A 144,179-nucleotide genomic window follows, 5' to 3' on the forward strand; every position below is an offset into this window, starting at 1 on the left:
GACTTATATTGATTTCTTACTGGGACTGATGAAGAAAGTGTTGAGTTTCGTAAAAATATTCGAACCTATAACAACAATTTAGCTTTTACTTCATTTGGAGCAAAATATGACCATGAGCTTGCAAAGAATATGGATGGTGTCTATGCATTTCGTGTTCACGGCTAAGTGTACCATTTTCTAGATAGCTTAGTCTCCTCAACTGACAAATCCTCTGGGATTCAACTTTACTTCTTTGATACAGAAGACGAGCTGTCAAAGAGGCTTAATAGCTCATAAAGGTTTCGTGAGAGCACTCTTAAACTATTGATGAGGATCCTTTCCAACAATCTTTAGAGTAGATTTTTTAAGGACTTACGAGATGTTCCTGATCTTAACAATCATAATATTGTTCTTAATTCTAACACGGGTTTAGACCAACGTATTTATAATCTTCCTATATCTTCTGAAGTAGCAGCTATTTGGATTGAAAATAATGATCTAGTGCTTGACCCTAGTGCTCATATTCACGTTTATAGCCATTCCAACATTAGCCATCGTATCAAGCACTATTACGGCTGCTACGATCCCTTACAATATCCTCTTTTATTTCCTCAGGATGAAACTGGTTGGCATCGTGGTATTAAAAGAAATTGCCTAACTAAACAAAGTTGTGATGTTTCTTCTCATGATGATAATTCCCTTGATCCTGCCTCGGCAAAAAGCATTCCTCATTTGCTAAATTCTGAGAAAAAAAGGCAAGCTTCTGCATAAATTCTGACTTGCTTTTTCCAAATTAACCTATTGTCACTATTTTAATTCATAGTTTTTCCATCTTCTTGACACTATTTATACAGTTGCTGCTGATGGGGAAAAAGTATAAAAAATGTGACTGCACGAGAATACTACTATTATAAATTTCAGATGCGAGATAATGATAGATCCATGCTGCTTCATATTGGTAGGCTGTTGCAGCAATTTGTGGGAGACATTTACATTAAAATAGAAACATGTAGGCTAGATTATTGTAGGAAGCAACAAAATGAAGTTAGAATAGAAATATTAAAAGGAGTGATTGATAGTCTTTCAATAGGTGAAACAAGTGGAAATAGAGTTGGCTGAAAAATAATTCTTCCTCCTTTTATAGGTGGCTCTAGAGATATGCGTCGTAGATATATTGATGCAATGGCTTTAGTGCAAAAATATGGCAAACCTGACTATTTCCTTACTATGACCTATAATATAATGTGGTCTGAAATACAACAGAATTTAAAACATGAAGATAAACCACAAAATAGACCAGATCTTTTGTCTAGAGTTTTTAGGTCAAAATTAGAAATGCTTAAAAATGAATTAGTTAATAAACAAATTTTTGGTGAAGTAGCTGCTTGTGTATATATTATTGAATTCCAAAAAAGAGGCCTTCCATATGCTCATATACTACTCATCATGAAACCAAATTACAAACCACTAAACCTAGAGGCATATGACAAAGTCATGTGTGCTGAAATACCAGATCCATCAGAAAATTTTCATTTATATTCTTTAGTTATTAAACATATGTTTCATGGTCTTTGTGGGAATTGAAAAAAAATAATATTTGCATGAAAAATGGAACATGTAAAAACCACTATCCTAAGCCTTTTGCTGACTTTATTACTGTGAGAACCCTGAAAATAGACATATAAATATCAGTGCATATTTTATTTGCATTTTAATTCTTTAATAAATTTTAGCACTAAGTCCAATTGTTTTTAAGTAAGTACGTAGAAATAAACGTTATGTGCAAAATAAAAGAATTGTGCTAAACTACTAAACTTCTTAGTTTTGTTACATTAACTTCATATTTCAATGGTAAACTATTTCATTGATCTAATAATTAATTTTTTTGAATTCTAGTATTGTAATTAATTGTTTTGAAATAAAAGGGTAAAGATAATTTCTATGTAATAAATAATATAATTGTGCCAATATTGAATTATTCGGTTTTGCTATACCGATATTTATTCGATAAAAATGGTTAAGTATATTGGGAGGGGTTATTAGGCGTTCAAATCACCCTTGAGGATAAATTTGAGAAATTAAGTTGAGATTAGGAAACCAAGTGAAAAGACCAAAAGACCTTACAATTCCATGCGAAACCAAACGACCCTTATGACAAATTCCCATCACCGCAACTTCGACCAATTGCATTTTAACCAATTCGATACGCAACCTTTCGTAAACCGCGGCACCACAAAACCACTTGATCAAATTCACACTACATCTCACAACCATTTCAGCCGACTCTTTCTCTGCACAAACCAAAGTCGAAATCAACTTCACTCCAAATACCACTCTACTCTTTCATTCTTGATTCACAACAAAACCTCATTTCTTCCCTGCCTTGACCGAGAGCACCGAGAGAGGGAGAGAGCTGCCGGAAACTTCTTGGATTCAGCCGTGAGTTGGAGCAAAGCCAGGGAAGGGAATCTGCCGGAAGCTTCACCAATTCTACCTTCATCCACAACCCTTTTCAGCCGCAACTCCAAACCAGAATCACCATCTGCACTTGGCCGAGAGCTAGGAAGGAAATTTCTGGAATTTCGTGTGAAAGATTGGTTGCTAGCTGAGGTAATTTCTGGTCTAAAATAGGTTGATTATTAGTTGATCAAGCTATATCAGAGATTACATGTTTAGATTATACAATCGGATGCTGAAATCAAAACCTTACGAAAATTTCTGTTTTGAGAAATTGTTGCTACCGAGACTTGAGGTGTTATTGCAGCTCCAATTTTGTTTTGTGTGATAATCTGAACACCCAAATGTCTTTAGCTGAGTAAGAATTGGAAGATTAAGACCATGTATGATGAATTGGGCATTCGAATGAAGTGTTAAAGCAGAGATAAATTTCTGGGTTAGTTTGGGGTAAGAAAATTCTGCCGAGAGCCTAGCTTAATTATTACAGCTTAACTTGGTTCAATTTGGTTGCTATCAAACTGATTTCTGGTCTGGATATGATAGCTAGTTAAATTCAGCAGTTGTGCATGTGAAATTAAGTGCAAAATACAGGAATTAACCATAGAAAAAAAATGGTTTGTGACTAAACAAATGCTGGAAGAATTTCTGGTTTGGCCGAGAGCTTAGCTTAAAGCTTTGCAACCTGATTTGGTTTAGTGTTGTTGTTTAAACTTATAACCATGATTAGATGACTAATAACAAGTTAATTAGGCCCTGCATGTAGTTGATTAGTAAGTTTTAAATCAGAGAAATAAAGGTTAAGAGTACATTCTGCTTCAAGGCATGATCACCCGAGCCCAAGCAGGAAAATTTCTGGAAATTTTGATGTTAATAATGATAGTTTGAACTCAATTTTGAAAGTGGAAAATTTTAGTAACTAACTAGGTGTTTAAAATGTTGAATTGAGTAACTAACACCATGTTTAAACCAAGGAAATTTGAACTAAAGTTGAATTGTTTGCTGGAAATCTTTGAAGCCGCAAGCAAGGTTGAACCAGAAATTTCAGTTTGCCTTTAGAAAGTTTAAATGGTTTCTGAACATTTATTTTATTGTTTCCTTGGACTATGATGGTCTTGAGCTACATAAGAGATGCAAAATTTAAGTGGTTTGGCGAGGAAATATTTAATATATTGAAGGATTGAATTAAAGAGGTTAGTATACAAATGCTGGAATTTCCTTTGTGATGGCCGAAGGTTGAGTTGGAAGCTCAACTTAGTTTCGAAAATTTCCTTCAAATCATGAGGGATGGAAATGCCTGGAATATGTTGTTTTGGAATTATATAAGAAATGTATGGATGGTTTGAATAAAAACATTTTGGTGCAAAAAGAGAAAAAGGAGTTTTTCACATGTGAAAAATGACATTTCAGATTTTTGGATGTCCCTGACCAATTTCAGTAAAATGCTTATATCTTGGTGTAGAAAAATCCGTTTAAGGTGCCGTCAGTGGCATTTGAAACTAGAAACATGGGCCTTGGTTCTGTAGAAATTTTATATTTTTCCTCCATGTGTACGGCTGTACGTGACTCCTCAAAGTAGGCTGTCTTGACTTAATGTCCTGTTTCTTCAGGAAAATGAATTTTGACTTGAATCGAATGTTGGGCCTATCTGTGATTTGAATTTCTGAATTTCAAGTGAAGCTTACATGCTAAAATTTTCTGGTATGTGAATGGCATTGAGCCTAGTAAAATGCTATGGTGGTAATCTGAATTTCTCGAGTTATTTAAGCGTTAAATTAGCCGTGACTTTACTCCTTGTTTCTAGTTGAAATTTTGGTTTGAAAGTGATTGGTTGCTATCAAGAGCTAATGATTGATGAAGCTCTTGGCCATTTGAATGATTTTCTAAGTACTACAGGGTGACGAAAGTTAATTGCTGGAATGTCTTGGAGGCTTTACTTTTATTTTATTTTTAGTTGCTTATGATGGGCTTGCTGAAACCAAGTGCTAATGATTGATGAAGCCTTGGTTGATCATTTTATTTTATTCAGAAATGCACTTGTTGAAATCTAGGGCTAATGATTGACGAAGCCCTAGTAATTTGCTATGTGATTTTTGTCATATTTTGATCCATATTATAATTTCGAAACGGAATCGGAGCTGTGGAAGTTGTATCGACCTTGCGAACTCGAGTAGCTGTGATCAAATTAATCAGAAATATTTTTCCAGCTAGTATTATATTATAAAACTTTCCAACTCGATAATTTCCTTTAGCTCAAACTAGCCTCGATTAGTAAATAAGTTATATAGCTTTTGAAAATTCTAAGTCTTATTTTAATTCATTTTCTTTCCTTAAGCTATAGTTAACTATAGGAAAAGTTCCAAAATACGAGTTGTAATAATTCTGGGGAAAAGCATGGGAAACTTGCTCGGCAAGAAACCTTATTTTAGGGTAAAATAGTTTTAGTAATAATTTTTGCAGGAACCATAGCTTTAAAGAAATGTTCAAAGTAACTTTCTAACATTGATATTAAGAGGTTTGTCGACTTATTTCCAGAAAATTTATACTAGTTACCCTTTTTATAAGGAAAAGTACCTCAAGGAAAATTATAAGAAACATTTCTACTATTTGTGTCAAGTTTCAATCTAAGTAGATTTTTGAAATTACTATGGGAAAGTAAACTAGCAATATATTAGATAAACCTCAATGTGTTCGAGTCTAAAGACTGAATAAAAGCTTATAATTTCAATATTTGATATTCTAGGATATTGCGAGGAAGCGGAATTCGATTCCCAACTTGACATCTGAACTTCACTCTTGGTGAGTGTCCCTGCTTGTTTTATGTTATGTGGTTAAGCGCTTTATTAACTTGCTATATTATAACTATGAAGTGGTTTTGACCCATCGAAGTGAGCAATGTGTACTTTATCACACTAGCCTTTCGAGTGGTGACTTGCGTAAAACATTTTTTTTGTGAATCAAGTGCTAGACGTAAAGTCGTTGGGTGAATCCCTCGACGAGTCAATAATAATCAATCAAGTGCTAGACGTAAAGTCGTTGGGTGAATCCCTCGACGAGTCAATAATAATAAATCAAGTGCTAGACGTAAAGTCGTTGGGTGAATCCCTCGACGAGTCAATAATAATCAATCAAGTGCTAGACGTAAAGTCGTTGGGTGAATCCCTCGACGAGTCTATAATAATAATGTAAGTTCAGGACGTAACGTCGTTGGGTGAATCCCTCGACCAGTCTAAGGTACACTTGGGTATTATCGCCTTCCTATTTGTTTACTTCAATCGAATCAATACGTGTTAATTGTTTTAATTGATTGCATGTTTTTGGGGCACCACTGAGCTTTAGCTCACCCCACGTTTATTGTTTTCCTTAACAGGTTCTGGAAACTGAAAGCTGGATGCTTACTTAAGTTTTCCTTTTGGATTGTATTTGAATGCTATAACTTATTCTGTGGGCTGTAATGTGTTATTGAGATAATGCACTTTTCTTTTGGGTTGCCACTTGAAACGGGAAAATGGGTAAACCCTAATTCGATTACTTGGCCTGTAAATTTGTAATAGAGATTTATGTATTTATCTACCCGGATTGGTACGACTTTATATTTTGGTACGTAGCACGTGGGATGTTTAAGAGCCTCGACTGGCTAATTTATCTCTGCTATCTCTGAAGTTAAGTTGGATGTAAGGATGATCTTATTCGGGAAAATTTGTTTTGTAACAGAGTAGTTTATTACTCCAAGGTTTTAGGTTAGAATGCTTGCATGAGTCCTGGCGAGAGCTGGGCAGACGGCCCGCCAACCCTTTGGTTCGCCTTAGGGGAAAGTGGGGTCGCCACAGGTGGTATCAGAGCTCTTATCGAGCTCGTGCCGGGAGAGGACTCTCGGACTGTGGGGATTGACTCGTTAAGTGTGGAACAAAAGTTTATAGTTGGGATATTAGACATGTATGTTGGGTAGGAATCTCAAATATAGGTAAGTTACTCTTGGGACTGGCCAGCCTGAGGTGTGAATTATCCTATAGTCAGATTCTTGTACCCGAATACCAGATATTTCATTAAATGGTGTATTTGCAATTGAAAAGAATTCAGTATATCGCATTATGATGTGACTAGAAATCATGACTAAGTTTGGAAAAGTAGGATTGAAGGAATCAAGTCTAACTTTTGAAAGTTAAAGGTAAAGAGCCAATGGTGTGATCTTGAAGATTAGTGCCAATTACGTATTTAAGAGGAATTTATGGAAGCGAAATCGGAAGAATGAGTGGGGCCTAGTGGGATTGTCAAAGACTAAACTAATGAAGGTTAAGTTGAATCTAAACTAAGGGTTGAGCTATTAGTTATGTGGTTATAATAATCGGTGTATTATTGACTTGCTTTCCTTCATGTTTATAAAGATCGAAATATGAGTTATGTGTGAAAATATTAAATGTACCGTGAATTGTTTGGCTTTTAAAGTTGTATGAACTTTGGTATGTGAATATATGCTTTAAGTGTTTTAAATTTTCTTTCTCTTGGTATTCATGTTGACTTCACTTAATAATAACAAGTAAATAAATAGCAACATCTTCGCTTGATCACTTTATTTTTATCAATAGGCATAACTAGGCTATGGATCTACAAGTTAGAAATAGAGGACGTGGGAGACCAACTAGGCAACACCCCGAGGGTGGTAGTGATAGGGAACCTGAGGCCAACCCAGGCCATGGTCAGGGAAACGTGGCCGGAGATCCAGTGGCCACCGCAATCAATAGAATAACTGATGTGTTAGAGCGCATGACTGAGCATCAAGCCCATGGAGCGGTGCATCAGCAAGGAGGCCCAATCGATTACGAGGATCGGGCATTAGAGAGATTCCTGAAGTTTGGACCTCCTAAGTTCTACGGAGGCCCAGAACCTGAGGTAGCCGAAGGTTGGTGGGAAAGGATCTCTGATATTTTTGCCGCTCTAAATTATACGGAAGAGAGGCAAGTGACTTTTGCAGCATTCCAGTTTGAAGGAGCTGCTCGTTCCTGGTGGAACCTAATTAGGGTCAATTGGGACAGGAATCATATTCCCAGGACCTGGGCGAACTTCACAAGGGAGTTCAACGCCAAATTTCTTCCACCTCTCATTCAAGAAAAGAGAGAGGACGACTTCATAAAATGTAAACAAGGGGCGATGAGTGTCGCCGAATATGAAGTCCAGTTCACAAAATTGTCCCGATTTGCTCCTGAACTGATAGCCACGGAACAAAGGCGTGTCCGGAGGTTTGTGCAGGGACTAAACGTGGAAATTCAGGAGGGATTAGCTGCTGTTCGGATAGACACATTTGCTGATGCTGTAGAAAGAGCTCAAAGGGTTGAAGTTGCTAGAACTCAAGTAAAAACTTACCAGGCCAAGAAAAGATTTGCACCTAGCAGCAGTCGGGAGCCGACTTATACAAATGCTCCACTGGCCAAAGTGGGTCGAGGAACTGGTGCCAGAGGTGCCGGAGGAAGAAATAATGGAACTAACGGGGGACCAAATGGAAGAGGTCAACCTAGGAACGCTCCACAAGGAAGTCGTGCGATAACTTTCCTGGGAACTTGTGGGTATTGCAAGAAACCTGGACATACCGAGGCCGGTTGCTGGAGGAAAGCAGGAAAGTGCTTGAAGTGTGGAAGCAGCGAGCACCAAATTGCCGGTTGCCCGAAAATACAAGAGGATAATACCCTGAATGATGAACCAGCCAACATTAGAGAGAATAGGCCGAAAGTTCCTACCAGGGTTTACGCTATAAATGACCAACCTGTACCTGATTCTTCGGAAGCCGTGGAAGGTACTCTTCCCATTTCTCATCAATTAGCTAGAGTGTTAATTGATCATAGCGCAACTCATTCATTTGTGAACCAAACTTTTCCATCCGGAGTTAACGTCAAACCTGTTAGATTACCCTTGACCTTGAAGTTAAAACATCAATGGGTAATAAGATTTTAATCAGTAGCTTAACTTATAATAACTGTGAATTCTGGATTGAAGGGCATAAAATACTAGTGGATCTAATCAAATTGGACATACGAGGTTATGATGTTATTATATGAAAGAATTTTCTAGCTCATCACCATGCTAAGCTTGATTGCAGAACAAAAGTATTGGAACTTTGGATTTCCGAAGAAGCAACTTGGGAGTTAGAAGAAGAAATGCAGAAAAAGTATTCCGATTTGTTTCTCAAGAAAGTAAGAATTTTGAGGACAAAATTCATTTTAAGGAGGGGAGGATGTGAGAACCCTGAAAATAGACATATAAATATCAGTGCATATTTTATTTGCATTTTAATTCTTTAATAAATTTTAGCACTAAGTCCAATTGTTTTTAAGTAAGTACGTAGAAATAAACGTTATGTGCAAAATAAAAGAATTGTGCTAAACTACTAAACTTCTTAGTTTTGTTACATTAACTTCATATTTCAATGGTAAACTATTTCATTGATCTAATAATTAATTTTTTTGAATTCTAGTATTGTAATTAATTGTTTTGAAATAAAAGGGTAAAGATAATTTCTATGTAATAAATAATATAATTGTGCCAATATTGAATTATTCGGTTTTGCTATACTAAATTAATATTTCTTGAGTTGGATTAATTCTATTACTTTAAAATAAATTCTTTGATTTCCGATAGCTAGTTTTAATCGTTAATAATGTTAAATGTTTATAGGAATTTCCGCGTTAAGATAAAAATCAATGAATTTTAGATAAATATGATATTCCTATACTAAACATACTTAAGGCATGAAAATTCGATAAATTTTGTGTAGGATAACTTTAATTCTTGAGAATAAACAATTGGAGATGCGGATAATTAAGTTAATCGCTATATAATGTTAGGAACCTTAATATTTAAGTTTAATCGATATTTATTCGATAAAAATGGTTAAGTATATTGGGAGGGGTTATTAGGCGTTCAAATCACCCTTGAGGATAAATTTGAGAAATTAAGTTGAGATTAGGAAACCAAGTGAAAAGACCAAAAGACCTTACAATTCCATGCGAAACCAAACGACCCTTATGACAAATTCCCATCACCGCAACTTCGACCAATTGCATTTTAACCAATTCGATACGCAACCTTTCGTAAACCGCGGCACCACAAAACCACTTGATCAAATTCACACTACATCTCACAACCATTTCAGCCGACTCTTTCTCTGCACAAACCAAAGTCGAAATCAACTTCACTCCAAATACCACTCTACTCTTTCATTCTTGATTCACAACAAAACCTCATTTCTTCCCTGCCTTGACCGAGAGCACCGAGAGAGGGAGAGAGCTGCCGGAAACTTCTTGGATTCAGCCGTGAGTTGGAGCAAAGCCAGGGAAGGGAATCTGCCGGAAGCTTCACCAATTCTACCTTCATCCACAACCCTTTTCAGCCGCAACTCCAAACCAGAATCACCATCTGCACTTGGCCGAGAGCTAGGAAGGAAATTTCTGGAATTTCGTGTGAAAGATTGGTTGCTAGCTGAGGTAATTTCTGGTCTAAAATAGGTTGATTATTAGTTGATCAAGCTATATCAGAGATTACATGTTTAGATTATACAATCGGATGCTGAAATCAAAACCTTAGGAAAATTTCTGTTTTGAGAAATTGTTGCTACCGAGACTTGAGGTGTTATTGCAGCTCCAATTTTGTTTTGTGTGATAATCTGAACACCCAAATGTCTTTAGCTGAGTAAGAATTGGAAGATTAAGACCATGTATGATGAATTGGGCATTCGAATGAAGTGTTAAAGCAGAGATAAATTTCTGGGTTAGTTTGGGGTAAGAAAATTCTGCCGAGAGCCTAGCTTAATTATTACAGCTTAACTTGGTTCAATTTGGTTGCTATCAAACTGATTTCTGGTCTGGATATGATAGCTAGTTAAATTCAGCAGTTGTGCATGTGAAATTAAGTGCAAAATACAGGAATTAACCATAGAAAAAAAATGGTTTGTGACTAAACAAATGCTGGAAGAATTTCTGGTTTGGCCGAGAGCTTAGCTTAAAGCTTTGCAACCTGATTTGGTTTAGTGTTGTTGTTTAAACTTATAACCATGATTAGATGACTAATAACAAGTTAATTAGGCCCTGCATGTAGTTGATTAGTAAGTTTTAAATCAGAGAAATAAAGGTTAAGAGTACATTCTGCTTCAAGGCATGATCACCCGAGCCCAAGCAGGAAAATTTCTGGAAATTTTGATGTTAATAATGATAGTTTGAACTCAATTTTGAAAGTGGAAAATTTTAGTAACTAACTAGGTGTTTAAAATGTTGAATTGAGTAACTAACACCATGTTTAAACCAAGGAAATTTGAACTAAAGTTGAATTGTTTGCTGGAAATCTTTGAAGCCGCAAGCAAGGTTGAACCAGAAATTTCAGTTTGCCTTTAGAAAGTTTAAATGGTTTCTGAACATTTATTTTATTGTTTCCTTGGACTATGATGGTCTTGAGCTACATAAGAGATGCAAAATTTAAGTGGTTTGGCGAGGAAATATTTAATATATTGAAGGATTGAATTAAAGAGGTTAGTATACAAATGCTGGAATTTCCTTTGTGATGGCCGAAGGTTGAGTTGGAAGCTCAACTTAGTTTCGAAAATTTCCTTCAAATCATGAGGGATGGAAATGCCTGGAATATGTTGTTTTGGAATTATATAAGAAATGTATGGATGGTTTGAATAAAAACATTTTGGTGCAAAAAGAGAAAAAGGAGTTTTTCACATGTGAAAAATGACATTTCAGATTTTTGGATGTCCCTGACCAATTTCAGTAAAATGCTTATATCTTGGTGTAGAAAAATCCGTTTAAGGTGCCGTCAGTGGCATTTGAAACTAGAAACATGGGCCTTGGTTCTGTAGAAATTTTATATTTTTCCTCCATGTGTACGGCTGTACGTGACTCCTCAAAGTAGGCTGTCTTGACTTAATGTCCTGTTTCTTCAGGAAAATGAATTTTGACTTGAATCGAATGTTGGGCCTATCTGTGATTTGAATTTCTGAATTTCAAGTGAAGCTTACATGCTAAAATTTTCTGGTATGTGAATGGCATTGAGCCTAGTAAAATGCTATGGTGGTAATCTGAATTTCTCGAGTTATTTAAGCGTTAAATTAGCCGTGACTTTACTCCTTGTTTCTAGTTGAAATTTTGGTTTGAAAGTGATTGGTTGCTATCAAGAGCTAATGATTGATGAAGCTCTTGGCCATTTGAATGATTTTCTAAGTACTACAGGGTGACGAAAGTTAATTGCTGGAATGTCTTGGAGGCTTTACTTTTATTTTATTTTTAGTTGCTTATGATGGGCTTGCTGAAACCAAGTGCTAATGATTGATGAAGCCTTGGTTGATCATTTTATTTTATTCAGAAATGCACTTGTTGAAATCTAGGGCTAATGATTGACGAAGCCCTAGTAATTTGCTATGTGATTTTTGTCATATTTTGATCCATATTATAATTTCGAAACGGAATCGGAGCTGTGGAAGTTGTATCGACCTTGCGAACTCGAGTAGCTGTGATCAAATTAATCAGAAATATTTTTCCAGCTAGTATTATATTATAAAACTTTCCAACTCGATAATTTCCTTTAGCTCAAACTAGCCTCGATTAGTAAATAAGTTATATAGCTTTTGAAAATTCTAAGTCTTATTTTAATTCATTTTCTTTCCTTAAGCTATAGTTAACTATAGGAAAAGTTCCAAAATACGAGTTGTAATAATTCTGGGGAAAAGCATGGGAAACTTGCTCGGCAAGAAACCTTATTTTAGGGTAAAATAGTTTTAGTAATAATTTTTGCAGGAACCATAGCTTTAAAGAAATGTTCAAAGTAACTTTCTAACATTGATATTAAGAGGTTTGTCGACTTATTTCCAGAAAATTTATACTAGTTACCCTTTTTATAAGGAAAAGTACCTCAAGGAAAATTATAAGAAACATTTCTACTATTTGTGTCAAGTTTCAATCTAAGTAGATTTTTGAAATTACTATGGGAAAGTAAACTAGCAATATATTAGATAAACCTCAATGTGTTCGAGTCTAAAGACTGAATAAAAGCTTATAATTTCAATATTTGATATTCTAGGATATTGCGAGGAAGCGGAATTCGATTCCCAACTTGACATCTGAACTTCACTCTTGGTGAGTGTCCCTGCTTGTTTTATGTTATGTGGTTAAGCGCTTTATTAACTTGCTATATTATAACTATGAAGTGGTTTTGACCCATCGAAGTGAGCAATGTGTACTTTATCACACTAGCCTTTCGAGTGGTGACTTGCGTAAAACATTTTTTTTGTGAATCAAGTGCTAGACGTAAAGTCGTTGGGTGAATCCCTCGACGAGTCAATAATAATCAATCAAGTGCTAGACGTAAAGTCGTTGGGTGAATCCCTCGACGAGTCAATAATAATAAATCAAGTGCTAGACGTAAAGTCGTTGGGTGAATCCCTCGACGAGTCAATAATAATCAATCAAGTGCTAGACGTAAAGTCGTTGGGTGAATCCCTCGACGAGTCTATAATAATAATGTAAGTTCAGGACGTAACGTCGTTGGGTGAATCCCTCGACCAGTCTAAGGTACACTTGGGTATTATCGCCTTCCTATTTGTTTACTTCAATCGAATCAATACGTGTTAATTGTTTTAATTGATTGCATGTTTTTGGGGCACCACTGAGCTTTAGCTCACCCCACGTTTATTGTTTTCCTTAACAGGTTCTGGAAACTGAAAGCTGGATGCTTACTTAAGTTTTCCTTTTGGATTGTATTTGAATGCTATAACTTATTCTGTGGGCTGTAATGTGTTATTGAGATAATGCACTTTTCTTTTGGGTTGCCACTTGAAACGGGAAAATGGGTAAACCCTAATTCGATTACTTGGCCTGTAAATTTGTAATAGAGATTTATGTATTTATCTACCCGGATTGGTACGACTTTATATTTTGGTACGTAGCACGTGGGATGTTTAAGAGCCTCGACTGGCTAATTTATCTCTGCTATCTCTGAAGTTAAGTTGGATGTAAGGATGATCTTATTCGGGAAAATTTGTTTTGTAACAGAGTAGTTTATTACTCCAAGGTTTTAGGTTAGAATGCTTGCATGAGTCCTGGCGAGAGCTGGGCAGACGGCCCGCCAACCCTTTGGTTCGCCTTAGGGGAAAGTGGGGTCGCCACAGGTGGTATCAGAGCTCTTATCGAGCTCGTGCCGGGAGAGGACTCTCGGACTGTGGGGATTGACTCGTTAAGTGTGGAACAAAAGTTTATAGTTGGGATATTAGACATGTATGTTGGGTAGGAATCTCAAATATAGGTAAGTTACTCTTGGGACTGGCCAGCCTGAGGTGTGAATTATCCTATAGTCAGATTCTTGTACCCGAATACCAGATATTTCATTAAATGGTGTATTTGCAATTGAAAAGAATTCAGTATATCGCATTATGATGTGACTAGAAATCATGACTAAGTTTGGAAAAGTAGGATTGAAGGAATCAAGTCTAACTTTTGAAAGTTAAAGGTAAAGAGCCAATGGTGTGATCTTGAAGATTAGTGCCAATTACGTATTTAAGAGGAATTTATGGAAGCGAAATCGGAAGAATGAGTGGGGCCTAGTGGGATTGTCAAAGACTAAACTAATGAAGGTTAAGTTGAATCTAAACTAAGGGTTGAGCTATTAGTTATGTGGTTATAATAATCGGTGTATTATTGACTTGCTTTCCTTCATGTTTATAAAGATCGAAATATGAGTTATGTGTGAAAATATTAAATGTACCGTGAATTGTTTGGCTTTTAAAGTTGTATGAACTTTGGTATGTGAATATATGCTTTAAGTGTTTTAAATTTTCTTTCTCTTGGTATTCATGTTGACTTCACTTAATAATAACAAGTAAATAAATAGCAACATCTTCGCTTGATCACTTTATTTTTATCAATAGGCATAACTAGGCTATGGATCTACAAGTTAGAAATAGAGGACGTGGGAGACCAACTAGGCAACACCCCGAGGGTGGTAGTGATAGGGAACCTGAGGCCAACCCAGGCCATGGTCAGGGAAACGTGGCCGGAGATCCAGTGGCCACCGCAATCAATAGAATAACTGATGTGTTAGAGCGCATGACTGAGCATCAAGCCCATGGAGCGGTGCATCAGCAAGGAGGCCCAATCGATTACGAGGATCGGGCATTAGAGAGATTCCTGAAGTTTGGACCTCCTAAGTTCTACGGAGGCCCAGAACCTGAGGTAGCCGAAGGTTGGTGGGAAAGGATCTCTGATATTTTTGCCGCTCTAAATTATACGGAAGAGAGGCAAGTGACTTTTGCAGCATTCCAGTTTGAAGGAGCTGCTCGTTCCTGGTGGAACCTAATTAGGGTCAATTGGGACAGGAATCATATTCCCAGGACCTGGGCGAACTTCACAAGGGAGTTCAACGCCAAATTTCTTCCACCTCTCATTCAAGAAAAGAGAGAGGACGACTTCATAAAATGTAAACAAGGGGCGATGAGTGTCGCCGAATATGAAGTCCAGTTCACAAAATTGTCCCGATTTGCTCCTGAACTGATAGCCACGGAACAAAGGCGTGTCCGGAGGTTTGTGCAGGGACTAAACGTGGAAATTCAGGAGGGATTAGCTGCTGTTCGGATAGACACATTTGCTGATGCTGTAGAAAGAGCTCAAAGGGTTGAAGTTGCTAGAACTCAAGTAAAAACTTACCAGGCCAAGAAAAGATTTGCACCTAGCAGCAGTCGGGAGCCGACTTATACAAATGCTCCACTGGCCAAAGTGGGTCGAGGAACTGGTGCCAGAGGTGCCGGAGGAAGAAATAATGGAACTAACGGGGGACCAAATGGAAGAGGTCAACCTAGGAACGCTCCACAAGGAAGTCGTGCGATAACTTTCCTGGGAACTTGTGGGTATTGCAAGAAACCTGGACATACCGAGGCCGGTTGCTGGAGGAAAGCAGGAAAGTGCTTGAAGTGTGGAAGCAGCGAGCACCAAATTGCCGGTTGCCCGAAAATACAAGAGGATAATACCCTGAATGATGAACCAGCCAACATTAGAGAGAATAGGCCGAAAGTTCCTACCAGGGTTTACGCTATAAATGACCAACCTGTACCTGATTCTTCGGAAGCCGTGGAAGGTACTCTTCCCATTTCTCATCAATTAGCTAGAGTGTTAATTGATCATAGCGCAACTCATTCATTTGTGAACCAAACTTTTCCATCCGGAGTTAACGTCAAACCTGTTAGATTACCCTTGACCTTGAAGTTAAAACATCAATGGGTAATAAGATTTTAATCAGTAGCTTAACTTATAATAACTGTGAATTCTGGATTGAAGGGCATAAAATACTAGTGGATCTAATCAAATTGGACATACGAGGTTATGATGTTATTATATGAAAGAATTTTCTAGCTCATCACCATGCTAAGCTTGATTGCAGAACAAAAGTATTGGAACTTTGGATTTCCGAAGAAGCAACTTGGGAGTTAGAAGAAGAAATGCAGAAAAAGTATTCCGATTTGTTTCTCAAGAAAGTAAGAATTTTGAGGACAAAATTCATTTTAAGGAGGGGAGGATGTGAGAACCCTGAAAATAGACATATAAATATCAGTGCATATTTTATTTGCATTTTAATTCTTTAATAAATTTTAGCACTAAGTCCAATTGTTTTTAAGTAAGTACGTAGAAATAAACGTTATGTGCAAAATAAAAGAATTGTGCTAAACTACTAAACTTCTTAGTTTTGTTACATTAACTTCATATTTCAATGGTAAACTATTTCATTGATCTAATAATTAATTTTTTTGAATTCTAGTATTGTAATTAATTGTTTTGAAATAAAAGGGTAAAGATAATTTCTATGTAATAAATAATATAATTGTGCCAATATTGAATTATTCGGTTTTGCTATACTAAATTAATATTTCTTGAGTTGGATTAATTCTATTACTTTAAAATAAATTCTTTGATTTCCGATAGCTAGTTTTAATCGTTAATAATGTTAAATGTTTATAGGAATTTCCGCGTTAAGATAAAAATCAATGAATTTTAGATAAATATGATATTCCTATACTAAACATACTTAAGGCATGAAAATTCGATAAATTTTGTGTAGGATAACTTTAATTCTTGAGAATAAACAATTGGAGATGCGGATAATTAAGTTAATCGCTATATAATGTTAGGAACCTTAATATTTAAGTTTAATCGATATTTATTCGATAAAAATGGTTAAGTATATTGGGAGGGGTTATTAGGCGTTCAAATCACCCTTGAGGATAAATTTGAGAAATTAAGTTGAGATTAGGAAACCAAGTGAAAAGACCAAAAGACCTTACAATTCCATGCGAAACCAAACGACCCTTATGACAAATTCCCATCACCGCAACTTCGACCAATTGCATTTTAACCAATTCGATACGCAACCTTTCGTAAACCGCGGCACCACAAAACCACTTGATCAAATTCACACTACATCTCACAACCATTTCAGCCGACTCTTTCTCTGCACAAACCAAAGTCGAAATCAACTTCACTCCAAATACCACTCTACTCTTTCATTCTTGATTCACAACAAAACCTCATTTCTTCCCTGCCTTGACCGAGAGCACCGAGAGAGGGAGAGAGCTGCCGGAAACTTCTTGGATTCAGCCGTGAGTTGGAGCAAAGCCAGGGAAGGGAATCTGCCGGAAGCTTCACCAATTCTACCTTCATCCACAACCCTTTTCAGCCGCAACTCCAAACCAGAATCACCATCTGCACTTGGCCGAGAGCTAGGAAGGAAATTTCTGGAATTTCGTGTGAAAGATTGGTTGCTAGCTGAGGTAATTTCTGGTCTAAAATAGGTTGATTATTAGTTGATCAAGCTATATCAGAGATTACATGTTTAGATTATACAATCGGATGCTGAAATCAAAACCTTAGGAAAATTTCTGTTTTGAGAAATTGTTGCTACCGAGACTTGAGGTGTTATTGCAGCTCCAATTTTGTTTTGTGTGATAATCTGAACACCCAAATGTCTTTAGCTGAGTAAGAACTGGAAGATTAAGACCATGTATGATGAATTGGGCATTCGAATGAAGTGTTAAAGCAGAGATAAATTTCTGGGTTAGTTTGGGGTAAGAAAATTCTGCCGAGAGCCTAGCTTAATTATTACAGCTTAACTTGGTTCAATTTGGTTGCTATCAAACTGATTTCTGGTCTGGATATGATAGCTAGTTAAATTCAGCAGTTGTGCATGTGAAATTAAGTGCAAAATACAGGAATTAACCATAGAAAAAAAATGGTTTGTGACTAAACAAATGCTGGAAGAATTTCTGGTTTGGCCGAGAGCTTAGCTTAAAGCTTTGCAACCTGATTTGGTTTAGTGTTGTTGTTTAAACTTATAACCATGATTAGATGACTAATAACAAGTTAATTAGGCCCTGCATGTAGTTGATTAGTAAGTTTTAAATCAGAGAAATAAAGGTTAAGAGTACATTCTGCTTCAAGGCATGATCACCCGAGCCCAAGCAGGAAAATTTCTGGAAATTTTGATGTTAATAATGATAGTTTGAACTCAATTTTGAAAGTGGAAAATTTTAGTAACTAACTAGGTGTTTAAAATGTTGAATTGAGTAACTAACACCATGTTTAAACCAAGGAAATTTGAACTAAAGTTGAATTGTTTGCTGGAAATCTTTGAAGCCGCAAGCAAGGTTGAACCAGAAATTTCAGTTTGCCTTTAGAAAGTTTAAATGGTTTCTGAACATTTATTTTATTGTTTCCTTGGACTATGATGGTCTTGAGCTACATAAGAGATGCAAAATTTAAGTGGTTTGGCGAGGAAATATTTAATATATTGAAGGATTGAATTAAAGAGGTTAGTATACAAATGCTGGAATTTCCTTTGTGATGGCCGAAGGTTGAGTTGGAAGCTCAACTTAGTTTCGAAAATTTCCTTCAAATCATGAGGGATGGAAATGCCTGGAATATGTTGTTTTGGAATTATATAAGAAATGTATGGATGGTTTGAATAAAAACATTTTGGTGCAAAAAGAGAAAAAGGAGTTTTTCACATGTGAAAAATGACATTTCAGATTTTTGGATGTCCCTGACCAATTTCAGTAAAATGCTTATATCTTGGTGTAGAAAAATCCGTTTAAGGTGCCGTCAGTGGCATTTGAAACTAGAAACATGGGCCTTGGTTCTGTAGAAATTTTATATTTTTCCTCCATGTGTACGGCTGTACGTGACTCCTCAAAGTAGGCTGTCTTGACTTAATGTCCTGTTTCTTCAGGAAAATGAATTTTGACTTGAATCGAATGTTGGGCCTATCTGTGATTTGAATTTCTGAATTTCAAGTGAAGCTTACATGCTAAAATTTTCTGGTATGTGAATGGCATTGAGCCTAGTAAAATGCTATGGTGGTAATCTGAATTTCTCGAGTTATTTAAGCGTTAAATTAGCCGTGACTTTACTCCTTGTTTCTAGTTGAAATTTTGGTTTGAAAGTGATTGGTTGCTATCAAGAGCTAATGATTGATGAAGCTCTTGGCCATTTGAATGATTTTCTAAGTACTACAGGGTGACGAAAGTTAATTGCTGGAATGTCTTGGAGGCTTTACTTTTATTTTATTTTTAGTTGCTTATGATGGGCTTGCTGAAACCAAGTGCTAATGATTGATGAAGCCTTGGTTGATCATTTTATTTTATTCAGAAATGCACTTGTTGAAATCTAGGGCTAATGATTGACGAAGCCCTAGTAATTTGCTATGTGATTTTTGTCATATTTTGATCCATATTATAATTTCGAAACGGAATCGGAGCTGTGGAAGTTGTATCGACCTTGCGAACTCGAGTAGCTGTGATCAAATTAATCAGAAATATTTTTCCAGCTAGTATTATATTATAAAACTTTCCAACTCGATAATTTCCTTTAGCTCAAACTAGCCTCGATTAGTAAATAAGTTATATAGCTTTTGAAAATTCTAAGTCTTATTTTAATTCATTTTCTTTCCTTAAGCTATAGTTAACTATAGGAAAAGTTCCAAAATACGAGTTGTAATAATTCTGGGGAAAAGCATGGGAAACTTGCTCGGCAAGAAACCTTATTTTAGGGTAAAATAGTTTTAGTAATAATTTTTGCAGGAACCATAGCTTTAAAGAAATGTTCAAAGTAACTTTCTAACATTGATATTAAGAGGTTTGTCGACTTATTTCCAGAAAATTTATACTAGTTACCCTTTTTATAAGGAAAAGTACCTCAAGGAAAATTATAAGAAACATTTCTACTATTTGTGTCAAGTTTCAATCTAAGTAGATTTTTGAAATTACTATGGGAAAGTAAACTAGCAATATATTAGATAAACCTCAATGTGTTCGAGTCTAAAGACTGAATAAAAGCTTATAATTTCAATATTTGATATTCTAGGATATTGCGAGGAAGCGGAATTCGATTCCCAACTTGACATCTGAACTTCACTCTTGGTGAGTGTCCCTGCTTGTTTTATGTTATGTGGTTAAGCGCTTTATTAACTTGCTATATTATAACTATGAAGTGGTTTTGACCCATCGAAGTGAGCAATGTGTACTTTATCACACTAGCCTTTCGAGTGGTGACTTGCGTAAAACATTTTTTTTGTGAATCAAGTGCTAGACGTAAAGTCGTTGGGTGAATCCCTCGACGAGTCAATAATAATCAATCAAGTGCTAGACGTAAAGTCGTTGGGTGAATCCCTCGACGAGTCAATAATAATAAATCAAGTGCTAGACGTAAAGTCGTTGGGTGAATCCCTCGACGAGTCAATAATAATCAATCAAGTGCTAGACGTAAAGTCGTTGGGTGAATCCCTCGACGAGTCTATAATAATAATGTAAGTTCAGGACGTAACGTCGTTGGGTGAATCCCTCGACCAGTCTAAGGTACACTTGGGTATTATCGCCTTCCTATTTGTTTACTTCAATCGAATCAATACGTGTTAATTGTTTTAATTGATTGCATGTTTTTGGGGCACCACTGAGCTTTAGCTCACCCCACGTTTATTGTTTTCCTTAACAGGTTCTGGAAACTGAAAGCTGGATGCTTACTTAAGTTTTCCTTTTGGATTGTATTTGAATGCTATAACTTATTCTGTGGGCTGTAATGTGTTATTGAGATAATGCACTTTTCTTTTGGGTTGCCACTTGAAACGGGAAAATGGGTAAACCCTAATTCGATTACTTGGCCTGTAAATTTGTAATAGAGATTTATGTATTTATCTACCCGGATTGGTACGACTTTATATTTTGGTACGTAGCACGTGGGATGTTTAAGAGCCTCGACTGGCTAATTTATCTCTGCTATCTCTGAAGTTAAGTTGGATGTAAGGATGATCTTATTCGGGAAAATTTGTTTTGTAACAGAGTAGTTTATTACTCCAAGGTTTTAGGTTAGAATGCTTGCATGAGTCCTGGCGAGAGCTGGGCAGACGGCCCGCCAACCCTTTGGTTCGCCTTAGGGGAAAGTGGGGTCGCCACAGGTGGTATCAGAGCTCTTATCGAGCTCGTGCCGGGAGAGGACTCTCGGACTGTGGGGATTGACTCGTTAAGTGTGGAACAAAAGTTTATAGTTGGGATATTAGACATGTATGTTGGGTAGGAATCTCAAATATAGGTAAGTTACTCTTGGGACTGGCCAGCCTGAGGTGTGAATTATCCTATAGTCAGATTCTTGTACCCGAATACCAGATATTTCATTAAATGGTGTATTTGCAATTGAAAAGAATTCAGTATATCGCATTATGATGTGACTAGAAATCATGACTAAGTTTGGAAAAGTAGGATTGAAGGAATCAAGTCTAACTTTTGAAAGTTAAAGGTAAAGAGCCAATGGTGTGATCTTGAAGATTAGTGCCAATTACGTATTTAAGAGGAATTTATGGAAGCGAAATCGGAAGAATGAGTGGGGCCTAGTGGGATTGTCAAAGACTAAACTAATGAAGGTTAAGTTGAATCTAAACTAAGGGTTGAGCTATTAGTTATGTGGTTATAATAATCGGTGTATTATTGACTTGCTTTCCTTCATGTTTATAAAGATCGAAATATGAGTTATGTGTGAAAATATTAAATGTACCGTGAATTGTTTGGCTTTTAAAGTTGTATGAACTTTGGTATGTGAATATATGCTTTAAGTGTTTTAAATTTTCTTTCTCTTGGTATTCATGTTGACTTCACTTAATAATAACAAGTAAATAAATAGCAACATCTTCGCTTGATCACTTTATTTTTATCAATAGGCATAACTAGGCTATGGATCTACAAGTTAGAAATAGAGGACGTGGGAGACCAACTAGGCAACACCCCGAGGGTGGTAGTGATAGGGAACCTGAGGCCAACCCAGGCCATGGTCAGGGAAACGTGGCCGGAGATCCAGTGGCCACCGCAATCAATAGAATAACTGATGTGTTAGAGCGCATGACTGAGCATCAAGCCCATGGAGCGGTGCATCAGCAAGGAGGCCCAATCGATTACGAGGATCGGGCATTAGAGAGATTCCTGAAGTTTGGACCTCCTAAGTTCTACGGAGGCCCAGAACCTGAGGTAGCCGAAGGTTGGTGGGAAAGGATCTCTGATATTTTTGCCGCTCTAAATTATACGGAAGAGAGGCAAGTGACTTTTGCAGCATTCCAGTTTGAAGGAGCTGCTCGTTCCTGGTGGAACCTAATTAGGGTCAATTGGGACAGGAATCATATTCCCAGGACCTGGGCGAACTTCACAAGGGAGTTCAACGCCAAATTTCTTCCACCTCTCATTCAAGAAAAGAGAGAGGACGACTTCATAAAATGTAAACAAGGGGCGATGAGTGTCGCCGAATATGAAGTCCAGTTCACAAAATTGTCCCGATTTGCTCCTGAACTGATAGCCACGGAACAAAGGCGTGTCCGGAGGTTTGTGCAGGGACTAAACGTGGAAATTCAGGAGGGATTAGCTGCTGTTCGGATAGACACATTTGCTGATGCTGTAGAAAGAGCTCAAAGGGTTGAAGTTGCTAGAACTCAAGTAAAAACTTACCAGGCCAAGAAAAGATTTGCACCTAGCAGCAGTCGGGAGCCGACTTATACAAATGCTCCACTGGCCAAAGTGGGTCGAGGAACTGGTGCCAGAGGTGCCGGAGGAAGAAATAATGGAACTAACGGGGGACCAAATGGAAGAGGTCAACCTAGGAACGCTCCACAAGGAAGTCGTGCGATAACTTTCCTGGGAACTTGTGGGTATTGCAAGAAACCTGGACATACCGAGGCCGGTTGCTGGAGGAAAGCAGGAAAGTGCTTGAAGTGTGGAAGCAGCGAGCACCAAATTGCCGGTTGCCCGAAAATACAAGAGGATAATACCCTGAATGATGAACCAGCCAACATTAGAGAGAATAGGCCGAAAGTTCCTACCAGGGTTTACGCTATAAATGACCAACCTGTACCTGATTCTTCGGAAGCCGTGGAAGGTACTCTTCCCATTTCTCATCAATTAGCTAGAGTGTTAATTGATCATAGCGCAACTCATTCATTTGTGAACCAAACTTTTCCATCCGGAGTTAACGTCAAACCTGTTAGATTACCCTTGACCTTGAAGTTAAAACATCAATGGGTAATAAGATTTTAATCAGTAGCTTAACTTATAATAACTGTGAATTCTGGATTGAAGGGCATAAAATACTAGTGGATCTAATCAAATTGGACATACGAGGTTATGATGTTATTATATGAAAGAATTTTCTAGCTCATCACCATGCTAAGCTTGATTGCAGAACAAAAGTATTGGAACTTTGGATTTCCGAAGAAGCAACTTGGGAGTTAGAAGAAGAAATGCAGAAAAAGTATTCCGATTTGTTTCTCAAGAAAGTAAGAATTTTGAGGACAAAATTCATTTTAAGGAGGGGAGGATGTGAGAACCCTGAAAATAGACATATAAATATCAGTGCATATTTTATTTGCATTTTAATTCTTTAATAAATTTTAGCACTAAGTCCAATTGTTTTTAAGTAAGTACGTAGAAATAAACGTTATGTGCAAAATAAAAGAATTGTGCTAAACTACTAAACTTCTTAGTTTTGTTACATTAACTTCATATTTCAATGGTAAACTATTTCATTGATCTAATAATTAATTTTTTTGAATTCTAGTATTGTAATTAATTGTTTTGAAATAAAAGGGTAAAGATAATTTCTATGTAATAAATAATATAATTGTGCCAATATTGAATTATTCGGTTTTGCTATACTAAATTAATATTTCTTGAGTTGGATTAATTCTATTACTTTAAAATAAATTCTTTGATTTCCGATAGCTAGTTTTAATCGTTAATAATGTTAAATGTTTATAGGAATTTCCGCGTTAAGATAAAAATCAATGAATTTTAGATAAATATGATATTCCTATACTAAACATACTTAAGGCATGAAAATTCGATAAATTTTGTGTAGGATAACTTTAATTCTTGAGAATAAACAATTGGAGATGCGGATAATTAAGTTAATCGCTATATAATGTTAGGAACCTTAATATTTAAGTTTAATCGATATTTATTCGATAAAAATGGTTAAGTATATTGGGAGGGGTTATTAGGCGTTCAAATCACCCTTGAGGATAAATTTGAGAAATTAAGTTGAGATTAGGAAACCAAGTGAAAAGACCAAAAGACCTTACAATTCCATGCGAAACCAAACGACCCTTATGACAAATTCCCATCACCGCAACTTCGACCAATTGCATTTTAACCAATTCGATACGCAACCTTTCGTAAACCGCGGCACCACAAAACCACTTGATCAAATTCACACTACATCTCACAACCATTTCAGCCGACTCTTTCTCTGCACAAACCAAAGTCGAAATCAACTTCACTCCAAATACCACTCTACTCTTTCATTCTTGATTCACAACAAAACCTCATTTCTTCCCTGCCTTGACCGAGAGCACCGAGAGAGGGAGAGAGCTGCCGGAAACTTCTTGGATTCAGCCGTGAGTTGGAGCAAAGCCAGGGAAGGGAATCTGCCGGAAGCTTCACCAATTCTACCTTCATCCACAACCCTTTTCAGCCGCAACTCCAAACCAGAATCACCATCTGCACTTGGCCGAGAGCTAGGAAGGAAATTTCTGGAATTTCGTGTGAAAGATTGGTTGCTAGCTGAGGTAATTTCTGGTCTAAAATAGGTTGATTATTAGTTGATCAAGCTATATCAGAGATTACATGTTTAGATTATACAATCGGATGCTGAAATCAAAACCTTAGGAAAATTTCTGTTTTGAGAAATTGTTGCTACCGAGACTTGAGGTGTTATTGCAGCTCCAATTTTGTTTTGTGTGATAATCTGAACACCCAAATGTCTTTAGCTGAGTAAGAACTGGAAGATTAAGACCATGTATGATGAATTGGGCATTCGAATGAAGTGTTAAAGCAGAGATAAATTTCTGGGTTAGTTTGGGGTAAGAAAATTCTGCCGAGAGCCTAGCTTAATTATTACAGCTTAACTTGGTTCAATTTGGTTGCTATCAAACTGATTTCTGGTCTGGATATGATAGCTAGTTAAATTCAGCAGTTGTGCATGTGAAATTAAGTGCAAAATACAGGAATTAACCATAGAAAAAAAATGGTTTGTGACTAAACAAATGCTGGAAGAATTTCTGGTTTGGCCGAGAGCTTAGCTTAAAGCTTTGCAACCTGATTTGGTTTAGTGTTGTTGTTTAAACTTATAACCATGATTAGATGACTAATAACAAGTTAATTAGGCCCTGCATGTAGTTGATTAGTAAGTTTTAAATCAGAGAAATAAAGGTTAAGAGTACATTCTGCTTCAAGGCATGATCACCCGAGCCCAAGCAGGAAAATTTCTGGAAATTTTGATGTTAATAATGATAGTTTGAACTCAATTTTGAAAGTGGAAAATTTTAGTAACTAACTAGGTGTTTAAAATGTTGAATTGAGTAACTAACACCATGTTTAAACCAAGGAAATTTGAACTAAAGTTGAATTGTTTGCTGGAAATCTTTGAAGCCGCAAGCAAGGTTGAACCAGAAATTTCAGTTTGCCTTTAGAAAGTTTAAATGGTTTCTGAACATTTATTTTATTGTTTCCTTGGACTATGATGGTCTTGAGCTACATAAGAGATGCAAAATTTAAGTGGTTTGGCGAGGAAATATTTAATATATTGAAGGATTGAATTAAAGAGGTTAGTATACAAATGCTGGAATTTCCTTTGTGATGGCCGAAGGTTGAGTTGGAAGCTCAACTTAGTTTCGAAAATTTCCTTCAAATCATGAGGGATGGAAATGCCTGGAATATGTTGTTTTGGAATTATATAAGAAATGTATGGATGGTTTGAATAAAAACATTTTGGTGCAAAAAGAGAAAAAGGAGTTTTTCACATGTGAAAAATGACATTTCAGATTTTTGGATGTCCCTGACCAATTTCAGTAAAATGCTTATATCTTGGTGTAGAAAAATCCGTTTAAGGTGCCGTCAGTGGCATTTGAAACTAGAAACATGGGCCTTGGTTCTGTAGAAATTTTATATTTTTCCTCCATGTGTACGGCTGTACGTGACTCCTCAAAGTAGGCTGTCTTGACTTAATGTCCTGTTTCTTCAGGAAAATGAATTTTGACTTGAATCGAATGTTGGGCCTATCTGTGATTTGAATTTCTGAATTTCAAGTGAAGCTTACATGCTAAAATTTTCTGGTATGTGAATGGCATTGAGCCTAGTAAAATGCTATGGTGGTAATCTGAATTTCTCGAGTTATTTAAGCGTTAAATTAGCCGTGACTTTACTCCTTGTTTCTAGTTGAAATTTTGGTTTGAAAGTGATTGGTTGCTATCAAGAGCTAATGATTGATGAAGCTCTTGGCCATTTGAATGATTTTCTAAGTACTACAGGGTGACGAAAGTTAATTGCTGGAATGTCTTGGAGGCTTTACTTTTATTTTATTTTTAGTTGCTTATGATGGGCTTGCTGAAACCAAGTGCTAATGATTGATGAAGCCTTGGTTGATCATTTTATTTTATTCAGAAATGCACTTGTTGAAATCTAGGGCTAATGATTGACGAAGCCCTAGTAATTTGCTATGTGATTTTTGTCATATTTTGATCCATATTATAATTTCGAAACGGAATCGGAGCTGTGGAAGTTGTATCGACCTTGCGAACTCGAGTAGCTGTGATCAAATTAATCAGAAATATTTTTCCAGCTAGTATTATATTATAAAACTTTCCAACTCGATAATTTCCTTTAGCTCAAACTAGCCTCGATTAGTAAATAAGTTATATAGCTTTTGAAAATTCTAAGTCTTATTTTAATTCATTTTCTTTCCTTAAGCTATAGTTAACTATAGGAAAAGTTCCAAAATACGAGTTGTAATAATTCTGGGGAAAAGCATGGGAAACTTGCTCGGCAAGAAACCTTATTTTAGGGTAAAATAGTTTTAGTAATAATTTTTGCAGGAACCATAGCTTTAAAGAAATGTTCAAAGTAACTTTCTAACATTGATATTAAGAGGTTTGTCGACTTATTTCCAGAAAATTTATACTAGTTACCCTTTTTATAAGGAAAAGTACCTCAAGGAAAATTATAAGAAACATTTCTACTATTTGTGTCAAGTTTCAATCTAAGTAGATTTTTGAAATTACTATGGGAAAGTAAACTAGCAATATATTAGATAAACCTCAATGTGTTCGAGTCTAAAGACTGAATAAAAGCTTATAATTTCAATATTTGATATTCTAGGATATTGCGAGGAAGCGGAATTCGATTCCCAACTTGACATCTGAACTTCACTCTTGGTGAGTGTCCCTGCTTGTTTTATGTTATGTGGTTAAGCGCTTTATTAACTTGCTATATTATAACTATGAAGTGGTTTTGACCCATCGAAGTGAGCAATGTGTACTTTATCACACTAGCCTTTCGAGTGGTGACTTGCGTAAAACATTTTTTTTGTGAATCAAGTGCTAGACGTAAAGTCGTTGGGTGAATCCCTCGACGAGTCAATAATAATCAATCAAGTGCTAGACGTAAAGTCGTTGGGTGAATCCCTCGACGAGTCAATAATAATAAATCAAGTGCTAGACGTAAAGTCGTTGGGTGAATCCCTCGACGAGTCAATAATAATCAATCAAGTGCTAGACGTAAAGTCGTTGGGTGAATCCCTCGACGAGTCTATAATAATAATGTAAGTTCAGGACGTAACGTCGTTGGGTGAATCCCTCGACCAGTCTAAGGTACACTTGGGTATTATCGCCTTCCTATTTGTTTACTTCAATCGAATCAATACGTGTTAATTGTTTTAATTGATTGCATGTTTTTGGGGCACCACTGAGCTTTAGCTCACCCCACGTTTATTGTTTTCCTTAACAGGTTCTGGAAACTGAAAGCTGGATGCTTACTTAAGTTTTCCTTTTGGATTGTATTTGAATGCTATAACTTATTCTGTGGGCTGTAATGTGTTATTGAGATAATGCACTTTTCTTTTGGGTTGCCACTTGAAACGGGAAAATGGGTAAACCCTAATTCGATTACTTGGCCTGTAAATTTGTAATAGAGATTTATGTATTTATCTACCCGGATTGGTACGACTTTATATTTTGGTACGTAGCACGTGGGATGTTTAAGAGCCTCGACTGGCTAATTTATCTCTGCTATCTCTGAAGTTAAGTTGGATGTAAGGATGATCTTATTCGGGAAAATTTGTTTTGTAACAGAGTAGTTTATTACTCCAAGGTTTTAGGTTAGAATGCTTGCATGAGTCCTGGCGAGAGCTGGGCAGACGGCCCGCCAACCCTTTGGTTCGCCTTAGGGGAAAGTGGGGTCGCCACAGGTGGTATCAGAGCTCTTATCGAGCTCGTGCCGGGAGAGGACTCTCGGACTGTGGGGATTGACTCGTTAAGTGTGGAACAAAAGTTTATAGTTGGGATATTAGACATGTATGTTGGGTAGGAATCTCAAATATAGGTAAGTTACTCTTGGGACTGGCCAGCCTGAGGTGTGAATTATCCTATAGTCAGATTCTTGTACCCGAATACCAGATATTTCATTAAATGGTGTATTTGCAATTGAAAAGAATTCAGTATATCGCATTATGATGTGACTAGAAATCATGACTAAGTTTGGAAAAGTAGGATTGAAGGAATCAAGTCTAACTTTTGAAAGTTAAAGGTAAAGAGCCAATGGTGTGATCTTGAAGATTAGTGCCAATTACGTATTTAAGAGGAATTTATGGAAGCGAAATCGGAAGAATGAGTGGGGCCTAGTGGGATTGTCAAAGACTAAACTAATGAAGGTTAAGTTGAATCTAAACTAAGGGTTGAGCTATTAGTTATGTGGTTATAATAATCGGTGTATTATTGACTTGCTTTCCTTCATGTTTATAAAGATCGAAATATGAGTTATGTGTGAAAATATTAAATGTACCGTGAATTGTTTGGCTTTTAAAGTTGTATGAACTTTGGTATGTGAATATATGCTTTAAGTGTTTTAAATTTTCTTTCTCTTGGTATTCATGTTGACTTCACTTAATAATAACAAGTAAATAAATAGCAACATCTTCGCTTGATCACTTTATTTTTATCAATAGGCATAACTAGGCTATGGATCTACAAGTTAGAAATAGAGGACGTGGGAGACCAACTAGGCAACACCCCGAGGGTGGTAGTGATAGGGAACCTGAGGCCAACCCAGGCCATGGTCAGGGAAACGTGGCCGGAGATCCAGTGGCCACCGCAATCAATAGAATAACTGATGTGTTAGAGCGCATGACTGAGCATCAAGCCCATGGAGCGGTGCATCAGCAAGGAGGCCCAATCGATTACGAGGATCGGGCATTAGAGAGATTCCTGAAGTTTGGACCTCCTAAGTTCTACGGAGGCCCAGAACCTGAGGTAGCCGAAGGTTGGTGGGAAAGGATCTCTGATATTTTTGCCGCTCTAAATTATACGGAAGAGAGGCAAGTGACTTTTGCAGCATTCCAGTTTGAAGGAGCTGCTCGTTCCTGGTGGAACCTAATTAGGGTCAATTGGGACAGGAATCATATTCCCAGGACCTGGGCGAACTTCACAAGGGAGTTCAACGCCAAATTTCTTCCACCTCTCATTCAAGAAAAGAGAGAGGACGACTTCATAAAATGTAAACAAGGGGCGATGAGTGTCGCCGAATATGAAGTCCAGTTCACAAAATTGTCCCGATTTGCTCCTGAACTGATAGCCACGGAACAAAGGCGTGTCCGGAGGTTTGTGCAGGGACTAAACGTGGAAATTCAGGAGGGATTAGCTGCTGTTCGGATAGACACATTTGCTGATGCTGTAGAAAGAGCTCAAAGGGTTGAAGTTGCTAGAACTCAAGTAAAAACTTACCAGGCCAAGAAAAGATTTGCACCTAGCAGCAGTCGGGAGCCGACTTATACAAATGCTCCACTGGCCAAAGTGGGTCGAGGAACTGGTGCCAGAGGTGCCGGAGGAAGAAATAATGGAACTAACGGGGGACCAAATGGAAGAGGTCAACCTAGGAACGCTCCACAAGGAAGTCGTGCGATAACTTTCCTGGGAACTTGTGGGTATTGCAAGAAACCTGGACATACCGAGGCCGGTTGCTGGAGGAAAGCAGGAAAGTGCTTGAAGTGTGGAAGCAGCGAGCACCAAATTGCCGGTTGCCCGAAAATACAAGAGGATAATACCCTGAATGATGAACCAGCCAACATTAGAGAGAATAGGCCGAAAGTTCCTACCAGGGTTTACGCTATAAATGACCAACCTGTACCTGATTCTTCGGAAGCCGTGGAAGGTACTCTTCCCATTTCTCATCAATTAGCTAGAGTGTTAATTGATCATAGCGCAACTCATTCATTTGTGAACCAAACTTTTCCATCCGGAGTTAACGTCAAACCTGTTAGATTACCCTTGACCTTGAAGTTAAAACATCAATGGGTAATAAGATTTTAATCAGTAGCTTAACTTATAATAACTGTGAATTCTGGATTGAAGGGCATAAAATACTAGTGGATCTAATCAAATTGGACATACGAGGTTATGATGTTATTATATGAAAGAATTTTCTAGCTCATCACCATGCTAAGCTTGATTGCAGAACAAAAGTATTGGAACTTTGGATTTCCGAAGAAGCAACTTGGGAGTTAGAAGAAGAAATGCAGAAAAAGTATTCCGATTTGTTTCTCAAGAAAGTAAGAATTTTGAGGACAAAATTCATTTTAAGGAGGGGAGGATGTGAGAACCCTGAAAATAGACATATAAATATCAGTGCATATTTTATTTGCATTTTAATTCTTTAATAAATTTTAGCACTAAGTCCAATTGTTTTTAAGTAAGTACGTAGAAATAAACGTTATGTGCAAAATAAAAGAATTGTGCTAAACTACTAAACTTCTTAGTTTTGTTACATTAACTTCATATTTCAATGGTAAACTATTTCATTGATCTAATAATTAATTTTTTTGAATTCTAGTATTGTAATTAATTGTTTTGAAATAAAAGGGTAAAGATAATTTCTATGTAATAAATAATATAATTGTGCCAATATTGAATTATTCGGTTTTGCTATACTAAATTAATATTTCTTGAGTTGGATTAATTCTATTACTTTAAAATAAATTCTTTGATTTCCGATAGCTAGTTTTAATCGTTAATAATGTTAAATGTTTATAGGAATTTCCGCGTTAAGATAAAAATCAATGAATTTTAGATAAATATGATATTCCTATACTAAACATACTTAAGGCATGAAAATTCGATAAATTTTGTGTAGGATAACTTTAATTCTTGAGAATAAACAATTGGAGATGCGGATAATTAAGTTAATCGCTATATAATGTTAGGAACCTTAATATTTAAGTTTAATCGATATTTATTCGATAAAAATGGTTAAGTATATTGGGAGGGGTTATTAGGCGTTCAAATCACCCTTGAGGATAAATTTGAGAAATTAAGTTGAGATTAGGAAACCAAGTGAAAAGACCAAAAGACCTTACAATTCCATGCGAAACCAAACGACCCTTATGACAAATTCCCATCACCGCAACTTCGACCAATTGCATTTTAACCAATTCGATACGCAACCTTTCGTAAACCGCGGCACCACAAAACCACTTGATCAAATTCACACTACATCTCACAACCATTTCAGCCGACTCTTTCTCTGCACAAACCAAAGTCGAAATCAACTTCACTCCAAATACCACTCTACTCTTTCATTCTTGATTCACAACAAAACCTCATTTCTTCCCTGCCTTGACCGAGAGCACCGAGAGAGGGAGAGAGCTGCCGGAAACTTCTTGGATTCAGCCGTGAGTTGGAGCAAAGCCAGGGAAGGGAATCTGCCGGAAGCTTCACCAATTCTACCTTCATCCACAACCCTTTTCAGCCGCAACTCCAAACCAGAATCACCATCTGCACTTGGCCGAGAGCTAGGAAGGAAATTTCTGGAATTTCGTGTGAAAGATTGGTTGCTAGCTGAGGTAATTTCTGGTCTAAAATAGGTTGATTATTAGTTGATCAAGCTATATCAGAGATTACATGTTTAGATTATACAATCGGATGCTGAAATCAAAACCTTAGGAAAATTTCTGTTTTGAGAAATTGTTGCTACCGAGACTTGAGGTGTTATTGCAGCTCCAATTTTGTTTTGTGTGATAATCTGAACACCCAAATGTCTTTAGCTGAGTAAGAACTGGAAGATTAAGACCATGTATGATGAATTGGGCATTCGAATGAAGTGTTAAAGCAGAGATAAATTTCTGGGTTAGTTTGGGGTAAGAAAATTCTGCCGAGAGCCTAGCTTAATTATTACAGCTTAACTTGGTTCAATTTGGTTGCTATCAAACTGATTTCTGGTCTGGATATGATAGCTAGTTAAATTCAGCAGTTGTGCATGTGAAATTAAGTGCAAAATACAGGAATTAACCATAGAAAAAAAATGGTTTGTGACTAAACAAATGCTGGAAGAATTTCTGGTTTGGCCGAGAGCTTAGCTTAAAGCTTTGCAACCTGATTTGGTTTAGTGTTGTTGTTTAAACTTATAACCATGATTAGATGACTAATAACAAGTTAATTAGGCCCTGCATGTAGTTGATTAGTAAGTTTTAAATCAGAGAAATAAAGGTTAAGAGTACATTCTGCTTCAAGGCATGATCACCCGAGCCCAAGCAGGAAAATTTCTGGAAATTTTGATGTTAATAATGATAGTTTGAACTCAATTTTGAAAGTGGAAAATTTTAGTAACTAACTAGGTGTTTAAAATGTTGAATTGAGTAACTAACACCATGTTTAAACCAAGGAAATTTGAACTAAAGTTGAATTGTTTGCTGGAAATCTTTGAAGCCGCAAGCAAGGTTGAACCAGAAATTTCAGTTTGCCTTTAGAAAGTTTAAATGGTTTCTGAACATTTATTTTATTGTTTCCTTGGACTATGATGGTCTTGAGCTACATAAGAGATGCAAAATTTAAGTGGTTTGGCGAGGAAATATTTAATATATTGAAGGATTGAATTAAAGAGGTTAGTATACAAATGCTGGAATTTCCTTTGTGATGGCCGAAGGTTGAGTTGGAAGCTCAACTTAGTTTCGAAAATTTCCTTCAAATCATGAGGGATGGAAATGCCTGGAATATGTTGTTTTGGAATTATATAAGAAATGTATGGATGGTTTGAATAAAAACATTTTGGTGCAAAAAGAGAAAAAGGAGTTTTTCACATGTGAAAAATGACATTTCAGATTTTTGGATGTCCCTGACCAATTTCAGTAAAATGCTTATATCTTGGTGTAGAAAAATCCGTTTAAGGTGCCGTCAGTGGCATTTGAAACTAGAAACATGGGCCTTGGTTCTGTAGAAATTTTATATTTTTCCTCCATGTGTACGGCTGTACGTGACTCCTCAAAGTAGGCTGTCTTGACTTAATGTCCTGTTTCTTCAGGAAAATGAATTTTGACTTGAATCGAATGTTGGGCCTATCTGTGATTTGAATTTCTGAATTTCAAGTGAAGCTTACATGCTAAAATTTTCTGGTATGTGAATGGCATTGAGCCTAGTAAAATGCTATGGTGGTAATCTGAATTTCTCGAGTTATTTAAGCGTTAAATTAGCCGTGACTTTACTCCTTGTTTCTAGTTGAAATTTTGGTTTGAAAGTGATTGGTTGCTATCAAGAGCTAATGATTGATGAAGCTCTTGGCCATTTGAATGATTTTCTAAGTACTACAGGGTGACGAAAGTTAATTGCTGGAATGTCTTGGAGGCTTTACTTTTATTTTATTTTTAGTTGCTTATGATGGGCTTGCTGAAACCAAGTGCTAATGATTGATGAAGCCTTGGTTGATCATTTTATTTTATTCAGAAATGCACTTGTTGAAATCTAGGGCTAATGATTGACGAAGCCCTAGTAATTTGCTATGTGATTTTTGTCATATTTTGATCCATATTATAATTTCGAAACGGAATCGGAGCTGTGGAAGTTGTATCGACCTTGCGAACTCGAGTAGCTGTGATCAAATTAATCAGAAATATTTTTCCAGCTAGTATTATATTATAAAACTTTCCAACTCGATAATTTCCTTTAGCTCAAACTAGCCTCGATTAGTAAATAAGTTATATAGCTTTTGAAAATTCTAAGTCTTATTTTAATTCATTTTCTTTCCTTAAGCTATAGTTAACTATAGGAAAAGTTCCAAAATACGAGTTGTAATAATTCTGGGGAAAAGCATGGGAAACTTGCTCGGCAAGAAACCTTATTTTAGGGTAAAATAGTTTTAGTAATAATTTTTGCAGGAACCATAGCTTTAAAGAAATGTTCAAAGTAACTTTCTAACATTGATATTAAGAGGTTTGTCGACTTATTTCCAGAAAATTTATACTAGTTACCCTTTTTATAAGGAAAAGTACCTCAAGGAAAATTATAAGAAACATTTCTACTATTTGTGTCAAGTTTCAATCTAAGTAGATTTTTGAAATTACTATGGGAAAGTAAACTAGCAATATATTAGATAAACCTCAATGTGTTCGAGTCTAAAGACTGAATAAAAGCTTATAATTTCAATATTTGATATTCTAGGATATTGCGAGGAAGCGGAATTCGATTCCCAACTTGACATCTGAACTTCACTCTTGGTGAGTGTCCCTGCTTGTTTTATGTTATGTGGTTAAGCGCTTTATTAACTTGCTATATTATAACTATGAAGTGGTTTTGACCCATCGAAGTGAGCAATGTGTACTTTATCACACTAGCCTTTCGAGTGGTGACTTGCGTAAAACATTTTTTTTGTGAATCAAGTGCTAGACGTAAAGTCGTTGGGTGAATCCCTCGACGAGTCAATAATAATAAATCAAGTGCTAGACGTAAAGTCGTTGGGTGAATCCCTCGACGAGTCAATAATAATCAATCAAGTGCTAGACGTAAAGTCGTTGGGTGAATCCCTCGACGAGTCAATAATAATAAATCAAGTGCTAGACGTAAAGTCGTTGGGTGAATCCCTCGACGAGTCAATAATAATCAATCAAGTGCTAGACGTAAAGTCGTTGGGTGAATCCCTCGACGAGTCTATAATAATAATGTAAGTTCAGGACGTAACGTCGTTGGGTGAATCCCTCGACCAGTCTAAGGTACACTTGGGTATTATCGCCTTCCTATTTGTTTACTTCAATCGAATCAATACGTGTTAATTGTTTTAATTGATTGCATGTTTTTGGGGCACCACTGAGCTTTAGCTCACCCCACGTTTATTGTTTTCCTTAACAGGTTCTGGAAACTGAAAGCTGGATGCTTACTTAAGTTTTCCTTTTGGATTGTATTTGAATGCTATAACTTATTCTGTGGGCTGTAATGTGTTATTGAGATAATGCACTTTTCTTTTGGGTTGCCACTTGAAACGGGAAAATGGGTAAACCCTAATTCGATTACTTGGCCTGTAAATTTGTAATAGAGATTTATGTATTTATCTACCCGGATTGGTACGACTTTATATTTTGGTACGTAGCACGTGGGATGTTTAAGAGCCTCGACTGGCTAATTTATCTCTGCTATCTCTGAAGTTAAGTTGGATGTAAGGATGATCTTATTCGGGAAAATTTGTTTTGTAACAGAGTAGTTTATTACTCCAAGGTTTTAGGTTAGAATGCTTGCATGAGTCCTGGCGAGAGCTGGGCAGACGGCCCGCCAACCCTTTGGTTCGCCTTAGGGGAAAGTGGGGTCGCCACAGGTGGTATCAGAGCTCTTATCGAGCTCGTGCCGGGAGAGGACTCTCGGACTGTGGGGATTGACTCGTTAAGTGTGGAACAAAAGTTTATAGTTGGGATATTAGACATGTATGTTGGGTAGGAATCTCAAATATAGGTAAGTTACTCTTGGGACTGGCCAGCCTGAGGTGTGAATTATCCTATAGTCAGATTCTTGTACCCGAATACCAGATATTTCATTAAATGGTGTATTTGCAATTGAAAAGAATTCAGTATATCGCATTATGATGTGACTAGAAATCATGACTAAGTTTGGAAAAGTAGGATTGAAGGAATCAAGTCTAACTTTTGAAAGTTAAAGGTAAAGAGCCAATGGTGTGATCTTGAAGATTAGTGCCAATTACGTATTTAAGAGGAATTTATGGAAGCGAAATCGGAAGAATGAGTGGGGCCTAGTGGGATTGTCAAAGACTAAACTAATGAAGGTTAAGTTGAATCTAAACTAAGGGTTGAGCTATTAGTTATGTGGTTATAATAATCGGTGTATTATTGACTTGCTTTCCTTCATGTTTATAAAGATCGAAATATGAGTTATGTGTGAAAATATTAAATGTACCGTGAATTGTTTGGCTTTTAAAGTTGTATGAACTTTGGTATGTGAATATATGCTTTAAGTGTTTTAAATTTTCTTTCTCTTGGTATTCATGTTGACTTCACTTAATAATAACAAGTAAATAAATAGCAACATCTTCGCTTGATCACTTTATTTTTATCAATAGGCATAACTAGGCTATGGATCTACAAGTTAGAAATAGAGGACGTGGGAGACCAACTAGGCAACACCCCGAGGGTGGTAGTGATAGGGAACCTGAGGCCAACCCAGGCCATGGTCAGGGAAACGTGGCCGGAGATCCAGTGGCCACCGCAATCAATAGAATAACTGATGTGTTAGAGCGCATGACTGAGCATCAAGCCCATGGAGCGGTGCATCAGCAAGGAGGCCCAATCGATTACGAGGATCGGGCATTAGAGAGATTCCTGAAGTTTGGACCTCCTAAGTTCTACGGAGGCCCAGAACCTGAGGTAGCCGAAGGTTGGTGGGAAAGGATCTCTGATATTTTTGCCGCTCTAAATTATACGGAAGAGAGGCAAGTGACTTTTGCAGCATTCCAGTTTGAAGGAGCTGCTCGTTCCTGGTGGAACCTAATTAGGGTCAATTGGGACAGGAATCATATTCCCAGGACCTGGGCGAACTTCACAAGGGAGTTCAACGCCAAATTTCTTCCACCTCTCATTCAAGAAAAGAGAGAGGACGACTTCATAAAATGTAAACAAGGGGCGATGAGTGTCGCCGAATATGAAGTCCAGTTCACAAAATTGTCCCGATTTGCTCCTGAACTGATAGCCACGGAACAAAGGCGTGTCCGGAGGTTTGTGCAGGGACTAAACGTGGAAATTCAGGAGGGATTAGCTGCTGTTCGGATAGACACATTTGCTGATGCTGTAGAAAGAGCTCAAAGGGTTGAAGTTGCTAGAACTCAAGTAAAAACTTACCAGGCCAAGAAAAGATTTGCACCTAGCAGCAGTCGGGAGCCGACTTATACAAATGCTCCACTGGCCAAAGTGGGTCGAGGAACTGGTGCCAGAGGTGCCGGAGGAAGAAATAATGGAACTAACGGGGGACCAAATGGAAGAGGTCAACCTAGGAACGCTCCACAAGGAAGTCGTGCGATAACTTTCCTGGGAACTTGTGGGTATTGCAAGAAACCTGGACATACCGAGGCCGGTTGCTGGAGGAAAGCAGGAAAGTGCTTGAAGTGTGGAAGCAGCGAGCACCAAATTGCCGGTTGCCCGAAAATACAAGAGGATAATACCCTGAATGATGAACCAGCCAACATTAGAGAGAATAGGCCGAAAGTTCCTACCAGGGTTTACGCTATAAATGACCAACCTGTACCTGATTCTTCGGAAGCCGTGGAAGGTACTCTTCCCATTTCTCATCAATTAGCTAGAGTGTTAATTGATCATAGCGCAACTCATTCATTTGTGAACCAAACTTTTCCATCCGGAGTTAACGTCAAACCTGTTAGATTACCCTTGACCTTGAAGTTAAAACATCAATGGGTAATAAGATTTTAATCAGTAGCTTAACTTATAATAACTGTGAATTCTGGATTGAAGGGCATAAAATACTAGTGGATCTAATCAAATTGGACATACGAGGTTATGATGTTATTATATGAAAGAATTTTCTAGCTCATCACCATGCTAAGCTTGATTGCAGAACAAAAGTATTGGAACTTTGGATTTCCGAAGAAGCAACTTGGGAGTTAGAAGAAGAAATGCAGAAAAAGTATTCCGATTTGTTTCTCAAGAAAGTAAGAATTTTGAGGACAAAATTCATTTTAAGGAGGGGAGGATGTGAGAACCCTGAAAATAGACATATAAATATCAGTGCATATTTTATTTGCATTTTAATTCTTTAATAAATTTTAGCACTAAGTCCAATTGTTTTTAAGTAAGTACGTAGAAATAAACGTTATGTGCAAAATAAAAGAATTGTGCTAAACTACTAAACTTCTTAGTTTTGTTACATTAACTTCATATTTCAATGGTAAACTATTTCATTGATCTAATAATTAATTTTTTTGAATTCTAGTATTGTAATTAATTGTTTTGAAATAAAAGGGTAAAGATAATTTCTATGTAATAAATAATATAATTGTGCCAATATTGAATTATTCGGTTTTGCTATACTAAATTAATATTTCTTGAGTTGGATTAATTCTATTACTTTAAAATAAATTCTTTGATTTCCGATAGCTAGTTTTAATCGTTAATAATGTTAAATGTTTATAGGAATTTCCGCGTTAAGATAAAAATCAATGAATTTTAGATAAATATGATATTCCTATACTAAACATACTTAAGGCATGAAAATTCGATAAATTTTGTGTAGGATAACTTTAATTCTTGAGAATAAACAATTGGAGATGCGGATAATTAAGTTAATCGCTATATAATGTTAGGAACCTTAATATTTAAGTTTAATCGATATTTATTCGATAAAAATGGTTAAGTATATTGGGAGGGGTTATTAGGCGTTCAAATCACCCTTGAGGATAAATTTGAGAAATTAAGTTGAGATTAGGAAACCAAGTGAAAAGACCAAAAGACCTTACAATTCCATGCGAAACCAAACGACCCTTATGACAAATTCCCATCACCGCAACTTCGACCAATTGCATTTTAACCAATTCGATACGCAACCTTTCGTAAACCGCGGCACCACAAAACCACTTGATCAAATTCACACTACATCTCACAACCATTTCAGCCGACTCTTTCTCTGCACAAACCAAAGTCGAAATCAACTTCACTCCAAATACCACTCTACTCTTTCATTCTTGATTCACAACAAAACCTCATTTCTTCCCTGCCTTGACCGAGAGCACCGAGAGAGGGAGAGAGCTGCCGGAAACTTCTTGGATTCAGCCGTGAGTTGGAGCAAAGCCAGGGAAGGGAATCTGCCGGAAGCTTCACCAATTCTACCTTCATCCACAACCCTTTTCAGCCGCAACTCCAAACCAGAATCACCATCTGCACTTGGCCGAGAGCTAGGAAGGAAATTTCTGGAATTTCGTGTGAAAGATTGGTTGCTAGCTGAGGTAATTTCTGGTCTAAAATAGGTTGATTATTAGTTGATCAAGCTATATCAGAGATTACATGTTTAGATTATACAATCGGATGCTGAAATCAAAACCTTAGGAAAATTTCTGTTTTGAGAAATTGTTGCTACCGAGACTTGAGGTGTTATTGCAGCTCCAATTTTGTTTTGTGTGATAATCTGAACACCCAAATGTCTTTAGCTGAGTAAGAACTGGAAGATTAAGACCATGTATGATGAATTGGGCATTCGAATGAAGTGTTAAAGCAGAGATAAATTTCTGGGTTAGTTTGGGGTAAGAAAATTCTGCCGAGAGCCTAGCTTAATTATTACAGCTTAACTTGGTTCAATTTGGTTGCTATCAAACTGATTTCTGGTCTGGATATGATAGCTAGTTAAATTCAGCAGTTGTGCATGTGAAATTAAGTGCAAAATACAGGAATTAACCATAGAAAAAAAATGGTTTGTGACTAAACAAATGCTGGAAGAATTTCTGGTTTGGCCGAGAGCTTAGCTTAAAGCTTTGCAACCTGATTTGGTTTAGTGTTGTTGTTTAAACTTATAACCATGATTAGATGACTAATAACAAGTTAATTAGGCCCTGCATGTAGTTGATTAGTAAGTTTTAAATCAGAGAAATAAAGGTTAAGAGTACATTCTGCTTCAAGGCATGATCACCCGAGCCCAAGCAGGAAAATTTCTGGAAATTTTGATGTTAATAATGATAGTTTGAACTCAATTTTGAAAGTGGAAAATTTTAGTAACTAACTAGGTGTTTAAAATGTTGAATTGAGTAACTAACACCATGTTTAAACCAAGGAAATTTGAACTAAAGTTGAATTGTTTGCTGGAAATCTTTGAAGCCGCAAGCAAGGTTGAACCAGAAATTTCAGTTTGCCTTTAGAAAGTTTAAATGGTTTCTGAACATTTATTTTATTGTTTCCTTGGACTATGATGGTCTTGAGCTACATAAGAGATGCAAAATTTAAGTGGTTTGGCGAGGAAATATTTAATATATTGAAGGATTGAATTAAAGAGGTTAGTATACAAATGCTGGAATTTCCTTTGTGATGGCCGAAGGTTGAGTTGGAAGCTCAACTTAGTTTCGAAAATTTCCTTCAAATCATGAGGGATGGAAATGCCTGGAATATGTTGTTTTGGAATTATATAAGAAATGTATGGATGGTTTGAATAAAAACATTTTGGTGCAAAAAGAGAAAAAGGAGTTTTTCACATGTGAAAAATGACATTTCAGATTTTTGGATGTCCCTGACCAATTTCAGTAAAATGCTTATATCTTGGTGTAGAAAAATCCGTTTAAGGTGCCGTCAGTGGCATTTGAAACTAGAAACATGGGCCTTGGTTCTGTAGAAATTTTATATTTTTCCTCCATGTGTACGGCTGTACGTGACTCCTCAAAGTAGGCTGTCTTGACTTAATGTCCTGTTTCTTCAGGAAAATGAATTTTGACTTGAATCGAATGTTGGGCCTATCTGTGATTTGAATTTCTGAATTTCAAGTGAAGCTTACATGCTAAAATTTTCTGGTATGTGAATGGCATTGAGCCTAGTAAAATGCTATGGTGGTAATCTGAATTTCTCGAGTTATTTAAGCGTTAAATTAGCCGTGACTTTACTCCTTGTTTCTAGTTGAAATTTTGGTTTGAAAGTGATTGGTTGCTATCAAGAGCTAATGATTGATGAAGCTCTTGGCCATTTGAATGATTTTCTAAGTACTACAGGGTGACGAAAGTTAATTGCTGGAATGTCTTGGAGGCTTTACTTTTATTTTATTTTTAGTTGCTTATGATGGGCTTGCTGAAACCAAGTGCTAATGATTGATGAAGCCTTGGTTGATCATTTTATTTTATTCAGAAATGCACTTGTTGAAATCTAGGGCTAATGATTGACGAAGCCCTAGTAATTTGCTATGTGATTTTTGTCATATTTTGATCCATATTATAATTTCGAAACGGAATCGGAGCTGTGGAAGTTGTATCGACCTTGCGAACTCGAGTAGCTGTGATCAAATTAATCAGAAATATTTTTCCAGCTAGTATTATATTATAAAACTTTCCAACTCGATAATTTCCTTTAGCTCAAACTAGCCTCGATTAGTAAATAAGTTATATAGCTTTTGAAAATTCTAAGTCTTATTTTAATTCATTTTCTTTCCTTAAGCTATAGTTAACTATAGGAAAAGTTCCAAAATACGAGTTGTAATAATTCTGGGGAAAAGCATGGGAAACTTGCTCGGCAAGAAACCTTATTTTAGGGTAAAATAGTTTTAGTAATAATTTTTGCAGGAACCATAGCTTTAAAGAAATGTTCAAAGTAACTTTCTAACATTGATATTAAGAGGTTTGTCGACTTATTTCCAGAAAATTTATACTAGTTACCCTTTTTATAAGGAAAAGTACCTCAAGGAAAATTATAAGAAACATTTCTACTATTTGTGTCAAGTTTCAATCTAAGTAGATTTTTGAAATTACTATGGGAAAGTAAACTAGCAATATATTAGATAAACCTCAATGTGTTCGAGTCTAAAGACTGAATAAAAGCTTATAATTTCAATATTTGATATTCTAGGATATTGCGAGGAAGCGGAATTCGATTCCCAACTTGACATCTGAACTTCACTCTTGGTGAGTGTCCCTGCTTGTTTTATGTTATGTGGTTAAGCGCTTTATTAACTTGCTATATTATAACTATGAAGTGGTTTTGACCCATCGAAGTGAGCAATGTGTACTTTATCACACTAGCCTTTCGAGTGGTGACTTGCGTAAAACATTTTTTTTGTGAATCAAGTGCTAGACGTAAAGTCGTTGGGTGAATCCCTCGACGAGTCAATAATAATCAATCAAGTGCTAGACGTAAAGTCGTTGGGTGAATCCCTCGACGAGTCAATAATAATAAATCAAGTGCTAGACGTAAAGTCGTTGGGTGAATCCCTCGACGAGTCAATAATAATCAATCAAGTGCTAGACGTAAAGTCGTTGGGTGAATCCCTCGACGAGTCTATAATAATAATGTAAGTTCAGGACGTAACGTCGTTGGGTGAATCCCTCGACCAGTCTAAGGTACACTTGGGTATTATCGCCTTCCTATTTGTTTACTTCAATCGAATCAATACGTGTTAATTGTTTTAATTGATTGCATGTTTTTGGGGCACCACTGAGCTTTAGCTCACCCCACGTTTATTGTTTTCCTTAACAGGTTCTGGAAACTGAAAGCTGGATGCTTACTTAAGTTTTCCTTTTGGATTGTATTTGAATGCTATAACTTATTCTGTGGGCTGTAATGTGTTATTGAGATAATGCACTTTTCTTTTGGGTTGCCACTTGAAACGGGAAAATGGGTAAACCCTAATTCGATTACTTGGCCTGTAAATTTGTAATAGAGATTTATGTATTTATCTACCCGGATTGGTACGACTTTATATTTTGGTACGTAGCACGTGGGATGTTTAAGAGCCTCGACTGGCTAATTTATCTCTGCTATCTCTGAAGTTAAGTTGGATGTAAGGATGATCTTATTCGGGAAAATTTGTTTTGTAACAGAGTAGTTTATTACTCCAAGGTTTTAGGTTAGAATGCTTGCATGAGTCCTGGCGAGAGCTGGGCAGACGGCCCGCCAACCCTTTGGTTCGCCTTAGGGGAAAGTGGGGTCGCCACAGGTGGTATCAGAGCTCTTATCGAGCTCGTGCCGGGAGAGGACTCTCGGACTGTGGGGATTGACTCGTTAAGTGTGGAACAAAAGTTTATAGTTGGGATATTAGACATGTATGTTGGGTAGGAATCTCAAATATAGGTAAGTTACTCTTGGGACTGGCCAGCCTGAGGTGTGAATTATCCTATAGTCAGATTCTTGTACCCGAATACCAGATATTTCATTAAATGGTGTATTTGCAATTGAAAAGAATTCAGTATATCGCATTATGATGTGACTAGAAATCATGACTAAGTTTGGAAAAGTAGGATTGAAGGAATCAAGTCTAACTTTTGAAAGTTAAAGGTAAAGAGCCAATGGTGTGATCTTGAAGATTAGTGCCAATTACGTATTTAAGAGGAATTTATGGAAGCGAAATCGGAAGAATGAGTGGGGCCTAGTGGGATTGTCAAAGACTAAACTAATGAAGGTTAAGTTGAATCTAAACTAAGGGTTGAGCTATTAGTTATGTGGTTATAATAATCGGTGTATTATTGACTTGCTTTCCTTCATGTTTATAAAGATCGAAATATGAGTTATGTGTGAAAATATTAAATGTACCGTGAATTGTTTGGCTTTTAAAGTTGTATGAACTTTGGTATGTGAATATATGCTTTAAGTGTTTTAAATTTTCTTTCTCTTGGTATTCATGTTGACTTCACTTAATAATAACAAGTAAATAAATAGCAACATCTTCGCTTGATCACTTTATTTTTATCAATAGGCATAACTAGGCTATGGATCTACAAGTTAGAAATAGAGGACGTGGGAGACCAACTAGGCAACACCCCGAGGGTGGTAGTGATAGGGAACCTGAGGCCAACCCAGGCCATGGTCAGGGAAACGTGGCCGGAGATCCAGTGGCCACCGCAATCAATAGAATAACTGATGTGTTAGAGCGCATGACTGAGCATCAAGCCCATGGAGCGGTGCATCAGCAAGGAGGCCCAATCGATTACGAGGATCGGGCATTAGAGAGATTCCTGAAGTTTGGACCTCCTAAGTTCTACGGAGGCCCAGAACCTGAGGTAGCCGAAGGTTGGTGGGAAAGGATCTCTGATATTTTTGCCGCTCTAAATTATACGGAAGAGAGGCAAGTGACTTTTGCAGCATTCCAGTTTGAAGGAGCTGCTCGTTCCTGGTGGAACCTAATTAGGGTCAATTGGGACAGGAATCATATTCCCAGGACCTGGGCGAACTTCACAAGGGAGTTCAACGCCAAATTTCTTCCACCTCTCATTCAAGAAAAGAGAGAGGACGACTTCATAAAATGTAAACAAGGGGCGATGAGTGTCGCCGAATATGAAGTCCAGTTCACAAAATTGTCCCGATTTGCTCCTGAACTGATAGCCACGGAACAAAGGCGTGTCCGGAGGTTTGTGCAGGGACTAAACGTGGAAATTCAGGAGGGATTAGCTGCTGTTCGGATAGACACATTTGCTGATGCTGTAGAAAGAGCTCAAAGGGTTGAAGTTGCTAGAACTCAAGTAAAAACTTACCAGGCCAAGAAAAGATTTGCACCTAGCAGCAGTCGGGAGCCGACTTATACAAATGCTCCACTGGCCAAAGTGGGTCGAGGAACTGGTGCCAGAGGTGCCGGAGGAAGAAATAATGGAACTAACGGGGGACCAAATGGAAGAGGTCAACCTAGGAACGCTCCACAAGGAAGTCGTGCGATAACTTTCCTGGGAACTTGTGGGTATTGCAAGAAACCTGGACATACCGAGGCCGGTTGCTGGAGGAAAGCAGGAAAGTGCTTGAAGTGTGGAAGCAGCGAGCACCAAATTGCCGGTTGCCCGAAAATACAAGAGGATAATACCCTGAATGATGAACCAGCCAACATTAGAGAGAATAGGCCGAAAGTTCCTACCAGGGTTTACGCTATAAATGACCAACCTGTACCTGATTCTTCGGAAGCCGTGGAAGGTACTCTTCCCATTTCTCATCAATTAGCTAGAGTGTTAATTGATCATAGCGCAACTCATTCATTTGTGAACCAAACTTTTCCATCCGGAGTTAACGTCAAACCTGTTAGATTACCCTTGACCTTGAAGTTAAAACATCAATGGGTAATAAGATTTTAATCAGTAGCTTAACTTATAATAACTGTGAATTCTGGATTGAAGGGCATAAAATACTAGTGGATCTAATCAAATTGGACATACGAGGTTATGATGTTATTATATGAAAGAATTTTCTAGCTCATCACCATGCTAAGCTTGATTGCAGAACAAAAGTATTGGAACTTTGGATTTCCGAAGAAGCAACTTGGGAGTTAGAAGAAGAAATGCAGAAAAAGTATTCCGATTTGTTTCTCAAGAAAGTAAGAATTTTGAGGACAAAATTCATTTTAAGGAGGGGAGGATGTGAGAACCCTGAAAATAGACATATAAATATCAGTGCATATTTTATTTGCATTTTAATTCTTTAATAAATTTTAGCACTAAGTCCAATTGTTTTTAAGTAAGTACGTAGAAATAAACGTTATGTGCAAAATAAAAGAATTGTGCTAAACTACTAAACTTCTTAGTTTTGTTACATTAACTTCATATTTCAATGGTAAACTATTTCATTGATCTAATAATTAATTTTTTTGAATTCTAGTATTGTAATTAATTGTTTTGAAATAAAAGGGTAAAGATAATTTCTATGTAATAAATAATATAATTGTGCCAATATTGAATTATTCGGTTTTGCTATACTAAATTAATATTTCTTGAGTTGGATTAATTCTATTACTTTAAAATAAATTCTTTGATTTCCGATAGCTAGTTTTAATCGTTAATAATGTTAAATGTTTATAGGAATTTCCGCGTTAAGATAAAAATCAATGAATTTTAGATAAATATGATATTCCTATACTAAACATACTTAAGGCATGAAAATTCGATAAATTTTGTGTAGGATAACTTTAATTCTTGAGAATAAACAATTGGAGATGCGGATAATTAAGTTAATCGCTATATAATGTTAGGAACCTTAATATTTAAGTTTAATCGATATTTATTCGATAAAAATGGTTAAGTATATTGGGAGGGGTTATTAGGCGTTCAAATCACCCTTGAGGATAAATTTGAGAAATTAAGTTGAGATTAGGAAACCAAGTGAAAAGACCAAAAGACCTTACAATTCCATGCGAAACCAAACGACCCTTATGACAAATTCCCATCACCGCAACTTCGACCAATTGCATTTTAACCAATTCGATACGCAACCTTTCGTAAACCGCGGCACCACAAAACCACTTGATCAAATTCACACTACATCTCACAACCATTTCAGCCGACTCTTTCTCTGCACAAACCAAAGTCGAAATCAACTTCACTCCAAATACCACTCTACTCTTTCATTCTTGATTCACAACAAAACCTCATTTCTTCCCTGCCTTGACCGAGAGCACCGAGAGAGGGAGAGAGCTGCCGGAAACTTCTTGGATTCAGCCGTGAGTTGGAGCAAAGCCAGGGAAGGGAATCTGCCGGAAGCTTCACCAATTCTACCTTCATCCACAACCCTTTTCAGCCGCAACTCCAAACCAGAATCACCATCTGCACTTGGCCGAGAGCTAGGAAGGAAATTTCTGGAATTTCGTGTGAAAGATTGGTTGCTAGCTGAGGTAATTTCTGGTCTAAAATAGGTTGATTATTAGTTGATCAAGCTATATCAGAGATTACATGTTTAGATTATACAATCGGATGCTGAAATCAAAACCTTAGGAAAATTTCTGTTTTGAGAAATTGTTGCTACCGAGACTTGAGGTGTTATTGCAGCTCCAATTTTGTTTTGTGTGATAATCTGAACACCCAAATGTCTTTAGCTGAGTAAGAACTGGAAGATTAAGACCATGTATGATGAATTGGGCATTCGAATGAAGTGTTAAAGCAGAGATAAATTTCTGGGTTAGTTTGGGGTAAGAAAATTCTGCCGAGAGCCTAGCTTAATTATTACAGCTTAACTTGGTTCAATTTGGTTGCTATCAAACTGATTTCTGGTCTGGATATGATAGCTAGTTAAATTCAGCAGTTGTGCATGTGAAATTAAGTGCAAAATACAGGAATTAACCATAGAAAAAAAATGGTTTGTGACTAAACAAATGCTGGAAGAATTTCTGGTTTGGCCGAGAGCTTAGCTTAAAGCTTTGCAACCTGATTTGGTTTAGTGTTGTTGTTTAAACTTATAACCATGATTAGATGACTAATAACAAGTTAATTAGGCCCTGCATGTAGTTGATTAGTAAGTTTTAAATCAGAGAAATAAAGGTTAAGAGTACATTCTGCTTCAAGGCATGATCACCCGAGCCCAAGCAGGAAAATTTCTGGAAATTTTGATGTTAATAATGATAGTTTGAACTCAATTTTGAAAGTGGAAAATTTTAGTAACTAACTAGGTGTTTAAAATGTTGAATTGAGTAACTAACACCATGTTTAAACCAAGGAAATTTGAACTAAAGTTGAATTGTTTGCTGGAAATCTTTGAAGCCGCAAGCAAGGTTGAACCAGAAATTTCAGTTTGCCTTTAGAAAGTTTAAATGGTTTCTGAACATTTATTTTATTGTTTCCTTGGACTATGATGGTCTTGAGCTACATAAGAGATGCAAAATTTAAGTGGTTTGGCGAGGAAATATTTAATATATTGAAGGATTGAATTAAAGAGGTTAGTATACAAATGCTGGAATTTCCTTTGTGATGGCCGAAGGTTGAGTTGGAAGCTCAACTTAGTTTCGAAAATTTCCTTCAAATCATGAGGGATGGAAATGCCTGGAATATGTTGTTTTGGAATTATATAAGAAATGTATGGATGGTTTGAATAAAAACATTTTGGTGCAAAAAGAGAAAAAGGAGTTTTTCACATGTGAAAAATGACATTTCAGATTTTTGGATGTCCCTGACCAATTTCAGTAAAATGCTTATATCTTGGTGTAGAAAAATCCGTTTAAGGTGCCGTCAGTGGCATTTGAAACTAGAAACATGGGCCTTGGTTCTGTAGAAATTTTATATTTTTCCTCCATGTGTACGGCTGTACGTGACTCCTCAAAGTAGGCTGTCTTGACTTAATGTCCTGTTTCTTCAGGAAAATGAATTTTGACTTGAATCGAATGTTGGGCCTATCTGTGATTTGAATTTCTGAATTTCAAGTGAAGCTTACATGCTAAAATTTTCTGGTATGTGAATGGCATTGAGCCTAGTAAAATGCTATGGTGGTAATCTGAATTTCTCGAGTTATTTAAGCGTTAAATTAGCCGTGACTTTACTCCTTGTTTCTAGTTGAAATTTTGGTTTGAAAGTGATTGGTTGCTATCAAGAGCTAATGATTGATGAAGCTCTTGGCCATTTGAATGATTTTCTAAGTACTACAGGGTGACGAAAGTTAATTGCTGGAATGTCTTGGAGGCTTTACTTTTATTTTATTTTTAGTTGCTTATGATGGGCTTGCTGAAACCAAGTGCTAATGATTGATGAAGCCTTGGTTGATCATTTTATTTTATTCAGAAATGCACTTGTTGAAATCTAGGGCTAATGATTGACGAAGCCCTAGTAATTTGCTATGTGATTTTTGTCATATTTTGATCCATATTATAATTTCGAAACGGAATCGGAGCTGTGGAAGTTGTATCGACCTTGCGAACTCGAGTAGCTGTGATCAAATTAATCAGAAATATTTTTCCAGCTAGTATTATATTATAAAACTTTCCAACTCGATAATTTCCTTTAGCTCAAACTAGCCTCGATTAGTAAATAAGTTATATAGCTTTTGAAAATTCTAAGTCTTATTTTAATTCATTTTCTTTCCTTAAGCTATAGTTAACTATAGGAAAAGTTCCAAAATACGAGTTGTAATAATTCTGGGGAAAAGCATGGGAAACTTGCTCGGCAAGAAACCTTATTTTAGGGTAAAATAGTTTTAGTAATAATTTTTGCAGGAACCATAGCTTTAAAGAAATGTTCAAAGTAACTTTCTAACATTGATATTAAGAGGTTTGTCGACTTATTTCCAGAAAATTTATACTAGTTACCCTTTTTATAAGGAAAAGTACCTCAAGGAAAATTATAAGAAACATTTCTACTATTTGTGTCAAGTTTCAATCTAAGTAGATTTTTGAAATTACTATGGGAAAGTAAACTAGCAATATATTAGATAAACCTCAATGTGTTCGAGTCTAAAGACTGAATAAAAGCTTATAATTTCAATATTTGATATTCTAGGATATTGCGAGGAAGCGGAATTCGATTCCCAACTTGACATCTGAACTTCACTCTTGGTGAGTGTCCCTGCTTGTTTTATGTTATGTGGTTAAGCGCTTTATTAACTTGCTATATTATAACTATGAAGTGGTTTTGACCCATCGAAGTGAGCAATGTGTACTTTATCACACTAGCCTTTCGAGTGGTGACTTGCGTAAAACATCAAGTTTAAAGTCGTTGGGTGTCGACGAGAATCAAGTGCTAGACGTAAAGTCGTTGGGTGAATCCCTCGACGAGTCAATAATAATCAATCAAGTGCTAGACGTAAAGTCGTTGGGTGAATCCCTCGACGAGTCAATAATAATAAATCAAGTGCTAGACGTAAAGTCGTTGGGTGAATCCCTCGACGAGTCAATAATAATCAATCAAGTGCTAGACGTAAAGTCGTTGGGTGAATCCCTCGACGAGTCTATAATAATAATGTAAGTTCAGGACGTAACGTCGTTGGGTGAATCCCTCGACCAGTCTAAGGTACACTTGGGTATTATCGCCTTCCTATTTGTTTACTTCAATCGAATCAATACGTGTTAATTGTTTTAATTGATTGCATGTTTTTGGGGCACCACTGAGCTTTAGCTCACCCCACGTTTATTGTTTTCCTTAACAGGTTCTGGAAACTGAAAGCTGGATGCTTACTTAAGTTTTCCTTTTGGATTGTATTTGAATGCTATAACTTATTCTGTGGGCTGTAATGTGTTATTGAGATAATGCACTTTTCTTTTGGGTTGCCACTTGAAACGGGAAAATGGGTAAACCCTAATTCGATTACTTGGCCTGTAAATTTGTAATAGAGATTTATGTATTTATCTACCCGGATTGGTACGACTTTATATTTTGGTACGTAGCACGTGGGATGTTTAAGAGCCTCGACTGGCTAATTTATCTCTGCTATCTCTGAAGTTAAGTTGGATGTAAGGATGATCTTATTCGGGAAAATTTGTTTTGTAACAGAGTAGTTTATTACTCCAAGGTTTTAGGTTAGAATGCTTGCATGAGTCCTGGCGAGAGCTGGGCAGACGGCCCGCCAACCCTTTGGTTCGCCTTAGGGGAAAGTGGGGTCGCCACAGGTGGTATCAGAGCTCTTATCGAGCTCGTGCCGGGAGAGGACTCTCGGACTGTGGGGATTGACTCGTTAAGTGTGGAACAAAAGTTTATAGTTGGGATATTAGACATGTATGTTGGGTAGGAATCTCAAATATAGGTAAGTTACTCTTGGGACTGGCCAGCCTGAGGTGTGAATTATCCTATAGTCAGATTCTTGTACCCGAATACCAGATATTTCATTAAATGGTGTATTTGCAATTGAAAAGAATTCAGTATATCGCATTATGATGTGACTAGAAATCATGACTAAGTTTGGAAAAGTAGGATTGAAGGAATCAAGTCTAACTTTTGAAAGTTAAAGGTAAAGAGCCAATGGTGTGATCTTGAAGATTAGTGCCAATTACGTATTTAAGAGGAATTTATGGAAGCGAAATCGGAAGAATGAGTGGGGCCTAGTGGGATTGTCAAAGACTAAACTAATGAAGGTTAAGTTGAATCTAAACTAAGGGTTGAGCTATTAGTTATGTGGTTATAATAATCGGTGTATTATTGACTTGCTTTCCTTCATGTTTATAAAGATCGAAATATGAGTTATGTGTGAAAATATTAAATGTACCGTGAATTGTTTGGCTTTTAAAGTTGTATGAACTTTGGTATGTGAATATATGCTTTAAGTGTTTTAAATTTTCTTTCTCTTGGTATTCATGTTGACTTCACTTAATAATAACAAGTAAATAAATAGCAACATCTTCGCTTGATCACTTTATTTTTATCAATAGGCATAACTAGGCTATGGATCTACAAGTTAGAAATAGAGGACGTGGGAGACCAACTAGGCAACACCCCGAGGGTGGTAGTGATAGGGAACCTGAGGCCAACCCAGGCCATGGTCAGGGAAACGTGGCCGGAGATCCAGTGGCCACCGCAATCAATAGAATAACTGATGTGTTAGAGCGCATGACTGAGCATCAAGCCCATGGAGCGGTGCATCAGCAAGGAGGCCCAATCGATTACGAGGATCGGGCATTAGAGAGATTCCTGAAGTTTGGACCTCCTAAGTTCTACGGAGGCCCAGAACCTGAGGTAGCCGAAGGTTGGTGGGAAAGGATCTCTGATATTTTTGCCGCTCTAAATTATACGGAAGAGAGGCAAGTGACTTTTGCAGCATTCCAGTTTGAAGGAGCTGCTCGTTCCTGGTGGAACCTAATTAGGGTCAATTGGGACAGGAATCATATTCCCAGGACCTGGGCGAACTTCACAAGGGAGTTCAACGCCAAATTTCTTCCACCTCTCATTCAAGAAAAGAGAGAGGACGACTTCATAAAATGTAAACAAGGGGCGATGAGTGTCGCCGAATATGAAGTCCAGTTCACAAAATTGTCCCGATTTGCTCCTGAACTGATAGCCACGGAACAAAGGCGTGTCCGGAGGTTTGTGCAGGGACTAAACGTGGAAATTCAGGAGGGATTAGCTGCTGTTCGGATAGACACATTTGCTGATGCTGTAGAAAGAGCTCAAAGGGTTGAAGTTGCTAGAACTCAAGTAAAAACTTACCAGGCCAAGAAAAGATTTGCACCTAGCAGCAGTCGGGAGCCGACTTATACAAATGCTCCACTGGCCAAAGTGGGTCGAGGAACTGGTGCCAGAGGTGCCGGAGGAAGAAATAATGGAACTAACGGGGGACCAAATGGAAGAGGTCAACCTAGGAACGCTCCACAAGGAAGTCGTGCGATAACTTTCCTGGGAACTTGTGGGTATTGCAAGAAACCTGGACATACCGAGGCCGGTTGCTGGAGGAAAGCAGGAAAGTGCTTGAAGTGTGGAAGCAGCGAGCACCAAATTGCCGGTTGCCCGAAAATACAAGAGGATAATACCCTGAATGATGAACCAGCCAACATTAGAGAGAATAGGCCGAAAGTTCCTACCAGGGTTTACGCTATAAATGACCAACCTGTACCTGATTCTTCGGAAGCCGTGGAAGGTACTCTTCCCATTTCTCATCAATTAGCTAGAGTGTTAATTGATCATAGCGCAACTCATTCATTTGTGAACCAAACTTTTCCATCCGGAGTTAACGTCAAACCTGTTAGATTACCCTTGACCTTGAAGTTAAAACATCAATGGGTAATAAGATTTTAATCAGTAGCTTAACTTATAATAACTGTGAATTCTGGATTGAAGGGCATAAAATACTAGTGGATCTAATCAAATTGGACATACGAGGTTATGATGTTATTATATGAAAGAATTTTCTAGCTCATCACCATGCTAAGCTTGATTGCAGAACAAAAGTATTGGAACTTTGGATTTCCGAAGAAGCAACTTGGGAGTTAGAAGAAGAAATGCAGAAAAAGTATTCCGATTTGTTTCTCAAGAAAGTAAGAATTTTGAGGACAAAATTCATTTTAAGGAGGGGAGGATGTGAGAACCCTGAAAATAGACATATAAATATCAGTGCATATTTTATTTGCATTTTAATTCTTTAATAAATTTTAGCACTAAGTCCAATTGTTTTTAAGTAAGTACGTAGAAATAAACGTTATGTGCAAAATAAAAGAATTGTGCTAAACTACTAAACTTCTTAGTTTTGTTACATTAACTTCATATTTCAATGGTAAACTATTTCATTGATCTAATAATTAATTTTTTTGAATTCTAGTATTGTAATTAATTGTTTTGAAATAAAAGGGTAAAGATAATTTCTATGTAATAAATAATATAATTGTGCCAATATTGAATTATTCGGTTTTGCTATACTAAATTAATATTTCTTGAGTTGGATTAATTCTATTACTTTAAAATAAATTCTTTGATTTCCGATAGCTAGTTTTAATCGTTAATAATGTTAAATGTTTATAGGAATTTCCGCGTTAAGATAAAAATCAATGAATTTTAGATAAATATGATATTCCTATACTAAACATACTTAAGGCATGAAAATTCGATAAATTTTGTGTAGGATAACTTTAATTCTTGAGAATAAACAATTGGAGATGCGGATAATTAAGTTAATCGCTATATAATGTTAGGAACCTTAATATTTAAGTTTAATCGATATTTATTCGATAAAAATGGTTAAGTATATTGGGAGGGGTTATTAGGCGTTCAAATCACCCTTGAGGATAAATTTGAGAAATTAAGTTGAGATTAGGAAACCAAGTGAAAAGACCAAAAGACCTTACAATTCCATGCGAAACCAAACGACCCTTATGACAAATTCCCATCACCGCAACTTCGACCAATTGCATTTTAACCAATTCGATACGCAACCTTTCGTAAACCGCGGCACCACAAAACCACTTGATCAAATTCACACTACATCTCACAACCATTTCAGCCGACTCTTTCTCTGCACAAACCAAAGTCGAAATCAACTTCACTCCAAATACCACTCTACTCTTTCATTCTTGATTCACAACAAAACCTCATTTCTTCCCTGCCTTGACCGAGAGCACCGAGAGAGGGAGAGAGCTGCCGGAAACTTCTTGGATTCAGCCGTGAGTTGGAGCAAAGCCAGGGAAGGGAATCTGCCGGAAGCTTCACCAATTCTACCTTCATCCACAACCCTTTTCAGCCGCAACTCCAAACCAGAATCACCATCTGCACTTGGCCGAGAGCTAGGAAGGAAATTTCTGGAATTTCGTGTGAAAGATTGGTTGCTAGCTGAGGTAATTTCTGGTCTAAAATAGGTTGATTATTAGTTGATCAAGCTATATCAGAGATTACATGTTTAGATTATACAATCGGATGCTGAAATCAAAACCTTAGGAAAATTTCTGTTTTGAGAAATTGTTGCTACCGAGACTTGAGGTGTTATTGCAGCTCCAATTTTGTTTTGTGTGATAATCTGAACACCCAAATGTCTTTAGCTGAGTAAGAACTGGAAGATTAAGACCATGTATGATGAATTGGGCATTCGAATGAAGTGTTAAAGCAGAGATAAATTTCTGGGTTAGTTTGGGGTAAGAAAATTCTGCCGAGAGCCTAGCTTAATTATTACAGCTTAACTTGGTTCAATTTGGTTGCTATCAAACTGATTTCTGGTCTGGATATGATAGCTAGTTAAATTCAGCAGTTGTGCATGTGAAATTAAGTGCAAAATACAGGAATTAACCATAGAAAAAAAATGGTTTGTGACTAAACAAATGCTGGAAGAATTTCTGGTTTGGCCGAGAGCTTAGCTTAAAGCTTTGCAACCTGATTTGGTTTAGTGTTGTTGTTTAAACTTATAACCATGATTAGATGACTAATAACAAGTTAATTAGGCCCTGCATGTAGTTGATTAGTAAGTTTTAAATCAGAGAAATAAAGGTTAAGAGTACATTCTGCTTCAAGGCATGATCACCCGAGCCCAAGCAGGAAAATTTCTGGAAATTTTGATGTTAATAATGATAGTTTGAACTCAATTTTGAAAGTGGAAAATTTTAGTAACTAACTAGGTGTTTAAAATGTTGAATTGAGTAACTAACACCATGTTTAAACCAAGGAAATTTGAACTAAAGTTGAATTGTTTGCTGGAAATCTTTGAAGCCGCAAGCAAGGTTGAACCAGAAATTTCAGTTTGCCTTTAGAAAGTTTAAATGGTTTCTGAACATTTATTTTATTGTTTCCTTGGACTATGATGGTCTTGAGCTACATAAGAGATGCAAAATTTAAGTGGTTTGGCGAGGAAATATTTAATATATTGAAGGATTGAATTAAAGAGGTTAGTATACAAATGCTGGAATTTCCTTTGTGATGGCCGAAGGTTGAGTTGGAAGCTCAACTTAGTTTCGAAAATTTCCTTCAAATCATGAGGGATGGAAATGCCTGGAATATGTTGTTTTGGAATTATATAAGAAATGTATGGATGGTTTGAATAAAAACATTTTGGTGCAAAAAGAGAAAAAGGAGTTTTTCACATGTGAAAAATGACATTTCAGATTTTTGGATGTCCCTGACCAATTTCAGTAAAATGCTTATATCTTGGTGTAGAAAAATCCGTTTAAGGTGCCGTCAGTGGCATTTGAAACTAGAAACATGGGCCTTGGTTCTGTAGAAATTTTATATTTTTCCTCCATGTGTACGGCTGTACGTGACTCCTCAAAGTAGGCTGTCTTGACTTAATGTCCTGTTTCTTCAGGAAAATGAATTTTGACTTGAATCGAATGTTGGGCCTATCTGTGATTTGAATTTCTGAATTTCAAGTGAAGCTTACATGCTAAAATTTTCTGGTATGTGAATGGCATTGAGCCTAGTAAAATGCTATGGTGGTAATCTGAATTTCTCGAGTTATTTAAGCGTTAAATTAGCCGTGACTTTACTCCTTGTTTCTAGTTGAAATTTTGGTTTGAAAGTGATTGGTTGCTATCAAGAGCTAATGATTGATGAAGCTCTTGGCCATTTGAATGATTTTCTAAGTACTACAGGGTGACGAAAGTTAATTGCTGGAATGTCTTGGAGGCTTTACTTTTATTTTATTTTTAGTTGCTTATGATGGGCTTGCTGAAACCAAGTGCTAATGATTGATGAAGCCTTGGTTGATCATTTTATTTTATTCAGAAATGCACTTGTTGAAATCTAGGGCTAATGATTGACGAAGCCCTAGTAATTTGCTATGTGATTTTTGTCATATTTTGATCCATATTATAATTTCGAAACGGAATCGGAGCTGTGGAAGTTGTATCGACCTTGCGAACTCGAGTAGCTGTGATCAAATTAATCAGAAATATTTTTCCAGCTAGTATTATATTATAAAACTTTCCAACTCGATAATTTCCTTTAGCTCAAACTAGCCTCGATTAGTAAATAAGTTATATAGCTTTTGAAAATTCTAAGTCTTATTTTAATTCATTTTCTTTCCTTAAGCTATAGTTAACTATAGGAAAAGTTCCAAAATACGAGTTGTAATAATTCTGGGGAAAAGCATGGGAAACTTGCTCGGCAAGAAACCTTATTTTAGGGTAAAATAGTTTTAGTAATAATTTTTGCAGGAACCATAGCTTTAAAGAAATGTTCAAAGTAACTTTCTAACATTGATATTAAGAGGTTTGTCGACTTATTTCCAGAAAATTTATACTAGTTACCCTTTTTATAAGGAAAAGTACCTCAAGGAAAATTATAAGAAACATTTCTACTATTTGTGTCAAGTTTCAATCTAAGTAGATTTTTGAAATTACTATGGGAAAGTAAACTAGCAATATATTAGATAAACCTCAATGTGTTCGAGTCTAAAGACTGAATAAAAGCTTATAATTTCAATATTTGATATTCTAGGATATTGCGAGGAAGCGGAATTCGATTCCCAACTTGACATCTGAACTTCACTCTTGGTGAGTGTCCCTGCTTGTTTTATGTTATGTGGTTAAGCGCTTTATTAACTTGCTATATTATAACTATGAAGTGGTTTTGACCCATCGAAGTGAGCAATGTGTACTTTATCACACTAGCCTTTCGAGTGGTGACTTGCGTAAAACATTTTTTTTGTGAATCAAGTGCTAGACGTAAAGTCGTTGGGTGAATCCCTCGACGAGTCAATAATAATAAATCAAGTGCTAGACGTAAAGTCGTTGGGTGAATCCCTCGACGAGTCAATAATAATCAATCAAGTGCTAGACGTAAAGTCGTTGGGTGAATCCCTCGACGAGTCAATAATAATAAATCAAGTGCTAGACGTAAAGTCGTTGGGTGAATCCCTCGACGAGTCAATAATAATCAATCAAGTGCTAGACGTAAAGTCGTTGGGTGAATCCCTCGACGAGTCTATAATAATAATGTAAGTTCAGGACGTAACGTCGTTGGGTGAATCCCTCGACCAGTCTAAGGTACACTTGGGTATTATCGCCTTCCTATTTGTTTACTTCAATCGAATCAATACGTGTTAATTGTTTTAATTGATTGCATGTTTTTGGGGCACCACTGAGCTTTAGCTCACCCCACGTTTATTGTTTTCCTTAACAGGTTCTGGAAACTGAAAGCTGGATGCTTACTTAAGTTTTCCTTTTGGATTGTATTTGAATGCTATAACTTATTCTGTGGGCTGTAATGTGTTATTGAGATAATGCACTTTTCTTTTGGGTTGCCACTTGAAACGGGAAAATGGGTAAACCCTAATTCGATTACTTGGCCTGTAAATTTGTAATAGAGATTTATGTATTTATCTACCCGGATTGGTACGACTTTATATTTTGGTACGTAGCACGTGGGATGTTTAAGAGCCTCGACTGGCTAATTTATCTCTGCTATCTCTGAAGTTAAGTTGGATGTAAGGATGATCTTATTCGGGAAAATTTGTTTTGTAACAGAGTAGTTTATTACTCCAAGGTTTTAGGTTAGAATGCTTGCATGAGTCCTGGCGAGAGCTGGGCAGACGGCCCGCCAACCCTTTGGTTCGCCTTAGGGGAAAGTGGGGTCGCCACAGGTGGTATCAGAGCTCTTATCGAGCTCGTGCCGGGAGAGGACTCTCGGACTGTGGGGATTGACTCGTTAAGTGTGGAACAAAAGTTTATAGTTGGGATATTAGACATGTATGTTGGGTAGGAATCTCAAATATAGGTAAGTTACTCTTGGGACTGGCCAGCCTGAGGTGTGAATTATCCTATAGTCAGATTCTTGTACCCGAATACCAGATATTTCATTAAATGGTGTATTTGCAATTGAAAAGAATTCAGTATATCGCATTATGATGTGACTAGAAATCATGACTAAGTTTGGAAAAGTAGGATTGAAGGAATCAAGTCTAACTTTTGAAAGTTAAAGGTAAAGAGCCAATGGTGTGATCTTGAAGATTAGTGCCAATTACGTATTTAAGAGGAATTTATGGAAGCGAAATCGGAAGAATGAGTGGGGCCTAGTGGGATTGTCAAAGACTAAACTAATGAAGGTTAAGTTGAATCTAAACTAAGGGTTGAGCTATTAGTTATGTGGTTATAATAATCGGTGTATTATTGACTTGCTTTCCTTCATGTTTATAAAGATCGAAATATGAGTTATGTGTGAAAATATTAAATGTACCGTGAATTGTTTGGCTTTTAAAGTTGTATGAACTTTGGTATGTGAATATATGCTTTAAGTGTTTTAAATTTTCTTTCTCTTGGTATTCATGTTGACTTCACTTAATAATAACAAGTAAATAAATAGCAACATCTTCGCTTGATCACTTTATTTTTATCATTCCTGAAGTTTGGACCTCCTAAGTTCTACGGAGGCCCAGAACCTGAGGTAGCCGAAGGTTGGTGGGAAAGGATCTCTGATATTTTTGCCGCTCTAAATTATACGGAAGAGAGGCAAGTGACTTTTGCAGCATTCCAGTTTGAAGGAGCTGCTCGTTCCTGGTGGAACCTAATTAGGGTCAATTGGGACAGGAATCATATTCCCAGGACCTGGGCGAACTTCACAAGGGAGTTCAACGCCAAATTTCTTCCACCTCTCATTCAAGAAAAGAGAGAGGACGACTTCATAAAATGTAAACAAGGGGCGATGAGTGTCGCCGAATATGAAGTCCAGTTCACAAAATTGTCCCGATTTGCTCCTGAACTGATAGCCACGGAACAAAGGCGTGTCCGGAGGTTTGTGCAGGGACTAAACGTGGAAATTCAGGAGGGATTAGCTGCTGTTCGGATAGACACATTTGCTGATGCTGTAGAAAGAGCTCAAAGGGTTGAAGTTGCTAGAACTCAAGTAAAAACTTACCAGGCCAAGAAAAGATTTGCACCTAGCAGCAGTCGGGAGCCGACTTATACAAATGCTCCACTGGCCAAAGTGGGTCGAGGAACTGGTGCCAGAGGTGCCGGAGGAAGAAATAATGGAACTAACGGGGGACCAAATGGAAGAGGTCAACCTAGGAACGCTCCACAAGGAAGTCGTGCGATAACTTTCCTGGGAACTTGTGGGTATTGCAAGAAACCTGGACATACCGAGGCCGGTTGCTGGAGGAAAGCAGGAAAGTGCTTGAAGTGTGGAAGCAGCGAGCACCAAATTGCCGGTTGCCCGAAAATACAAGAGGATAATACCCTGAATGATGAACCAGCCAACATTAGAGAGAATAGGCCGAAAGTTCCTACCAGGGTTTACGCTATAAATGACCAACCTGTACCTGATTCTTCGGAAGCCGTGGAAGGTACTCTTCCCATTTCTCATCAATTAGCTAGAGTGTTAATTGATCATAGCGCAACTCATTCATTTGTGAACCAAACTTTTCCATCCGGAGTTAACGTCAAACCTGTTAGATTACCCTTGACCTTGAAGTTAAAACATCAATGGGTAATAAGATTTTAATCAGTAGCTTAACTTATAATAACTGTGAATTCTGGATTGAAGGGCATAAAATACTAGTGGATCTAATCAAATTGGACATACGAGGTTATGATGTTATTATATGAAAGAATTTTCTAGCTCATCACCATGCTAAGCTTGATTGCAGAACAAAAGTATTGGAACTTTGGATTTCCGAAGAAGCAACTTGGGAGTTAGAAGAAGAAATGCAGAAAAAGTATTCCGATTTGTTTCTCAAGAAAGTAAGAATTTTGAGGACAAAATTCATTTTAAGGAGGGGAGGATGTGAGAACCCTGAAAATAGACATATAAATATCAGTGCATATTTTATTTGCATTTTAATTCTTTAATAAATTTTAGCACTAAGTCCAATTGTTTTTAAGTAAGTACGTAGAAATAAACGTTATGTGCAAAATAAAAGAATTGTGCTAAACTACTAAACTTCTTAGTTTTGTTACATTAACTTCATATTTCAATGGTAAACTATTTCATTGATCTAATAATTAATTTTTTTGAATTCTAGTATTGTAATTAATTGTTTTGAAATAAAAGGGTAAAGATAATTTCTATGTAATAAATAATATAATTGTGCCAATATTGAATTATTCGGTTTTGCTATACTAAATTAATATTTCTTGAGTTGGATTAATTCTATTACTTTAAAATAAATTCTTTGATTTCCGATAGCTAGTTTTAATCGTTAATAATGTTAAATGTTTATAGGAATTTCCGCGTTAAGATAAAAATCAATGAATTTTAGATAAATATGATATTCCTATACTAAACATACTTAAGGCATGAAAATTCGATAAATTTTGTGTAGGATAACTTTAATTCTTGAGAATAAACAATTGGAGATGCGGATAATTAAGTTAATCGCTATATAATGTTAGGAACCTTAATATTTAAGTTTAATCGATATTTATTCGATAAAAATGGTTAAGTATATTGGGAGGGGTTATTAGGCGTTCAAATCACCCTTGAGGATAAATTTGAGAAATTAAGTTGAGATTAGGAAACCAAGTGAAAAGACCAAAAGACCTTACAATTCCATGCGAAACCAAACGACCCTTATGACAAATTCCCATCACCGCAACTTCGACCAATTGCATTTTAACCAATTCGATACGCAACCTTTCGTAAACCGCGGCACCACAAAACCACTTGATCAAATTCACACTACATCTCACAACCATTTCAGCCGACTCTTTCTCTGCACAAACCAAAGTCGAAATCAACTTCACTCCAAATACCACTCTACTCTTTCATTCTTGATTCACAACAAAACCTCATTTCTTCCCTGCCTTGACCGAGAGCACCGAGAGAGGGAGAGAGCTGCCGGAAACTTCTTGGATTCAGCCGTGAGTTGGAGCAAAGCCAGGGAAGGGAATCTGCCGGAAGCTTCACCAATTCTACCTTCATCCACAACCCTTTTCAGCCGCAACTCCAAACCAGAATCACCATCTGCACTTGGCCGAGAGCTAGGAAGGAAATTTCTGGAATTTCGTGTGAAAGATTGGTTGCTAGCTGAGGTAATTTCTGGTCTAAAATAGGTTGATTATTAGTTGATCAAGCTATATCAGAGATTACATGTTTAGATTATACAATCGGATGCTGAAATCAAAACCTTAGGAAAATTTCTGTTTTGAGAAATTGTTGCTACCGAGACTTGAGGTGTTATTGCAGCTCCAATTTTGTTTTGTGTGATAATCTGAACACCCAAATGTCTTTAGCTGAGTAAGAACTGGAAGATTAAGACCATGTATGATGAATTGGGCATTCGAATGAAGTGTTAAAGCAGAGATAAATTTCTGGGTTAGTTTGGGGTAAGAAAATTCTGCCGAGAGCCTAGCTTAATTATTACAGCTTAACTTGGTTCAATTTGGTTGCTATCAAACTGATTTCTGGTCTGGATATGATAGCTAGTTAAATTCAGCAGTTGTGCATGTGAAATTAAGTGCAAAATACAGGAATTAACCATAGAAAAAAAATGGTTTGTGACTAAACAAATGCTGGAAGAATTTCTGGTTTGGCCGAGAGCTTAGCTTAAAGCTTTGCAACCTGATTTGGTTTAGTGTTGTTGTTTAAACTTATAACCATGATTAGATGACTAATAACAAGTTAATTAGGCCCTGCATGTAGTTGATTAGTAAGTTTTAAATCAGAGAAATAAAGGTTAAGAGTACATTCTGCTTCAAGGCATGATCACCCGAGCCCAAGCAGGAAAATTTCTGGAAATTTTGATGTTAATAATGATAGTTTGAACTCAATTTTGAAAGTGGAAAATTTTAGTAACTAACTAGGTGTTTAAAATGTTGAATTGAGTAACTAACACCATGTTTAAACCAAGGAAATTTGAACTAAAGTTGAATTGTTTGCTGGAAATCTTTGAAGCCGCAAGCAAGGTTGAACCAGAAATTTCAGTTTGCCTTTAGAAAGTTTAAATGGTTTCTGAACATTTATTTTATTGTTTCCTTGGACTATGATGGTCTTGAGCTACATAAGAGATGCAAAATTTAAGTGGTTTGGCGAGGAAATATTTAATATATTGAAGGATTGAATTAAAGAGGTTAGTATACAAATGCTGGAATTTCCTTTGTGATGGCCGAAGGTTGAGTTGGAAGCTCAACTTAGTTTCGAAAATTTCCTTCAAATCATGAGGGATGGAAATGCCTGGAATATGTTGTTTTGGAATTATATAAGAAATGTATGGATGGTTTGAATAAAAACATTTTGGTGCAAAAAGAGAAAAAGGAGTTTTTCACATGTGAAAAATGACATTTCAGATTTTTGGATGTCCCTGACCAATTTCAGTAAAATGCTTATATCTTGGTGTAGAAAAATCCGTTTAAGGTGCCGTCAGTGGCATTTGAAACTAGAAACATGGGCCTTGGTTCTGTAGAAATTTTATATTTTTCCTCCATGTGTACGGCTGTACGTGACTCCTCAAAGTAGGCTGTCTTGACTTAATGTCCTGTTTCTTCAGGAAAATGAATTTTGACTTGAATCGAATGTTGGGCCTATCTGTGATTTGAATTTCTGAATTTCAAGTGAAGCTTACATGCTAAAATTTTCTGGTATGTGAATGGCATTGAGCCTAGTAAAATGCTATGGTGGTAATCTGAATTTCTCGAGTTATTTAAGCGTTAAATTAGCCGTGACTTTACTCCTTGTTTCTAGTTGAAATTTTGGTTTGAAAGTGATTGGTTGCTATCAAGAGCTAATGATTGATGAAGCTCTTGGCCATTTGAATGATTTTCTAAGTACTACAGGGTGACGAAAGTTAATTGCTGGAATGTCTTGGAGGCTTTACTTTTATTTTATTTTTAGTTGCTTATGATGGGCTTGCTGAAACCAAGTGCTAATGATTGATGAAGCCTTGGTTGATCATTTTATTTTATTCAGAAATGCACTTGTTGAAATCTAGGGCTAATGATTGACGAAGCCCTAGTAATTTGCTATGTGATTTTTGTCATATTTTGATCCATATTATAATTTCGAAACGGAATCGGAGCTGTGGAAGTTGTATCGACCTTGCGAACTCGAGTAGCTGTGATCAAATTAATCAGAAATATTTTTCCAGCTAGTATTATATTATAAAACTTTCCAACTCGATAATTTCCTTTAGCTCAAACTAGCCTCGATTAGTAAATAAGTTATATAGCTTTTGAAAATTCTAAGTCTTATTTTAATTCATTTTCTTTCCTTAAGCTATAGTTAACTATAGGAAAAGTTCCAAAATACGAGTTGTAATAATTCTGGGGAAAAGCATGGGAAACTTGCTCGGCAAGAAACCTTATTTTAGGGTAAAATAGTTTTAGTAATAATTTTTGCAGGAACCATAGCTTTAAAGAAATGTTCAAAGTAACTTTCTAACATTGATATTAAGAGGTTTGTCGACTTATTTCCAGAAAATTTATACTAGTTACCCTTTTTATAAGGAAAAGTACCTCAAGGAAAATTATAAGAAACATTTCTACTATTTGTGTCAAGTTTCAATCTAAGTAGATTTTTGAAATTACTATGGGAAAGTAAACTAGCAATATATTAGATAAACCTCAATGTGTTCGAGTCTAAAGACTGAATAAAAGCTTATAATTTCAATATTTGATATTCTAGGATATTGCGAGGAAGCGGAATTCGATTCCCAACTTGACATCTGAACTTCACTCTTGGTGAGTGTCCCTGCTTGTTTTATGTTATGTGGTTAAGCGCTTTATTAACTTGCTATATTATAACTATGAAGTGGTTTTGACCCATCGAAGTGAGCAATGTGTACTTTATCACACTAGCCTTTCGAGTGGTGACTTGCGTAAAACATTTTTTTTGTGAATCAAGTGCTAGACGTAAAGTCGTTGGGTGAATCCATCGACGAGTCAATAATAATAAATCAAGTGCTAGACGTAAAGTCGTTGGGTGAATCCCTCGACGAGTCAATAATAATCAATCAAGTGCTAGACGTAAAGTCGTTGGGTGAATCCCTCGACGAGTCAATAATAATAAATCAAGTGCTAGACGTAAAGTCGTTGGGTGAATCCCTCGACGAGTCAATAATAATCAATCAAGTGCTAGACGTAAAGTCGTTGGGTGAATCCCTCGACGAGTCTATAATAATAATGTAAGTTCAGGACGTAACGTCGTTGGGTGAATCCCTCGACCAGTCTAAGGTACACTTGGGTATTATCGCCTTCCTATTTGTTTACTTCAATCGAATCAATACGTGTTAATTGTTTTAATTGATTGCATGTTTTTGGGGCACCACTGAGCTTTAGCTCACCCCACGTTTATTGTTTTCCTTAACAGGTTCTGGAAACTGAAAGCTGGATGCTTACTTAAGTTTTCCTTTTGGATTGTATTTGAATGCTATAACTTATTCTGTGGGCTGTAATGTGTTATTGAGATAATGCACTTTTCTTTTGGGTTGCCACTTGAAACGGGAAAATGGGTAAACCCTAATTCGATTACTTGGCCTGTAAATTTGTAATAGAGATTTATGTATTTATCTACCCGGATTGGTACGACTTTATATTTTGGTACGTAGCACGTGGGATGTTTAAGAGCCTCGACTGGCTAATTTATCTCTGCTATCTCTGAAGTTAAGTTGGATGTAAGGATGATCTTATTCGGGAAAATTTGTTTTGTAACAGAGTAGTTTATTACTCCAAGGTTTTAGGTTAGAATGCTTGCATGAGTCCTGGCGAGAGCTGGGCAGACGGCCCGCCAACCCTTTGGTTCGCATTAGGGGAAAGTGGGGTCGCCACAATTACACACTCAGAGGATGGATATCCACATTATCGTAGGCGTGATAACGGTAGGTCTGTCATAGTCAGATTGCATGAACTAGATAATAGATGGGTTGTCCCTTATAATTCTTATTTGCTTGCTCTATTTGACTGCCATTTAAATGTAGAAGTTGTAAGGGTCGAAGACAACCTAAGAGGGGGTGAATTAGTTGATTAAAAATCTAATTAAGTTATGGGTATTTTTTGCTCAATATGAAATTTACCCTCTTTTCTAAGAGATCACACAATGAACAAGATCACTTGAGAGAAGTAGAAGAGATAAGCAATGTAAAGATCACAAACGTAACAATAAGTAAATAAAAAGGAAAGAATTGCAAACCAATTAACTACCCAACTCCTCTTGAGCTTGTAGATTAAATCAAGAAAATTTCTTCAAGTTGATGAATTACAATCACTCTTGTGTACAAAGGAAGGTTTACCTCCTCCTTGCTCCGAACTCCACTCGGTCAAGCTAGGAAGTTTTACTATCCCTCAGGACAACCCTCACAGAGCTACACTCATGAAGTATTTACTCACAAATGAAAAGCTTACAATGAAGTTCACACCACTAAGACTACAAATCTTCTTTGGAGAGTGTTTTTTCACTAAAACTACTCTAGATCTTTTGTATCTTCAGTGTGCAAAAGTTATTTGAAGATTCTGACCATACTCTATTTATAGAAGACCAAAAAAGTGCTTCATTAATGCTTCTGATGGATAGAAAGTAGCTGAACAGTCAACTAGCCATTGGAGTATCGGACGTCCAGTACTACCCAAGCATGCGTCCGACAGCAGGCAGTGAGTTTGTAAAATCTTCTTCAATTCTATCGGATGTCTGATATTGTCTTTGTGAGCGTCCGACAGGTTTCGTCGAGTTTGAATGATCCTATCGGACGTCCGATGCTTGCGTCGGATCGAGATCAGTGAGTTAAGGAAAATGTCTTATTTCCTTCGGACATTCGGTGGTGGAGTTTCGGACATCCGGCGGTGGAATTCTTTATGCGTCCAAAATTGCATAATGATCCTGTCTTTACAAGAGTCCGACAGCTTTCAGCAATCTTTGTCCCTTTCAATAGCACCTGATCTTTGAACTTGATTTGCTTCATAGCTGAAAGTATATTTTGAACAGATATTAGTATCATCCATAAATTTTGTAAACATCAAAAGATAGGGACTAAGATTAATAGAAGTTTGCTCAACTCTTAAGCTTGTTAAGTATCTATATAAGTATGTGTTTAAGGGACATGATTTGGTAAGTTTTCAGATTACTCCTAATAACAATAGTTCTGATGTTGATCAGATAAAACAATTCCGGGAAGGCCGATGGGTATCTCCTCCAGAAGCTCTTTGGCAGATTTATAGATTTCCTACTAATGTTATGAATCCATCTGTTTATTCCCTTCCAGTTCATCTACCTGGACATCAACTTATTTCATTCCACAAGCATATAAACCTTTTATACCTTATCAATAATGCAGATTTTTCAAAGACAATGTTAACTGAGTTCTTCGAAGTGAACAAAAATGATACAAAAGCCAAGAGTCTCAAATGCTTTTATCGTGATTTCCCACAGTACTTTGCTTGGAGTTCTAAACATAAAATATGGACCGAAAGAAAGCGTGCTGCAGTCATTGGGAGACTTGCTATAGTTAGCCCAAATGAGGGTGAACGCTATTATCTTAGACTCCTTCTCTCGCATATTGCAGGGCCAACCTCATTTGACGACTTGGTGACTGTTAAAGGCATCCAACTTGTTTCTTATAGAGAAGCTGCTCTACAATTGGGTCTCTTGACCTCTATAGTTATATAGCTGATATTCTTGAAGAAGCTGCACTTTACCAGATGCCTTTTGCTCTCAGATTTTTATTTGCTGTTTTACTTGCATTCTGCTCGCCTAACAATCCTAAGCTTCTTTGAAAAAAATTTGAACCAGATTTTACTTTTTAAGGAAAACAAAACAAAATATTCATTTCTTTGACTTGTATGAGTCTCAAACATCTCAGGTGTCCGCATTAGAATTCGAAAATCCAGTCCAAACCATATTAAAACTTGCATCCTCTATGTCAAAAATCATAGAAACTCAGGTTTTTATATCAGATCTTATAGATTCGGTCCAAACTAAGCCAAAATCCGTAGATCTATCCATAGATCTGTCTCAAACAACTTCTATACAAGAACCTTTAGATCTATCAATACATCTGCCTCAAACAACCCATACATCCTCTCATAAATTTTCAGAATCCATAGATCCATCAAAATCAATCCATATAAACCCAGAAGATATAGATCTACCAGATTCCCCCATGGATCTATCGAACCCAATAGATTTACCAAACCAAGAGTCTATTGGAACTTCAAAACTTTTGTTATCCGGTCAACCAATGAATAATTCTAACAATACCACTAGACCTGATGAAAGAAAAGACATAAGAAATTCCTTAGACGTAGGATATTCTACAATAAATGTCTTATCTAAAACTCAACCTAGTGTCAAACCTATAACTGTCAAAGATCCTCAAGAAAAATCTACTGAGGAAAAAATCCAAACAGTTATTAAAAAGGAAACTTCTGAAATTTCTTCTCAACCTATTACCAAGTCTATGATTATTAGAAATCCACAAACAAAAATTATTTTTTCTAAAAAAGAAAACCAGTTAGTTGAAACCCAGTCAACTAAAGGTATAATTCAGAATTCTTTATAATTATCTATCTCAAACTTGTCCCATGATTTTTCCTGTAACAAACTTATTTCTCAGAAAAATTCAAAAGAAAATTCTGCAAACAATAATAAGGAAGAAATTTCTAAATTATCTATATATTCTTTCATAATTTACAAACAATTGCAGCTTGATAAGCTGAAGGTACTTAATATCCAGTACCCAAGCCACAAGGTGGAATCTTATACAGAAGAAACATGGTTATCCAGCAAATACAAGGGACAAACTGAGAAGACATGGATCTTCAATAGAATAAAGGGGCAGTCTCAAATACAAGGAATATCTAAAAAATTATATCTATCAAAGTTGACTAGATCTCGAATTGATATTCCAAGACCCATCAAATGGAGTCAGAAAAATTAGATATTCAAGAAGAAATACATCCAAACTTAATATTCTTGGAAGAAAAAGATTGATCATCCATCTACTCAAACAAAAAATACAAAATGGCAAGCTGTCAGACGTATCTGGCGGAAAACTGAGACGAGATCTTCTCTGAACAAATCAGTCACTAAATAAGAGATTCAAGCTGAACCTTCATCAAAATTGGTCATTCGTGAAATTGAGATCAGAATTGATCAAGAAACAGCCTATACCCATGCCAAGAAGATTCTTACAATCTATCCAGAAAAATGCCTCTTCAATCTTTTACCCAATTCGTCCCAAAAACTCCTCTTCCAAATACCTGCTTTTCAAACTTACTTTTCAAACCTTTAGATCAATCAGAAAACCAAAAAGTTAGGATTGAACAATCCTTTCTTATTCCATTACCCAAGCCAGAACTAAAAATCCAAGACACCACCTTGAATAGTGTTATACAAAACTTCCGAGGGTCTTCTACCCGAAACAAACCATATTCAAATCCTTTCTTACAAAATTTATACCATCTTCAGACAACTGATTTTGATATCCTCCAACATTCATGCAATACAGATAACATTCATGAATGGAGTAAAAATAGGGTATTTAGTATTCTTACAATATCTCAACAGGTGACAAGCACAACCATACCAACCACAGCTATGTTTAATCAAACATCACATGGCTGCAATCAGCTGACTGCTCATATCCTATTCATAGGATTCATTGGACAATTCCAAAAATGGTGGGAAGAACATCTCATCATTGGAGACAGAAATATTATTCATAACATTGATACGAATGGCACCAACCTTGCGATGCAACCCGTGCAGAAAGGTTTGGATCTAGAAGGTAGAGACTCACGTTGAAGATGACGAATGCAGCGGATCACCTAAACCCATTGATCACGTGGTCAACGAACCTCGGTATTTGTAGAAGACGCCACAATCTAGCGCTGTCCTAGATTGATAAGTCAATTGAATACCTAAGATATAAATCTAATGTAAACTGAGTGTAAACAATGACTTAAGGCTATTTGTAGCCGTGACTAAGGCCTAACAAAGCTTGAAAAATATGAAGGAAATTCAGCCAACCCTTGGGCTTCTCTTTGGGCCGATACTAGCAACACAACATACGTACCGTAAGTTCAGCGTAGGGACTAACTCGTTAACTAACTAAAAGTGCTATTGGACCTACGGCCCACATGGCCTAGACCTCTTTATTACACCCTACTAAACTAGTAATGGGCCATGGACCCCCTTAGCCGAATCATGGGCTTCTAATCTTCAGTGATGGCCGAGACTAGGACAATGAGCCTAGCTTCGTTGAGGCCCTCGATGACCTTTGGCTCTCCATTTGACTCTCGAGCCGCACGAACCAATGTTTGTAGTGTCTCATTCAATCTCTTCGCGCGAGCTCGTGTCATAGACCCCAATGGTACCTTCACTTGCTCCACTTGGATAGCTCTCTCGACCTCCTCATCATTCCCCTCCTCTTGCGAAATATTTGTCCTCAAATCGACTTCATCATCTGCAAGATAGGGGCTCAAATCAGTAACATTAAAAGTAGTCGAGACATTATACTCACTAGGAAGATCGAGCTTGTAGGCGTTGTCATTGATGCGTGCCACAACTTGGATTGGTCCATCTCCACGGGGTAGCAACTTGTTGTGACGCTGGACAGGGAAACGCTCCTTGCGCAAGTGTAACTAGACCCAATCACTTCATTCAAACACCACGCAACGCCGACCCTTGTTGATATGCTTGAGGTACTGCTGAGTTCGAGTTTCAATGTTGGCCCTCACCCGCTGGTGCAAAGCCTGGACAAAGTCGACCTTTTTCTTGCCATTAAGGTTAGTACGCTCAGACAACGGCAAAGACATCAAATTCAAGCGAGTCAAAGGATTAAAACTGTAAATAATTTCAAAAGGAGAAAACTGTATAGTACTAATTGTACGGTTATAAGCAAACTCAACATGTGGTAAACACTCCTTCCAAGTAGAGAACAACAACTTAGTTCCCAACTTCCCCCACAAAGTTTTCCAGAAATAAGATAGAAACTTGACATCCCTATCAGACACAATAGTTCTAGCCACACCATGCAAACGGACAAATTGTCTAAAGAAAAGATCAGCTATGTGAGTGGTATCGTCCGTCTTATGACATGGAATGAAATGAGCCATTTTAGAAAATCTATCAACAATGACAAAAATACTATCATGACCTCTTTTACTCCTAGGCAGACCAAGTACAAAATCCATTGAAATGTCAACCCAAGATTCCGAAGGAATAAGTAGAGGTGTATACAAATCGAAGGGTTGGAACTTGGACTTGGCACGGTGACAGGTAATGCAGCGTGACACTACTCGCTCCATGTCCCGTCTCATGCGTGGCCAATAGAAATGTTTCTGCAAAGCACTCAAAGTCTTGATAACACCAAAGTGTCCCATCAAATCACCTCTGTGAGTTTCACGGGTTAGTAACTCCCGAATAGAGCATGACGGAATGCACAATTTGTCATTACAATACAGAAATCCATCATGTATGAAGAACTTACCCTGACCCGACTTAGCACAATATTTGTAGATATCAGAGAAATCCGAGTCGGTATCATAGAGTTCTTTGATAAGATCAAATCCAAGGAGTTTAGCATCAAGTAAGGCAATCAAGGCATACCTCCTGGATAATGCATCAGCAACGACATTGGTCTTGCCAGTTTTGTACTTGATCACATAGGGAAATGACTCCACAAAGTTGACCCACCGCACATGTGTCTTACTCAACTTGTGTTGAGACTTGAGATGCTTTAATGTCTCGTGATCAGTGAGGATGACGAATTTCTTAGGTCGCAGGTAATGTTATCATGTCTCCAGTGTACGAAACAAAGCATAGACTTCCTTATCGTAGGTGGAGTAGTTCAAGGCGGCACCATTCAATTTCTCTCTAAAGTACGCAATCGGCCTTCCCTCTTGGATCAACACAGCTTCAATTCCTATACCAGAAGCATCACACTCAACCTCAAACGTTTTATCAAAACTAGATAAGGACAATAAGGGTGCGTGTGTGAGCTTGTGTTTAAGGAGTTGGAACGCCTTCTCCTGAGCTTCCCCCCACTCGAACTTCACATCTTTCTTGATAATGGCGGTCAGAGGGGCAACAATAATACTGAAATCCCTCACGAACTGGCGATAGAAACTCACAAGGCTGTGGAAACTCTAAACTTCACTCATGGTCTTGGGCACGGGCCACTCATTGATGGCCTGAATTTTGCTCTCGTTCACTCTAATGCCCTGTACACTAACCATATAGCCAAGGAAAACAAGTTCATTAGTGCAGAAAGTACATTTGCCAAGGTTAGCGAATAACCTCTCCCTGCGCAAAACATCAAGGACAGCTCGTACATGTGCTACATGTTCCTCAGGACTCTTGCTGTGTATCAGAATGTCGTCAAAATAAGTAACAATAAATTTACCAAAGAACGGATGAAGCACACGATTCATAAGGCACATAAATGTATTAGGAGCGTTAGTCAAATCAAAAAGCATAACTAACCACTCATACAAACCATACTTAGTCTTGAAGGTTATCTTCCACTCGTCACCTTCCTTCATTTGAATTTGATGGTAGCCACTCTTAAAATCTATCTTGGTGAATATGACTGCACCATACAATTCGTCAAGCATATCATCTAAACGAGGTATAGGGTGATGACATTTAACTGTGATGGTGTTGACAGCACGACAGTCTACACACATCCTCCAAGTGCCTTCCTTCTTGGGGACGAGGATGACTGGAACTGTACATGGGCTCATGCTCTCTCGAGCCCAACCTCTCTCTAATAGCTCATCTACTTGCCGTTGGATCTCTTTGGTCTCCTCAGGGCCCATCTTGTAGGCCGGTCTGTTAGGCAAGGATCCTCCAAGAATGAAGTCGATCTGGTGCTCGATCTCTTTAAGTGGTGGTAGAGTTGATACGAATCGACCCAGCAAGAACCTGTTTCAAAGAGCCAAGTCGATCAGGCAGCGGAACGATCTATCTTGACTAGGTTATGGAACAATAACTATCTTGTTAGATCTAAAGAGAACCCGTCTCTAAAAACCTAGTGGATTGGTTATTGGCATGGAACAATAACTACCTTGGTAGACCTAAAGAGAACCCGTCTCTAGAAATCTAGTGGATTGATTATTGGCTTGAAAGAACAAGATGATGTGATCATCTTGCCTTGAACACCACAAGTATCCAAACTAAATACTTGATACTGTTCAAGAAGAAACTTAAGTTCCATCAAGGAACTCCATAAAAGGAAACAACTTTCTTTTTATTAATTCATCTTCAATCCCCCTTGAATAGTTAAATAAAGTTGGCTATTTATACCCTTACAAGACTCAAAAACCCTAATCTAAAATTGGAAACAAATCAAGTTTTCTTATTTGACTTGACTTCTAAACTTGACACAATTTCCTAAACAAATTTGGAAGCAATTAACTGCTTTCCTAAAACTTTATTTCAACTAGAATAGGAAACTAACTAACTCAAATTGGCTTAACTATGTTCAACATGACCTTAACCTTTATTCCCTAATTCAAACAACTTACTTAACTCTCAATTTGAAAATCAATCAAGATTTGGAAACCAATCAAGATTTAGAAATCAATCAAGATTTGGAAACCAATTAAGATTTGGAAATCAACCAAGATTTCAATCAAGATTTGAAAACATTGGATCTTCAATGATTTTCGAGCCCGACTGCACCATCAACCATCATTGGAATGTGAAAACTTGTAAAATGAAAGGAATCCATGCAAATCTTCATGTTCTCATCATTTCCCTCCTCTTGAAAGACAATTTGTCCTCAAATCAAGCGCTTACTTACAAAGGAATAACTCGGAGAATGTCTTGATATATGTAATCGAAGAATTTCAAGAAATAACCAAACCACTACAAGACTCAAGAACAACAAGAAACAAACACAAGCTATGGAAACAAAAAAAAAAAATTCGGATGAACAGTACTACTACAGTAGCGGCGGATGAACAGTACTGCTACAGTTGAGAATAGTGCCAGTGAATAGTACCTCAGTGAACAGTCCCAATTTTTTTTTCTTTTGATGACTCGAAACAAGGTTACGACTTCACTTGGAAGAAATTTAATGGGAGTTAAATCCTTGAAAAATCTGTTTTAAAAAACGTAATCACACCAAAAAAAATTCCAATCTCGATCAATCAAGGGGGTAGTTTAGATTCAATTGATAAAATTAAAAAAACAAGAATCAAAATTTTTTTTTCTTTTAAATCAAAAGGTAGCTAGGGTTTTTTTGGTAGAAAAATAAATAGAAAAAAGGAAAAGGATATTAACCTGAATCAAGAGTCGAAACTCTGATACCAGATGATACGAATGGACCCAGCAAGAACCTGTCTCGAAGAACCAAATCAATCAGGTAGTAGAAGGATCTATCTTGACCAGGTTATGGAACAATAACTACCTTACTAGATCTAAAGAGAACCCGTCTCTAAAAACCTAGTGGATTGGTTATTGGCATGGAACAATAACTACTTTTCTAAACCTAAAGAGAACCCGTGTCTAGAAACCTAGTGGATTGGTTATTGGCTTAAAAGAACAAGATGATGTGATCATCTTGCCTTGAACACCACAAGTATCCAAGTTAAATACTTGATACTGTTCAAGAAGAAACTCAAGTTCCATCAAGGAACTCCATAAAAGAAGACAACTCTCTTTTTATTAATTCATCTTCAATCCCCCTTGAATAGTTAAATAAAGTTGGCTATTTATAGCCTTACAAGACTCAAAAAGCCTAATCTAAATTGGAAACAAATCAAGTTTCCTTATTTGACTTGACTTCTAAACTTGACACAATTTCCTAAACAAATTTGGAAGCAATTAACTGCTTTCCTAAAACTTTATTTCAACTAGAATAGGAAACTAACTAACTCAAATTGGCTTAACTATGTTCAACATGACCTTAGCCTTTATTCCCTAATTCAAATAACTTACTTAACTTTCAATTTGGAAATCAATCAAGATTTGGAAACCAATCAAGATTTAGAAACCAATTAAGATTTGGAAATCAACCAAGATTTCAATCAAGATTTGGAAACATTGGATCTTCAATAATTCTCGAGCCCGATTGCACCATCAACCATCATTGGAATGTGAAAACTTGTAAGATGAAAGGAATCCATGCAAATCTTCATGTTCTCATCAAGAGCACTGGGGATCTCATCTGGAAAAACGTCCTCAAATTCCTGTAATAAAGAGGAGATTTCAGAAGGTAAGTCATTGAGTACTTCATGAGAAAGTAAAATCACCTCTTTACAATATAAAATATAGACAACTTGCTTAGACAAAAGTAACTTGTGAACTTCTTTGTTCTTGGCAAGCAAGTTGGGCCTTTTCTCCATTCGACCAGATGATCCAGGGGTAGATGTCCTCTTGACTGGTGCCTTAATGATTGCTTTAGAATTGGTTGATTTCTTGGCCAACTCTCGTTCATGCTCCTGTTGCAATCGCAGTTGATCTTCATGCACCTGCTGAGGGCTGAGAGGAACAAGTATCATCTTCTTGTTGTGGTGCAAGAAGGAGTACTTGTTGGTAAAGCCATCATGAGTAGTTTTCTTGTCATATTGCCATGGCCGTCCCAACAAAATGTGAGAAGTTTGCATGGGAACGACGTCGCAAAGGACCTCATCCCCATACTTCCCAATTCGGAAAAGCACCACCACTTGCTTGGTGACTTTGATATCCCCACTCTCATTAAGCCATTGCAAGCGGTATGGGATAGGGTGCCTCAACGTGGGCAAGGAAAGATGATTTACCATGAGAGTGCTTGCCACGTTAGTACAACTACCCGCGTCGATGATGAGGCTACATACTCTTCCCTTGACGTGACACCGTATGTAGAAGATGTTGTCACGTTGGGCCTCATCCACTCTCTTGACTTGGGTCGCAAGAGCTTGACGGGCTACTAGAGCAACACCCACTTACTCAGTAGTGGCCTCAACCTCCATCTCGGAATCATCACCTTCATCAATCAATGGAGACATCTCGGCGAACTTGTCCTCGTTGTCAGATACGACATCTCCGCTCAGGAGAACAATCATGGTACGCCTATTAGGACACTGAGAAGCAATGTGCCCAAATCCTTGGCATTTGAATCACTTGTCACGGTTTCGTGATTTGGAGGAGTCGAATGGAGGCTTGGTGGTTGCCTTGGGTGCCTGCTTTGGTGGCTCGGGTTTAGGAATGAATTTAGACACCCCTGTACTACGCCGTTCCCGCTCAAAGGTCAGATTGCCCCTCCAAAGAGGCATGGCTAAGAAGCTACGGTTTCGAGGGTTACCCCTCCTCTTAAGCGCCTTCTCAATCTTGGATGCCTTATCAATTAACTCTGGCATGTCCACGTAGGTTTGCAACTCCACCAACTCGGCGATCTCAGGTCTCAAGCCGTTAAGAAATCTCGCCATGGTAGCCTCTCTATCCTCCACAATGTTTGCTCGGAGTATGGTGATCTCCATCTCCTTGTAGTAGTCCTCCACATTGCGGTTTTCTTGAACTAATGTCTGGAGCCTCTGATATAAATCGCGGTAGTAATGGCTGGGTACGAACCATTTTCTTATAGTGGTTCGTAATTCCTCCCATGTACTAATGGCCCGCTCTCTATTGCAGCGCCTGCTAGTGCGCTCCTGCTCCCTCCAGACAATAGCGTAATCGGTGAATTCGAGAGTTGCTAGTTTGACTTTTTATTCATCGGTGTAGTCCTGGCACTCGAATACCATCTTGATTCGCTGGTCCCATTCTAGATAAGCCTCTGGACTAGACTTACCTTGGAATGAGGGAATCTTAATCTTGACCCCCTTTAATCCGTCATTTGATCTCCGGTAGTCTTGCTTGGGTCGACGGATAAAATCATCTTCCTCACTATTAAAAGCCAACTCCTCGCGAGGTGGTGCATTTCGATGGGCGGCATTGGACCGAGTTTGAGAAAGCTCTAAGTGGTCCATCCGCTGGTGTAGGGACGCTATGGACTCCCTAATCATGCATTGGAACTCCCCCATCATTGCTTGATTGTGCAACTTGGGGTCAAATTTGGATGCGTCGCTGTCCTCCGACATGATGTAGAAAGCCTGCAAAAAGTTAGTAGCAAAGAAAATATAGATATGTATGCCTCACTCACTCACTCACGTGTTTACACTCAGCTCTCGTGTATGTCACTCAAAGAGCACTCTAATAATCTCATCAATGCTCTCAAAACCCTCTTGATAGTTTACCTTGAAGAAATTAGAACTCCTCCCAGGCAACAATCAACTTCCAATGTCGGAGCACGAGAGGGTGGCAATCCTCAATGGAATGGAGAATAATGGAATGATTGACTCGAGGGAAAATGAAATGACACTACTCAAATGAAAGGAAACAAAGAGGACTAAGACACTGATAGAAATGAAGAACAGAAGACACGACGCAAAAGAGAAAAATACGCACTTTTTTTTTTTTTGGAAATGCAAGCTGCCTTTGCTTGTTAGTAGGTCCGAATGATTTTTCTAGAAGGCTGGAAAGGTGGCGATCAGCTTCCTAGAATGTAGGGATAGGGCCGAAAAGAAAAAAAAGAAAAGAAAAAGGCTAAAGAAACTCCTAAAGTGTAGGAGTAAGTAGAGGCTAAAATGTAGGAAAGAGTTCCCTAAAAATTGGGGTAAGGGTGGCGGCTTGGGAGTGTAAGAAGGATGGCTAAGGAAACCCTAAAAACTAGGTGAGAGGGGTGGCTACAAGGTAGGAAGAGGGAAGAAAATTTAGGAGAAAATTTAGGTAATTGATTTTTGGAAGCTTTCACGATTAGAAAACCTCAAGGTTAGGAAACCAATTTGGTTTTGGAAAACCAATCAAAGGTCACGGCTGCCCTAGGTTATTAATACCCCAAGGCCGTGACTTTTATCCCCCACAAGACAACAATCAAGTGCGGCAAAAACTGATCTCAAGCACTTGACAATTCGGTTTCCTTAAACAAGAACAACTAGCGATGGAAAATCAAGGTGATTTGACTAACCCTTCTCAGGCTCCCCCTCAATGGGTTACCCAAGATGTTCCCAAGAAGTTTACTCCAAAACCAAGGAAACCCTTCACCACGGCTCGAGAGTACAAGAAACTTTTCAAACGACGAGTGAGACAAATTCCAAGACCCAAAGTGTTCAAGAATTCCAAGAAGTAGTAGATCAAAACTTTTGATTTTTTTTTTGGCTTGTAGTTCGGTCCACTATGTAACACTTCGACTGGTTGGCAATAAAATTCTAGAATTTGGCTTGGCCGAAATAATTATTTTGCTTGCTATTTTTTTTTAACGACAAAGCAAAAGAATAATGGACTGCTAGGGTTTTGGACTTGGCTGGCCGCAATAAATTTGTGTGCGGCCAAGAAGGAAACCAAACCAGATTCGATGCACTTTCCCAATTACGCCCAATACACTTGGGTTGTTTCCAAAAAAAAATTGCAAGATTACCAAGATTGTGTTTCAGCCCCCCAAGTAACGGTGTACAATCCCCCCAAAACAGTCCAAAGCGTCCGCATAAGTGTCTCTCCACTAGCTTCGTTGAGGCTCTCGATGGCTGGCTCTCCACTTGACTCTCGGGCCGCACGAACTAATGTTCGTAGTGTCTCAATCAATCTCTTCGCGCGAGCTCGTGTCATAGGCCCCAATGGTACCTTCACTTGCTTCACTTGGATAGCTCTCTTGACCTCCTCATCAAACATTCTCGTCACAGCCAACAAGGGTGAATCTGATCTGCAAGACAAAAACATCCTTCTAGAAACAATGTTATTCAATATCATATCAATTGGATATACCACGGATATATTCACATCTGATGATGATTCTGGAATAGCCCAAGAGGATTCAACAAAACTATTCCCAAGCTCCAGAAGATATCAACATATATCCCTGACAAGATCAGATAGAGACAAAGTTCACAACAAAGATTTCTTCAAAGGCCTTTTTTTTTTTTTTTTTTAAAAGCCTTCTTAGATCCCATGTATATCTTAGTTCATAACTTTTGATGATTACAAAATAATTGGATGCTACTAACATACTTTGAAGAGCTCATTTCAGGATTTGAAACAAAAACCAGACCAAAGACTTGAAGCTAAAACTGGATCAAGATTTGACAATTTACTGAAATTGCTGTCGGACGCATAAAAGGACCATATCGGACGGCCGACAACCATTGAGTAACTTCGGACGCATGAAGAACTCACACTCGGACGTCCGAAGGTAATGTGTCAAAACATCTATGATCACTGATCTCGTTCGGACATACAAAATCAGAGCACCGGACGTCCGACAAATGTTGCTGCACTTCGGACGCAAAACACTGGAGCATCGGACGTCCGAAAGAAATAAAGAAGGATTTGCAAGGTTACTTTTGGACGTATACTGTGGAGGGACCGGACGTCCTAAGGATTGCAAGAAATCATCTTGAACTCACTGTCTTCGTTCCGACGCAGAAATTCAGACCACCGGACGTCCGACACTACCAACGGCTAGTTGACCTTTCAGCTACCTTCTATCCGTTAACAGCATTAATTGAAGAATTTTTTGGTCTCCTATAAATGGGGATTAGTCAACTCCTCAAAATGACTTTTACACATTAAGCCTACATCAGATCTTAAGTGATTCAAGTGTGTGAATACTCCAAAAAGAAGATTTGTACTCTTAGTTGTGTAATCTTCATTTAGCTTTTCAAGTGTGGTTCAATTTCTTCAATAGTGTAGCATTGTGAGGGTTATCAGTGCGATTGTAAAACTTTCTTGCTTGATCGGGTGAGACTTGAGGCAAGGAGGAAGTGATCCTTCATTTGTACACAAGAAATTGGTTGAAAGTTGATCATATTGAAGAAGATTGATATATATAAAGTGATATTCAAACTTAGTCAAGTTTGAAGTTTGGTTTGCAATTCCATCTCTTCATTTACTATCTTGCTATATATATATATATATACATTGCTTGCTTGTTTTACTCACAAATTACTCGTGCTAGTCCATCAACTGTTTTTCAGTGAGGTTCTCTTGAAAAAGAAAACTAGGTCGAAAAAAAGGTGACTTATATCTTAGCCTGTTTTTAGATAACCTAATTCACCCCCCTCTTAGGTTGTCTTCGATCCTTACATCCCAAAACAAGAAGATTAAACTTTGGAAAGAAATAACTTGTGAACAGGACCAACAATCTGACTGGTTTCCAAAACTGACAGAAGATCAATCCCAAGGAAGAAATCTTGGATCCTTTTACAAACAGTTTGGGCCATTGAGCTACCATACAATGCCCAATAAATAGCCCAAACCTATGAGTCTTAAAAACATTTCTTCTTCCACAAAACAGCTAACCTTATCCATTTCCAAAACCCATCCACCCAGATACACAACTCAACATTTCCAACACAACCAAAAAATCAATATTTTAAGACTAGCAGCCCAATTGTCAAATCCTCTAATCGAATCAGATATTATCAAATCTGAAAGAAAAGAAGATTATGATGAATATATTTCAACATATTCTTTCCCAATCACCAGTGATGAAGATGAAAAAGAAGGACATATGGTCAATAAGATGACCAAAAATCAGAGCCTTCTTTTCAACATCATTGAAGATATTCTTGAAACAAGACAACCATACTTGAACCAAATTTCGGATCCTTTAAAAGGTCTTCTCATTCACAATCCAGAAAAAATTCCTATACAAAATCCTTGTAAACCAAAAACTCATGGTTTCCAGGAAATTCTTAACAGATTCCTTATTCAACCTATGACCTTACAAAAAGAAACCATTAACCCTGCGAACCTGAGTAACAAAAGCCCTAGATGATACATGGTCAAACCAAAACTATATCCTTGAAAACCTTATTTTAGAATTCCTTAGGATAGCCAATAATCCTAAACTTGATATTGAATTCAAATTTCCAAATATACAAAACCAATTCTCAGATACTTTTTTTGACTAAGTATCTGACTAACCATATCATCTTAGGAGCATCATTTCTCAACCAATTGGCTTCTTTCCAAATTATCTATAAAGGGATAATATCCCAATGTTTCAAACCTATACTCTTTAAACTAACTACTTCTTTGTACAGAAACATGGCAGGTGAAGGAAGTTCATCATCATACAATTCAGAAGAAAAAAACTGTCTCTTCAATGGATACTCTACTTGGGAACAAACCTCCCACAGAGAAATATCCACCAATCAAACTAACAAGTTCCAAACAACATCAAACCAGAATTGGGAGTGGATCCCTGAGGAATCATCCTTAAATTGGATACTTGCGGAATTTACTTCAAATTGGGTACCTGATGAAACAATCTCAAACCAATTCCAAGGAATTAACGAGACTTCAACAATAAACTGGATTCAAGAAACAGAAGAGGATGAAAATCCATTTCTAATTCCTGGAGATCCTACTACTCAATCCTTCCAAATCAAACTCAGAGATGATACTTTCTCGCGTCTCTGGATGGAATATCATTATCTTGAGAATGAAAGAAAAGAATCCAGAATCAGAAACTTTAACATCATATACTTCAACAGGGATACTGGTGAAAGAATCCCTTGCTACAACATACAAAGGTACAATCATATCGGAGCAGTAAACTCAAACTATTCGGTGCAAACATTGAAAGAACAATGCTTCATGCAAAAAAGAAACATTCAGAGAATGGTTCTCAACAAATATCTACTTGAAAAACAATGAATCAATGCACAACATTACAAAGAATGGATCAAAGAAGTATCAGAAGAATTATTAGCAATGATTTGCTAAACAAATGCTTCTAGAAACATTCAAGCTGGTTCAAACAGAATAAAATTCAGAAAAAATTATTTTTACTGTAGCACTGGAAGCACTGTAGCAGTCCGGTAAATTACTGTGCAAACACGGCAATAAAAGACAAACGCTGTACTGTAGCACAAACTATAGCTGTACTGTACACTGTAGCAAATAGTAAAAATCACTGTAGCAGATACTGTAGCAACACGAAAATTTTACTGTAAATACCTCTCAAATCCAACACATTCCGCACACTATTCAGAACATAATTCCGAGTACCATTCTTGAAGACTACTCTCTCTAGTTTGAAGAATCCTCTCCTCTCTCTCTCTCTACAAACTAGTTTTAGTTTTTAGTTTTAGGATCAAACAAAGAAGCAAGCCTTGAGCAAGCTTCATATCTTGTAAGTTTGTTTTTATTCTTCCAGTCAATATCATTCAATCAATTGGTCGGTTGAACCACCTCATATTCATATTCATTTATTTTTATTTGCTTTGATTATACTAACCATACACGACTGGTTCAACCGCCTGTACTAACTAGTGGCAGTCCGACTGCGACCCACTTCCTAACTCTTATGCTTTCCTCCTCTTAATTATTCTTTATTTTCCTGATTTAAGGGGTTAACCCCTCATCCCGTCCGGTATCAGAGTCAGAGGGAGAAGTGGGGAGATGGCTATCTTTCTTTACTTATTATGATGTTGTTAGTGTAGATCTACAAGTTTATATCTTTCTGATGAGATTGCTTAACTTCGTGATTGCTATCTTTTTTTATTTATGATATTGCTAGTATAGATCTACAAGTTTAGATCTGTCAGATGAGACTAGTTAACTTCGTGATTACTATCTAATGTATTCAAACATATTATAATTTTGCTAGTATTGATTACATGACTTTGGATCTATCTGAGGCGCATGGAGCTTGTAATTGCTAGCATCCGGTCCAAGTAAGGTCATGGGATTTGGCACTGTAGGGATGCTAAGGTTCTTGAGGTGGTATGCTCCAAGACAGTGAAGTGCCAGAAGGATCAGATCTGAGGTTAATGGATTTTTACTATCAATCTTATGATTTCATTTGAAAATATAGTCATCATGCATAGTTAATCTTTCTCAAAAGATTTAGATATATTCTTGTAGGTTTATTACTATCTTTATTATGATGGAAATATGATCGTCATGTATAGTTAATCTTTTTCAAAAGATTAGATCTTTTCTTGTAGTTTTTACACTATTCTTTATAATCTGTTTAGAAAAATGGTTATCCTCCATGGATCCCGAAGGATTCTGTGCCAAAGGGAAGAGGAATATAAAGTTCATTCATTGATTTAAGCCTATTTTTTTCTTTACTCATGGCTTCTTTTTTTAGAACTAACTCTACCTCTTCTAGTTCTTTTTCAAACAATTAACTAAAAGAAGAAATTCATATACAAGACATTAATCAAGATATAGACAATTGAAAAATTTCTAAATATACTCAAACTGATATATATGAAAGAGATAGAAAGTGGATATTTTTCACTTCAGTTTATACAATTAAAACAATATTACAAACTATAGTTTTAGATGCTGATCATGAAGAAATCAAACTGTTATCCAAAAGAACAATATGTGTGCATCTGTACTTATCTCTTTTCTTGTATATGTTGGTTTCAATGCTCGTATTTCGGGCAACTTGACTAAGTGGCAATCATATTATCATGAGAAAAAAAGGCAAATCGAATATGCTGGCCAATAGATAAAAATCACAGCCACCCTAGGTTGAATGGCACATTCATGGAGAGATCATCCCTCGAATGTGAGGGCTCATATTTTATTTTTACTTTAGTTATTTTTATAATTATTTGCCATAGTATTCTTTAATTATACTAGTATTGCATGAATTTCTCTTAAATTTCGCTTTACCTCACGCGCGTCGAAAGTTTCTCGAAAGTCGCACTGCGCGACTAATTGGAGATATGAGGATTTAATACTAGACTAGTAAGTATGAGTAATTACAATATTAGAGGAATTACTTTGGAGGATTAGTGCTTAAATATAATAAACAAGAGAGAAAGTGGTAGTGCACAACACTATTTAGCTACTATTAAGAGTTGACTTTTTGCAACTTTAAGATAGCTTGTCCAACACCTTTCTTCCACAAAATTCAAAACCGCAAACACTCCCTCACCTTTCTCTCTTTTCGGCCAAGCAAGGGAAGCAAAAGGGGGGAAAGAAAACTTCATCGCTTACACTCCAATCTTGCTTGTTCTACATCATCCAACTCATAATTCCTCGGATTTTTACTCCAACTAGAACAATGGTGAAAGCTTGAGGTGTTGCTTGGTGAAATATTGGAAGAAACTCTCACTTACAACTAGGGTTAAAAGCTTGGAGAGGTAACCATTTCCATCTCCTTTAACCTTTCAAATTTTGCTAAGATTAGAGCTTGGATTTCATGGGTTTCAAACCCTAATCAAGATAGTAGGCTAGAGGACTTGAGGAAACTTTTATCTTGCTTTATATTCTAGACTAGTGGTCTTGAGGTGACCTATGAGATAACTGACTTGAAGATATTTCTTGATTGTTGTTGTTTATGTCAATTATAGCTTAATTACGGTTTGATAGTGGAGAGAAATTTGAAGGAAGCTGTGAGAGGGAGTTGGCCGAAATTTCTGGCTTGATGTCTTGCATGAATTTCAAATTTTTGTTGATTATATGGTTACTAAATTGCTTGATATATGTTGTATTATGTGTGTAAAAAGTGTTTTTTAAAAATTATTTCAAATGGTTATATAAAACTTGAATTTTGCAAGAAGTTCGAAATCTTGAAACAAGTTACTAGGGTAGCCAGACAGGGGTACTTTGTCTGAATATAACGCTTTGTTAAAAAATTAAAATTGAGTGTCGTTTGTGGCATTCGAAACTAGACATTTAGAACTTTCAAACGGTATAAGAATCCCCTGCTAATTCATTTTTAGTAGAGGTAACCATTTCCATCTCCTTTAACCTTTCAAATTTTGCTAAGATTAGAGCTTGGATTTCATGGGTTTCAAACCCTAATCAAGATAGTAGGCTAGAAGACTTGAGGAAGCTTTTATCTTGCTTTATATTCTAGACTAGTGGTCTTGAGGTGACCTATGAGGTAACTGACTTGAAGATATTTCTTGATTGTTGTTGTTTATGTCAATTATAGCTTAATTACGGTTTGATAGTGGAGAGAAATTTGAAGGAAGCTGTGAGAGGGAGTTGGCCGAAATTTCTGTCTTGATGTCTTGCATGAATTTCAAATTTTTGTTGATTATATGGTTACTAAATTGCTTGATATATGTTGTATTATGTGTGTAAAAAGTGTTTTTTAAAAATCATTTCAAATGGTTATATAAAACTTGAATTTTGCAGGAAGTTCGAAATCTTGAAACAGGTTACTAGGGTAGCCAGACAGGGGTACTTTGTCTGAATATAAAGCTTTGTTAAAAAATTAAAATTGAGTGTCGTTTGTGGCATTCGAAACTAGACATTTAGAACTTTCAAATGGTATAAGAATCCCCTGCTAATTCATTTTTAGTAAATCGTAGCGAATCGGCAAAGTGGACTGACTTGTTCTGCCTTTGTACCCGACAAAAACTGAGAAACTGTATCTTGTGGCTCAATTTCGTCTCACTTGTGAAAAGATTTTCAAAATGATATCTTCTGATGAATTATAGTATTTTGAATCTAGTTTCTAACACCATAAACTATTCTCAATTTGGACTTGTGTAGAGTTCATAGAGTCTGATTTCAAAACTATGTTAAAGCTTGGTGACTGGAAATTTTATGAACAGGTTGCCAAAAACTGTTCAACTTCCAATTGTTATATCTTGTTGCTCAAAACTCCGAATTTAGTTCTGCTTATTGTGTTTGAAACTTGGTTTGGAACTCTTATTGTGTTAAAAATTTTAGAGGCTGATTCGCTTCCTGTGAATTTTACCAAAGTTTCAAACATTGCTCAAAAACCAAGACTGGTTCTGTCATGTCTTCTTGAAACTGTAAATTTGAGGTGAAATTTGATTGCTTTCTGGTTGGAATCTTGGGAAAGTATCTTCAGGGAAGTTTTAGTATTTTTAATATAGTTTTCAAAGGTATAAATTTTTCCATTTTTCGACGTACCAAACTCAAGATCTAATTTTCCAAATTTTGTCGCGTAAAGCTGAAAATTTCCGATTTCGTAGGAAATGAGCTTTTAAGAACTTTTCACTTCCTTTTGATATTGATAGTCCATTTTAAACTCGACTTTATGAATGATACAAGTTTTCCTTGTGACTTTGAATTCTCACTTTTGAATCTCGATTTTCGGAGGATTAAAGTTCTCTTAAGGCGTTGTCCTAAGTTTAAGTAAATGCATTTTCTTTCTTGAATGATAAGTGGTTGTGAGTATATGTGAGTGATAATTGATCACTATTTCTTCAGGCGCTTATGAGCATTTGAAGGGAATCTCTGAGCGGACCACTAAAGACTTTACTTGCTCGCTTACTTTTGATTTGGTGAGTGTCAAGTGCATGAATTGTTGCTAAATACTTGAATTGATCCTTATTAATTGAGTATTTTGAAATTGTCGAGATGAGTGTGTACTTTATCGCACTCGTTCCCTTTTACGTGAATTTATAATTGAATTATGTGAAGTGAATTGCTAAGTGAATTGAGTGAATTTGACAATTGTAATCATACATCGGGGGACGCCCAAACTCATTGGCTAACCTTGTGACTCGAGCCGACATGAGCTTGGTCGATGTATATCTCAGTCCGTAACTTTTGATGATTACAAAACAAATTGGATGTTACTAATTTTCTTTGAAGAGATTGTGTCAGAAATTGGAACAAAAACAAGATCAAAGACTTGAAACCCAAACAGGATCAAAGATTGACATATTGCTGAAATAGCTGTCGGACGCACAAAAGGATATATCGGAAGGCTGACATCCATTGAGTCACTTCGAACGCATAAAGAACTCACACTCGGACGTCCGAAGATAATAAGCCAAGTCTTCTATGATCACTGACCTCGATCGGACACACAATACCTCTGTACTGGACGTCCGACAAACGTTGCGGTGCTTCAGACGCAATACACTGAGAGCATCGGACGTCCGAAAGAAATGAAGAAGGATTTGCAAATATACATCTTACCTTCAGACGTGTATTATGGAAGGACAGAATGTCCTAAGAATCTCAAGAAAATTTTTTGAACTCACTGTCTTCGTTCGGAAGCAGAAAATCAGAGTACCGGACGTCTGATACCACCAACGGCTAGTTGACTCTTCAGCCGCCCTCTATTCGTTGACAGCATTAATTGAAAAATTCTTTGTCTCCTATAAATAAAGAATAGTCAACTACTTCAAAAAAGACGTTTACACTTTAAGTTTATATCAGATCTTGAGTGATTCAAGTGCAAGAATATTCCAAAAAGAAGATTTTTACTCTTAGTTGTGTAATTTTCGTTAAGCTTTTCAAGTGTGATTCAATTTTTTCAATAGTATAGCCTTGTGAGGGTTATTCGAGTGATTGTAAAACTTCCTTGCTTGATCAAGTGAGACTTGAGGCAAGGAGGAAGTGATCCTTCCTTTGTACACAAGAGATTGGTTGTAAATTGATCAACTTGAAGAACCTTGGTATATAAAGTGATATTCAAACTTAAGTCAAGTTTGAAACGTGGTTTGTCTTTCTATCCCTTTACTTACTGTTTTACAATATGTATTGCTTATTTCTTCTACTCAAAATCACTTGTGCTAGTCCATTAATTGCTTCTTTGTGTGGACTTTCAGAAAAAGAAAACAAGCTCTAGAAAAAGTGTCTCATATCTCGGCTAATTTTTAAAGAACCTAATTCACCCCCTCTCTTAGGTTGTCTTCGATCCTTACAGTCGAGAAGTTTGGTGAACCATGAGAAAATCATAAAGTTTGATCTTTTGAGATCTCGCTTGGCATATTCGAGTAGTATCGCTTTTTCTAGTTGAAGTGCGGGCCTAAAAAAGAGGGTGTAACAGTGAACGAAATTTTGAAGTAAGTGGAGTTCTATGGACTTGATACCTACCCGGTTGATGGAGTGTCATCACGTGGAGGTATTGGATCGAGCCCTGATAAAGCAAGAGGTCTTTAGCTCCTGAGAGCTCCCGTATCCTTATTAATTGTGCTTTATTATTGATTGTGAATTACTTAAACTTTCTAGCTTTATTTCTTGTACAAGTGTTATTGTTATTTGAACTATGTGTTTGCATGCTTTTCTTGGCCTCACTGAGCGTTAGCTTACCCCATTAGTTTGTTTTCCTTAACAGAAGTTCGGAATAGAAAGATTTTTGGGGAAGCCGACTTGATTACCTTTTGATTAGAATTTTGGGATGTAATTGATTTGCCGACTTATGCTGGTTGTATTTATGGGGGGATTTGATGTATTTTTTTGAAACTTGTGATGTAAGATTTGAATATTTATTTAAGGAAGCGACCTTTCCTTGTATCTACTTTCCTTGTTGGTTGTTTGCCTTTAGGTTTGAATTAGATTTGTATCGAGTCCTGGCGAGAGTTAGGCAGGCGTTCTGCGGATACCCTTGAATTTACCCTAGGGAGAAGTGGGGGCGTCACAGTTGGTATCAGAGCCTAAGTTTAGAGATCTATTTGAGAGATATTTTAGGGGCTTTACCCTTGAGAATCGGAATGAGATAGTTTAGTTATGCCTTAAGCTGATGTTTGAGTAAATTAGTGATTTTAAGTTTCTAACCGTGAGTTTTGTGGCTATTTTGTAGGAATGGAGAACGATAATAGAGGTCATGCGGCTAACGGTAATAGAGAGGCTAATGGTCATGTGGAGCCTTCTAGGCTTATTCGGTATCGAGTTCTGGGTGGAGGACGCCGTGTCCAATACTCACCTTCCACTAGGTTTTCTCATTGTCCTTGTAGGGAGACACATGCCTACCCTAATGATCTTGTACTGTCCATTAATGATGAGCGCCGGCAGTTGGTGGTTACTAATAGAACATTACTTCAGGAAATTGAAGAGCTGAACGCTATGGTGGATGCCCAATGTGCCATGATCATAGAGCTCAAGGGGACAGTGATAGATGAGCGGAATAGAGTTGAGACCGCTAGTGACGAACTTCAAAGGACTAGGGCTCGACTAGATAGGGTAGTCCAGGAGGTTCGGGATCGGACTATTGGGATTTTAGCTGACACTACCATGTCGATAGAGGAGGTGATAGATGCCGTCGAGAGCCTCACTCATGAGGGCAATCCTGAGGAGGAGCCTTTCGAGGAGGACCCAGAGGAGGAGGTTGAGACTGGCGGTTCGGCTGCGAACTAGGTTAGGATTGATGAATCTTTTGACTGTTATAATTGGGATTAGTTGGGGTGATGCTTGTAAAGTTCTTGATTTTTACTACATGACTAATTGCACTTTTGTGGCACACGTGTGCTATATTTTTGTAAATGCCCCATGACTTGCTAATTGTACGAATCTTGAAGTGTTAATATATGCTAGTTATTGTTATTTTCAATATTTTTCATATCGGCTTTTGTCTTTAAATATTTTCTCGCGTAATTATTTTCATTCTTACATCTAGACATAATTAGAATCATGGACGGCCGAAGAAATAGTAGGGGCTGATGACGTGGGGCTAGACAACTCCAAACTCAAGGGATGATTAAGGATTGGCAACTGGGCCGAGCCAAGGGCAAGTGAACGAAGGGGATAACCAAGTGGTTACTGCCATTAACCATATGACGGATATCTTAGAGTGGTTACCAGAGCGACAGGGTCCAAGACTTGTTAACCAACCCGGGACTCAGGAGAGAGGAGAGGATAGAGTCTTGGAGCGATTTTTGAAATGTACTTCGCCTAAATTTATTGGGGGACCTGATCCCGAGTTAGTGAAAAATTGGTTGGAGAGAATGACCAACATATTCACTGCTCTAGACTATACTGAGGAAAAGCGAGTGAACTTCGCTGCCTTCCAATTTAAGGGTGCAGGACATGATTGGTGGGACGTGATAAAGAAAAAATGGAAAAGAGTACAAACCCCTTGGATCTGGGAAAACTTTATAAGAGAGTTTAATTAGAAGTTTCTCTCGCCCCTGATTCAAGAGAAATGGGAGGATGAATTCATAAAATTGAGACAGGGGGTTTCTAGCGTGGCCGATTATGAGGGAAGATTTACTAAATTTTCTAAGTATGCTCCGGAATTGGTGGCCAATGAATAGAGAAGGATAAGACGCTTCGAACAAGGACTTAATGTAGAGATTCAAGAGAGGTTAGTAGCAACCCAAATCTTTACATTCACTGAAACCCTAGAGAAAGCACAGAGAGTCGAAAATACAAGACTGCAAGTCAGAAACTTTCATACTAAGAAAACGGGCTCTCCTAGTTACCCTTCTGGACAAACAAGTAAGAGTGTCCTACCTACCTCCCAAAATAGAAAGAGGAGGGTGTGGATTAAGAACCGCTGGAAAATCAAGAGAGGTCTTACCAAGAGGAGGCCGCATTGGACAAGGTCAAGCGAGAGGAACACCTTCTGGTGGTCAAGCAGTGAATCCTCAACTTAGTTATGGCTATTGTGGCAAGTCCAACCATACGGAGAATGATTGCTGGAAGAAATTGGGGAAGTGCCTGTATTGTGGCAATGCCGAGCGCCAGTTCTCAAGTTGTTCAAGTGTGCCGTAGGTACGAGGTAGTACTCAATAGCCAGAGAAGTCAGCCTCTAAGCAGTCTAGTGCTGGAGAGAGTCGACCTAAAGTGCCAGTTAGAGTTTACGCATTGGACCATTAACAGATTCCTGATTCCACTGAGATAGTTGAAGGTATGATCCCTATTTTTCACTGCTTAGCTAAGGTTTTAATTGATTTTGGTGCAACACATTCCTTTGTAAACTCTAAATTCATGAGTGGGGTAGACGTGAAGCCAATTAAGTTACCTTATGACTTGGAGGTTAGAACGCCTACTAGAGATTAAAGTTTAATTGCTAACTTGGTGTATAGAGATTGTGAGATATGGGTTGGAGAGCAAAAATTGTTGGCCGATCTGATGAGCTTAACTATTAAGGAGTATGATGTCATCCTATGAATAGACAGGTTAGCTCGTTACCATGCTCAGTTGAATTGTAAGACGAAAATTGTAGAACTATGTATTCCGCGAGAGGCAAGCTTAAAATTGGATGTAAGGGGTAGATTAGTCTCATCTGTCCTTATTTCAGGAATTCGAGTTAGAAAAATGTTGAGTAAGGGAGTTCAAGAATATTTGGTTTTGCTTATAAATACTCCTAGTGATAAGGTAAGGTTGGAAGATATGTCAATAGTAAAGGAGTATTCGGATATTTTTCCTAAGAAACTAGATTCTTTGCCACCTGAAAGAGAGATAGCCTTTAAAATTGATGTAACTCCAGGAGTAGCACCTATCTTTAAAACGTCTTATAGAATGGTTGCAGCTGAATTGAAATAGCTAAAATTGCAATTACAGGATCTTCTAGAGCGAGACTTTATAAAAGAAAGTGATTTTTCATGGGGAGTTCCGGTGTTATTTGTTTAAAAAAAAAGATGGTAGTTGTGAGAACCCGTAAAACCCTAATTATTTTCCTAGGGTTTATTTCCCCTTAATTGCATGTTTTCTGCATTTTCTGGCTTAGAAATATTTTCTTAGTGGATTTTATGAGCAATTATAGTTTTAAGATGATTTTTCTAGCATTGGTGAATTTTTAGAAAATTAAGAATATATATTGGATGTGGGACCCACTAGTGCGAAAAGTTCAGAAAAATTCGGCCAATAAGGTTAAGTTTCGGATACTGTGTAAAATTTATCGGGTGTTAAGTGATGAGTAGAGTGTGTGAAGTGATTGATGTGAGAGAGAAAAGAAAGATAGGAATGCATTTAATGAGAGTGACAAGTGTCACTTCCCTATTGGTTATGACTTAAGAAATACTATTCCAAATTTTGACTTTTTTTTACCAAGGTTAAATATCTTCAAAATTCATTAAAATTTCCTCATTTTTCTCTCCACCATAGCCGGCCCTCTCAAGCTCCAAGGAAGACAAAACTCTTCAACATTCAAGCTTCTAACAAGTCCAAATCCACCAAATCAAGTGTTTAACTTAGTTTTTGCTCCATAAAATCTTACCTTTTAGTGATAGTGAGTGCTTTAGTGAAGCTTGTTTGAAGGTTTAAGGTGTCCAACATCCTCCTCTCTCTTGTTTCTTGGTAAGTGATGCTTCAACCTCTCCCCTATACCTAATGATGGTAATATTATGCTTAATGGTGGCATGAGTGAAGGATTATATGATTTATTTCTTGATTTGAAGAGTTTTGGTGAAGTTTTTATTTTATTGGGAATTTTTCTGGTTTAATATGAAATGAATGTTGTGGCCTTGTATGATGAATGGTAATGGTTGATAATGACTCTATGAGGTGTATTGGATAGGCAAATGCAATCAATTTTGGATTTGGTTGGAAATTTGAAAAGTTAGGGTTCTTAAAATCCCAATTCTGTCCGGTTTTGGATCATAGGGCTAGAGGCCGAATTTGACTTTGCTCAAAACATGAAAGTTGTAGGTATTGATGTGTTTGAGGTGTCTGTAAAATTTCAGGTCATTTGGATTAATGTAGAATGACTTATGACGAAATTACTGTAGCTGTTCTGCTTTGGACAGAATGCGAAAACTGCGATAGTAATTGGCTATTTTGACTGGAATTGGTTTGGATTTTGGAGTTGGTGTCTTCTGATGAAATGTAGCTGGATGACTTAGCTAACTTATGCCTTTGGAATTTCGGCATTTGGACTTGTATGGACTGAGATATACCGATTACCGTTTTCTGTGTTTTACAAACCTGTTTTGGTAATTCTGGTATAGTATTTGGCATTTTCGACCTAGTTAAGCTAGGAACTGGATTGAGTGACCTTCTACATTGTTGTAGCCCTGTTTCATAGCTTCGAAACGGTGGGTCTTACACCCCCATCCGATAACCGTAGAGAATTTTACACCATTACCGCATAATAAGGGCAAAACAGTTTTCTATTTGGGGCCAAGGCTAAGGCCATTTTCTAATTTCTGGTTTGCTATTATGCTCATTTATGCATATGAAACCCTATTGGGGTTGTGTTTAGCATTGCTATATGACTCGTTATCGAGTCTCATTGCATTTGTTGCGTGATTCTAGGGCGTGACGGTAGCTCACGACGTCTTGGTGACCACGGTGTATGAAACACCACTTTCTCACTTGGTGAGTATACCACTCACTAAATTGTTACTATGTGGCTTTGTTAAATGTTATGTGACGCCTTGATGGCTTACTTGGATATTGAAATTGATTAAGGTGAGGGTGTACTTGACCGCCCTCACCTCTTTTGATATTGTCACTGATTGGTTACCGTTTTATTGCATTACTGAACTTGATATATTGGTTGGTGAATTCCATCTCATGGAAACTGAATTGGTGTCGTGGACGATGTCCAACGGCCTTACTGTATTACTGAGCTCAACCCCGTTTGGTAGTCAATTGGATCGAGCCGGCGAGGGCTTGGTCGTGAAGATTGAATTGCCACGGGGACGGTACTGGGGAACCTTGTGGTAATGAGACCCTTGGTTCCGGTAAACTCGAGTATTACCAAAAACTACTGAAATGAAGTGCGGGCCCGGTTGGGGTATGTTAGGTGTAGAGCTGTTAAGTTAATCAAGTAACTCGAAAGCTCGTTAGAGCTCGGCTCGTTAAGGCTCGAGCTCGTTAAGGCTCGAGCTCGGCTCGTTAATTTTGGTTAACGAGTCGAGCTCGAGCTCGAAACATGCTCGTTTAGTTAACGAGCCGAGTAAGCTCGGCTCGTTTGCTACTCGAGTAGCTCGTTAGAGCTCGTTAATGAAGGGCATATTTGTCATTTTAGAAATCAAAATTATAAAAATTAAAAATTATAGGTTTTTATTAAGGTTAATTTGCACGAGCTCGAGCTCGAGTTCGAACTCGAGCCACATGTACATTTAACGAGCCGAGTTCGAACACATTTTAAAGCTCGTTTTCCTAACGAGCTCGAGTCGAGCTCGGCTCGAATTAAACTCGAGTCGAGCTCGGCAGCCAAATACTCGGCTCGACTCGGCTCGATTAACAGCTCTAGTTAGGTGGAAGGATTGGAAGTAAAGGGTGGTCTACGGTTTGGTACTTTTAACATTGACGGAGAGTCAATGAGGTTGGATCAAGATTGCAAGCGTGGAAATGGGCTCTTGAGAGCCGACCGTATCCTTTTACCGTTTTGCTTCATTGCTTAATTGTGCACTTTAAATGAAAGTTCATTCTTATATGACTTTGATTGCTTATTGGGTGGTATACCACTGGGCTTTAGCTCATTCCGTGTTATTTGTTTTCCTTACAGGGTGATAATTACTTTTGAGAATGGATTGGATAGTCAATTGCCGAATTGAGCATGTAAATGTCTTTTGTACTGCTCTTGAAGTGAAACCCTAATGTATAACGGGTTCATTTCCTTTTGATAGGCAAATCGAATGTGTACTTCTTTAGTGAATGGTTTTGGCTTGCCGTTGTGGCTTGTAAATGGCTAATGTTATGTTGTATATGTTTTTCGATGCTTGGTTGGGTTTCGGACGGGTCGGTTACTATTCATGGCCGACTCTGGAGTTCGTTTCTTTTATTTTGGGATATTTTGCCCTTTTGCCTTGTTGCGCGCGTTATAAGTTTCAAACGTGATAGATCGCTTTATACTGCACCGTTAGTCCTGGCGAGAGCTGGGCAGGCAGTCCGCTAACCTCTTTGGTTCGCCTTAGGGGAAGGTGGGGCTGTCACAGTAGTTTAAGGTTGTGCATAGACTACCGAGACTTGAATAACGTTACTATCAAGAATAAGTACCCTTTATCCCACATTGATGAATTGTTTGACCAATTGTAAGGGACAGTAATATTCTCAAAGTTGGATCTCAGACAGGGTTATTACCAGTTAAGAATTTTGGAAAAAGATGTACCTAAAACTGCCTTTAATTGGAGGTACGGACACTTCAAGTTTGCAGTGATGCCGTTCGGGTTGACTGATGTTCCTGCAGCTTTTATAGATTTAATGCACCGAATCTTTAAAACTTATCTGGATCAGTTTGTAGTTGTATTTGTTGACGATATACTGGTGTATTCTAAAACTTTGAAGGATCATGAGAAATATTTGAAGATTGTCTTGCAAACTTTGAAGGATCAGTTGTATGTTAAGTTTAGTAAATGTGAATTTTGGTTGAAAGAAGTAATTTTCTTAAGTCATATAATTTCTAAGGAAGGAATTAAGATGGATCCGACCAAAGTTGAAGAAGTTTCTAAGTGGAAGCAATTGGAAAATCGTAAGGTTAGCAGGATATTACCGGAGGTTTATTAAAAATTTTTCTAAAATTGAGGGACCCATGACTGAGTTAACTAAGAAAAGTGAAAAGTTTATGTGGAATTCTAAGTATGAAGAAAGTTTCTATGAGTTAAAGAAACGTTTGACAAGAGCAACAGTATTAGTTTTATCTAAAGAAAAGAATAGTTTTGTGATTTATACAGATGCTTCAAAGAAAGGTTTGGGATGTGTATTGCTGCAAAATGAAAAGGGTGATTGCATATACTTCTAGGAAGTTAAAACCTCATGAGAAAAATTACCCAACTCACGATTTGGAGTTAGCAGCTATAGTATTTGCATTGAAGAAGTGAAGACATTACCAATACGAGGTGACATTTGAGATTTTTACGGACCACAAGAGCCTTAAATACTTGTTTTTTCAAAAAGAGTTGAATTTGAGACAACGTTGGTAGCTGGACATTTTAGAGGATTATGATTGCACGATTAATTATCACCCAGGAAAAGCTAATGTAGTAGCCGATGTTTTGAGTCGTAAAGTGCAAGTGGCTAGATTAATGATTAAAGAATTACACTTGTTGGAAGAGATTAGTATTTGGAGCCCTCATCTTGAACCAAGAAAGGTAATCCTTGGGAACATTGTCGTGAAATTCGTTTTGCTAGATCGTATCAAGGAGGCACAAGAGAAGGATTCAGAGGTGCAAAAGTGGGTGGAAAAGTTAATAAGATGGAAAGTCAGATTTTAATTTGAGAATAAATGGTGTACTAAGATTTCGGAATCGCATAGTAGTGCCAAAAGATGAAGGGCTAAAAAGGAAAATCTTGGAGGAAACTCATCATTCTAAGTATACGGCACACTCTAGAGAAAATAAAATATACCAAGATTTAAAGAGTCTGTATTGGTGGGAGAATATGAAAAAGAAAATTGCTCGATTTGTCCAGACTTGTTTGATTTGCCAATAGGTAAAAGTCGAGCATCAGAAACCGTCAGGCCTATTGCAACCTTTAGAGATACCCGAGTGGAAGTGAAAAAGAATCACCATAGACTTTGTATTTGGATTACCAAGGGCACAAAGAGGTCACGACGCCGTTTGGGTGATAGTGGATAGACTAACCAAATCTGCTCATTTTCTGCCGATTAGTATGAAGTACCCGTTGGAGAAACTAGTTCAGCTATATTTGGATGAGATTATAAGGTTATATGGGATACCAGTAAGTATTGTATCTGACTGAGACTCTCGGTTTGTTTCTTGGTTCTGGCAGAAGATGCAAGATATGCTAGAAACTAAATTGAGTTTTAGCACTACCTACCACCCACAGACTAATGGACAGTCAGAGAGGACCATTCAAACCCTTGAGGACATGTTGAGGACCTGTATTTTAGATTTTGGAGAGAGTTGGAGTAAGTACTTGACATTGGTGAAATTTGCTTACAATAATAGCTTCCATTCATCCATTCAAATGGCTCCTTATGAGGCACTTTATGGTCGAAAGTGTAGATCTCCGATTTGTTGGGATGAAATAGGTGAAAAAAAGATCTTAAACCCAACTGCAGTACCATGGATTGAAGAGACGTGTGAAAAGTTGAAGTTAATAGGCCAAAGGATTCAGACAGCTCAGAACCGTCAAAAGAGTTATGCAGATAATAGAAAGAAGGATTTGGAGTTTGCGGTTGGAAATCAAGTTTTTTTTAAAATCACTCCTCTAAAAGCAAGTTTGATGGCAGAAAAAAGAAAGAAGTTGTAACCAAGATTTGTAGGACCTTATAAGATTTTTCAACGTTGGAAAACGTGGCCTATAAGTTGGAACTGCCACCAAATTTGTCTCGAATTCATAATATTTTTCATGTGTTTATGCTCAAAAAATACCATCTAGTTTCCTCCCATGTACTACAATCAGAAAATATTGAGATTGACGAGGCATTGACTTAAGAAGAGAAACCAGTGAAGCTTCTGGATCATAAAGTAAAGGAACTAAGAAATAAACGAATCCCTTTGGTAAAAGTTCTATGGAGGAATCACGGAGTAGAGGAAGCAACTTGGGAAGTAGAAGAAGAGATTCGAAAGAAATATCTAGACCTATTTCAGAATCAACGTAGGAATTTCATGGACGAAATTCTTTTAAAGGGGAGAGGATGTGAGGACTCATATTTTATTTTTACTTTAGTTATTTTTATAATTGTTTGCCATAGTATTCTTTAATTATACTAGTATTGTATGAATTTCTCTTAAATTTCGCTTTACAGCGTGTGCGTCAAAAGTTTCTCTAAAGTCGCACCACGCAACTAATTGGAGATGTGATGATTTAATACTATACTAGTAAGTGTGAATTTTTTTTTTTATGGCAAACCCCGTACACGGGGAGGGGATGCCAGCCCCAAATCTTATTGCAAACAAAATAACAAAACTAAGGGAGGGAACAAACCCCCCAAAATTGAAGGTTACAACCAAAACACACCCTAAACCTCTTCAATTAACCAACGAACACCCGGCACTCCACGTGAGTCAAGAATAATCGAAGCCCGAACTATCGCCGGTAGTTGATGAACCGATCATACACTCGGGTGCCTCCAGCCCCAATAGTTGCTAACCTATCCGCAGATGAGTTTGCCTCCCGGAAAATGTGTGAGATAGAGGCCGAAAATCCTTCCAGAAGGTCTCTAACTTTCCTCAAAATATTACATAATGGCCACTTAGCAATTACCCCAGAGCCAACCAACTGCACCAAGGTTTTGGAATCCACCTCTACCAATGAAGGACAAAACCCCCGTTGATCACACAACTGCAAACCAAACAGCAAAGCCATACTTTCTGCCTCCAACACATCCTGTTCTCCAAATTCTTTGTAAAAAGCAAAAATCAATTTCCCCTGACTATCACGCAACAGACCACCACCCGAGGCCCTACCACAATTCACGCTGGCGTCCGAGTTGAGTTTAAGCAACCCCAGTGGCGGTTTCTCCCAGGCAATCGCACAAGCGGTCCTCCTCCGCGAAGAGACCTTAATGAATCTTAGCAACTCACAATCCGCATCCCCCGTAAAGTGCGCCCGACGAAACTTACCTGCCCTCCCGAGCTGTTCCAAAAAATAATCCACATCGCGGAGTATCTTGCCGACCTCCCATCGCATGCCCTGATAGCGCTCCTGGTTCCTGGCTAGCCAAAGGAACCAGCACACTACAATTGGCATGATTGCCCGAATGTGATCCTTCGCAGAGGAAGCTGAAGTAAAGTGCCAAGAGACAAAAACCGACGCCATACTCGAGCAATTACGCAACTGAAAACCAAAACGGCCAGACACTCTCTGCCACACTTCCGAAGCAACCGGTCCAGTTAAAAAAACATGCAAAAGAGCCTCCTCCTCCAGGTAGCAACACCCGCACCGAGAGGGCAAAGCCAAACCCCGACAACGCAACGTCATATCCAAAGGGAGGAAATTACGCTCCAGTCTCCAAGCCAAAAAAGACATTTTTGCCGGCAAAACCGAAGGCCAAAGTAGGGAGTCGACAAGAGATCGATGCTTCCTTTGCCGAAGCACCTCCCATGCCGACTTAACCGTGAAGCATCCCGTTGGCGAAGGCAACCAAACCATCATATCCTTCCGAGCTAAATCATGAGGTACTTCTTTGATCGCCTGGACGACAAACCCTGGAACCCACCGGGCAAGACGCGTTTCATCCCATCCATCCCTAGCAATAAACTCCGAGACAATAAAATGAGGCTTCTCAGAGCGATCCACCACACTCTCTAAAGGCTCATGAAAAACCCATCTATCCTTCCAAAAATCCACAAGGCCTTCCCCTAAACACCACCTAATGTTCTGTTCAGCCATTTGACGTATGGCTACAAGACGCCTCCAAGTACCTGTAGCCCGCTCTACCGATGCCTCCGATGGATGAACTCCTTTGATGTATTTGGCATGCATGAACTTTGCCCAAATGGACTCTCCAAGCCTAAAATGCCACCATAATTTAGCCGCAAAAGCCCTTGCCATGTCCTTAAAGGACCGAAAACCTAGACCCCCTTCATCAATGGGAAAGCACATCTTGTCCCAGGAAGACCAATGAATGCGCCTCTCCCCCTTATTATCCCAAAGAAAGGAATTACAAATTTTACCCAACCGTGTGAGTACCGCCTTTGGAGGATTCAACACCTGAAGTAAGTACATAGGTAATGAAGCTAGTACATGCCGTGCTAAGACCAGCTTACCCCCAAAGGAGAGCAACTTAGTACTCCAGTGTCCAAGACGGGCCCGCATTTTAGAAACAATATCGTCAAACAAGACACCCCGCCTCCGACCTTTATATATAGGAGCACCCAAATAAATGAATGGGAAAGATTGCCTGTGAAAGCCTAGAACCCGAGTCACCAACTGCTCCTGTCCCGACGTAGCCCCTGAAGGCAAAAAGAACGAGCTCTTGTTGACATTCACCCTTTGGCCTGAAGCCTCCTCATACTCCGACAAAAAACCCTTTATTGTGGACAGGCACTCCTCTGAGCATCTTGTGAACAAGAGCATGTCATCCGCGAAAGCCAGGTACGGCACCGGACTTCCTGCCGTAACAAAATACCTGCCGGGCTGACGATCCAGCAGATGGTGTAACCCACGACCTAAAAAGTCGGCCACTAACACAAAAAGGCCAGGAGAAACCGGGTCACCCTACCTAACACCCCTTGAAGATTTAAAAAAACCAGCAGCCTCACCATTCACCAATACTGAAAACCAATTATTAGACACCAAACGAAAGAAAATGTCGACCACCTGTTCCACAAAACCAAATTTCCGAAGCATAAACAAAAGAAATGGCCACTCGACCCTGTCATACGCCTTTTCCATATCCAACTTTAACATGAGGTTCGGGTGTCTCAAACGCCTATCTAAATCTACCACCAGCTCCTGCGTCAGAAGGATGTTATCCGTTATCCCCCGTCCGGGTACAAAACCAGTCTGCCACGGTGATACTAAGGCAGGGAGAACCCTACCCAACCGATCTGAGACGAGCTTAGAAATAATTTTAGAACAGACGTTGCAAAGACTAATTGGCCGAAAGTCCTTCCACTGCATGGCGCCTGCGATCTTAGGCAGTAAAATAATAGACGTGCTAGTAAAACTCCTAGGCAAACGCATACCCTGGAAAAAAGCCTAAACCGCTTCCAATAAATCAGACTGGATAATATCCCAACAGGCCTGGTAAAAACCTGCCCCAAACCCATCTGGCCCTGGTGCACTGTATGTGTCCAACGCGAAAACCACCCCCTTTAATTCTGCCATGTCAGGTAAAGCAGATAACATGTCATTGTCTGCCGGAGCTAGCTGAGGGACCGAGAAGGGCAGCTCCGGAGAATGCCACCCATGTTGTTCAGAAGCGAACAAAGACGAAAAGAACTCCACTGCTGACTGCCTTATGTCTTGTATATCCTCCAACCATGTACCTGAGTGATCTTTAATGCGGGCGACAAAATTAAAATTCCGGCGTTGCCGGCAGCGAGAATGGAAATATGCTGAATTAGCATCCCCAACCTGCAACCATTTGATGCCCGCCTTCTGCCTCCAATACTCACCCTCCAACGCCAAACTCCTGGCATAAACCGCCTTTGCCTCCTCCAACGCTGCTCTGGACGCAGAGTCCCTCTCAGTGTCAAACTGCTCCTCACGTTGTTTCATAATAGCCTCGGCCTCCCGTACCTTGCTAAAAATATTGCCAAATATTTGGACATTCCATACCTGCAGGCAACCTTTAATAGCCCTCAGCTTATTATAAAATTTCGACATACCCTCACCCTCCACCGGCGTCGCCCAACCCTGCTGAACCACATCCATAAAACCCGAATGCCTCCTCCAAACATTCAGAAATCTAAACGAACGTTTGCTGGGACTCCCATTCTGACAGTTAATCAAGAGTGGAGCATGATCTGACCACCCCCTGGACAAGTGGGAGACATGCGAAAGCTCATACCCATCAGCCCACTCCTGATTCATGAAGGCCCTATCCAATCTCTGCCATACCCTACCATTCGTCCAAGTAAATAAAGCCCCATCAAAAGGCACCTCCGACAAGCCGCAATTGCCAATAGCTTCATTAAATTCCTCCATGTTCCTTGCATTAGCCGGAGAACCTCCCACACGCTCTTCCGTACTGGAAATGACATTAAAATCCCCTGCCAGTAACCATGGCCCGAGAACTTCTCCCGCCAATCCTTCCATTGCCGACCACAACTCTCGACGCCCCACCCTCGAGCACCGAGCATATACTGCCGAAAATTGAATTGAACACCCGGAAGAGAAAATGATGTGCATGTGAAGAAGTTGCTCTGCCATCTCCCTGAAGCTCAAAGACAGCTCATTGTACCAAAACACCCACACCTTATTATTCAAAGCTCCCACCGCCTTATCAAACCCCAGAAGCCGACGTACCACCTCCAATTGTGGAGTATCCGACAAGGGTTCCAGAAGTACCAGCAATCTTATTTTATTGTTTATGCAAATCTTATTAAAATACCTAAGTGAGTCCTTGCGAGAGGCCCCACGTATATTCCAAACAACAAACTTAATGTGATTTAACATGAGACCGCAAAGAGTAGTGATTTTGAGATTAGAGATGAACCTGATTGAGAGAAGCTTTCGCCGAGCGACCACCCTTGTGCCGAGTTTCAAGCTGACCATACTCCGCGACCTCAGGCTGCTCTAGCTCGTTCAGCCCCTCTCTTGGTCGCTTCGGATCATCGAGCAGCCGACGATGCAACACCCTTTGAAACTGTTTTAGTTGCTCCCACGGCGCTACTTCCCCCGGATTATGCCCGTCCGAACATTGCCGTCTATGACCCAGCTTAGCTGGCCGAACATGACTCGCAGACCTAGAAGGAGTGCGATCAAAATCCTGCACCTCCATGTCTGATATAGTGTGCAACACTGCAAAGGTATTAGAGAAAGCCGCGGCCAACTCCTCCCTCTCCCATTCACCCGCCTGCATTGCCAACGTACGGTCCGAAACCTGCACCAACTCCTTTGTATCCCTCGAAGACGATTCCGGTATAGCAGCAAGCACATCAGCAGCAACCGAAATTGTAGCAGTCTCAGCACCAACCATTGTTTCTTCAGCTACCGAAGTGGTAGCAGAATTAGTCGATAGCAGCGGCGCCATCTGAACCCAATCCACCGCTTGGTTCTGCACCGCCCGCCCCATAGCAGCCTTCGCGTCCTCCAGCACAGAGGGAGCAACCACCTCTGGATCCAAATTGCCATCATTTTCCCTCTCTACGCCCTGGCCAGAAACCAAGGCACCATCAGTCCGCTGGTGCCACTCCACCTGTTTCATCGCTCCTTCCCGCTGCATGAGATCTTGACCATTGTTAACCTTAGGCCTGTAAACCTCCGATGCCTTCCCTATCCTCGTAAACGATTTTTTGGGGGGTTGGAGACCCGGATTCCTCCTAAAACATTCCTCGTCTTCATGTCCAAATTGAGTACAGAACCCACAAAACTTCGGCCAGCTCTCATATTCCACATCCTGCCAGAACCCCTCCTGATCCTCCCCAATCCAAATTCGATTTGGGGGCTGTTTCGAAACATCCATCTCAATCAGGACCCGCGCGACCGAAGGACGTCAGAGCGCCAATGTCGCCGCGTCAATCTTCAGACATCGCCCCAGCAAACTAGCTAATTTGGCAATGTACACCGCATTAAACAAAGGCAAAGGAAGTGTTGGCAGAGATACCCACACCGGAGCATATATCGAATCCTTATGAACCTTGAAATCCAACGTCCATTTTGATAACAGCATCTGCGCACCCTTCACGAACTAGGACCGGCGCACAAAAAGCCGTGTATAATCCTCCTCAGTCGACGGCCTGATCAGAACGTGATTCAGATCCAGAAGGCCAACATCACAGTCTCCCTTGAGACCCAGCGAAACAAAAAAACCCCTAATAACCTCCATTGGTGGGCGACGAAACGGAAATCTTCCAACCAATGCATTTTTAAAAGGCGTCGAAAGCAGTTGCATATCTCTCTGGGATAGTCGCAGCGCCGGCTCCCCTCTATGAATCGAGCAACAACCCAGATCTGGAATATTTGACACCTCCAGCCGGCCCGAACCAGATAGCACGTCGGCGAAGGACTTGGAAGGTGCTGCGCAGCCGGGTACACCTCCTGTGGCCGGCGGCAGCCACGGAGGACCCTCCATGCAAACCCTATATTTTTTAGGGTTACCAAACTTGTATAGATAATAAAACTAGCATTCTATTTACAACTCAAAAGGAAAAGGAGTTCAAATTATAAACTTATAAGATTGGAAGGTTGAGTGAGTTGATTGAAGCAAGATTGAAGCAAACTTGGAGAGTTTTCTTTCTTCCTTTCTTGAGAGAGAGGGCCGGCCAAGTCTTAGAGAAAAAATACTAGTAAGTGTGAATAATTACAATGTTAGAATAATTACCTTGGAGGATTAGCGCATAAGTGTAACAAACAAGACAGAAAGTGATAGTGCACAACACTATTTAGCTACTATTAAGGGTTGACTTTTTGCAACTTTAAGATAGCTTGTCTATGATACGAACGTCGCCAACTTGTGATGAAACCCGCACAAGACAAGCGCTCAGGATCTAGAGGGACGGAACACGCTTGGAGGTTGATGGAATCTTGACCCATTAATCACGTGGCTAATGAACCTTGGTATAGTGTAGAAGACGCCACAATCTAGTGTGATTCTAGATTGATAAGTCAACTTGAAGATCCTAGGGAATTAATCTAAGAACTTCAAGAAAAGCTCACAAGAAGCCAATGAGAGAACTCTCAATTTTGTATTAAATGTAATCTGCCCCAAAGTGCGGCAATTAGCCTATTATATATAGCCTTACAATAAGAAATCCTAATGTGAATTGGAAAGACTAAAATATGACAAAATTTCCTAATTGATAGGATACTTTAAATCGGCTCTCAAGAGCATGCAAGCTAGCCGAATTAACATGACTATGACATGACTAGGAAATACTTCGAATGACTAACTAAAACAACTAAACATCAATATATAAAGGCTGAATAAAATAGATAGGCAGATTGCATGTGCTTATAAAACGTGCCCACGCCTTATAGCGACGCAGCTGCAGTGACTTAATTAAACGGCAGAAGACATAAGCGTGCCCACGCCTTATAGCGATCCGACTGTGATTGAATGGCAGAAGGCTTGTTCTTATAAAGCGCGCCCACGACTTATAGGCCATGGCCTTCAAACAAGGTCCCCTTCATCGAGCAAGCCTTCTATCAAGGTGACTTGCCTTTTATCCTCATACGCAAGGCCTTCTATGGGCCTAGGCCTCTCAACTTGCGCTTGGACAGTTTGGACTAGAAGTTGGAGTGCTTTCTTCATTTTCTTGGCTCGTGCTCGCATGACCGGGCCAAGGGGAAGTTTCATTTGTTCTACTTGCATGGTTTGATCGGTTCCTTCAGTCACATCATTCCCCTCCTCTTGAAGAGGATTTGCCCTCAAATCTGGTTCGTCATCTACGAGAAAGGAACTAAGGTCAGTGACATTAAATGTGGCACTTATAGCCCCATACTCACCTGGGAGGTCCAACTTGTATGCATTGTTGTTCACACGCTCAAGAACTTGGAATGGGCCATCGCCTCTTGGGAGTAGCTTGCTTCGCCGTTGAACTGGAAACCTCTCCTTGCGAAGGTGCAACCAAACCCAATCACCAGGTTCAAACTTGTGACAAATCTCCCAGGTGTACTAGTTGGCCGTGCAAGTCCCCTCCTCTTGAGGCGGCGTTCTACTTTTGAAACTTTGTCCACCAACTCACGAAGATCCACGTAAGACTGTAGCTCCACCACTTCGGCTATCTCGGGTCTCAATCCACTAAGAAATCGAGTCATTGTGGCTTCATGATCCTCAACAATGTCCGCACGAAGCATGATAATCTCAAGTTCTTTGTAATAATCATCTACACTCCGGTTGTCTTGGGTGAGGGTTTGTAATTTTTGATAGAGATCGCGATAGTAGTGATTGGGCACGAATCTCTTCCTCATGATAGCTTTCAACTTATCCCAAGAACCAATTTGTCTCTCTCTAGTCCTCCTACGGCTGGTCTTGTCTTGCTCCCACCATACGATTGCGTAATCAGTGCATTCGAGGGTAGCAAGCTTAACGTTCTATTCCTCTGTATAGCTTTGGCAGTCAAATACCATCTCAAGGCATTGTTGCCACTCCATGTACTCCTCCGGGTCTGATTTACCTTGAAAGGAAGGTATTTTAATCTTTACTCCTTTGAATGCGTCACCGGACTTCTTGGTCTCATATTGGTGGCGTCAAACAACTACCTCCTCATCACTATTCGAGTCATACTCTTCATGTAATCGAGTTTTTCCCCGAACAGATTTGGAGCGACTTTGAGCACTTGCTAATTGGTCAATCTCTTCATGAACGGCCTCCAAAGATTGTGTCAACGTGCGCTGGAATTGTCCAATCAGATCAGCGTTGTTATGTTTTGGGTCAAAATGTGATAATACGCCTCCGTTTGACATGCTTGGGTAACCTGCAATGGTTAGTGTAGAAAAGAAACAAGTATATGTAACCTCACACACTCCCTCACGTTTTTTCTCTCGACTCTCGTGTATCACTCACAATTACTCACTCTAATGATCTCACAAATAGCACTTATTAGCCTTTGTTTGCCTCTCTTGAAGAAACCAGAAAATTTCCTCCAAGAAGCTCCAATGAGAACGTCTCAACCACGGATCAAGCAATGGATGAAACAAGGGTAAACTGGATGAATTTCAGATTTATGACACACTTAAGACGCTGGTTTTGACTCAGATAATGTACGAAAATCCCAAAGATGATCGACAAAGAGACACGACTCAAACTCAAAGCTGAAATTTTGGAAGCCTAGAAAGACTCCTACCCGACAAACTAGAATTTTGAGCTGCTATTGTGCCGAGTTTTGGTCAGTATTTTGGAGGGAAGAAGGTGCTTTTAGGATATTCAAATAATGTCAGAAATGGTCCCTGAAATTCAGCCCAATCGATTTACAATAATTAGTCCAACCGTCCTTGGAAATCAATGAATCCTAACGCAACTTGGACAAGGACTTGTGGCGGTTTTAGGAGACTGATTTGGAGTGGTTTTGGGGCTGTTCAATGTCGGTTGGGTATTGGCAATCAATCAAGAATCGAAACTCAAGATATGGAAGCCAATTGGGATTAGGACCCAACCGTGAATTGGAATCTCAAATTTGGAAACCAATCAATATTAAGAAAGCTGATTGCTTTTGGAGATCCGAATCCTTTCTTCCTTTTTCTTTTTTTTTTTCTTGATTCATTTTTTTTTGTTCTTTTGATTAAGATTTCGGCTCTTCAAGGGACACAACTTCTGGTTGCTCCAATCAGATCAAGAAACGATGGCAAGTTATGCAAGCTGTCAAGAACCCCTAGTTCTTGATTTATGGCTTCAAGAACTTTCAAAACAAGTTTTTTTTTGTGGTCCAAGAACATCAAGAATCTGGTTCATGAAATTCAAGAACTTCCTCAATTATGTTATGGCATCCAAGGCTTGCAATAACAACAACCAAAACTCACAACAATAGGCAAACAGAAATTCAGCAATACTCAAAGCGAAATCCCAGCAACTGACAGGAAACAAAGCTAAGGTGAATGACTTTTTTTTTTAACTCTAATGATTTAAACACAAAACAAACAGACCCACGGATGATACCTGGGCAGAAACAACAAACGAAAATATTGACACAAACCTGGAAAGTTACGAATAGCACACTAACAAGAAGCAAAAAAAAAAAAAATTCGGACTTCACAAGAAATCCTTCCCACGATTTGACACAAAACCCTAATGACATAGTAACGAAATTGATAGATAAGAGCTAACTCAAAACAACAAAACAAGGGATATAACGTGATATCTCTAACTAGCTCTGATTACCAACTGATATGAACGTCGCCAACTTGTGACGAAACCCGCACGAGACAAGCGCTCAAGATCTAGAGGGACGGAACACGCTTGGAGGTTGATGGAACCTTGACCCATTAATCACGTGGCTAACTAGCCTTGGTATAGTGTAGAAGACGCCACAATCTAGTATGATTCTAGATTGATAAGTCAACTTAAAGATCCTAGGGAATTAATATAAGAACTTCAAGAAAAGCTCACAAGAAGCCAATAAGAGAACTCTCAATTTTGTATTAAACGTAATCTGCCCTAAAGTGCGGCACTTAGCCTATTATATATAGCCTTATAATAAGAAACCCTAATGTAAATTGGAAAGACTAAAATATGACAAAGTTTCCTAATTGATAGGATACTTAAAATCGCCTCTCAAGAGCATGCAAGCAGCCGAATTAACATGGCTATGACATGACTAGGAAATACTTCGAATGACTAACTAAAACAACTAAACATCAATATAAAAAGGCTGAATAAAATAGATGGGCAGATCGCATGTGCTTATAAAATGTGCCCATGCCTTATAATGACGCGGCTGCGGTGACTTAATTAAACGGCAGAAGACATATGCGTTCCCACACCTTATAACGATGCGGCTACGATTGAATGGCAGAAGGCTTATTCTTATAAAGCGCACCCACGCCTTATAGGCCGTGGCCTTCAAACAAGGTCTCTTTTATCGAGCAAGGCTTCTATCAAGGTTACTTGCCTTTCATCATCATACGCAAGGCCTTCTATGGGCCTAGGCCTCTCAACTTGCGCTTGGACTAGAAGTTGGAGTGCTTCCTTCATTTTCTTGGCTCGTGCTCGCGTGACCGGGCCGAGGGGAACTTTCACTTATTCTACTTGCATGGTTTGATCGGTTCCTTCATTCACATCAGTCCAACACCTTTCTTCCAAAAAATTCAAAACCACAAACACTCCCTCACCTTTCTCTCTTTTCGGCCGAGCAAGGGAAGCAAAAGGGAGGAAAGAAAACTTCATCTCTTACACTCCAATATTGCTTGTTCTACATCATCCAACCCACAATTCCTTGGATTTTTGCTCCAACTAGAACAAAGGTGAAAGCTTGAGGTGTTGCTTGGTGAAATATTGGAAGAAACTCTCACTTACAACTAGGGTTAAAAGCTTGGAGAGATAACCATTTCCATCTCCTTTAACCTTTCAAATTTTGCTAAGATTAGAGCTTCGATTTCATAGGTTTCAAACCCTAATCAAGATAGTAGGCTAGAGGACTTGAGGAAGTTTTTATCTTGCTTTATATTCTAGGCTAGTGGTCTTGAGGTGACTTATGAGGTAATTGACTTGAGGATATTGCTTGGTTGTTGTTGTTTATGTGAATTATAACTTGATTATGGTTTGATAGTGGAGAGAAATTTGAAGGAAGCCGTGAGAGGGAGCTGGCTGAAATTTCTGTTTTGAAATCTTGCATGGATTTCGAATTTTTGTTGATTATATGATTGCTAAATTGCTTGATATATGTTGTATTATGTGTGTAGAATGTGTCTTTCAAAAATCATTTCAAATGGTTATATAAAACTTGAGTTTTGGAGGAAGTTCGAAATCTGGAAACTGGTTACCAGGATAAGGGGACAGGGTATTTTGTCTGAACATAACTCTTTGTACAAAAGTTAAAATTGAGTGCTGTTTGCGGTCAGAGCTTTCAAATAGTATAAGAATCCCCTGATAGTTCTTTTGGAGTAAACCGTAGCAAATCAGCAAAGTGGACTGACCTGTTCTGCCTTTGTACCCTAGAGAAACTGAGAAATTGTGGCTCAATTTCGTCTCACTTGTGAAAAGATTTTCAGAACGATGTCTTTTGATGAATTATAGTATTTTTAATCTAGTTTCTAACACCATAAACCACTCTCAATTTGGACTTATGTAGTGTTAGATATATTCTGATTTCAAAACTGTGTTGAAGCTTGGTGACTGAAAATTTTATGAACAAGTTGCTAAAACTAGTCAACTTCCAACTATTATATCTTATTACTCAAAACTCTGAATTTAGTTCTGCTTGTTGTGTTTGAAACTTGGTTTGGAACTCTTGTTGTGTTATAAATTTCAGAGACTGATTCACTTCGTGTGAATTTTTCCGAATTTCCAAACATTGCTGAAAAACCAAGACTAGTTCAATCCTGTCTTCTTGAAACTATAACTTTGAGTTGAAATTCGAATGCTTTTTGGTTGAAATCTTGGAAAAGTGTCTTCAAGGGGAGTTTTAGTACTTTGACTTTAGTTTCCAACGGTATAAAATTTTTTATTTTTGAACGTACCAAACTCAAGATCTAATTTTCAAATTTTGTCGCGTAAAGCTGAAAATTTCTGATTTCGTAGGAAATGAGCTTTTAAGAACTTTCACTTTCTTTTGATATTGATAGTCCATTTTAAACTCAACTTCATGAATGATACAAGTTTTCCTTGTGACTTTAAATCTTCACTTTTGAATCTCGATTTTCGAAGGATTAAAGTTCTCTTAAGGCGTTATCCTAAATTTAAACAAATGCATTTTCTTCCTTTAATGATAAGTGGTTGTGAGTATATGTGAGTGATGGTTGATCACTATTTCTTCAGGCTCTTATGAAGATTTTGAAGGGAATCTCGGAGTGGACCACTAAAGACTTTACTTGCTCACTTACTTTTGATTTGGTGAGTGTCAAGTGCATGAATTATTATCAAATACTTGAATCGATCCTTATTAATTGAGTATTTTGAAAGTGTCGAGATGAGTGTGTACTTTATCGCACTCGTTCTCTTTTACTTGAATTTATAATTAAATTGTGTGAAGTGAATTGCTAAGTGAATTGAGTGAATTTGACAATTGTAATCGTAAATCGGGGGGCGCCCAAACTCATTGGCTAACCTTGTGACTTGAGCCGGCATGGGTTTGGTCGAGAAGTTTGGTGAACCATGAGAAAATCATAAAATTTGATCTTTTGATATCTCGTTTGACATACTCGAGTAGTATCGCTTTTTCTAGCTGAAGTGCGAGCCCAGAAAAGGGGGTGTAACGGTGAACGGAATTTTGAAGTAAGTGGAGTTTTACGGACTTGATACCTACCCGGTTGATGGAGTGTCATCACGTGGAAGTATTGGATCGAACCTTGGCAAAGCAAGAAGAATCTAGCTCCTGAGAGCTCCCGTATCTTTATTAATTGTGCTTTATTATTGATTGTGAATTACCTGAATTTTTTAGATTTGTTTCTTGTACAAGTGTTATTATTATTTGAACTGTGTGTTTGCATGCTTTTCTTGGCCTCACTGAGCGTTAGCTCACCCCATTAGTTTGTTTTCCTTAACAGGAGTTCGGAATGGAAAGATTTTTGAGGAAACCGATTTGATTACCTTTTGATTAGAATTTTGGAATGTAATTGATTAGTCGACTTATGGTGGTTGTATTTATGGGGAGATGTGATGTATTTTTTTGAAACTTGTGATGTAAGATTTGAATATTTATTTAAGGAAGCGACATTTCCTTGTATCTACTTTCATTGTTGGTTGTTTACCTTTAAGTTTGAATTAAACTTGTATCGAGTCCTGGCGAGAGATAGTGATGCGAACCCGAATCTCCAAGCTCCCGCTCTTGAAGAAACGAATTGCACAGGCAGCGGAAGGATCTATCTTGATCAGGCTATGGACAAATTTGGTGGATTCTAAACCAATCAAGGACAACTCGAAATTGATTAGAAGGATAGAAGGCGCCACAATTCAACATGATCTTGAATTGATAAGCCAGTTTGAATCCTCGAGACCAACTCTAAGGTATTCAAAGTTGCTTCAAAAAAGCCAAGAGAAAACTCTCAATTTTTAATTCATCAAATGTCCCCCCTATTAATGACAATTGATGCCTATTTATAGGCTTACAAGACTTAGCTCCTAACCTAATTAGAATAAGGAAACTAACAAGGCTTCGCAAACAACTTGGAAACCCACGGCCCTTATCTCTTGAGGCTGCCGAAAACTTAAGCTAAAGACTAGCTAATGGATCTACTAACTAATCACGGATCACATGGATAACAAACTAATGATCCAATTAATCCTATGCTCAACATGAGCTAATCACACAACTCATGAACAAGTCATAAAGTCAGCTACTTAACCAACTAATGACTTGAGCAATTAAAGATGCAAAGTAGTAAACTAATAGACTTGAACTCGGTTCTCTCAAGGAATTTGAACATTGGATTTGCAACATGAATTCCTTGTTTTTGACTATATTCATTGGCCCCCAATGAATCTTTGTTGGATCTAGAAATAGAGCATGAACACCTCCTAGGATTCCTATCATTCCCCTCCTCTTAAATAGATTTGTCCTCAAATCGTCGAACCGCTTAAATTGCAATAATGATGGAAACACGTGGATGATCACAATCCTAGTGGCATGGTGTTTGGATAACCTCTTGATGCTCACGAACTCCAATGATGCATAAAACTCAACTTTCGGTGGTTGCAACATGATGGAGTCAGCAATCGTGTCTTTATGTAGACAAGGAGACGATGAAGAACGTAAGAGCATCGATTGGTTGGAAACCATGGATGAATGGAAACTGAAAAAGTCGTGGACTGCTGCTGGTTTTGAAACATCAAACTTGGCTAGAACAAGCATAAAATCTGGTTGTACTCCTTTAATCAATGCTAGAAAATTTCGGACAGCTTTACAACCTACAAAAATGAAATAAGTTTCATCTTGTTTTGAACCAGCAATTGGATAAAGAAGCAATGGAATATCATTAGCTAAATGGTAAGAAGGTATAGAACGAGATTTAAATGTGAAAACTCCCTTTGACACTTCATTATCCCTTCCTTCAACCAATTCAACTAGACAAGTCATTGCTGGCTCTTCACACTTTCCATCGAAATCTACATAAGGACAACAAGAATTAGGACTAGTCACACGCTCAAAATAAGGCAAAGAGGATGAATGAACCATAGGTGAAGAATGGGAAGTAAAATCTGGAATTCCCCCTTTAAGATAAACTCGAGTCAATCCTCTGATGGTGCGGACAGATTTGAAGTGACATTGGTCCATGAATTGATACCAAAGAGATTTAACTCCTAGATGACAAACTCCATGGAAACTCGCAAAGTGTCCAAGTGACTTTGGAATGGAACATGCCATGACCAACTCTACTTGACTTTGTTTAATCTGCACCAAAGAAGAAATACTAAACAAAACACATGTTAGCTTGTTAGAAAACAAAACGTTCACACTCTTGACTTTTGCAAACATGGCCAACTCTCCCTCTTTATTCTTCACTAAGGCCGAATCACTCCCGCCTTTTCCCACACTATTGCCTTCGGTTGACACTTGATTAAGTTGCTCAAAATATGACCTCATCACTTTCCTGATTTCTCCCATCATAGAATCGACCAATTCTTTAGTCTGACTTCGAAAATCTTCCTTTGGTCCACGAGTCTTTGAATCAATCCGAGAATTCTTAGACTCCTTGACTCGGTTGTCATGACACTCCTTAGATGAATCTCGATTGCTTGAGGATGACCTTGACTTGGATGCTCGGCACAAACTTCTTTGCTCCTCCTCATACTCATTGCAAGTATGCTTATATCTTTCGTATACACACAAAGCATGGTCACGTTCCATCTCCCCCCGAAGGGACCGGAACTCATGTTGTGAACTAGATTGCATGGAACTAGAGTACTTGGAAGTAGCTCTCTTGGAACCTCTCCTCTTAAGAGGCTCGTTCTCTATATCTTCTTGATTATATGAGCAAGGTACAACTCCGCTAGGCATGATTACGTGTCCTGCAAAAATGGTTAGCAAATAAAAAAATTTCCTCACGACACACAAGCTCACGTATGTACACTCAACTCTCGTGTATCATTCAAGTGTATAATACTTTAATAATCTCACCAAATTTCTCAAGGCCTCTTATTCACGTTCCTTGAATAAATTAGAATTTACTCAAGAATCGCAACCAACTAGTCAATTAAAAATCACGAAGGTAGCAATGAAGTTCATGGATTTTGAAGGGTTAGAGCAAGCTGACTTAGAAAGATTTAAATGACTCAAATACTGTAGGACACAACTCTAAGATGATCGACACAAAAGACAACTCAAAACTCAAAAGCTGAAATTTAGAAATCTTAGAAGCACTCAACCCAATAGCCCGAATTTTCTAGAATTCGTGGAGCAGCTGTTTGCTCGGCTCTGTGTCTAGGTTTTTTTTTTGGGGGATTTTTTTTTGGGTGCTATTTGGGGTATGAGTCAACCCTCAAAAGTCAGTGCACAAGATGCTGCTCACCCGATTCAAGAACACGGGTTGTGTTGGCTCTCAAAGGTGTAGCGGTTGGCTTTGGTTTTTGGGAATTGAATTGCAGTGTGAGGTGGGTTGGTGATGTCGGTTGAAGGCTTTGAGAATGATTGGGAGTCTGGCCAATGTTTCTTGGCAGCCGCTGTCCCAAGGAGAATTGGGAATTGGTTGTAGTCACAGTTGAGACTTGGTTTCCAATTAGGACACTACTATAGCTGATGCTATCTCCAATTGGGACTGAAGGGCGGTTGGCTTGGCTGGGTGCGTAGGTCGATTGGCTGGGTTTTGGGACTGATTTGGGACACTTGGGTTGCTCCAAATTGGACCCCCTTGGAATTCGGTCAGACTTAGAAGTCCGAGCTGTTCCCACTTCGGCTCTTGGGGTGATCAGATTTGGAACCTAGAGTTTTGAGCAAAATTAGGAAACCTGGAATTTCTTGTAGAGCCAATTGCCTTTTCCTTTCTTTCCCTTTTTTTTTTCTTTTTCATTTCTTTCCTTCTTTTTACGGCTCACCAAGTTGCGTTTCAAGAACTTAGATTCAATTCTAGGTATTTGAAGTTTCGGATCAAGTTCCAGATTTGCAAACAAGACTGAAAGTCCTTTCAAGTTTCAAGAATCCCGTGACTTTGTAATTCAAGAATTACCCAAAACAGATTCGGTGGACTCAAGACCTTTAAGACTTTGTTCAAGAAGCCCAAGAACTTCCCAAATTAGGTTTGGTATCCAAGATTTGCAATGAACATCACAAATATTCAAGAGACAAATGCAAAACAGGTTCGGCAGCCACCAAGAAATAAATTCCAGCAATGACTCACGGAAGCAACAAGGTACGCAAACAGGCTTTTTTTTTTTTTTTTTTTTTTTGCTGGGGTGTTTACATGACCGAGACACACAAGACTCCAACCAGAATTAGACCACGAAGTAGACAAAAGCTAGCAACAAGCAACGAAGGAAGATCTGGATAGGTTACTTTGCACGACAAACCCAACTCAAGATGCGGCAAGAATGGGAAAAACCCTAGCCACCTTGACTGTTTTTTTTTTTGTGCAACTTGGACACGACTAACACACTGATTTGACAATATAATTGATGGACACAAACAATGGAAACAATAGCAATAAGACACGGACAGATTTGGTACAAGAAACAAACGCGATAAGCAACAAGAAACTAGACACAAATAAAACTATGGAGATTCAAACCCTAAGGTGCATTTTTTTTCCTCTTTCTTTTTTTTTTAAATTGGGTAGGGTTTGGTAGAAGAACAATGAGTAAAACAAGAAAAGAAAAGGGATATTAATCTGGATCAAGAGCCAAAACTCTGATACCAACTGATGCGAACCCGAATCTCCAAACTCCTGCTCTTGAAGAAACAAATTGCACAGGCAGCGGAAGGATCTATCTTGATCAGGCTATGGACAAATTTGGTGGATTCTAAACCAATCAAGGACAACTCGAGATTGATTAGAAGGATAAAAGGTGCCACAATTCAACATGGTCTTGAATTGATAAGCCAGTTTGAATCCTCGAGACCAACTCTAAGGTATTCAAAGTTGCTTCAAAGAAGTCAAGAGAAAACTCTCAATTTTTAATTCATCAAATGTCCCCCCTATTAATGACAATTGATGCCTATTTATAGGCCTACAAGACTCAGCTCCTAACCTAATTAGAATAAGGAAACTAACAAGGCTTCGCAAACAACTTGGAAACCCACGGCCCTTATCTCTTGAGGCTGCCGAAGACTTAAGCTAAAGACTAGCTAATGGATCTACTAACTAATCACGGATCACATGGATAACAAACTAATGATCAAATTAATCCTATGCTCAACATGAGCTAATCACACAACTCATGAACAAGTCATAAAGTCAGCTACTTAACCAACTAATGACTTGAGCAATTAAAGATGCAAAGTAGTAAACTAATAGACTTGAACTCGGTTCTCTCAAGGAATTTGAACATTGGATTTGCAACATGAATTCCTTGTTTTTGACTCTATTCATTGGCCCCCAATGAATCTTTGTTGGATCTAGAAATAGAGCATGAACACCTCCTAGGATTCCTGTCAGATAGGCAGGCGTTTCGCGGATACCCTTGGGCTCGTCCTAGGGAAAAGTGGGGACGTCACATCGAAAGTAGCTCTAGATCCATCTACAGTGCAACTCAGTGTATTTACTATTAAAGAGAATATAGTCAACGTGGTTTCGAACTCATTTTGCTCAAACAGCAGGGTGCAGACCTGTTAAAGAACACTAGAGTACCATATGCAATCATGAGAAGTGCCCCTCGTCAAAGCTCGCAGATTCGAACAACATTGAAAAGTATGAGGTTGGGAATTGCAACTCAATCAATTTAAATGCGGCTACATTTACCCAAACAAATTCATATGAGAGAAGATAATCAACAATCAAGCAACAGGTTTCTTAATGCATTCTCTCGAACTTTTTCCTTCTTGATTTTATATAAACCTTCACAGAACCTCTAAAGCAAATTGCGTATCCTAATATGCTGAAAATGTTCTATTGTTAGAGAACAAGAATCAGAATAGAAGACAATTCTTCGACAAAAACAAGCAAGAAATATTACAAGCTACACTAGTAGGATATCTACAGGAGAATTATTATCTTTGTCCAACATGCAATTTTGACGCTGGTAGTACATCTAGAGCAGAATTATCATTATCGAGAATAGAATTTCGACAATGGTGGCATAAACAGGGATTTTCCTGGACCTAAAAGCAAACCTGTGAGTAAGCACCTCACCTCTCCAGTCACCACCCTACACAATATATATATATCTCAATTAATCAAAGAGAAACCAAGATGCCAGCAATAAGCAACTACTAAAACTTCTCCAAGTTGTAATACAATTGAACTCAAATACCAAGTGATTTTAACCTAAAAGAGAATCTGTGACGCCCTCACTTCTCCCTAGGGCGAACCCAAGAGTATCAGTGAAACGCCTGCTTAGCTCTCGCCAAGACTCAATACGAATCCAATTCAAACTTAAGGATAAACAACTAAAGAATAAAAGTCGAAGTAAAGAAAAGTCGCTTCCTTAATTCAACATTCAAATCTTACATCATAAGTTACCAAAAGTACATCAACTTTTTCCAAAATATAACCATTAGAAGTCGACTAATCAATTACATCCAAAATATTAATCAAAAGTAATCAGATCGGCTTCTCCAAAATCTTTCCATTCCGAGCTCCTGTTAAGGAAAACAAACTAATGGGGTGAACGAACGCACAGTGAGGCCAAGAAAAATATGCAAACATGTAGTTCAAATAACAATAACACTTATACAGAAAATAAAGTTTTAAAGTTCAAGTAATTCACAATTAACAATAAACACACTCAATAAGGATACGGAAGCTCTCAAGAGTTAGATTCCACTTGCTTTGCCGAGACTCGATCCAATACCTCCACGTGATGACACTCCGTCAACTAAGTAGGTATTAAGTTCGTAGAACTCCACTTACTTCATAATCCCGTTCACCGTTATACCTCCTGTTCCGGCCTCGTACTTCAATTAGAAAAGGCAATACTACTCGAGTATGCCAAGAGAGATTTCTCAAATAGATCAAGTTTATGATTTTCTCATGGCTCACCAAATTTCTCGACCAAGCCTATGCCGGCTCGAGTCACATGATCGGCCAATGAGTTTGGGCGTTCCTCACGATTATAAGTATAAGTCGATGAGATTCACTCCAATCGACATTGATTCAAACACAAGTATAACTTACAATTGCAATAATTCACTTAATTCACTTAATTCACTTAGCAATTTGTTTCACACAATTCAATTATAATTCACGTAAAAGAGAACGAGTACAATAAAGTACACACTCATCTCGACAATTCCAAAATACTCAATTAATAAGGAAAAATTCAAATATTTAGCAATTCAAAACAAGTGAGTAAATAAAGTCTTTAGTTGTCCGTCCCAAGATTCCCTTCAAAATCCTCTTGAGTGCCTGAAGAAATAGTGATCAACTATCACTCACATATACTCACAACCACTTAACATTCAAAGAAAAAAATGCATTTGCTTAAACTTAAAACAATGTCTCAAAAGAGTTTCACTCTATTGAAATTCAAGATTCAAAAGTGAGAATTCAAGTCACAAGGGAAACTTGTATCCTCCATGAAATCGGGTTTAAAACGGACTATCAATATCGAAAGAAAGTGAAAAGTTCTTAAAAGTTCATTTCCTACTTCATTTCCTACGAAATCAGAAATTTTCAGCTTTGCGCGACAAAAATTGAAAAATTAGATCTTGACTTTGGTATGTCCAAAAATGGAAAACTTTATACCGTTGGAAACTAGATTAAAAGTATTAAAACTTCGCAGAAGACACTTTTTCAAGATTTCAACCAGAAGGCATTCAAATTTCAGATCAAATTTGCAGTTTCAAGAAGATAGGACAGAACTAGCCTTGGTTTTTCAGCAATGTTTGGAAATTCGAAAAAATTCGCAAAAAGTGAACTAGTCTCTGAAATTTATAACACAATAAGAGTTCCAAACCAAGTTTCAAACACAATAAGTGGAACTAAATTTGAAGTTTTGAACAACAAGATATAACAGTTTGAAGTTGATTGGTTTTGGCAACCTGTTCAGAAGATTTTCCAGTTTCTAGCTTAAATATAGTTTTGGAATCATACCATATCTAACTCTATACAAGTCTAAATTGAGAATGGTTTATGGCATTAGAAACTAGGTTCAAAATGCTACATTTCATTAGAAGACATCATTTTCAAAATCATTTCACAAGTGGAACAAAATTGAGCCACAAGATGCAGCTTCCCAATTTCTCTCGGACAAATAGCCATAACAGGACAATCTACTTTGCCGATTTGCTACGGTTTACTCAAAACGAACTAGCAGGGAAATTTTATACCGTTGGAAAGATCTTGATGTCTAGTTTTGAATGCCACAAATGACACTCAATTTTGACTTTTGAACAAAGAGTTATATTCAGACAAAGAACCACTGGTTGGCTACCCTGCTAGCAAATTTCCAGATTTCGAACTTTTCCAAAACTCAAGTTTTAGGTAACTATTTGAAATGATTTTTGAAAGGCACATTCTACACACATAATACAACATATATCAATCAATTTAGCAGCTATATAATCATCAAAATTTTGAATTTAATGCAGGACATGAAAACAGAATTTCGGCTAGCTCTTTTTCTCACGGTTTCTTCCACTTCCTCTCCACTATCAAACCATAATCAAGCTATAAATCACATAAACAACCACAATCAAGCAATATAACCTCAAGTCAGCTACCCAAAGGCCTCCTCAAGACATCTAGCTTAGGATTTATAGCAAGATAAATGTTTCCTTAAGTCCACTAGCCTATAAACTTCATTAGGGTTTCAAACCCATGAAAACTAACCACTAATCTCCTTATAATTTGAAAAATTAAAGGAGAGATGAATGGTTACCTCTCCAAGTTTTGAACTCTAGTTGTAAGTGAGTGTTTCTACCCAAAATTTCACCAAGAAACTCCACAAGCCTTCATCTTTTTTCTTGCTAGAGTGAAATTCCAAGAGATTAGGAAGTTGGATGAAGAAAGCAAACAAACTTGGAGCTAAAAGAAATGGAGTTTCCTTTCCCCTTTCCCTTGCTTGAGTTCGATCGAGAGAGGAGAGAGAGATGAGGGAGTTTGAGTGATGAATCTTGTTTGGGAAGATTGAAGAAAAGTAGTCATTAAGTTTTGCAAGAAAGTCAAACCTTAATAGTGCCTCAAATAGGGTTTCACACTACCACTTTCTCTCTTGTTGGTACACTTATACTAATCCTCCAAAGCAATTCCTCTAACATTGTAATTACTCACACTTATGAGTCTAGTATTAATTCCTCAAGTTTCCACTTGGTCGTACCGGCGTGACTTACGAGAACTTTCGACACGAACGCAATAAAACGAAATTTAAGGGGAATTCATGCAATACTAGAATAATTAAATAACACTAGGACAAATAATTATAAAAATGACTAAATTAGGAATAAAAACATGAGTCCTCACATCCTCTCCCCCTTAAGAGAATTTCGTCCACGAAATTCCTACCTTGATCTGGAAATAGGTCTGGATATTTCTTTTGAATCTCCTCTTCTACTTGCCAAGTTGCTTCCTCTACTCCGTGGTTCCTCCATAGAATTTTTACCAGAGGGATTCGTTTATTTCTTAGTTTCTTCACCTTATGATCCAGAAGCTTCACTAGTTTCTCCTCATAAGTTAGTGCCTCGTCAATTCCAATATTTTCTGGTTGTAGTACATGGGAGGGATCTGGATAGTACTTCTTGAGCATGGACACATGAAAAATATTATGAATTCGAGACAAACTTGGTGGCAGTTCCAACTTATAAGCCATGTTTCCCACGCATTGGAGAATCTTATAAGGTCATACAAATCTTGATTGCAATTTCTTTCCTTTTCTTGCCATCAAACTTGCTTTTAGAGGAGTGATCTTAAGAAAAACTTGATCTCCAACCGCAAACTCCAAATTCTTCCTTCTATTATCTGCATAACTCTTTTGACGGCTCTGAACTGTCTGAATCTTTTGGCGTATTAACTTCACCTTTTCACACGCCTCTTCAATCCATGGTACTGCTGTTGGGTCTAAAATCTTTCTTTCACCTATTTCATCCCAACAAATTGGAGATCTACACTTTCGGCTATAAAGTGCCTCATAAGGAGTCATTTGAATGGATAAATGGAAGCTATTATTATAAGCAAATTTCACCAATGTCAAATACTTACTCCAACTCTCTCTAAAATCTAAAATACAGGTCGTCAACAGGTCCTCAAGCGTCTGAATGGTCCTCTTTGACTGTCCATCAATCTGTAGGTGATAGGTAGTGCTAAAACTCAATTTAGTTCCTAGCATATCTTGCATCTTCTGCCAGAACCGAGAAACAAGCCGAGGGTCTCGGTCAGATACAATACTTACTAGTATCCCATGTAACCTTATAATCTCATCCAAATATAGCTTGGCTAGTTTCTCCAATGGGTATTTCATACTAATCGGCAGAAAATGAGCAGATTTGGTCAATCTATCTACTATCACCCAAACTGCGTTGTGATCGCTTTGTGTCCTTGGCAATCCAGATACAAAATTCATGGTGATATTTTCCCATTTCCACTCGGGTATCTCTAAAGGTTGCAGTAGACTAGACGATTTCTGATGCTCGGCTTTAACCTACTGGCAAATCAAACAAGTCTGGACAATTCGAGCAATTTTCTTCTTCATGTTCTCCCACCAATATAGGCTCTTCAAGTTTTGGTTCATTTTATTTCCTCTACGGTGTACCGTATACTTAGAACGGTGCATTTCTTCTAAGATTTTTCTTTTTAGCCCTTCATCCTTAGGCACCATTATGCGATTCCGAAACTTTAATATACCATTTACTCCCAAATTAAAATCTGACTTTTCTTCCTTTTTAACTTTTTCCAACCACTTTTGAACCTCTGAGTCCTTTTTTTGTGCCTCCTTGATACGATCTAGTAAAACGGATTTCACGACAATGTTTCCAAGGATTACCTTTCTTGGTTCAAGACGAGAGTTCCAAATACTAACCTCTTCCAACAAGTGTAACTCTTTGATCATCAATCCTGCTACTTGTACTTGGCGACTTAAAGCATCGGCTACCACATTAACTTTCCTTGGGTGATAATTAATCGTGTAATCGTAATCCTCAAAAAATTCTACCCATCTATGTTGTCTCAAGTTCAACTCTTTTTGAAAAAACAAGTACTTACGACTCTTGTGGTCCGTAAAACCTCAAACGTCACCCCATATAGGTAATGTCTCCACTTCTTCAATGCAAACACTACAGCCGTTAACTCCAAATCATGAGTTGGGTAATTCTTCTCGTGAGGTTTTAATTTTCTAGAGGCATACGTAATTACCCTTTCATTTTGCATTAATACACACCTCAAACCTTCCTTTGCAGCATCGGTGTAGACCACAAAGCTATCCTTTCTATTAGGTAATGTTAAGATAGGTGCCCTTGTCAAACATCCTTTTAACTCCAGAAAACTTTTTTCACATTTAGAACTCCATATAAATTTCTCACTTTTCTTAGTCAACTCAGTCATGGGTCTCGCAATCCTAGAAAAATTTTTGATAAACCTCCGGTAATACCCTGCTAATTCTAAGAAATTTCAAATTTTAGTAGGATTTTCCGGTTGCTTTCACTTAGAAACTGTTTCAATTTTGGTAGGATCCACCTTAATTCCTTCCTTCCTTTGAAATTATATCACTTAAGAAAGTTAATTCGTTCAACCAGAATTCACATTTGCTAAACTTAGCATACAACTGATGTTCCTTCAAGATTTGCAAAATAATCCTCAAATGTTACTCATGATCCTCCAGAGTTTTAGAATACACCAGTATATCGTCAATAAATACCACCACAAATTGATCTAAGTAGGGATTAAAGATTCGGTGCATTAAATCCATAAAAATTGCAGAAGCATTAGTCAATCCGAATGGTATCATTGCGAACTCAAAGTGTCCGTACCTCGAGTTAAAGGCAGTTTTAGGTATATCTTTTTTCAAAATTCTCAACTGATAATAACCCTGTCTGAGATCCAACTTTGAGAATACTACCGCCCCTTGCAATTGGTCAAATAATTCATCAATGTGGGGTAAAGGGTACTTATTCTTGATGGTAACGTCATTCAAGTCTCGGTAGTCTATGCACAATCTCAAACTACCATCTTTCTTTTTAACGAATAACACTGGAGCTCCCTACGGTGAATCACTTTCTTTTATAAAGCCCCGCTCTAGAAGGTCCTGTAATTGCAACTCTAACTCTTTCAATTCAGTTGGAACCATTCTATAGGGTGTCTTAGAGATAGGTGCTACTCCTGGAGTCACATCAATTTGAAAGACTATCTCTCTTTTCGGTGGCAAAGATTCTAGTTCCTTAGAAAAAATATCCGGATACTCCTTAACTACTGACATATTTTCTAATCTCACCTTATCACTAAGAATATTTATAAGAAAAGTCAAATATTCTTGAGCTCCCTTACTAAACATCTTTCTAATTCGAATTCCTGAAATAAGAGTAGATAAGGCTAATCTACCCATTACATCCAATTTTAGGGTTGCCTCTCCCGGAATACATAGCTTTACTGTTTTCGTCTTACAATTCAAATGTGCATGGTAATGAACTAACCAGTCCATTCCTAAGATGACATCATATCTCTTAATAGCTAACCTCATCAGGTCAGCCAATAATTTTTGCTCTCCAACCCATATCTCACAATCTCTATACACCAAATTAGTAATTAAACTTTGATCCCCAGTAGGCGTTCTAACATCCAAGTTATAAGATAACTTAATTGGTTTCACATCTATCCCACTCATGAACTTAGGATTTACAAAAGAATGTGTTGCACCAGGATCAATTAAAACTTTAGTTAAATGGTGAAAAATAGGGATCGTACCTTCAACTACCTCAGTGGCATCAGGAATCTGTTGATGGTCCAAAGCATAAACCCTAGCCGGTACCTTAGCTCGACTCCCTCCAACACTAGACTGTTTAGATGTTGACTTCTTTTGTTGTTGAGTACTACCTCCTACCTTCAGTGCACTTGGACAACTTGAGAGTTGGTGCTCAGCACTATCACAGTACAAGCATTTTTTCGATTTTTTTCAATATTCATTCTCCATGTGGTTGGGCTTACTACAATAGCCACAAACAACTTGAGGAGCCACAGCCTGTCTACTAGGAGGTGCTCCTCTCGCTTGGCCTTGCCCGTTACGGCCTCCCCTTGATAGAACCTCTCTTGGTACTCCAGGAGTTCTTACTCCTCCAGTATCTCTTCCCATCTGAGGAATGGGGCACTCCTACTTGTTTGTCCAGAAGGGTGACTAGGAGCGCCCCTTTTCTTGATATGAAAGTCACTCATTTGCAACCTTGCACTTTCGATTCTCTACGCTTTCTCTAGAGTTTCAGTGACCGTAGAGATTTGGGTTGCTGTTAACCCCTCTTGAATCTCCACATTAAATCCTTGTACAAAACGCCTTATCCTTATCCGTTCATTAGCCACCAATTTCGGAGCGTATTTAGAAAACTTAGTAAATCTCCCTTCATAATCAGCCACGCTAGAAGCCCCCTGTCTCAATTTTATGAATTCGTCCTCCTATTTCTCTTGAATCAGGGGCGGGAGAAACTTCTCATTAAATTCTCTTATAAAGTTTTTTCAACTCCAAGGGGTCTACGCTCTTTCCATTTTTTCCTTATCACGTCCCATCAAGCACGTGCTACACCCTCAAATTGGAAGGTAGCAAAGTTTACTCGCCTCTCCTCAGTATAGTCTAAGGCGACAAATATATTGGTCACTCTCTCCAACCAATTTTTCGCTAACTCGGGGTCAGGTCCCCCAATAAATTTAAGCGGAGCAAATTTCAAAAATCTCTCCAAGGCTCTATCCTCCCTTCTATCCTGAACCCCGGTTGATTAACTGGTCCTGGATCCTGTCGTTCGACTAACCGCTCTAAAATATCCGTCATACGGTTAATGGCAGTAACCGCTTGGTTATCCCCCTCGTTCACTTGCCCTTGACTTGGTCCTGTTGCCGATCCTTGATCATCCTTTTGAGTTTGGGATTACCTAACCCCACGCTTTCGACCCCTACCACTCTTTCGGCCGTCCATGATCCTAATAATGTCTAGATGCAAGAATGGAATAATTACACGAGGGAATACTTAAAGACAAAAGTCAACATGAAAAACATTGAAAATAACATTAACCAGCATATATTAACACTTCAAGATTTGTACAATTAGTAAGTCATGAGGCATTTACAAAAATATAGCACACAGGTGCCACAAAAATGCAATTAGTCATGCAGTAAGTCATGAACTTTACAAACATCACCCCAGCTAAACCCAATTACAAAAATCAAAAGATTCATTAATCCTAACCTAGTTCGCATCCGAACCGCTAGCCTAGACCTCCTCCTCCGGGTCCTCCTCAAAAGGCTCCTCCTTAGGAGTGCCCTCACAAACCGGGCTCTCAACAGCGTCTATCACCTCCTCTATCAACATGGTGGTGTCAGCTAGAATCCTAGCGGCCCGATCCCCGACCTCCTCGACTACCCTAGTCAATCGAGCCGTAGTCCTCTGAAACTCGATACTAGCGGTCTCAGCTCTAGTCCGCTCATCTATCACTGTTCCCTCGAGTTCCACAATCCTAACACCTTGGGCATCCACTATAGCGTTCAGCTCCTCAATCTCCTGAAGTAATGCTCTATTAGTAGCCACCAACTGTCGGTGCTCATCATCAATGGATATCACATGATCATTAGGATAGGCATATGTCTCCCTACAAGGGCAACGAGAAAATCTAGTGGAAGGTGAGTATCGGACACGAGATTCTCCACCCAGAACTCGATACCGAATAGACTTAGAAGGCACTACATGTCCATTACCATTAGCAGCATGATTTCAATTTCCGTTTTCCATTCCTACAAAACAACCACAAAACTCAAGATTAGAAACTTAAAGTTACTAACTCACTCAAACATCAACTTAAGATATAACTAAACTATCTCATTCATATTCTCAAGAGTAAAGGCTCTAAGACATCTCCCAAATAGATCTCTAAACCTAGGTTTTGATTTTTATCCCTACAAGCGGTCACTTTGTGAGGACCCGAAATTTTTTTTTATTTTGTTGTATATTACTAGCTTATTTAAATATTTATTCACCAGTTTTCTCCGATTAATTTATTTCAACCATTTTAAATCTATTTACATGAAACAATGTCTCACTTACGTTTTTAAAACGTTTCGTTAGAAAAATTTATTTTCGGAGGCTCGTTCGGTAAGGAATAATGAGTAGACATTTTTCGAGATAAATTCGATCCGAGAGTGCATTAGTCTTAGAGAATTAAAAATAAATAATAATAGACTAAGAAAAGTTAATTGAGGCATTAGTGGTAAGTAAGTTCAGAAATTTCGCTTTATCGCGGGTGAATCGAAAATTCACGTATATCGAGCCGGAACGGCTAAGTGGAGATTAAGAAACTTATTTTAGACTACTAAAAGTGAATAATTATAATGTTAAAGGAAATACATTAGAGGTATAGTGTACAAGTGAAACAAATCCGAGAGAAAACGGACACTAAACGTGCACGCGCGCGAAACTATTGATAGTTGACTTTTGAGACAAACTTTGGCCCCAAGTTTCCAAGCTTCAAAGGGAAGCTTTAGTTATCAGCAACCGTCTCTCTCTCTTCTCATTCATGCTGTCTGAAATCTTCCAAGGGAAGAAAGAGAAGAGCCTCTCTTCATTTCACCTCATTTGAGCTTTCAATTTCACTCAAATCTTTCACACAAACTCATAAATACTTGGAGATTCACTTATTCTTGGTGGAGGACCTCATCTTGCCGATTTTCTTAGGAGCTTTTGGGACCAATAAAAATTTCTGATTTTACTCCAAAGTGTAGGAGTTAATCATCCGATCACTTAATCTTAGTTTTAGTGGGATTATTTTTGCTAGGAAGCTTGTAGCTTCATGGTTATTGTTGTGGTTTGAGTTTAAATATTGGAGTTGGGTCTATGAAATTTCACAATGGATATATTGGACTGATATGGTGATAATGAATGTTGTTTGAGGTAATTATGTGTTAAACAAGAGGATATTAGTTAGAAAAATGAAAGGAAAATCGAAGGAAATTTTTGTAGGGAGCTGACCGAATTCTATCCTGTTATTTCTATACACTTGATTCAAATTTTTGGTGATCAAATGATTGTAAAACTGATGTAGATATGTTTTATAGGATGTGTGAAAAGTTTCCACAAAAAATCATGTGATTTGTTTGAGGAAAAACTGAGTTTTGGACGAGAACAAATCTGTAAAATCGTATAGTAGTGATCTCTGGCAGTAATTTTTGAACGAACATAACTCTTTGCTTAGATATCGAAATCAAGTGCAGTTTGCAGCATTTGAAATTAGACACTTGTAATTTTAAATGGTATAAAATACATCTTTTAATTCGACCTGAGTAATCTGTAGTGATTGATCAAAGTTGGCTGTCCTGTATGACTATTTGACAGAGGGAAGAGTAGAAGCTGCAACTTGTGGCTCTATTTTGTCTCATTTGCAAACTGAATTTCAAAATGACTTCTTCTTAAGAAATGTAACCTTATGAATCTAGTTTCCAATTCCACCAACCATTCCCAATTTGAACTTGTATTGAGTGAGTTAAGGCCTGATTTTGAAAGTGTGATAAAGCTGGAAATTTGGAAAAATCCCTTCCTTCATGCTGGCCGACAGGTTTAGCTTGATGTGGGAAGTTTTGTTTCAAAATTCTTGATGTCCATTGTTTGCCAAGTACTTATCAAATGTTTCTAGAACACTGCTTTCACAAATGAACCAAATTGGACTGATTTCATGATACAAAGTGTTTGAAAAGGAAAGAGAAGCTTGAGTTGGCAGATTTGCTTTGAAAATTTCACAAACTTCAGTCGTTTTGTTAACTATCTTCCCACGTGATTTTTTGCTTGAAATTTGGTAGAGATATAGTTCATATATGGAAGATTTAGTGTACCAAATTTGGTGTATTTTCAATGTCAATTCGATGGCCAAATAATACTTTAAAGATAGCCTTTCAAATCTGGAAAATGACTGAACAGTTTATAAAATGTGACCAACTTTGAGCTGCTATATATCAATGGTCAAAACTCCGATTTTAGTTCCGTTTGTTATGTTTTAAACTTTGGTTGGAATTCTAATTGGGTTACAAATTTCAGAGGCTAGTTCACTTTCTGTGAATTTTTTCGAATTTTCAAACTTTGCCGAAAACTAGAACTGAAACTGTCTTGTAGGTTCAAATCAGCCACTTTGGACTGAAATTTGAATGTCTTCTGTTTTGAATTTTGGACAAGTGTCTTCTAATAATTTTTAGTACTTTGAAACAAGATTCCAACGGTATAAAATTTTTCAATTTTGGACCTACGGAGTGCAAGATATGATTTTTCAAACATTGCTCCTTAAAACTGAAATTTTCAAACTTGACGAGAAATGAGTTTTTGGAAACTTTTCTCTACCCTTTGATAATGATTGATCGTTTTAAACTCGATTTTGTGAAGGAAATCAATTTTTCTTATCTTAATAAATCCTCACTTTTGAACCTTTATTTTTAGTGGTTAACGTTCATGTTTGAGGTATGAACTAGTTAAATTAAGTGTGCCTTCTTTCTTAATTAATACGTGATTGTAAGTGAGAAATATTTGCTAATTGTCCAGGCGTTGAAGGAGATTTCGAAGGGAATTTCAATGCGGACACCTAAAGCTTTGTTTGCTCACTTATTTTGAATCGGTGAGTGTCAAGTGCATGACTTGTTGTGTTTACTTGATATATCTGCTTATATACGTGAATATCATTTGATGAGACGAATGTGTACTTTATCGTACTCGCTCTCATTTACTCGAACTTTACTTGCATTAAACTTGATTTTCAAAGTCGATTGGAGTGAATCTCATCGGTAAAATATACTCATGTACATGTGCATGTCGTGTTGTCGTGCGTGTCATGTTGTCAAGTGGAGTGAACCTCCTCGACTTATGGGGACACCTAATTCTCTTAGCCAATCTTGCAACTCGAGCTGGCATGGACTTGATCGAGAAGTTTGATAAACCAAGAGAATAACAAAATAAAACTTGATCTTTTGAGATCTTATTCGGCATACTCGTCGAGTATCGCCTTTTTCGTGCTTGTTTGGTTACGGACTCGAGAGGATGGAATGTTGGTTGGAGGTAGTAAGTGGAGCTTCTACAGATTTCAAAACCTATCTGGTTGACAGAGTATCAACTCGTGGAGGTAGTGGATCGAACATTGGCAAAGCATGTGAAAATTAGCTCCTGAGAGCTCCTGTATCCTACTCAAGTGTGTTTAAATGGTTAATCGTGAATTACTTGACTTTATCGCTTTATTTATGGTATAAATGTTATTGATACTTGAACTACGTGCTTACATGACTTTCTTGTCCTCACTAAGTATTGGCTCATCCCATTAGTTTGTTTTCCTTAACAGGAACCGGAATGGAAGAAGTTAAGGAAATGCTGACTTGAGGTACTTTTGTATTAATGTTTTGATTGTAATCGACTAGACACTTTTGGATGTTGTATATTGTGGGGAAAGTGATTGTAAATTTGAAATTGAGATGTGAGATTGAATATTTATGTATGAAAATGATTTCGTACCTTTATTCCGTCTTTCATTGTTAGTATTAGACTTTAAGTTTGAATTGGAATTGTCTCGAATCCTGACGAGAGCCGGGCAGGCGTTCCGCGGATACCCTTGGGAGAAGTGAGGGCGTCACATACTTAATTTTTGAACCAGTCCCACAGTCCAACATCCTAAACTTTTAGCTTAGGATACACTATAAAGATCTGAAACCTAAACTTTGATACCAACTGTGACGCCTCCACTTCTCCCTAGGACGAACCCAAGGGTATCCACAGAACACCTGCCTAATTCTCGCCAGAATTTGATACAAGTCTAATTCAAACTTAAAGGATAACAAACAATAATAAAAGTTGAAATGAAGAAAAGTCGTTTCCTTACATAAATATTCAAATCTTACATCATAAGTTTTCAAAATTACATCGTCTTTCCCAAAATACAACCACTATAAGTCGACTAGTCAATTACATCCCAAGATTTTACTCAAAAGTAATCAAGCCGGCTTCCCCAAACATTCTTTTCAATCCGAGCTCCTGTTAAGGAAAACAAACTAATGAGGTGAGCTAACGCTCAATAAGGCCAAGAAAAAAAAATATGCAAATACATAGTTCAAGTAACAATAACACTTATACAAGAAATAAAACTATAAAATTCAAGTAATTAACATTTCAAGTAGGAAAAGTAAGCATAAACAATTTAAGGATATTGGAGCTCTCAGAAGCTAAATTTCACGTAGCTGGGTCAAGGTCTTGATCCAATTTTCACGTTGACTCTCTGTCAACCAAGTACGTACCAAATCCGTAGACTCCACTTTCACCAAATTTCGTCCACCGTTACACCCCTAAGCGGCCCGAACGTCAAAAGTTTTGATATTACTCGAGTATATCGTGGCAATACTACGCGAGTATGCCAACTAAGATTTCTCCAATAGATCAAGCTTTATGATTTCTCACTGTTCATTGTGTTCCTCGACCAAGCCCATGCTGACACGATTCATAAAGTTAGCCAATGAGTTTGGGCGTCCCCCATGTATATGAATATAAGTCGATGAGATTCACTCCAATAGACATCGATTCAACACAAATGTAATTATAAATCGATGAGATTCACTCCAATCGACATCGATTCAACACAAATATAGTTGCAAGTATGAGCAAGTCTATTATCTAATCAAGTAAAAGAGAGCGAGTGCGATAAAATACACACTCATCTCGACAAGTATAATTCACATATTCAACAAAAGTATTGCAAGTATTATGCGACAAATCATACACTTGACACTCACCAAATCAAAAGTAAGTGAGCAAGTAAAATCTTTAGTGGTCTGCTCCTGGATTTCCTTCAAACCCCTCTTGAGCACCTGAAGAAATAGTGACCAACTATTACTCACTTATACGCTATATCACATATCATTCAAAGAAGAAAGCACACTCACTTAAAATTTAAGATAATGTCTTAGAAGAGCTTTAATTTACCAAAAAATGAGATTTAAAAATGAGGATTTAAAGTCAAAAGGAAAACTTGTATCCTCCATGAAATCGAGTTTAAAACTTGTACCATGAGAAACATTTGAAAATTGTCTTGCAAACCTTGAAGGATCAGTTGTATCCTGAGTTTAATAAATGTGAATTTTGGTTGAAGGAAGTAACTTTCTTAGGTCATATAATTTCTAAGAAAGGAATTAAAGTGGACCCGACCAAAATTCAAGTAGTTTCTAAGTGAAAGCAACCGGAAAATCCTACTGAAATTCGAAATTGCTTAAGGTTAGTAGGATATTACCTGAGGTTTATTAAAGATTTTTTTAAGATTACGAGACCCATGACTGAGTTGACTAAGAAAATTGAAAAGTTTATGTGAAATTCTAAGTATGAAGAAAGTTTCCAAGAGTTAAAGAAATATTTGACAAGGGCAACTGTATTATCTTTATCTGATGGAAAGGATAGTTTTGTGGTTTATACAGATGTTTCAAAGGAAGGTTTGGGGGTGTATTGATGCAAAATGAAAGGGTGATTACGTATGATTCTAGGAAGTTAAAATCTCATGAGAAAAATTACCCAACTCACGATTTGGAGTTAGCAGCTATAGTATTTGCATTGAAGAAGTGGAGACATTACCTATACGGAGTGACATTTGAGATTTTTACGGATCACAAGAGGTTTAAGTACTTGTTTTCCCAAAAGAAATTGAATTTGAGACAACGTAGATGGGTGGAGTTTTTAGAGAATTATGATTTCAGGATTAATTATCATCCAGGGAAAACTAATGTGGTAGCCGATGCTTTGAGTCGTAGTGTGCAAGTGACTGAATTAATGATTAAAGAATTATACTTGTTGGAAGATATTAGTATTTGAAACCCTCGTCTTGAACCAAGAAAGGTAATCCTTGGAAACATTGTCGTGAAATCCGTTTTGCTAGATCGTATCAAGGAGATACAAGAGAAGGATTCAGAGGTGCAAAAGTGGGTGAAAAAATTAATAAGGGGACAAAGTCAGATTTTAATTTGAGAATAAATGGTGTACTAAGATTTCAGAATCTCATAGTAGTGCCAAAGGAAGAAGGGCTAAAAAGAGAAATCTTGGAGGAATCTCATCGTTCTAAGTATATGGTACACCCTGGAGAAAATAAAATGTACCAAAATTTGAAGAGTCTTTATTGTTGGGAGAATATGAAGAAGAAAATTGTTTGATTTGTCCAGACTTATTTAATTTGCCAGCAAGTAAAAGTCAAGCATCAGAAATCGTCGTACCTATTGCAACCTTTGGAGATACCCAAGTGGAAGTGGGAAAGTATCACCATGGACTTTATATCTGGATTACCAAGGACACAAAGAGGTCACGATGCCGTTTGGATGATAGTGGATAGACTGACCAAATCTGCTCATTTTCTACCCATTAGTATGAAGTACCCGCCGGAGAAGCTAGCTCAACTATATTTGGATGAGATTATAAGGTTGCATGGGATACCAGTAAGTATTATATTTGACCGAGACCCTCAGTTTGGTTCTCAGTTTTGGCAGAAGATGCAAGATATGCTAGGAACTAAATTGAATTTTAGCACTACCCACTATCCATAGATTGATGGACAGTTAGAGAGGACCATTCAAACCCTTAAGGACCTGTATTTTAGATTTTGATGAGAGTTGGAGTAAGTACTTGACATTGGTGAAATTTGTTTACAATAATAGCTTCCATTCATCCATTCAAATGGCTCCTTATGAGGCACTTTATAGCCGGAAGTATAGATCTCCGATTTGTTGGGATGAAATAGGTGAAAGAAGGATCTTAGACCCAACTGCAATACCATGGATTGAAGAGGCGTGTGAAAAGGTGAATTTAATACGCCAAAGGATTCAGACAGTTCAGAGCTGTCAAAAGAGTTATGCAGATAATAGAATGAAGGATTTGGAGTTTGCGGTTGGAGATCAAGTTTTTCTTAAGATCACTCCTCTAAAAGCAAGTTTGATGGCAGGAAAAGGAAAGAAATTGCAACCAAGATTTGTAAGACCTTATAAGATTCTTCAACGCTTAGGAAATATGATCTATAAGTTGGAACTGCCACCAAGTTTGTCTCGAATTCATAATATTTTCCATGTATCTATACTCAAGAAGTATCATCCAAATCCCTTCCATATACGACAACCAGAAAATATTGAGATTGACGAGACACTGACTTATGAGGAGAAACCAGTGAAGGTTCTAGATCATAAAGTGAAGGAACTAAGGAATAAACGAATCCCTTTGGTAAAAGTTCTATGAAGGAATCACGGAATAGAGGAAGCAACTTGGGAAGTAGAAAAAGAGATTCGAAAGAAATATCCAAACCTATTTCAGAATTAAGGTAGGAATTTCGTGGAGGAAATTCTTTTAAGGGAAGAGGATGTGAGAACTCATATTTTATTTTTACTTTAGTTATTTTTATAATTATTTGCCTTAGTGTTCTTTAATTATACTAGTATTGTATGAATTTCTCTTAAATTTCGCTTTACCACGCGCGCGTCAAAAGTTTCTCGAAAATCGCACTCGCGCGACTAATTGGAGATGTGAGGATTTAATACTAGACTAGTAAGTATGAGTAATTACAATGTTAGAGGAATTATCTTGGAGGATTAGTGCATAAGTGTAATAAATAAGAGAGAAAGTGGTAGTACACAACACTATTTAACTACTATTAAGAGTTGACTTTTAACAACTTTAAGCTAGCTTGTCCAACACTTTTCTTTCACAAAATTCAAAACCACAAACACTCCCTCACCTCTCTCTCTCTTTTTGGCCGAGCAAGGGAAGCAAATGGGGTGATACGAACCAAGAGACACAACTGAGAACTATTTAAATTCTCCTAGGACCCGTGACACAGGCACGAGCTAAGAAGATGAGGGAGGAACTCCAAGGGCTTGTTCGTGAGATACAAAGCCAAGAAATTATACCCAAAATCATTGAGGGATTTGAGCATGAAGGAATGAAGGTCATCCATGTGGTTCATGTCAAAGAGAACCATGTGTGACCCTTCTCTAGTCACATTTGCTGTTTTAGTTAAATCATTTGTAATAAGGGTTTAATGGTCCATAGTCTTATTTTATTTACCTATGGGATGACCTCATAAGATTCGGTCAAACCCACAATTCTTAGTCTTAAGGAAAAAGTGATTTCGATTCATATTAGCATTTCTAGACTAGTTCCACATTACTTTAGTTTTTTATCTCTATGTAAGGCTATAAATAATCCACACTTCCAATAGTTTTAGGCATTCAATCAATAAATCAGATTTTGAGAGTTTTCTTGGTTTCTCCAAGACTTTTTGAATACCTTAGAATTTCTCTAGGTGTTCGTGACTTATCAATCTAGAATAGCACTAGATTGTGGCGTCTTTTACCAATTTACCAAGATTCGTTGACCACGTGATTAACGGATTGAGGTCATCCGCTCCAAACTTGGTGCCCTCTTGTCGATCCTGAATCTAATCTTTTATGGGTTTTATCACAAGGTTGCTGACATTCGTATTAGTTAGTATCGGAGCTAGTTAAGTGGTATCACGTTATATCCCTTTTATTTTTTTCCTTTACGAGTCGAGTTGTCCGAAATTCTATTTGTGTTTTGTTGTCCGAAATTTTGTCTTTGTGTTTCCAAAATTCTGTTTTTGTGTGTTGCATTATTTTTCCCAGATTTGTCACGTCATAAACTTGCATCTAGTTATTGTTAATTGCTGTGGTCAGCCTTGTTTGGTCCAAAAAAAATGAAAAACAAATTCCAACCGCTAGGGTTCTTGTTTCCTTATCATGTTCTTGTGATCTTGTGTCTTGTGAGCAATCTGATTTAGTCGCCAATTGCTTCTGAAATTTATCCAGATTGTAGTGTTGGTTGTGTCACTTTGGTTGTGAAAACAACCTAGCAAAGTGTCGGAAACAAAAGAAAAAGGAGAAATCGCATACCATTGTGTCTTGAGTCGGGTTTGCTAGAAATTCTTGTCTCTTAGATTGCCGAACCTATTTTGACTTCAAACCACGAAACTTTGTGTTGTTTCTTGCAAAAATTGAATAAGAAATCAGAAATTTGAGTAATTACACTTTTCTCTTGTCTAAGAGAATCCCCTTTGAAGACTTGAGAATTGCTCAAGAGTATTCTTGAATTTATCAACCAAGTACACACCTTGATTGTGGCATGCTTCTACTTGTAACTTCGTTTCACCTTCTCGAGTGTTCGTGGGTTGAGGTTAAGTCCAAAGTTCGCTTCATAGAGTTAGGAATCCGATTGTTACTCCGCGCACCAACTTGATTCCTTCGTCTAGATCCGGAAGCTAAGTGGGATACGAGTTCATACCTCCGAGCGGGTTCATATCAGTTGGTATCAACTGATACGAACGTCGCCAACCTTGTGACGAAACCCGTAAAAGATTAGCTTCAGGATCGACAAGAGGGCACCAAGTTTGGAGCGGATGACCTCAACCCATTAATCACGTGGTTAACGAGCCTTGGTATATTGGTAGAAGACGCCACAACCTAGTGCGATTCTAGATTGATAAGTCACGAACACCTAGAGAAATTCTAAGGTATTCAAGAAGATTTGGAGAAACCAAGAACACTCTCAAAATCTGATTTATTGATTGAATGCCTAAAACTATTAGAAATGTGGGCTATTTATAGCCTTACATAGAGATGAAAAATTAAAGTAATGTGGAACTAGTCTAGAAATCCTAATGTGAATCGAAATCACTTTTTTCCTAAGACTAAGAATTGTGGGTTTGACCGAATGTTATGAGGTCATCCCATAGGTAAATAAAGCAAGACTATGGACCATTAAACCCTTATTACAAATGACTTAACTAAAACAGCAAATGTGACCAGAGAAGGGTCACGCATGGTTCTCTTTGACGTGCACCACATGGATGTCCTTCATTTCTTCATGCTCAAGTCCTTCAATGACCTTGGGGACAATTTCTTGGCTTTGTATCTCACAAACAAGCCCTTGGAGCTTCTCCCATCTTCTTTGCTCGTGCTCGTGTCACGGGTCACTTGACTGATACGAACGTGTCAACCTTGTGACGAAACCTGTAAAAGATTAGTTTCAGGATCGATAAGAGGGCACCAAGTTTGGAGCAGATGACCTCAACCCATTAATCACGCGGTTAACGAACCTTGGTATATTGGTAGAAGATGCCAGAACCTAGTGCGATTCTAGATTGATAAGTCACGAACACCTAGAGAAATTCTAAGGTATTTAAAAAGTTTTGGAGAAATCAAGAAAACTCTCAAAATGTGATTTATTGCTTGAATGAATAAAACTGTTAGAAGTGTGGGCTATTTATAGCTTTACATAGAGATGAAAAACTAAAGTAATGTGAAACTAATCTAGAAATCCTAATGTGAATCGAAATCACTTTTTCCTTAAAACTAAGAATTGTGGGCTTGACCGAACGTTATGAGGTCATCCCATAGGTAAATGAAGCAAGGCAATAGACCATTAAGCCCTTATTACAAATGACTTAACTAAAACAACAAATGTGACTAGAGAAGGGTCACGCATGTTTTTCTTTGATGTGCACCATATGAATGACCTTCATTCCTTCATGCTCAAGTCCCTCAATGACTTTGGGAACAATTTCTTGGCTTTGTATCTAACGAACAAGCCCTTGGAGTTCCTCCCTCATCTTCTTAGTTCGTGCTCGTGTCACGGGTCCTAGAGGAATAGTTCTCAATGGTGTCTCTTGGTTCGTATCATCTCCCTCCTTTTGAAAAGGATTTGTCCTCAAAGCAGCTTCATCGTCTGCAAGAAAATGAGATAGATCAGAGGCATTGAATGCGCTCATATTATACTCATCGGGTAGGTTCAATTTGTAAGCGTTGTCATTGATGCGCTTGATGACTTGAAATGGCCCATCTCCTCAGGGAAGTAATTTATTGCGTCTTTGGACTGGGAAACTTTCCTTGCGTAGATGCAACCACACCCAATCACCAGGTTCAAACACTACACGTTGGCGTCCCTTGTTAACCCGTTGAGCAACTTGGTCCATCATTCACTCAATGTTTAGGCGTACTTGCTCGTATAATTTCTTGACAAAATCTGCTCGGTTTGCACCATCCAAGTTAATGTGCTCAGAAGAAGGAAAATGTGATAAGTCTAGTGGTATTAAAGGGTTAAAACCATAGATTATTTAAAATGGTGAAAAATGAGTAGAACTATGCACCGTGCGATTGTATGCAAACTCAACATGGGGTAAACACTCTTTCCAAGTTCTAATATTTTTTCTAATGATGGCACATAAGAGTGTAGATAGTGTGCAATTGACAATCTCAGTTTGACTATCAGTTTGCAGGTGACTAGTAGTAGAAAATTGTAATTTGGTGCCCAATTTCTCCCACAAAGTTTTCCAAAAGTAAATAAAAAATTTGACATCCCTATCAGAGACAATTGTCCTAGGCACGTCATGCAATCTAATGATTTCTTTGAAAAACAAATTAGCAATGTGCAATGCATCATCTGTTTTGTGACATGGTATAAAATGTGCCATTTTTTAAAATTTGTCAACAACAACAAAGATGCTATCATTTCCCCTCTTTGACCTAGGCAACCCTAAAATAAAATCAATGAAAATTTCGATCCAAGATTCCTTAGGCACAGGTAAAGGACTATAAAGACCATAAGGTTAAAGTTTAGACTTAGTTTTGTGGCAAATGATGCATTTAGCCACCATTCGTTCCACATCTCGCTTCATCCTTGGCCAATGGAAGTGCTCTTGAAGGATAGCTAAGGTTTTAGCCACGCCAAAGTGTCCCATCAAACAACCTCCGTGTGCTTCCCTAACAAGTAAAGAGCGAATAGAGCAGTTAGATAAACACAGTCGATTGAGGTAGAAAAGAAATCCATCAAAAATATAGAATTTACCTTGAGTTGCTGAACCACAAGAGTCATAAATACCTGAGAAGTCTGGGTCATTGGTGTATAACTCTTTAACTAACTCAAATCCTAACAATCTTGCATCAAGTTGAGTGAGCAAAGAGTACCGGCGTGATAATGCATCAGCAACAATATTAGTTTTCCCCACTTTGTACTTAATCACATAAGGGAAAGTTTCAATATATGCAACCCACCTAACATGACACTTATTCAACTTGTATTGTGACTTAATGTGCTTAAGCGACTCATGGTCAGTGTGTATGACAAATTCCCTTGGTCTCAATTAATATTGCCAAGTTTCTAAATTACAAATTAAGGACTACAACTCCTTATCATAAGTGGAATAGTTCAAAACTGCCCCATTGAGTTTTTTACTAAAGTATGCAATTGGTTTGCCCTCTTGCATTAGGACAGCTCCAATACCTACCCCAGATGCATCACACTCTATTTCAAACATCTTGTCAAAGTATGGCAATGCAAGTAGTGGTGCGTGTATGAGTTGATGTTTAAACATTTGGAAAGCACGTTCTTGAGTATCATCCCACACAAATGGCTCATTTTTTTTTAATTACAGCAGTTAGAGGTGTAGCAATGGTACTAAAATTTTAACAAATCATCTATAAAAACTAGCAAAACCATGGAAGTTGTGTTCCTCACCCACCGTGCTTGAAGTAGGCCATTCTCGAATTGCTTTAACCTTCTCCTCATCCACTTTGATTCCCTGTTTACTCACAACAAAGTCTAGGAAGACAAGTTGATCAGTACAAAAGGAGCACTTCTTAAGGTTAGCATAGAGCTTTTCCTTTCAAAGTACATCAAGAACAAGCTTCATATGTTCAACATACTCATCTAGGCTCCTACTATAAATCAAGATGTCGTCAAAATACACAACTACAAATTTTCCAAAGAATGGACGAAGAACATGGTTCATCAACCTCATGAATGTACTAGATACATTAGTTAGTCCAAATGGCATAACTAACCACTTGTACAAGCCATGTTTGGTTTTAAAGGCCGTTTTCCATTCATCCTAATTTGATGATAACCGCTTTTTAGATCAATTTTAGTGAAAATTACAGCACCATATAGTTCATCTAACATATCATCAAGTCTAGGAATAGAGTGATGATATTTTAACGTTATCGCATTGATGATCCTACAGTCAGTGCACATTCGCCAATTTCCATCCTTTTTAGGCACCAAGATGACGGGAACTGCATATGGGTTCAAGTTTTCTCGTGCCCATCCCTTTGTTAGAAACTCTTCGATTTGGCGTTGGAGCTCATTTGTCTTATCTAGTCGCATTTTGTAGGCTGGTCTGTTAGGAAGTGGGGCACCTGGAACTAAGTCAATTTGATGCTCAATTCTCCTTATTGCTAGTAGTCCATTTGGAATCTCATCGGGGAAGACATCCTCATAATCCTGCAAGAGAGAGACAATACTAGATGATAGAGTGTTAGTAAGATCACTTGCAACAATCAACACCTCTTTGCACAAAAGTACAAAGATGAGTGTATTAACACTCAAAGCAAAGCTTTTCTTACGACATTAGCTTTTATCAATAGATTTTACCTTTTCTCTCTCTTTTCAATTTTGATCGGCTCATCATATATCTTTTTCCTCTCAATTTTCTCGGCCTTATAATTTTCTGTTGAGCTCTTGACTTTTTCTATTTTTTTCTTCTCATTCTCGATCTCACTCTTCTTGATCAAACTCTCTTGATCTTCTCGAACTTGGTTTGGAGTGAGTGGCACAAGCACAATCCTCTTCTCACCTTGCTTGAAGGAATATTTATTGGTAATGCCATCGAATGTAACTCCCTTGTCGAATTGCCACGGTCTCCCCAATAGTATGTGACATGCTTGCATAAGGACCACGTCGCATAACACCACGTCCTCATACTTTCCAATTCGAAAAGGTACTTGGACTTGCTTGGTGATACGAACATCCCCACCATCGTTTAACGATTGCAAACGATAAGGTGTTGGATGTCGTAGAGTGGGTAGTGCTAGTTTCTCCACCATCAAGGCACTAGCGACGTTAGCACAACTACCTTTATCTATGATTAAACTACATACCTTGCCTTTGATATAGCAACGGGTATAGAAAATGTTCTCCCTTTGTGCATGGTCGGCGGCTTTCACTTTGGTTGCTAAGGCTCGTCTAACAATGAGTCCAACTTGTTCATTGACGGGCATTGCTTCCTCTTATTCCTCTTCTTTCTCAAGTGATGGCAACTCCTCCTTCTCATCTTCATCATCGGTGAGAATCTCACCATTGGATAAGATGATCACAGTGCATTGGTTTGGGCATTGGCTAGCAATATGCCCTTGGCCTTGGCATTTGAAGCATCTAGTATCTCGATTTCGCCCCATGCTCGACTCAATGGCAGTTTTTGATGTTGCCTTAGATTCCCACTTAGTCATATCCGGCCTCGGTCTTGAAGGGGTGGAATTACTCGGTCATTTATCCTCCTTCTTTGGTGGTGTAGTTCGGGGATAAGAGAATGAAAAGTTGGAGTAACTCCGAGTCGAACCCCTCCTCTTAATCCTCCTTTCAATCTTGATGGCCATCTCCACCAAGTTCCTAAGTTCCACATAGTGGTGTAACTCCACTTGGTCAGCAATTTGGGCCTTAGTCCATTCAAGAAACGTGCCATTGTTGCTTTTCGATCCTTCATGATGTCTGTCCATAGCATGAGTATTTTCATTTCCTCGGGATAGTCCTCGACACTTCGTACTCCTTGGTTGAGGGTTTGAAACTTTTGATACAAGTTACGGTAGTAGTGACTTGGTACGAAATGCTTCCTCATTAGTCGTCTTAGCTCCGTCCAAGTTTGTATGGCAGGTTCACCACTCCTCCTTCGACTAGTGGAGAGTTGATCCCACCACACAACGGCGTAGTCGGTAAATTCAACCACGGCCAACTTGACCTTTTGCTCCTCCGAGTAAGTATTGCAGTCGAAAACAAGTTCAATCCGCTTCTCTCACTCTAAGTAGGCATCGGGGTCTGATCGTCCTTGGAAAGGCGAAATTTTCATCTTTATACCCGGGATGTGGTCACTTGAAGGTCTAGCATCTCGCTTGGACCTACCTTGCCTATGCTCATAGTTGTTGTCCAAGTTAGAGTCGCTAGACTCATGTGTATAAGCCTTTCCACGGCTGCCTTTGGAGCTTCCATGAGACAACTCTAAGCTGTCAATGCATTGGTACATTAGTTCAAGTTTTTGGCCCATCATGCATCCCAATTCACCTTTGATTGCGTCTGTAAAAAGTTTAAGATCAAAAGCTTGGGAGCTTGCTCCCCCCTTTTTAGCCATGGTGAAGTATAGGGTAAAAATAACAATGGAAAGAAGCAAAATTTACCTCGCACACTCCCTCACGTGTTTACTCTCGCTCTCGTATTTGAACACTCTAATGAACTCACCAAGGTGTTTTTAAGGCTCCTCGGTTAGCTACTTGAAGAAGTTAGAATTCCCTCTAGTGTGATTCGACTTACCAACTAAGATCACAAGATTCGACTTACCAACTAAGGTCACAAGATTCTAGTGTGGTTCGTCTTACCAACTATGGTCACAAGATTCTAGTGTGGTTCATCACAAGGTTGTAGTACTTTGAACGAAAAAGAACAAAAGATGAAGGGACTGACCACGACTCAATGAATGACTCAATGTTGGAATTTTGAGCTGCTGGTTGCTGTATTTCTGGTCAATGTTTTGGTAGGTAAATGGACACTTAGAGGATTTAGAATGACACTTAAAACTAGCCTAATGATGCACGAAAATTTCCAGAATTAATGATTGGACAGAAATTTCCCAACGGTTGCAAAGATGGAATCCGAATGAAAAAGAAATTTGTGTTGCGGTGGGACTATTTTGCAAACCCAAGGCTGACTTTTCGTCCTTAATCCTTTGGAAACAAGAATTAGTCTTCCTATTTGTTGGTTCCCACGAATTCTAAGGTGAAGATCAAGATTGGAACTGATTTGGTTGTTTCTGGGAACAAGGCTGGAAAATTTGACTGGAACAGGTTGGAAAATTTGACTTGAATAGGTTGAAAATTTTGATTTGAACAGGCTGGAAAAATTGACTTGACTTGGGGCCTCTTAGACACAAATATTTCATGGATAGAGATTCAAAAACCCCAAGTTTGTGGCTGGACAATTGACAAAAAAAATAAACAAGAGTGCGGCTGAAATTTTGGGAACTTAGAAAGGACTCTACCCAACTTGCACTTGACTGATTTGTTTTGGAAAAGTTCCTACAAGTTTCTTTGAATTGTTTTGGAATGTGATGGCAGCTGTCTTGGGAGAGTTCTAATGGCTGCAACTACTTGGAAAAAAGTCAGATTTTACTAGTCTTTGATGGTGGATAGAATTGTTTTTGTCCAACCCTAAACTAAGACACCTTTCTTGACCCAAATCTGTTTTCAAGATCTTCAAGAAATCTGATCAAGAAGCTCAAGATACGTGCTTTCCAAATGCTCAAACATCAACTCACACATGCACCACTACTTGCATTGTCATGCTTTGACAAGATATTTGAAATAGAGTGTGATGCATGTGGGGTAGGTATTGGAGCTGTCCTAATGCAAGAGGACAAACCAATTGCATACTTTAGTGAAAAACTCAATGGGGCAGTTTTGAACTATTCTACTTATGATAAGGAGTTGTACTCCTTAATCCGTGCTTTAGAAACTTGGCAACATTACTTGAGACCAAGGAAATTTGTCATACACACTAACCATGAGTCGCTTAAGCATATTAAGTCACAACACAAGTTGAATACGCATCATGTTAGGTGGATTGCATTTATTAAAACCTTCCCTTATGTGATTAAGTACAAAGTGGGGAAAACTAATGTTGTTGCTGATGCATTATCACGCCGGTACTCTTTGCTCACTCAACTTGATGCAAGGTTGTTAGGATTTGAGTGAGTTAAAGAGTTATACACCAATGATCCAGATTTCTCAGGTATTTATGACTCTTGTGGTTTAGCAAATCAAGGTAAATTCTATATCCTTGATGGATTTCTTTTCTACCTCAATCGACTGTGTTTACCTAACTGCTCTATTCGCTCTTTACTTGTTAGGGAAGCACACGGAGGTGGCTTGATGAGATATTTTGGCGTGGCTAAAACCTTAGCTATCCTTCAAGAGCACTTCCATTGGCCAAGGATGAAGCGAGATGTGAAACAAATGGTGGCTAAATCCATCACTTGCCACAAAGCTAAGTCTAAACTTCAACCCTATGGATTTTATAGTCCTTTACCTGTGCCTAAGGAATCTTGGACCGATATTTCCATGGATTTTGTTTTAGAGTTGCCTAGGTCAAAGAGGGGAAATGATAGCATCTTTGTTGTTGTTGACAGATTTTCAAAAATGACACATTTTATACCATGTCACAAAACAGATGATGCATCGCACATTGCTGATTTGTTTTTCAAAAAAATCATTAGATTGCATGACGTGCCTAGGACAATTGTCTCTGATAGGGATATCAAATTTTTGAGTTACTTTTGAAAAACTTTGTGGGGGAAATTGGGTACCAAATTGCTATTTTCTACTACTAGTCGCCCACAAACTGATGGCCAAACTAAGGTTGTCAATCGCACACTATCTACACTCTTACATGCCATCATTAAAAAAAATATTAGAACTTGGGAAGAGTGTTTATCCCATGTTGAGTTTGCATACAATAGCACGGTGCATAGTTCTACTCATTTTTCACCATTTGAAATAGTCTATGGTTTTAACCCTTTAACACCATTAGACTTATCACCTTTACCTTTTTCTGAGCACATTAAATTGGATGGTGTTAAACGAGCAGATTTTGTCAAGAAATTACACGAGCAGGTACGCCTAAACATTGAGCGAATGATGGACCAACTTGCTCAATGGGTTAACAAGGGATGCCAACGCGTCGTGTTTGAACCTGGTGACTGGGTGTGGTTGCATCTACTCAAGGAAAAATTCCCAATCCAAAGGCGCAATAAATTACTTCCCCGAGAAGATGGGCCATTTCAAGTCATCAAGCGCATCAATGACAACGCTTATAAACTGGACCTACCCGATGAGTATAATGTGAGCGCTACTACATTCAATGTCTCTGATCTATCTCCTTTTCTTGCAGACGATGAAGTTGATTTGAGGACAAATCTTTTTCAAGAGGAGAGGGATGATACGAATCAAGAGACACCATTAAAAACTATTCGAATTCCCCTAGAACCCGTGACACGAGCACGAGCTAAGAAGATGAGGGAAGAATTCCAAGGGCTTGTTCGTGAGGTACAAAGCCAAGAAATTGTCCCCAAAGTCATTGAGGGACTTGAGCATGAAGGAATGAAGGTCATCCATGTGGTTCACGTCAAAGAGAACCATGCGTGACCCTTGTCTAGTCACATTTGCTGTTTTAGTTAAGCCATTTGTAATAAGGGTTTAATGGTCCATAGCCTTGCTTTATTTACCTATGGGATGACCTCATAAGATTCGGTCAAGCCCACAATTCTTAGTTTTAAGGAAAAAGTGATTTCGATTCACATTAGAATTTCTAAACTAATTCCACATTACTTTAGTTTTTCATCTCTATGTAAGGCTATAAATAGCCCACACTTCCAACAGTTTTAGGCATTTAATCAATAAATCAGCTTTTGAGAGTTTTCTTGGTTTCTCGAAGGCTTTTTGAATACCTTAGAATTTCTCTAGGTGTTTGTGACTTATCAATTCAGAATCGCAATAGGTTGTGGCGTCTTCTACCAATATACCAAGGTTCGTTAACCACGTGATTAACGGGTTGAGGTCATCCGCTCCAAACTTGGTGCCCTCTTGTCGATTTTGAAGCTAATCTTTTACGAGTTTCGTCACAAGGTTGGCGGTGTTTGTATCAAGGGGGGAAAGAAAACTTCATCTCTTACACTCCAATATTGCTTGTTCTACATCATCTAACTCACAATTCCTTGGGTTTTTGCTCCAACTAGAACAAAGGTGAAAGCTTGAGGTGTTGCTTGGTGAAATATTGGAAGAAACTCTCATTTACAACTAGGGTTAAAAGCTTGGAGAGGTAACCATTTCCATCTCCTTTAACCTTTCAAATTTTGCTAAGATTAGAGCTTGGATTTCATGGGTTTCAAACCCTAATCAAGATAGTAGGCTAGAGGACTTGAGGAAGCTTTTATCTTACTTTATATTCTAGGCTAGCGGTCTTGAGGTGACCTATGAGGTAGCTGACTTGAGGATATTGCTTGATTGTTGTTATTTATGTGAATTATAGCTTGATTATGGTTTGATAGTGGAGAGAAATTTGAAGGAAGCCGTGAGAGGGAGCTGGCTGAAATTTCTATTTTGAAGTCTTGCATGGATTTCGAATTTTTGTTGATTATATGGCTGCTAAATTGCTTGATATATGTTGTATTATGTGTGTAGAATGTTTCTTTCAAAAATCATTTCAAATGGTCATATAAAACTTGAGTTTTGGAGGAAGTTCAAAATCTGGAAACTGGTTACCAGGGTAGCCGGACAGGGGTACTTTGTCTGAACATAACTCTTTGTACAAAAGTCAAAATTGAGTGTCGTTTGCGACATTCAAAACTAGACATTCAGAGCTTTCAAACGGTATAAGAATCCCCTGATAGTTCTTTTGGAGTAAACCGTAGCGAATTGGCAAAGTAGATTTTTCTGTTATGGTTGTCTGTCCGAGAGAAATTGGGAAGCTGCATCTTGTGGTTAGATTTTGTTGCACTTGTGAAAAGATTTTGAAAATGACGTCTTCTGATGAAATGTAGCATTTTGAACCTAGTTCTTAACGCCATACCATTCTCAATTTGGATTTGTGTAGATTTAGATATGGTTTGATTTCAAAACTGTGTTTAAGCTGGAAACTGAAAAATCTTCTGAACAGGTTGCCAAAACCAGTCAACTTCAAACTGTTATATCTTGTTGTTCAAAACTCCGAATTTAGTTCCGCTTATTGTGTTTGAAACTTGGTTTGGAACTCTTATTGTTTAATAAATTTCAGAGATTGGTTCACTTTTTGTGAATTTTGCCGAATTTCCAAACATTGCTGAAAAACCAAGACTGGTTCTATCCTGTCTTCTTGAAACTGCAAGTTTGAGCTGAAATTTGAATGCTTTCTGGTTGAAATCTTAGAAAAGTGTCTTCAGGGAAGTTTTAATAATTTTAATCTAGTTTCCAACGATATAAATTTTTTCATTTTTGGACATACCAAACTCAAGATCTAATTTTCCAAGTTTTGTCGCGCAAAGCTGAAAATTTCTGATTTCATAGGAAATGAGCTTTTAAGAACTTTTCACTTTCTTTCGATATTGATAGTCTGTTTTAAACCCGATTTCATGGAGGATACAAGTTTCCCTTGTGACTTAAATCCTTACTTTTGAATCTTGAA

General features: G+C 38.0%; 8 protein-coding genes across 12 annotated transcripts; 7 read left to right on the plus strand and 1 right to left on the minus strand.

Moving 5' to 3' along the window:
• Positions 1-1,991: 1,991 nt before the first annotated feature.
• LOC113723531 (uncharacterized) lies at positions 1,992-13,345 on the plus strand. 3 transcript variants are annotated; one of them, XM_072056453.1, is made up of 5 exons: positions 1,992-2,589; positions 5,177-5,232; positions 7,020-8,221; positions 12,496-12,551; positions 13,123-13,345. In XM_072056453.1, the coding sequence occupies exons 3-4, from the start codon at positions 7,033-7,035 to the stop codon at positions 12,537-12,539; spliced, it is 1,233 nt and encodes a 410-aa protein (XP_071912554.1). In that variant the 5' UTR covers positions 1,992-2,589; positions 5,177-5,232; positions 7,020-7,032; the 3' UTR covers positions 12,540-12,551; positions 13,123-13,345. The 3 variants fall into 3 exon arrangements, 2 of the variants coding, with proteins under 2 accessions (XP_071912554.1, XP_071912555.1); XM_072056454.1 differs by lacking the exon at positions 12,496-12,551; XR_011817365.1 differs by lacking the exons at positions 7,020-8,221; positions 12,496-12,551; positions 13,123-13,345 and adding an exon at positions 5,804-6,026 and having other exon boundaries at positions 2,007-2,589.
• On the plus strand, positions 8,228-20,664 carry LOC113723530 (uncharacterized). The gene is made up of 4 exons (XM_072056455.1): positions 8,228-9,908; positions 14,339-15,540; positions 19,815-19,870; positions 20,442-20,664. Exons 2-3 carry the CDS (start codon positions 14,352-14,354, stop codon positions 19,856-19,858), a joined length of 1,233 nt encoding a protein of 410 aa, XP_071912556.1. The 5' UTR covers positions 8,228-9,908; positions 14,339-14,351; the 3' UTR covers positions 19,859-19,870; positions 20,442-20,664.
• Positions 15,547-27,983, plus strand: LOC140010110 (uncharacterized). Its single transcript, XM_072056456.1, has 4 exons — positions 15,547-17,227; positions 21,658-22,859; positions 27,134-27,189; positions 27,761-27,983. Exons 2-3 carry the CDS (start codon positions 21,671-21,673, stop codon positions 27,175-27,177), a joined length of 1,233 nt encoding a protein of 410 aa, XP_071912557.1. The 5' UTR covers positions 15,547-17,227; positions 21,658-21,670; the 3' UTR covers positions 27,178-27,189; positions 27,761-27,983.
• Positions 22,866-35,359, plus strand: LOC140010111 (uncharacterized). Its single transcript, XM_072056457.1, has 4 exons — positions 22,866-24,546; positions 28,977-30,178; positions 34,453-34,508; positions 35,137-35,359. The coding sequence occupies exons 2-3, from the start codon at positions 28,990-28,992 to the stop codon at positions 34,494-34,496; spliced, it is 1,233 nt and encodes a 410-aa protein (XP_071912558.1). The 5' UTR covers positions 22,866-24,546; positions 28,977-28,989; the 3' UTR covers positions 34,497-34,508; positions 35,137-35,359.
• Positions 30,185-42,678, plus strand: LOC113739961 (uncharacterized). The gene is made up of 4 exons (XM_072056458.1): positions 30,185-31,865; positions 36,353-37,554; positions 41,829-41,884; positions 42,456-42,678. Exons 2-3 carry the CDS (start codon positions 36,366-36,368, stop codon positions 41,870-41,872), a joined length of 1,233 nt encoding a protein of 410 aa, XP_071912559.1. The 5' UTR covers positions 30,185-31,865; positions 36,353-36,365; the 3' UTR covers positions 41,873-41,884; positions 42,456-42,678.
• Positions 37,561-57,392, plus strand: LOC113732607 (uncharacterized). Of its 3 annotated transcripts, XM_072056450.1 has the most exons (5): positions 44,880-46,560; positions 49,148-49,203; positions 51,010-52,211; positions 56,486-56,541; positions 57,170-57,392. In XM_072056450.1, exons 3-4 carry the CDS (start codon positions 51,023-51,025, stop codon positions 56,527-56,529), a joined length of 1,233 nt encoding a protein of 410 aa, XP_071912551.1. In that variant the 5' UTR covers positions 44,880-46,560; positions 49,148-49,203; positions 51,010-51,022; the 3' UTR covers positions 56,530-56,541; positions 57,170-57,392. The 3 variants fall into 3 exon arrangements, with proteins under 3 accessions (XP_071912552.1, XP_071912551.1, XP_071912553.1); XM_072056451.1 differs by lacking the exons at positions 44,880-46,560; positions 51,010-52,211; positions 56,486-56,541; positions 57,170-57,392 and adding exons at positions 37,561-39,241; positions 43,672-44,873; positions 49,794-50,016; XM_072056452.1 differs by lacking the exon at positions 56,486-56,541.
• A 994-nt stretch (positions 57,393-58,386) lies between these two features.
• Positions 58,387-64,508, plus strand: LOC140010113 (uncharacterized). Its single transcript, XM_072056460.1, has 3 exons — positions 58,387-59,327; positions 63,602-63,657; positions 64,286-64,508. Exons 1-2 carry the CDS (start codon positions 58,688-58,690, stop codon positions 63,643-63,645), a joined length of 684 nt encoding a protein of 227 aa, XP_071912561.1. The 5' UTR covers positions 58,387-58,687; the 3' UTR covers positions 63,646-63,657; positions 64,286-64,508.
• Positions 64,509-73,965: 9,457 nt separating this feature from the next.
• Positions 73,966-74,676, minus strand: LOC113699695 (uncharacterized). The gene has a single exon (XM_027220055.2). It carries the CDS (start codon positions 74,674-74,676, stop codon positions 73,966-73,968), a length of 711 nt encoding a protein of 236 aa, XP_027075856.2.
• Positions 74,677-144,179: the final 69,503 nt, after the last annotated feature.

The sequence above is a fragment of the Coffea arabica genome, chromosome 7c (assembly GCF_036785885.1).
Source record: "Coffea arabica cultivar ET-39 chromosome 7c, Coffea Arabica ET-39 HiFi, whole genome shotgun sequence".
Lineage (NCBI taxonomy): Eukaryota > Viridiplantae > Streptophyta > Magnoliopsida > Gentianales > Rubiaceae > Coffea > Coffea arabica.

What these genes read in the sequence shown, in the direction of transcription:
- LOC140010110 (XM_072056456.1), top strand. Translation starts at nt 21,671, where the DNA reads ATGGATCTACAAGTTAGAAATAGAGGACGTGGGAGACCAACTAGGCAA. An exon ending in TTCTTCGGAAGCCGTGGAAG is followed by an intron (nt 22,860 to 27,133) that starts GTACTCTTCCCA and finishes TTGATATTCTAG; the next exon opens with GATATTGCGAGGAAGCGGAA.
- LOC113732607 (XM_072056451.1), top strand. Translation starts at nt 43,685, where the DNA reads ATGGATCTACAAGTTAGAAATAGAGGACGTGGGAGACCAACTAGGCAA. An exon ending in TTCTTCGGAAGCCGTGGAAG is followed by an intron (nt 44,874 to 49,147) that starts GTACTCTTCCCA and finishes TTGATATTCTAG; the next exon opens with GATATTGCGAGGAAGCGGAA.
- LOC140010113 (XM_072056460.1), top strand. Translation starts at nt 58,688, where the DNA reads ATGAGTGTCGCCGAATATGAAGTCCAGTTCACAAAATTGTCCCGATTT. An exon ending in TTCTTCGGAAGCCGTGGAAG is followed by an intron (nt 59,328 to 63,601) that starts GTACTCTTCCCA and finishes TTGATATTCTAG; the next exon opens with GATATTGCGAGGAAGCGGAA.
- LOC140010111 (XM_072056457.1), top strand. Translation starts at nt 28,990, where the DNA reads ATGGATCTACAAGTTAGAAATAGAGGACGTGGGAGACCAACTAGGCAA. An exon ending in TTCTTCGGAAGCCGTGGAAG is followed by an intron (nt 30,179 to 34,452) that starts GTACTCTTCCCA and finishes TTGATATTCTAG; the next exon opens with GATATTGCGAGGAAGCGGAA.
- LOC113723530 (XM_072056455.1), top strand. Translation starts at nt 14,352, where the DNA reads ATGGATCTACAAGTTAGAAATAGAGGACGTGGGAGACCAACTAGGCAA. An exon ending in TTCTTCGGAAGCCGTGGAAG is followed by an intron (nt 15,541 to 19,814) that starts GTACTCTTCCCA and finishes TTGATATTCTAG; the next exon opens with GATATTGCGAGGAAGCGGAA.
- LOC113739961 (XM_072056458.1), top strand. Translation starts at nt 36,366, where the DNA reads ATGGATCTACAAGTTAGAAATAGAGGACGTGGGAGACCAACTAGGCAA. An exon ending in TTCTTCGGAAGCCGTGGAAG is followed by an intron (nt 37,555 to 41,828) that starts GTACTCTTCCCA and finishes TTGATATTCTAG; the next exon opens with GATATTGCGAGGAAGCGGAA.
- LOC113699695 (XM_027220055.2), bottom strand. Translation starts at nt 74,676, where the DNA reads ATGGTAAATCATCTTTCCTTGCCCACGTTGAGGCACCCTATCCCATAC.
- LOC113723531 (XM_072056453.1), top strand. Translation starts at nt 7,033, where the DNA reads ATGGATCTACAAGTTAGAAATAGAGGACGTGGGAGACCAACTAGGCAA. An exon ending in TTCTTCGGAAGCCGTGGAAG is followed by an intron (nt 8,222 to 12,495) that starts GTACTCTTCCCA and finishes TTGATATTCTAG; the next exon opens with GATATTGCGAGGAAGCGGAA.